Genomic DNA, 115,008 nt, shown 5'->3' on the forward strand with positions numbered 1-115,008 from the left:
CGAAAGGAAGAAAAAGAAAAAGAAGAACGAGAGAGAAAGAGAGAGAGAGAGAGAGAGAGAGAAATGGTCTTTTTTCGTTTTACTTTTTATTTTTTTTATTCCACTTGGTTTCACGGTAAAATCTGAAATGAAATTGCAAATCGATCGTTTGTACGATCACTCGTCCGATCATTTAACCCATTTCGAGTGAACTGTCATCTATTTTTTGTTCATACCAAATTTATTAACAAAACCCTTTACTCACTGTGTACGTATCTTATAAAAAATAAAAGAAAATATATATTACAAGACATCGAATATGATATTTCTTTTTTATTAACTTTCTTTTCTTTTAATCTTCAAACAAGAGAAAATATTATTTATTAAAGAAATTTGTTCTAGGAATCGTCGACGCACAAATTGTTTGAAAAAAGAAAAACAAAACAAAAAAAAAAATAAAATGATATAAAATTTGTTATACAATTTCTCGAAATTTTTCTCTCGACAGGATCCAGATAACGATGCGATTTAAAATCGCGATAATGAGCAATATAAGCAAAGAATTTTCTCTCTATTTCTTCTCTCACCTTCTCTTTATTTTTTTATATTTTTCATCTAACAAGGGAAGAAAAATTGATGGAGAGGTGGATGAAGATGGTAAAAAGACGAGTTCTTACGTTCGAAGATCTAAACGACGATTTATCCTTATTCCCCGTTAGCTCGTAAGAGAAAATAAAAAGAAAAAAAAAAGAAGAAACGAGGCTAACTGACGACGATCCAGGAACGTTCCAGGAAAAACGAAAGGGATGAGAGATAACGTAATGCTTTTCTTCTTCTTCTTTCTCTTCTTCTTCTTCTCAAGATCTCTTCTCAAGATGAACTGTTCCTTCTCAATCTCCGAGAAAATTTGTTTTTCTTTTTCTTGTCATTTTCAATTGCTCATAAGACTGACAATGAGTAGAGCAAAAAAAAAGAAAAAATGAAATAAAGAATGATGAAAAAAATACTCTAAGATGAGAAAGAGAGAAAGAAAGAAAGACAAATCGTCTTAATCCGACTTTCCAAATTGTTCTAAAAGAAAATTGTGAAGTAAAATTTTCATATTACTTCTCTTATCAGACAACGTAAAATATTGTTTATAATTTGTTAAACTGTCGCGGGGGAAAAAGAAATGAACGAGGGTTAGATTAATTAATGAGAGTACAATTTATTTGTTAAATATGAGATGAATATATAGTATTCGTTAAATGACATAGGTTAATAATAATGACGATATGATTATGATAGAAAAATAAATCAAAAGATTAATGCTAACCATGAAGACACGAAAGGTCTTAGCATGAGAACGACGAGAGGGATTATTTTCTACAAAAATTTTCCAAGTACCATTACATGTACGACCGACAGACAAATAGATAGAAAGAGACTGAAACATGTTATACTACTTTTATCCTGGAAAAAGGAAAAGTAAAACTATTGTACAAGTAAAGGAAGAAGAAGAAGAAGAAGTTCAAGTAAAAGTAAAAGAAAGAGAGAAAATTCGATGGGGTTGGCGAGAGAGGGTGGGTGAAAGAATTCACGAGCATGAGAAATACTAAAGTTTTAAGAAAAAAGGACTGTTAAAAGAAAAAAGATAAGATGAGAAGGGGTGCTTGAGGAAAAAGGGGGTAGAGTTCGCTTAACTTACACAAGCAAACGAGGAAAGGAACGGAAATAAGAGTTGGGGAATCGGTATTATGTAAAGTAGAAACGTAAACCGAGAATGAGAGAGAGAGAGAGAAAGAGAGAGAGTTTCGTGGGATTGAAACGGGCTTGATGATAATGGGATGAAGAAGATTCGAGGAAAGGGTGGTAATTTAAGATAACAAGACAACAACAACAACAAAAAACAGAGAGGAAAGAGAAAACATTTAAATATTGTGAAAGATAAATAGATTATTGTTAGAAAACTACGAAATAAAATGAAAAAAAAAACATATCTAATACTCATAAGTGCATACACTTTACATACATTTCGGTTCGTTATTTGCAGTTACTCAAATCTATGCTTATGAAAATGTATATGGAAAATGGTTATTGTAATAAATATGCAAAGATGAAGTCGATCCACGTAATACATAGATCTTCTTTCTATCGAAAGGAAATTTTCCTTTTGGTAGACTATGCCAAATCGAAGTTTCTTGATTGTTCAAAGTTAGCCGAGTAGTAATAGTAGTGGTAGTAGTAGTAGTAGTAGTAGTAGTAGTCGCTTTTACTATTCGAGTACTATTCGAATACTATTCAAGGAAACTCTCTCGAAGCAAACCTGGAACTTTGTCTACTAGAGAATCGTACGTGACCTCGATTTTAACAACCCCCATCGGTTATCCATTAAAAATTTGCTTTACAAGTGGACCTACTAGGTTCCTTCTCAAATTTCATCGAGTAAACAATATATTTTCTTGCATATATTTATTCTAATAATAATTGCACCAATGTGCAATCGAAGACAATAAAGAAGTTATATATATATATATATAACTGATTATTATTATTACAATAGATCAATCTAATGTTAAAAAACTATGAACGATACTGTACGATATTGCTATAAATCACTGGAAGGAAAACTCGCAAATAAAAAAAACAAAAAAAAAATGTAATAAGAAAAAACGTTTTACAATAATATCATAAATCGCAGCCGACGACGACGAATCGGTAAAAGAAAAAGAAAAATAATAAGAAGAAAAACGAAACGACGAAGATCTGTAAGTTATGAGAAAGTCAAGTGATATAACCGTCGATGTGTCAAACGTAGAAAGGGAGAATCGAGATTGAACACGTCGATGTGTCGAGAACGAGTGGAAAAGGGAATAAGGGCGAGTGGGTCGTTGTCGTCTGCAGCTGCAACCCTCCTAAATCGTTTCTTCCAGCCCATATACGCGTGTTCTTCTCTCTCTCTTTTTTGTCTCTTCTTTCACGCCCTTAGGCCTTTGGCAAACCACTCTACTTTTTCCATCTATCTCTTTCTTTTTTTTTTCTTTCTTTCTTTACCTTTTCTTCTTAACCGTAGATACCACCACCCCCTCATCTATACGGGGGTAGTACGCTTTGTAGTCGTTCTCTTCACACTTATAATAGATAGATAGATAGATAGATATATGTGTGTGCGTGTATGTATGTGTTTCTATGTGATACATTTGGTTTTAGTCGAATGGAGGCCAGTTCCAGGTCCCAGTCCCCACGGGAAAGCTAGATAAAGGGGTTTGCTGAGTTGGTAAGCGACACTCTCTGACAAGGAGGCAACTATCCGTTTAACAAAGGGGCTAACCTGCTCCAAGAACATCGATGTCACCAATGTACTGATCGAACATAATGATCTCTACCTCACCTATATATATCGAGTATATATATATATAGGTGTATTTGGTGTTAGATAGGAACAAACAATGACACCTCTTACTGTATCTAATTACTCGATATTCCTTTAATTACTTCAACAAATAATATGATCTGCCAATGATTGTTTCATCCAATTAAATTGTAATAATAAAAGAGGAAATCGAGTTATGCGAATAATTAATTTTAACAATTTCTTTTTTTCTATGAAAGATTTTAATTTGCAGATAAATGAATTAACCAATCAAATAATATTAACAGTCTGATCCTAGGAATGATTTTATCCAACGAATTTGTATGTATTACAATCTTCTTTGGTTAAAGTTAATCGTGGCTTATCAACGTAAGCTAATCTTTTATTGCCACTCAGATTAAGCCTTTCCAGAGCTTTCTGAAACTCTCTCTTCCTCTCTCTCTCTCTTTCTCTTTCTCACCACTACAAACTAATTGCTAGTCGACGCTAGTTACTAATGCGAGAGAGATAGTGATAGATGTAGTTATAAGCACACGAATTATTTCGATGACAGAAATTCCAATGGTCTCTCGTTGCTTGCATAGATTCTGGCCCTTTCCCTTATCCTCCAACCCCCTCAACTCTATTCTCCCACCCCTTAGCTTCCTTATTCCTTCCCAAAAATTCATGCATAAAGATGAAGTCGTTAGTTACTAACAACAAAAACGAGACACGAGAACGAATACGAACAAAATACGAGATATGAAATAAATTATTCATAGAAATTGTTTATTTCTTTTAATATATATAAAAAGAAAAAAGAAAATGATGTCTTAAATTTTATGAAAAATTACCTACTCGTCGAAATGACGTTAAAAATATTGTGGAATATACAAAATGAGAATATTTCTATACAAATTTGAAGTGTATCAGTAATTATGCAAATTAATCTCACCATTCTTATTCCATTTCTCTTTTTTTTTCTTTTTTGTAGTTTTCATTCTACCACAACGGATTCGAGCCCTTATCTTCTACTTTCCCTCACCTTCTTCCCTTTCATCCTCCAATCCTCGTCAAGCAGACTCAAACTTTCTGAGAAAGTTTGGAAGATCTTCGAGGAACCCGACTGTTTAATTTATTCCTCATTTCGTTTGAAACGAAGAGAGAGAGAGAGGGTAGAAGGGGGTAGTCCAAAATATATATAATAATATATTTGTTTATCTGTTTATTTAAACATTGACGGGAATTATTAATGTAGTTACATATTGTAACTATTTGTAGTTAACCATTGTAACCATTGTAACATAACCAGAATAAATATTGAAAGATACAAATAATATAAAGATAATATAAATATAATATATACTGATAAATAAAATAATATAAATATAAATAAATTAATTAATTAATATATAATATAAAAGAGAAAAAAAAAACCTATATATACCTATACGTACTTGGAAAGAAATATAAATGATCGATTTCTTGATCATTAAACGACATAATAGAACGACGTATAAACTGTGGCCAAAGAAAAAGTATAAATTCCCGTTTATTACCATCGTTCTGCATCGTCGATGAAGCATAGTACTACCAGTCATCGCTAACACACTTTGGCCATTATTTTCATTGCTCGTCGATGCCAGACAAAGCTCATATATACACATATGTATTGTAACAAACGTGTTTCGAGTTCTCGTTTAATTGATCCAACCGTAATCTGGGACGAGAGAAGCTTTTCATCCCTTTCTTTTAACCCTTACCCCCCTCTCCCTCACTTCCCTCCGATCTTTCACACGTAGGAGTACTTTTAAACAGAATATTACACAGGGTGGACCCAAAAATGTTTCCAAATCATATTTAACAATTCATTACTTTGTTTTTTACCCCAAACTTAGGTTTATTTATATTTTTTATTTTGTTGAAATTACGTTAACGTTGACAGAAGCCTAATTGCGAACTTAAAAATGTACTTAAGAACTCGAAGCTCGTTTAAAAAGTTTTAAGCCGTACTCCGTACTCGTTACACTCCGTATTACAGTTTTGGTAACCGAATAAATGAATGAAAAAGATGATAAAACGATTTGGACTAATGATCTTTGAATTTTATCTTACGTCCTTTATTCAAAAATAACAAAAAATGGAATGAAGAAATGAAAAAATAATACAAATTACGGAGCTTAAATTCAACTCTATATACACCCGACCTGTGGCATAGTCGTTGAATAATCAAAAGAAAAAATTGAATGAATAAAGTATGGTAGAACAAAAACTTGCTCGTTACAATGTCGACGTAATAAAAAAAAATATGTCATGTATCCATTTTTTATGACAAAAGGAAACCGTTGCGAGTGTCTTTGTGTGCGTTTTAGTCGTCCAGTGAAAATTCGTTTAGCTACAAACCCGGTAAAGCCAGATTTTGCATAGCTTACAAGTTTCCTATGCACAGGGTTTGTGGGTGATAGTATAAACAGAATGAGAGAGGGAAAGAGAGAGGAAGAGAGAGAGAGAGAGAAGGGAGGGGGAGAGGTGCATAAGGGAAAGGTAGAGAAAGCTTTATGGTTCAACTCCCTGTTACATATTGTATTCCACTTGACCTATGTGAGTGCAGCTCGTTTTATTACGAGGCCGTATTGCGTTCCCGTAATACCTATATTTGAATCTCTTTGAAGTGTGACACGTGCACTGCACAACTTTGCACAACCCCCTCACCTACTACTATTACTATTGTAAGAAATTAATACTGCAAGCATTAACTAATTATATTAATTATATTAATTGATTTAATTATTTTCTGAATTATTTATAACGTCATGATTTATATCAATGAATTATATATTGTGTATATATATTGTATTATGTTGTTGTATACGCGTGTAGATAAGATTCATGATTGCTATGTGAAAAAAGTTTGAAAGAGGACAACGTGGATGATATTCTTCACTCTTGCATTCTTCAATTCCAGTATATTTTTCTATTTCGAGGAGGGTTTTGCCATGAGGCTATATCTGACATGAGTAACATAAAGTAAAAGCAGAATGATAGAAATAAAAGAAAAGAAAAGAAAAGAAATAAAGGCTTTTCAGTAGATAAGAAAGGGAAGAAAGGGAAGGAAGGAAGGAAGGAAGGAAAAAAAGGTAGACGGATCATCATCCTCTTCTCATTTTTTTCCTTTTTTTTCTTCTTTTTCTATCTCAAACGCGAGAGAGCGTATCGTTGAAGAAAGCTTCGAGTGTATGCTTGCATTATAGGATATCTCGACATTATCGTATTCCTCGGGAGTTTTCAATAGACCACTCACCCCCTCCACCCCATTCGATATAAAATGATCCTTGGAAATGAGAAAGTTAAAAGAAATAATATAAGAAAGAAACGATATCAAATGAAATGACGATTTATATAGATAATGAATTTATCGTAAGATTGTGAACAATGAAAATATATTTATTTTATATAAATTTCTTTTTATGCGATCAAAAAAACACACACGGAACGATATTTATACTAAGCTGTCCTTTCTTTAGACAGAATGATATATTAAAAGATTCAACCTCTTTCGCCCCATGGGTTTTTCTTTATTTTCTCAACTACTTTTCCCGTAATCATAAATAATATTATCGATTAGGAGAAAAAGAATTGATTGTTTTGTTAAACTATTTTGGAATAATTAGAAAAGTAATATTTTCTATTTAAATAATTTGAAATTCAATGTTACACGAATTATTCAGATTTACGCGTGTTATTCTCTTTTGATTAACATAGGATTACTTCGTCTCACGTTCAACGTTATTTTCCCTATTGAATCTTTGTATCCCTTAAGATTAATTGGATAATGTTAACTATATATATTCGTCTTAGCAATAATATGGGAGAGATAAGACAAAGATTGGATAAAACAGGGACGTCTAAACAGATTAATCTTTCGAACGAAACTTCTTCTACCTACACCTTCTTTGATAAATCGTTTTTTTTTCTTATCCAATTTTCTTTAACAATTGTATCATTACCTTATTAATATCATTATTATTATTATTATTAGTTAATTTTCTAATATAAAAAGAAAAGAAAAAAAGAAAAAACGAATAATTTCATTTCGTACGTTGAAATTAGGATGATTTCTAACTCATAGTTTTCAAAACCATGGCATAAGAAATGGCCGAATAAATGGAATCACAGAAAAACTTTAGATTGATAGTACCAAAAGTACCGACGGCTATTTTCATAGGTTTTTGTGCCCTTTGAACTACGAATGCAGCATCTTTGGTTACTCTAATGTTACCAGATTTCCAAGAATTAGCTTCGATAGCCATGCTAACGGTCAAACTAGAACCATAAATCATTTCTCCGCTATAACAATTGATGAACAATACCGGGACCATTGCTAAAAGTACTACGATCATTTTCATCAATGTCAAAGTATTTGCTATCTGAAATGAAAAAAGATATAATTCTTATATTTCATTTCTTTCAAATGTTCATAAAAAAAAAGAAAACAAAAAATCGTTTAGATATTTTTATCCTATTACTTATATCATTATTTCGTTTTATTCTTTTTTTCTTCTTTTGTTTCTTTCAATATTCTCACGAGAGACAAAGAGAAAAATCTTCTAATTAAGAAAGGGTTTGAGGAGAGAGAGAGAGAGAGAGAGAAAGCACAATGACTAATCTCGTTTTCCCGTTCGACCCATACCATGATCCCATCTAATCTCTTTCGTAATTAGTCGATTGGCTTATAGGTTGCCTCTACGAGCACCATTAATTGATTCTACGAGCCGGTTGAGCTTTCAGCTTTCAACCCTTAAGCTTCCGACTATTCTCGATTATATTCTATATATATATATATATATCTACGTGTTACTCCTTACTTTTTTGTTATTATTACTATTATTATTATAATCTTAGATTTTTATCTTACACTTGCTAGTGTTGTTGTTGTTTAATTAATTGAAAGAAGTTGACTGAGTGATTAATAATAAAACAACCCTTTTCGAGTTAAATAATGATTCTTCTTAATTGTTCCTCGTTTTAATCTAATGAACTATGTTTCTCAGACGATCTAATCGCATCGATCATAAAGCTTTTTGAAGGTTGTTGTATAGGTAAAGAACTTAGACGTGACCGATTAAACAGGAACAATCACGGACAACTTGATGAAGCATTTGAAATTTGACGATCAATCAAGATCATAGTGTAGGAGCAAAATAACGTGCTTAGGAAGTTAGTGACTTGTAGAAGAACCTATGGTTAAAACAAGAAAATTTGTTTTCGTGTGCGTGCGTGCGTACGTGGGTGCGTGTAGAAAATCGATCAATAATTTTTCTCTCCTTCTCTCCCGTTACTCGTTCAAAATGGGGTGGTAATTAATATGACCGGATTATTAAATATTTTTCAAGTAGAAATTTTCTATGCTCGACTAAAACTGAATGAGTGAATTCGATCGAGGGAAAATTGATTCGCGCAAAAAAAAAAGGTTAAATAAAAAAATCAATGATGAGAAACTTACGGTAAAGGAAATGTAACAAGCCAAACAGATTGTCATCGAGCAAATGCAATTTTGACCGAGATACATAACGGACAAAGCGTTGCATAACGTTTCTCCATAATTTAGGGAAGAAACGTGCTGTTTAATGACATCCCTCAGACTGCATTCATTGTCACCGTATTGTTGCAACAAGGTGGCTGTTCTATGCAAATCGTTGCATAGTTGACAGACGAATAATATTAGTATCACGTCGCAAGCCAATGTATTTGATACTGCTAATAAGGTCAACATTATTCCATCACATATATCAGCTGATACCTTTAAAATATATTATTATTATCATTATATTATATTATATTATATTATATTATATTATATTATATTTATTATTCCTATTCGATTTATTCGAAGTGTAGGAAAAAAAATGGAAACAAAAGGGATGAGATAAAAGAAATAGAGGATGGTCACTAAACAAAGGATCGTTTGTAACCCTTTCACGAAATAATTTTTTCGTTTTGTTCGACCGAAAAAAGTTTTAATTTGTCCAATTGAATTTTCTCTCGACCTGACTAAAGTTCACAATACATTGGTAAACCTATCGAAATACAAAATTCGATACAAAGGGATACCGAACAATGGAGACTTTTTTCCAATTTCTAATTCATACTAATTGTAACCTTTGAAATATTCTTAATATGTTTTTATAAAATATTGTTTTATATAGATTTTACATATTAAAAAATACTAACCACGGATCTCGAAAAAAGATCGGAGGAAAATTTCCTTGGAAAGGTAAATTCCTTCCGGATAAATACAAGGGTGATACTAAAAAAGTAACAGTTAAGATAATATAAACAATTGCGAGAAATTTCGTAGCCATTTCGCGTCTTTCCAACCAATAATCTGCCATCCTTCCTCTTTCCATTTTGATTAATAATAATAATATAATATCTCTGGAAAAAATATTTATAATTTACTATACCTCAAATTAAGCTTATCAAATACTTGGCTTACTCTGCTTATATGTATATAAAAATTCGAAAAATAGTTGAATCAAATTGTTGTCAAATGAATTGATTTCATTGGAAGAACAAACCTTTTTAAATTGAATGCCATACATTTAGATAACATCAAGGACCATCCAACAACACTAACCGATGATCTATTAGTTGATATTTAAACAAATAAAAGAATTAAAAAAAAAATATTAGAAATGTAAATATACTATTCTTTGTTTTTATGACGTAGATATATATATATATATAGACCAAATATGTATATAACAATGATTGAATAATTAAAGAATAGAACTAACTCGGAAAAAGCAATTGTGTCGCCAACAAGAGTTATTTGCGCAAATATCACAAATATTGTACCACAAAAAATAAGAAAAACCGAAAAATATCCTTTCCACAATGACAATTTGTAATTAGACAAACTTTCCCTAGGCCAAAAACCAAAAATTTGTAAAATTAATCTGGTAGATTTTAAAATCTCTTCTACTTCTTCCATACTATTTTTTATCATTATTATTAATTATTATTATAGAAAATTATTATCATAGATTATATACGATCACTCAAATACAATACAACTGACGAACATAATTCATCCTACTTTTGTTCTTTGCTTTCAAGACTCGTTTGAAATTCTTTTTGAAACATTCTATGAAAAAGAAATAAAGAAAAGAAAAGGAAATTATGCGAAGAGAATAAGATGCAAATTAATTTATGAACATACCCTAATCGATATAAAATAATCGTCTAACTGTTATATTTATTTAATCTTTTTTCACGAACGATGATTACAAGGCATAAAATAATTCTTTTTCTGTTTCTTTTTCTTCTTTTTTTTTGTAGGTCATCTATATGCATTTGGTTCTTTGTATTAATAAGTTAGGAATAGAATAAAGCGTTTCTAATGCATAATTTAAAAGTACTGAATAGAAAAGAACGTAATGGTTAGTACGAATTCTCATTTGATATTCCCTAAGATAGATAAATAACACTTCCGTTTCCTTTTTCTTATCGTAAACGAACGTATGTTTGTTTGCAGCCTTTTGCATCTTTTAGTAAAGACATTTTTTTTTTTCATCGTGGTATAAACGGAATTTTAAATTATAAGGAAAGAAATATATATATATATTATTTTTTTTTTCTTATACGAATAATAAATTTAATTATAAAGTGTGCATAAAAAGTAAATTATTTATTTAATTTATTATGAACTCTTATGCGATAATTAAAAGAAGAAAGCAGTGGTCAACCAAAGAGATTTGATTGACTTGTTTAATTTTTTTTTTTAATTTTTATTTAATTTATTCTGTATATTGTAATTTTATACACACTTACAACATTTTAGTACATTCACGAGTGTACCTATCAAATTTCCTACGAAAGGGAAGAAGGAACAAAAAAAAAGTATGAAGGCTTCGCAATGCTCCGGTATTTTTTCCCCTTTACTCTATTTCTTTCTCTTTTTCCTTCGCATATTCAACCATGCGAGATGCATACGTAGGTGCAACCCCTCTTGACCCTCTCCCACATCCCTCGAAGCGAATCCACTCTTGTTTATTTTACTCACTACCAGGAAAAACTTGACAAAAATGTGATCATAAATAATTGAAAATAATTTCCTTTTTTTTTCTTTTCTTTATTTCGAATACACCGACAATAATTAGTCGTGTCAGGGGTTGAATCACGGTTTTAAAAATATATTTTCAACGCTGTTACACAATATACGCAATTGTAAATAATTCTTGCGTTTTGGTAATTTATTTTTTTATAATCTTTTTCTTTTTCTTTTTCTTTTTCTTTTTTTTTTTTTCAGAAAAGGACCCTCGACGATACTTGATAAGATCGATGAGAAATCGAGCGAGATAAAAAGAGAGAGAAAAAAAGAAAAAGAACAAAAGTAAGGGATGAAATATGACGAAGAAAAGTTGGCGAATTTCTCGTAAGATTTATTACCTAGGCTCTAGCGAATTTTTGTCCTGATAAGAAAACGTGACGATTTTCGCGCGTTTCACTTGCATTTCCGATGGAACGATTATCTTTTCTCTTCTATTCTTTTCTTTTTTCTTTTTATTTCCAATAGAAAGAAACAAATTCGTTTCTACGATTATTTTTAATAATCTTCCTTTAAAAATTATAACATATAATATTCGTGTCATTTATTTTTCGTAGCAAATATTTAAGATGGATTCGAATTAAATCGCGAGTGGAAAGTTTGTATGTTTGAAGAATAAGAGAAATAAAAAGAAAAAGAAAGAAATAAAGGAAGTCGTAAAATATCAGGAAAAGGTGAACGTTGCATGATTTTCTCGACAAAATATTGTATTACTAAACACGTAGTTGACCTAGATTTAGGTACACGTTCCAGTTGCTACCTAGGCAAAGCGTTCTTCGTTTCGTTAAATAAAACGCACACATACATACACACACGCACACACACACCTACGTGATACGAATTTCTCTTTCTCTCGAAATATTCTCCAAAAAAAAAAAAAAACACGGAACGCGATTAAAACACGATTAATGTATTTATTAACGAGTGTAATTTCTAACACTGGAGATAGATCAGCTTATAGATTATCCCGACAAATCAGGTGGGATGCTGCTCTTCCCCCTGGATAAAACGGAATCCTGGAAGGACGAAGTAATTTTTCCTCTTGGAAGAATTTCCTCCTGCCGTCAAAAAGAAAAAAGGGCTTCTAATCTACCGGTAGTAGGGTTGCAAAGTCCTGAACTGAGCAGGACGAAGGTTGCGTCAGAGTTTAGTCAAAATGAAACGAGTAGTTAGCTCACAGCAATCGAAAGGAATGGTAAAAGGAATGACGGAGGGGGTGGGCGGGTGGATGACGTCATTTCCTGTTTGAGAACATACAAACTATAACTACTATTACCACCTCCTTCTACCCTTGCAAACGTGGAAGCTTGGAAGATTTAGTTCTTATAGTCCGGGCAGTTGAGAAAATGTGTGCATTCACGGTCTAGGAAAGTTAAGATCATTTCAACCTCTTACGAACCTATTGTAAAAATACTCATTTAACTGTAACGAAATGATATAAAATACTTGTGCAAAGATTTTCTTAACTTCCTACGATACAATTTTATTCATTGTTTCGTCAATTTTAAACACGATATAGCAAAGGTAAAATATTTCTACCGTATAAATTGATTTAGAAATCTTTATAAAAAAATAAAAGATAAAATAAAAAAGCAGTGAAAAAATTGTGAGATATTTGAAATAAACAGATATGGGGAATGATCATTCTAATAGAACTATTTAAAACTTGGAGTGACTTCCGTTGTTAAAGAGCATCTAAACCTCTCTCTCTCTTTCTACGACCTTTTGCAATTAAACTCACTTCCGACCTTAAGCACTGGACAACCCTTTGCGAGTCCTTCGTAAACATGACTCTACCAACGATGTGGTGGTTTACTCGAGAACCGGTGCTTCGCTAAATTACAACCAATTAAACTATATGACTTTCTTGTTTTTTCTTTTTCCTACCAACAGTTTTGCGTGTGTGTGTGTTTCTGCTGAGGGTAGAAAAGTCTTACTCATACACACATAAGTAAGTTACTTCATACATATATATACATGTATGCGCATACGTAGCTCAAGGCAACAACGTAACTTTTAAATTTCTTTCATAGCGACGAAATGAGATAAAAAATTTAACCAAAAGAATAAAAAATAAAAAAAGAAAAGAAAAGAAAACGATGATAAAGACACCTCTACCCCCAAAAAAAACAAAATAAAAAAACAACTTCAAGCCGACAATAACGCGTCTCAACTTTTTTTCACGAACGTTTAAACAAATGTAAAATTAAAAGAAACATGAAAATCTTTGATAAATGACTATAAACGATCATGTTACAATTGACATTATTCGTTTTGTGGCGAAATTGGAATAGAAACAAAATGTATTACCGCAAAAAGAAAACGAATAGACTTTTGAAAATTAAATCGTTAACAAAACTATAAATGAATAAATAAATGAAAAAAAAGGAGAGGGGTGAAGCTAAAGAAACGAGTGTTCGCTTGATGTAATATTGACAGTTATAGAACCGATAGTTTTTCTCAATCAACCAATTGAGAGAGAGAGCACGGATTTTTTGTAATATTTTTTTCTTGCCGTTTAAGGGTGCTGCCGTTAAAAGGGGTTTTTATCGCGGAACGATGAGGCTTCGGTAAATTCATTTTAAAATCGGCTTAAAGGGATGCCCACCTTAAACGTCGACGAAATCGATTGACGTATCGAAGTCATTGAGAAGCATTTTAAGTTTCTCTCATACACACACACACACAATACTTTTTCTTTAGGATTAAGTATACGCATTCACACGGACTTGAATAATGTTCGTACAGTTCTTTCTCCCACTCTTTGGGTAAAGGATTAAACTTTACTTATATATTTCACTCTTTTTCCTTCCTTATTCCATTCCCGCATCCAGCCTACTTTTATCCATGGCTGAATGAAAGAAAGGCTAACACGAGATGAAAAAGTAGCCTTTTTAATATCGTCTTAAGGCTTACTCGAGTGAACGGATGTACCGAAGTAATACGAAAATATCTTACCAAAGAATAGTCATGTAGGCCGTCCTCCGATTTTTTTCAAATTTTTAACCCTGGTCTATGAGAATATTCAATTAAACAAATATTTCAAGTTATATTTATATTAAAGAATATAAAATAACAATGAATATGTAATAATTAATTTTCGTGTGTGCCTTCAGAAATGCATGTATAAATTATATTATATAGTTGAATAGCAATAGTAGAAGAAAATCAAAACAAGTAGATGATAAATCCATTGACGATCACCTGTAACAAAAAGAAAACTATATTAATCATAGAATCAAGTAACATAATAGCCTAACATATGAGTGGTCCAATTCACAGATGCACTTTTTTCATTTGAATTCCTTATTTATTTTTATTTAATCTCTATTTACCGTTTGTAGAATAAAATTAAATTTAAACGCGTGATTTTACGTTAAAAAATATAATTAATTAAGAAACAGGAAAAGTACAAATATTATAATAAGTTACTAATAAAAAAATGATATCTATTAATTATTATAAAATACTTTTAAACTACGTTATATAGAAAAGAAAAACTGCCAATTTCATAAAATGCAATCACGGTAAAAAATCCTAAAGACGAAACAAGAAAAAAGAAATGACTGTAATATTTACTGAACGTTAATCAAACATTAAAATTTAATAATACGAGAATTTAAATATTTTTGACTGTAACTAACTAAAAACTTATGCATCTTTTTGACCAATTGGCACACAGATTTGGTGTGCCAAGGAGATGGAATGATCCATCATCTCCAATTACAATTACAAATTAATGACGAGCATAAAAATAATGCAATAAAATATAAAATATGACTAAAGGAGCTATTCTCGAAAAGTTCGAACTTGCTGTTGAACTTTTGAAAATAACTCGATAGTCTATGTAGTTGCCCTCTTCAGCCACATTAAGTGGGGGCCTCTTCGGCAATTAGCCTCTTCGGCATTTAGCCTCTTCTTTCTTCATCCCTGAAAACTGCATTGGACAATTTTTACGTTCGAGCAAGAAAAGATTTCTCGTACTTTTTTTGCAAATTAACTGGTATTTTGTTTGATAATTCTAATTCCAAATTATGAAAAAATTAATTTACATTCTCCGTTAGTTATTCAAGCTCGTGGACCATCAATGAACTTAGAGTTTATTGACATATACACGAGCACAATTAAATGAATGTCCAAGCAGATAATTATCGATGACCTAATAACACGTCGCACTTTTAATATCAAAAAATAAGATAGAATTGAAATAAATAATGCAATAAATGTTATGCATTTTCTTGCAATATTTTCATTTCATTCATTCGTTATATTTCTAATTGAGAAAATCGCGACTGTGCGAAGTGCTAATATTATAATACTTAAAACTAAGTATCAAATGGAGATCAAAGTATTTGCGAATTTGTTCGACTCTATCTCGTTCGAGATAGAATCGAAATAGAAATAAATCTTTCAAATCGTTGCAAATTCCTTTGAATCTCATGATACATAATCAAGTATTACAGAAGAGTTACAAAATAAATTTACAAATATGATGAATGAAAAATGAATGAATAAAAAAAAATTTTTGTAACAATTCTGTATTAACCAGGAGGCGAAATTTCCACTCCGGAGTGGAAGCAAACCTCGTGCCTTTCCTGGATCCTACCTACTTAAAATTAAAGTTTTCACATTCGCTCAAAGAAGTATGCTACCTGCCTGCCAATTACCCATATTTAAAAAGAGCAAATACACATGCGTACCCACCCTCTCACTCCACGATTCTCTCACATACCACCAGGGTGCAAAAGCCTAAACTAGAGAGCATGCCCCGGGGCACCTCCGACACCCTAGTTCAAACGCGTCTTTTCTAAACTTATGGGAGTACGTACCAATGCTGTAATCGACTGCCAAGGCTAATGATTATTGCAATAATGACTAAAGCAAAAATACTGGTACATACTAGTATATATCAGCATACTAATATAATACAAGTATTGTTAAATTTCCACAAACAAATGTGGGAACTCTACTATTCAAAACGATTCGAAAAAAAAAATGAGAAAAATTTAATATAAATAGAAAAATACAACCATGTGTATTTTTCATATCACACCTAACTCTAGGTATGCCATACTAAGTATTACTTTAAGTATTAAATAATTCATTAATTAAAAACTATCACGAAACGATGTACAGTACACTACCTAATACGCACATACAGGTGTAAAGTACATCGTGCAATCACTAGCACAATGACAGCCGCCAATAGGGGGAGAAAAACTTAAAACTAAACCCATACTAACCGTTTCTCACCCATACGAGTAGCACCTGGGCACACGCATAGATGAGAACGCAGAAAGTATAGGGGGGAGAAACGGGAGATTAGTACATTAGAAGCTGAAAATCCTGATCTAAAAAATATGATTAAAGACACATAAATATATAACACATAAATATATAACAAATAAATACATTTTAATAAAAATTTATCTAAGCGGCTAAGGACTCTACAATTTATTTAATAAATAATGACTTTGAATATCTTTTAATATCATTTAATATATTTCAAAACCTCGGACGACTCCTTTCATTAAGTTGGCTGTTCTAATAAAAGAACTGGGCTTTGAGCCACCACTTAACTGCTAGAATCTATCCGTCGCGAATGGGTTTGTCTTCTTGCTCATTTATTTATAATATCGAAGTATCGATATATCAAAATTAATCGCGATTAGATAAACTAAGTACGAAGCAATGCATGTAAGACATTTATTACATGCTTTTCTGGACAAAAACGAGTAAATAAATGCTCGATTTCACCACTACTAACCACGAACAAAACACGTAATAAAAAAGAAAGTGCATTTATTAATTGCATTATTAATTAAATGAATTTAACCGGTGAGACAAGAAAACCTATCCTGAACTAATATAAAATATACAATACAATATACAATAAAATATACAATTTTCATGAGTAACTCCTAGAAAGGAATTACTCATGTGCTCGTCACTAATTTATTGGAATAATTACAACCAGTAACTCGTGCCGATTAGGACCTTTCATCCTCGACATGATTGAGCACCGGAGGGACTTTAAATTTTAACTCACGGCATAAGAAGTTCTACGATGGCTCCAAAACACTCCTACTTCGCAGCAAGTATTGTAGAATGCGAGTATCGAAGATCCATCGAAGATCCATCGAAGATCCATCGAAGATCCATCGAAGATCCATCGAAATCCATCGAAGATCCATCGAAGATCCATCGAAGATCCACGAAGATCCACGAAGATCCATCGAAGATCCATCGAAGAATTCATTCCACATCTTTGATAAGGTAGAAAGTCCGTCGTCATATCTGTAAAATAAAATAGAACAAAACGATAAGTTATCTGCAATATAATCTAAAATCATATAAAATAAAATCGAATAAAATGTAAATAAAAATAGATACTTACAATGCATTCCAATGGGATGAAATTCAATTGCACCATGGCGATGCACCTCGCGTGAATCTAAAAACGCGGTATAAACGAAAATAAGAAACTATAGATGAGTTTCTTATCGCGAAACCGAAATTTTATTATACGACGAACAACACTGATTCTAATTCGCGTTTGATTTTAATTTATTATGCGCCCGATCACTGATTCTACAACTGCTTCCAAAGACTGCTTTGCACACAGTCAATGCAAGTAAAAAATTCTTCATTGATGCACTGATTCTAATACGCGAACAGTCTGTGCGACTGTTTAAAGATAAAAATACAACTTTACTCGAACAAAGTCTAATGCAATTACTGCCTTGGTCGCAGTTTATTTAATATATAAATTTCAAAAATAGTTCGCGAACGCGACGGAATTGAAATTAACGAACGAACGTGCTTCTAATCCGTGATTTTAATTATATTTTACGATACAACACTCCCGTATATTGCTTCGCGCACGATAGCAATGCACGAACACTTGCAACACTTCACAAACACAATTCACAAACACTTCCAACACTGATATATTCCCATGATGATCTGAAACAGAAATAAAAACAAAATTATAAATATCATTGTTGTAAGTAAAAAAATTATTATAATTATTGAGAAAGTGTTTAAAATAAAAATTGACTTACGTTTATTCTTCATTGATGAATGCACGATGGGTATCCTACCCTTAGGATGACGATGAGCACACGTTTAAACCGAATAAAAGAAACTTACGGAGTTTCTTAACCGAGCAAACGAAACTTTAACATGCGACGATCAACACTGACTTTACTTTCCGATTCTTTTGTATTTTATTTTTACGATGCAACACACGAGTACCTCATTGCCTACGCGCTCGATTGCAATGATGTTCTGAAACAGAAAAAGAAAAAGAACAATTAATATCATCGTTATAATAAAAAACCATTAAAGTTATCATAGAAACGTTTAATAGGAAAATATACTTACTTTTAGTCTTCATTGATGACTGCAGGATGGGTATCCTACCCTTAGGATGACGATGAATAAAATAAAATTAAATAAAACTCTGAAAAGCTGAAACATACTAAAAAGATTATAGAACAATATATCCTGTGAATCATTCCTGAAGGCATTGCACACTTTTAAAGATATTTTATCATAAAGAATCAATATAAATTCAAGCAATATTAATTGCCTTTATCTCACTACTTGTATAAAATTACATATAAAGTATTTAATATCAGTAAAAATTGTTAATAAAAATCGATAACGTTATATATATATAATAGTTTAATACGTCACGTTTGTTAGATCTTAGCTCGTTGAAGGATTGATCAGGAATGAACACGTAATCGCGTCCTTCGTGTCGAACGTTCGGCTGTCTTCGTTTTGTTTTCGGCTGTCTTCGTTTCTTCTGTTCTTACTTCGAGAAATTCCTGGAATATACGTACACATTCGTTATTGCCCGTGATAGAATATTTTGTTTTCTTATTTTCTCTATCTCTCTCTCTCTCTCTCTCTCTCTCTCTCTCTCTCTCTCTTTCGTTCTCACTCTTTGTATACATTTCTGTATGGTTTAAAAAAAAGAATAACGCTTACCTCGATGAATATGAAGATAAAAAAGAGTAAACACAATTGTTAGACTGAGTATATGTATTCCTGCTGGACTCTCTTAATGCTCGGTACCTAAAAAAGGAAAAAAAAAGATTACATTAGTATAACATAAAGAAAATCAAATATATGAGTGTATGTGTACGAGCTACCTATACTTATGCATATATGCCTGTATGTGTGTGTATGTGACAGGAATCGAATTTAATACGAAATACGATCTTTGAATACATAATTATGAAAAATAATTAATTAGAGCATCATTAGAGATGGTAGTAAGTATCGATACCATGAAAAAAGCTGGAAATTAGAAGAAATATTGTTAAGTAACATTGGTGAGATTTGGCGGGACGCCGAGATATATCGAAGTTACATTGTCACAGATATCGTTCGAACTTTTCAATATTTCGTTTTGAAAACACTCACGTATGAAAATCTTGTGTGTAGCTATCATTTGATATATAATAGAAAGGTGTAAACTATTTTTAATTACCTGGATTAAACGGGATGACGCAGTACGTTGGAACATATACAGCTGACAGAAAATGGCGTTTCCTCTACCTTTCCCCTGCGTTTCCCCTTGAGTTGCCACTGCGTTGCCTCTGCTGCGCATCTGCTGCGCGCGTAGTATGCGCGGTAGTCCACTTTCAAAAAAAGTAGCGAAATCTGTTGACCAATGGCTGCTTTATAATTTTTCATTTTTTCCATCTATTATAGAAAAATACGAATAGTTAAAAATAGGATATAGGAACATAAAAATTGTCGAAATATATAATTTATTAATCCAAACAATCAAAATTAATCATTATAAGTCGATATCGATAGTGTTCGAGTCGATAGAAATGATATCGTAAAACAAGATATACATATATATATATAATTGCGTAGAAAAATGCATAGCAATGTACATGAATTTTTTTCTACGCAAATATTCTTTATCCTCGACATTATCGTAATCTTTCGATTATATCATTTGGAAGTCATTTGCTAGAAGAATCTATTAGTATATAGGCAAATTATTTACGTTAGAAAATATTTTTTAATTACCTGAGATTAACGGGACGACGAAGTATCCGTGCAATCTCCACGACGGCCCAAAACGAAAAGAGCGCTGATTCGCTAATTATCTTTGGTCTTCCATTTGGACGTAAAGTGACCAATCAGAAATTCCCAATTACCATGTAGGCTTTCTTCATGACCACGCTAATCAAGCTAGATATGATAATTTATTTATTAAATAAATAAAAATTTATTCCATTTTTCTATTTAAGGTACAAGTATCTTGTTAATATTTAAAAAATAACGAAAAGAATAAAGACAATATGCACTATAAAACTTATCACACCGTACAGAAGAACATACATAATTTATTTATTACATAAATTAAATATCAATTTTATTATCAATTATAATTATCTAATTATAAATCTAATTAATAATTATTCTTATCTAATTTATTTTTCTATTAGGTGTATACGTTCCTTGTTAATATTCAAAAAATAACGAATAAAATAAAGACAATATACACTAAAAACTTTATCACATGGCAACGTTCTGATTTAAACATTCCTTCAATTGTTATGTAATTGTTTAAACTAATATACATTTGTTTTAACGTCCCTGTGCCATGATGACTTTGGATAATAAAATTTTTATCCAGAAAAATATCACATTAAAATAATTTTATATTCAAAGTATATTAATAAGTATGTAATGTTTAAACCAGTACATATGTGTTTAAACAATCTGAAATATAAAGAGATTGCATTAGAATATTAAAATAATATTTAAATAATCGATAGGAATGTCTATTGTTGTCTAAAAGATCGGAATATATGATCTATGTACCGTCCCCTTCGAAATCGATCGTTGAAATGAGACGTTGTCCTCTATGAAAGTACTTTTATTAAATGTTGTTTATAAGACCTTCCAAACAATGGGCATGTGTATAAAGGGTGTCATACATCTAATACATAATCTTTAAGATTAAAACGTTATGATTTTCATATTTTTATCTATTTTAAGTAATTATTTTAATGCTCGTGCGCAATGAGGACTTCGAGGGTAAAATTTAGCTGCAATATAAGAAAAGTGCATTAGTGCATTAAAATAATTGTTAATGTATACGTAATGTACACGTATATGTAAATGAAAAAATAAAGTACATTTCTCTAAACAATTATACAACTAATATATTCAAACAATTAATAAACAATATACTAATGTAAAATGTGAATTATTGAAGTTTACCATAATGATAGAAGAAAGATGAGGTGTCTGCTCGTTTAAGTACCATAAAAAAAATTGCCTGGATTCATTTTAAAATCTTGTAAACTCTTCTTTTATGTATGTACTTGATACACATAACAATAAGAAAGCCTAATAGATGCTGTGCTTTTTCAAATCTTCAAATACTTGCAAATCTTAAAATCATATGATTGTTTTAGTAAAGTATCAAGCAAATTGAACGAGTCTATATATGTAAATGTATGATATTTGAATAAGATGTCACTCTCCCTCTCTCTTTTTCCTTCTTATACTTTTTATATTACTCTTCTTTATGTTATAAAAGAAAAGAGATATACTTACCACAACTGATATCAATATAAAAAAGTAAACACAATTATTTTTCGGATAGAAAAGTAAACACAATTAGACTGACAATGAGTATGTGTATTCATGCTGTATTCTACCAAAGCTTGGAAACCTAAAAAAAAGTATAATGTAACATAGCATTGGTATAATATAAAGAAAATTAAATTTATGTGTGTTTTGTATAATTGTAGCACGTTCGTTGTTAATATTTAAAAAATAACGTGTAGAATAAAGACAATATACACTAAAAACTGTATCACACTGCACTGAAAAACACACAAAATTTATTTATTTAATAAATCAAAAATAATTTTATTTTCCTATATTAGGTGTACACGTTTCTTTATTATATTTAAAAAATAAGGAATAAAATAAAGAGGTTATACACTAAAAACTGCACAGAAAAACACAATCATATAGAAAAGAAACCGTTGCAGATATTTTAAAAACAATTGACATAAAGCATTATAGCCATCCTTAAAGAATTAAAATAACAAGAATTTTTCCATATCGATACAGAATACGGGAATTTATACTTTCATAGTTGGCATGAGAGATGTCAATTGTTTTGTTTCAATTTATTTTAATTCTTTAAGGATGGCTATAGTGCTTTATGTCATTTGTTTTAAAGATTTCTATAACTTGGTTTCTTATCTATACGATTGTGTTTTTCTGTGCAATGTGATACAGTTTTTAGTGTATATTGTCTTTATTTTGTACATTATGTTTTAAATATTGACAAGGAACGTGTTACACGTATACAAAACACTCATATATTGAATTTTCTTTATATTATACCAATGCTATGTTACTTTATACTTTTTTTTTAGGTTTTCAAACATTGGTAGAAAACAGCATGAATGCATATACTCAGTCTCAGTCTGATGGTGTTTACTTTTTTATCTAATTAATAATTGTGTTTACTTTTTTATATTGATATCAGTTGTGGTAAGTATATCTCTTTTCTTTTATAACATAAAGAAGAGTAATATAAAAAGTATAAGAAGGAAAAAGAGAGAGGGAGAGTGACATCTTATTCAAATATCATACATTTACATATATAGACTCGTTCAATTTGCTTGATACTTTACTAAAACAATCATATGATTTTAAGATTTGCAAGTATTTGAAGATTTGAAAAAGCACAGCATCTATTAGGCTTTCTTATTGTTATGTGTATCAAGTACATACATAAAAGAAGAGTTTACAAGATTTTAAAATGAATCCAGGCAATTTTTTTTATGGTACTTAAACGAGCAGACACCTCATCTTTCTTCTATCATTATGGTAAACTTCAATAATTCACATTTTACATTAGTATATTGTTTATTAATTGTTTGAATATATTAGTTGTATAATTGTTTAGAGAAATGTACTTTATTTTTTCATTTACATATACGTGTACATTACGTATACATTAACAATTATTTTAATGCACTAATGCACTTTTCTTATATTGCAGCTAAATTTTACCCTCGAAGTCCTCATTGCGCACGAGCATTAAAATAATTACTTAAAATAGATAAAAATATGAAAATCATAACGTTTTAATCTTAAAGATTATGTATTAGATGTATGACACCCTTTATACACATGCCCATTGTTTGGAAGGTCTTATAAACAACATTTAATAAAAGTACTTTCATAGAGGACAACGTCTCATTTCAACGATCGATTTCGAAGGGGACGGTACATAGATCATATATTCCGATCTTTTAGACAACAATAGACATTCCTATCGATTATTTAAATATTATTTTAATATTCTAATGCAATCTCTTTATATTTCAGATTGTTTAAACACATATGTACTGGTTTAAACATTACATACTTATTAACATACTTTGAATATAAAATAATTTTAATGTGATATTTTTCTGGATAAAAATTTTATTATCCAAAGTCATCATGGCACAGGGACGTTAAAACAAATGTATATTAGTTTAAACAATTACATAACAATTGAAGGAATGTTTAAATCAGAACGTTGCCATGTGATAAAGTTTTTAGTGTATATTGTCTTTATTTTATTCGTTATTTTTTGAATATTAACAAGGAACGTATACACCTAATAGAAAAATAAATTAGATAAGAATAATTATTAATTAGATTTATAATTAGATAATTATAATTGATAATAAAATTGATATTTAATTTATGTAATAAATAAATTATGTATGTTCTTCTGTACGGTGTGATAAGTTTTATAGTGCATATTGTCTTTATTCTTTTCGTTATTTTTTAAATATTAACAAGATACTTGTACCTTAAATAGAAAAATGGAATAAATTTTTTATTTATTTAATAAATAAATTATCATATCTAGCTTGATTAGCGTGGTCATGAAGAAAGCCTACATGGTAATTGGGAATTTCTGATTGGTCACTTTACGTCCAAAATGGAAGACCAAAGATAATTAGCGAATCAGCGCTCTTTTCGTTTTGGGCCGTCGTGGAGATCGCACGGATACTTCGTCGTCCCGTTAATCTCAGGTAATTAAAAAATATTTTCTAACGTAAATAATTTGCCTATATACTAATAGATTCTTCTAGCAAATGACTTCCAAATGATATAATCGAAAGATTACGATAATGTCGAGGATAAAGAATATTTGCGTAGAAAAAAATTCATGTACATTGCTATGCATTTTTCTACGCAATTATATATATATATATATGTATATCTTGTTTTACGATATCATTTCTATCGACTCGAACACTATCGATATCGACTTATAATGATTAATTTTGATTGTTTGGATTAATAAATTATATATTTCGACAATTTTTATGTTCCTATATCCTATTTTTAACTATTCGGTATTTTTCTATAATAGATGGAAAAAATGAAAAATTATAAAGCAGCCATTGGTCAACGGATTTCGCTACTTTTTTTGAAAGTGGACTACCGCGCATACTAACGCGCGCAGCAGATGCGCAGCAGAGGCAACGCAGTGGCAACTCAAGGGGAAACGCAGGGGAAAGGTAGAGGAAACGCCATTTTCTGTCAGCTGTATATGTTCCAACGTACTGCGTCATCCCGTTTAATCCAGGTAATTAAAAAATAGTTTACACCTTTCTATTATATATCAAATGATAGCTACACACAAGATTTTCATACGTGAGTGTTTTCAAAACGAAATATTGAAAAGTTCGAACGATATCTGTGACAATGTAACTTCGATATATCTCGGCGTCCCGCCAAATCTCACCAATGTTACTTAACAATATTTCTTCTAATTTCCAGCTTTTTTCATGGTATCGATACTTACTACCATCTCTAATGATGCTCTAATTAATTATTTTTCATAATTATGTATTCAAAGATCGTATTTCGTATTAAATTCGATTCCTGTCACATACACACACATACAGGCATATATGCATAAGTATAGGTAGCTCGTACACATACACTCATATATTTGATTTTCTTTATGTTATACTAATGTAATCTTTTTTTTTCCTTTTTTAGGTACCGAGCATTAAGAGAGTCCAGCAGGAATACATATACTCAGTCTAACAATTGTGTTTACTCTTTTTTATCTTCATATTCATCGAGGTAAGCGTTATTCTTTTTTTTAAACCATACAGAAATGTATACAAAGAGTGAGAACGAAAGTGAGAGAGAGAGAGAGAGAGAGAGAGAGAGAGAGAGAGAGAGAAGAGAAAATAAGAAAACAAAATATTCTATCACGGGCAATAACGAATGTGTACGTATATTCCAGGAATTTCTCGAAGTAGAACAGAAGAAACGAAGACAGCCGAAAACAAAACGAAGACAGCCGAACGTTCGACATGAAGGACGCGATTACGTGTTCATTCCTGATCATCCTTCAACGAGCTAAGATCTAACAAACGTGACGTATTAAACTATTATATATATATAACGTTATCGATTTTTATTAACAATTTTTACTGATATTAAATACTTTATATGTAATTTTATACAAGTAGTGAGATAAAGGCAATTAATATTGCTTGAATTTATATTGATTCTTTATGATAAAATATCTTTAAAAGTGTGCAATGCCTTCAGGAATGATTCACAGGATATATTGTTCTATAATCTTTTTAGTATGTTTCAGCTTTTCAGAGTTTTATTTAATTTTATTTTATTCATCGTCATCCTAAGGGTAGGATACCCATCCTGCAGTCATCAATGAAGACTAAAAGTAAGTATATTTTCCTATTAAACGTTTCTATGATAACTTTAATGGTTTTTTATTATAACGATGATATTAATTGTTCTTTTTCTTTTTCTGTTTCAGAACATCATTGCAATCGAGCGCGTAGGCAATGAGGTACTCGTGTGTTGCATCGTAAAAATAAAATACAAAAGAATCGGAAAGTAAAGTCAGTGTTGATCGTCGCATGTTAAAGTTTCGTTTGCTCGGTTAAGAAACTCCGTAAGTTTCTTTTATTCGGTTTAAACGTGTGCTCATCGTCATCCTAAGGGTAGGATACCCATCGTGCATTCATCAATGAAGAATAAACGTAAGTCAATTTTTATTTTAAACACTTTCTCAATAATTATAATAATTTTTTTACTTACAACAATGATATTTATAATTTTGTTTTTATTTCTGTTTCAGATCATCATGGGAATATATCAGTGTTGGAAGTGTTTGTGAATTGTGTTTGTGAAGTGTTGCAAGTGTTCGTGCATTGCTATCGTGCGCGAAGCAATATACGGGAGTGTTGTATCGTTAAATATAATTAAAATCACGGATTAGAAGCACGTTCGTTCGTTAATTTCAATTCCGTCGCGTTCGCGAACTATTTTTGAAATTTATATATTAAATTAACTGCGACCAAGGCAGTAATTGCATTAGAGTTTGTTCGAGTAAAGTTGTATTTTTATCTTTAAACAGTCGCACAGACTGTTCGCGTATTAGAATCAGTGCATCAATGAAGATTTTTTACTTGCATTGACTGTGTGCAAAGCAGTCTTTGAAGCAGTTGTAGAATCAGTGATCGGGCGCATAATAAATTAAAATCAAACGCGAATTAGAATCAGTGTTGTTCGTCGTATAATAAAATTTCGGTTTCGCGATAAGAAACTCATCTATAGTTTCTTATTTTCGTTTATACCGCGTTTTTAGATTCACGCGAGGTGCATCGCCATGGTGCAATTGAATTTCATCCCATTGGAATGCATTGTAAGTATCTATTTTTATTTACATTTTATTCGATTTTATTTTATATGATTTTAGATTATATTGCAGATAACTTATCGTTTTGTTCTATTTTATTTTACAGATATGACGACGGACTTTCTACCTTATCAAAGATGTGGAATGAATTCTTCGATGGATCTTCGATGGATCTTCGTGGATCTTCGGTGGATCTTCGATGGATCTTCGATGGATCTTCGATGGATTTCGATGGATCTTCGATGGATCTTCGATGGATCTTCGATGGATCTTCGATGGATCTTCGATACTCGCATTCTACAATACTTGCTGCGAAGTAGGAGTGTTTTGGAGCCATCGTAGAACTTCTTATGCCGTGAGTTAAAATTTAAAGTCCCTCCGGTGCTCAATCATGTCGAGGATGAAAGGTCCTAATCGGCACGAGTTACTGGTTGTAATTATTCCAATAAATTAGTGACGAGCACATGAGTAATTCCTTTCTAGGAGTTACTCATGAAAATTGTATATTTATTGTATATTGTATTGTATATTTTATATTAGTTCAGGATAGGTTTTCTTGTCTCACCGGTTAAATTCATTTAATTAATAATGCAATTAATAAATGCACTTTCTTTTTTATTACGTGTTTTGTTCGTGGTTAGTAGTGGTGAAATCGAGCATTTATTTACTCGTTTTTGTCCAGAAAAGCATGTAATAAATGTCTTACATGCATTGCTTCGTACTTAGTTTATCTAATCGCGATTAATTTTGATATATCGATACTTCGATATTATAAATAAATGAGCAAGAAGACAAACCATTCGCGACGGATAGATTCTAGCAGTTAAGTGGTGGCTCAAAGCCCAGTTCTTTTATTAGAACAGCCAACTTAATGAAAGGAGTCGTCCGAGGTTTTGAAATATATTAAAGATATTAAAAGATATTCAAAGTCATTATTTATTAAATAAATTGTAGAGTCCTTAGCCGCTTAGATGAATTTTTATTAAAATGTATTTATTTGTTATATATTTATGTGTTATATATTTATGTGTCTTTAATCATATTTTTTAGATCAGGATTTTCAGCTTCTAATGTACTAATCTCCCGTTTCTCCCCCCTATACTTTCTGCGTTCTCATCTATGCGTGTGCCCAGGTGCTACTCGTATGGGTGAGAAACGGTTAGTATGGGTTTAGTTTTAAGTTTTTCTCCCCCTATTGGCGGCTGTCATTGTGCTAGTGATTGCACGATGTACTTTACACCTGTATGTGCGTATTAGGTAGTGTACTGTACATCGTTTCGTGATAGTTTTTAATTAATGAATTATTTAATACTTAAAGTAATACTTAGTATGGCATACCTAGAGTTAGGTGTGATATGAAAAATACACATGGTTGTATTTTTCTATTTATATTAAATTTTTCTCATTTTTTTTTTCGAATCGTTTTGAATAGTAGAGTTCCCACATTTGTTTGTGGAAATTTAACAATACTTGTATTATATTAGTATGCTGATATATACTAGTATGTACCAGTATTTTTGCTTTAGTCATTATTGCAATAATCATTAGCCTTGGCAGTCGATTACAGCATTGGTACGTACTCCCATAAGTTTAGAAAAGACGCGTTTGAACTAGGGTGTCGGAGGTGCCCCGGGGCATGCTCTCTAGTTTAGGCTTTTGCACCCTGGTGGTATGTGAGAGAATCGTGGAGTGAGAGGGTGGGTACGCATGTGTATTTGCTCTTTTTAAATATGGGTAATTGGCAGGCAGGTAGCATACTTCTTTGAGCGAATGTGAAAACTTTAATTTTAAGTAGGTAGGATCCAGGAAAGGCACGAGGTTTGCTTCCACTCCGGAGTGGAAATTTCGCCTCCTGGTTAATACAGAATTGTTACAAAAATTTTTTTTTATTCATTCATTTTTCATTCATCATATTTGTAAATTTATTTTGTAACTCTTCTGTAATACTTGATTATGTATCATGAGATTCAAAGGAATTTGCAACGATTTGAAAGATTTATTTCTATTTCGATTCTATCTCGAACGAGATAGAGTCGAACAAATTCGCAAATACTTTGATCTCCATTTGATACTTAGTTTTAAGTATTATAATATTAGCACTTCGCACAGTCGCGATTTTCTCAATTAGAAATATAACGAATGAATGAAATGAAAATATTGCAAGAAAATGCATAACATTTATTGCATTATTTATTTCAATTCTATCTTATTTTTTGATATTAAAAGTGCGACGTGTTATTAGGTCATCGATAATTATCTGCTTGGACATTCATTTAATTGTGCTCGTGTATATGTCAATAAACTCTAAGTTCATTGATGGTCCACGAGCTTGAATAACTAACGGAGAATGTAAATTAATTTTTTCATAATTTGGAATTAGAATTATCAAACAAAATACCAGTTAATTTGCAAAAAAAGTACGAGAAATCTTTTCTTGCTCGAACGTAAAAATTGTCCAATGCAGTTTTCAGGGATGAAGAAAGAAGAGGCTAAATGCCGAAGAGGCTAATTGCCGAAGAGGCCCCCACTTAACTGTGGCTGAAGAGGGCAACTACATAGACTATCGAGTTATTTTCAAAAGTTCAACAGCAAGTTCGAACTTTTCGAGAATAGCTCTTTAGTCATATTTTATATTTTATTGCATTATTTTTATGCTCGTCATTAATTTGTAATTGTAATTGGAGATGATGGATCATTCCATCTCCTTGGCACACCAAATCTGTGTGCCAATTGGTCAAAAAGATGCATAAGTTTTTAGTTAGTTACAGTCAAAAATATTTAAATTTTCGTATTATTAAATTTTAATGTTTGATTAACGTTCAGTAAATATTACAGTCATTTCTTTTTTCTTGTTTCGTCTTTAGGATTTTTTACTGTGATTGCATTTTATGAAATTGGCAGTTTTTCTTTTCTATATAACGTAGTTTAAAAGTATTTTATAATAATTAATAGATATCATTTTTTTATTAGTAACTTATTATAATATTTGTACTTTTCCTGTTTCTTAATTAATTATATTTTTTAACGTAAAATCACGCGTTTAAATTTAATTTTATTCTACAAACGGTAAATACAGATTAAATAAAAATAAATAAGGAATTCAAATGAAAAAAGTGCATCTGTGAATTGGACCACTCATATGTTAGGCTATTATGTTACTTGATTCTATGATTAATATAGTTTTCTTTTGTTACAGGTGATCGTCAATGGATTTATCATCTACTTGTTTTGATTTTCTTCTACTATTGCTATTCAACTATATAATATAAATTATACATGCATTTCTGAAGGCACACACGAAAATTAATTATTACATATTCATTGTTATTTTATATTCTGTAATAAATATAACCTTAAATATTTGTTTAATTGAGTATTCTAATAGACCTGGGTTAAAAATTTGAAAAAAATCGGAGGACGGCCTACCTGACTACCCCTTTGTGAGAAAAGGTAAAGATCATTTTTATTTCATTCCCTGTGTATTGCGTATAACATGTTGTTAATGGACGTTTGTTGGGGAATATAGTTTAGTTTATTAATGAATAAACCGAATAAGTATTAGTAATAATCAATAAAAATCATTTGAAATGGGAATTTATACGTGTAAAATTCAAAGAACATTTCGATCACAGTATTCTCTTAAAAAAAATTAAAAGAAATACAAAAAAAAATAGATTACGATAAAGGAATATGTAACCTTTGAACGATTGAAATGATTTTGAAATATCGAGTTGCTTTATGTCATCGATATACAACTATAGTACTATCGTGGTCGCATTTATTTATCTTATGCAAGATAGAACCACACACAACGTTTACGTCGCCTTTGGCAACACGCGCAATTTGTCACGGATTACTCGATGGTTTGCAAGAAAAACTAAAGCATCAGAAAGAGATAGAGAGGGAAAAAGAGAGAGAGATAGGGAAAGAATCATAATTGAAAGAAAAAATAATAATTTGGATTATGTAAATATAAATAGAAATGATTAAGGAATTACAATAGTTATTCGGAGATTTTACTCGAGGCGTTGTGTATGGAGTGTAATCTATGCACAGGCGTGAAACCAAAATCAATACAAATTAAAATTTATAATTATTAATTAGAATCTTTAACACGAAGATGAGAACAAATTTATAATAGAATTAAACGAATTTAAAGATAATGAACGAACGTTTTTGTCACGTCGGTGGTTAGAATCGAATCCAGTTGTTAGTTTAAAAATCGGAGTATTTTTTCTTTTTGATGATACTAGTATTATTAATAAATTGACAAGTTACTGGAAAGAGAGAATAGTGAATGGGTTAGGCATACAATGTAATACGCGAACAATGAAGAGTAAGAAGAGATGATTAGGCCTACAGCGACAATGCCTTTTCCCAAGTAGTAAGAAGACTATAATATTCCTATTATGCTTATTCTCCTTGAATCCACCTAACTCTACTGAATTTTTCGAAACCATTCTTCTTTCCTTTTTTCGTAACTTTCTTTTTCATCAGAAATTTTAATATCGTTGTTATTATTACCCCATTATCCAAGATGAGAGGTATATTCTATATACTACGGGTCCCTTTTAATCCCTTTTCGTTCTACTATCATTTCTAAGTATATTTACTTTGAAATTATATCATTCGGTGAGATATTATCAAAAAATAAAGAAAAAGTAAAAGGAAAGGTTTTTTTATTATTATACGTGTTGCTGCGTGTATACATAATATGTGTGCGTGCGTGTATGTTTCGTAGAGAAGAAAATTTTTTCCTTCAACATTTTTATTGAAGCATGTGTATACGTGTATTATGCGCACGCACGCACGTAAAAGCCTTTTTCTCTCTTTCTCTCTCTCTCTCTCTCTCTCCCTTTCCCTCTCTTTCTCTCTCACTCCTGCGGTGGCCTCGCAAATATGTCAAGGTAATTAAATCTGATACGTGTATGTGAGTGTAAGAAAAATATTGTGTTATTATAAAATTCCGTGGAGTATTAAAATGAACATTTTCGACATATTTTCATAACATTTTTCGCGTTTTCGTGTATCTTACTGATTTGCAAGGATTTTTCCTTTGTTTCTTTTTCTTTTATCACAGATATAATTATATTAAAGTCCTCTAAATGTTAGGCTCGTGCAAGGGATAATAAATTTATTTTATTCTTTTTTTCTTTTTTTACATTACTCTATATTTTATTTTATCTCTCATTTTAAGTTTTCATATTTTATTTATTTCTCTCACTTTCCCTTTTTGTTAGTTTTACGGTAATTACTTCTGGACGGGTCGGTTAATAATATCTTTGTTAAGATCTAACATAATCTTAATTGTTATATCGAATCTTTGCATACGAAGCTTCTCCTTTTGCCAAGAAGAAAAAAAATATATATAATCCCCTCGAAGAAAAGTACAACTACTCGAGAATTTTTCGACTAATTTCACATCATATCGTGACAACGAGCATAAAATGAACGATCTTTTGTGTGATAACTGGTTTAAGATTCGGTTAAAGTAGCTTTATCTGTGATATAAATTATCCGAAAGGACTTTCATTTTTTATTAACGATAATAATGATACGCGTTTCAGAAAAGTTTGATAAAAGAACGATCGATCGAACAAATTGAAAATCTCTTCTCGCGTTAACATATAATTACGCCTATTGAGGAAGCTTCTTATTTCTTCCATTTAATCTTCGTTTTTTAGTTTCCTCTGGTAGCAGCTCTGACGCTTAGCAATGGGGCGGTAACTATATATAAGCCTATGAATATACGCATACAAGTTCGAGCATTATAGCTAAACCGAATAGCGGACGACTCAGACGACAATAAATTCGTGGTACAGTTTTGCTTCAACTGCGATACGCGTATGTCGAGTATTTTCGAGTTTGTACGTTTCTTCTCGTGTCCAATTAAATATTTCCAATAATCAAGGTCATGGTGAATTATTCATATTATTACGTCAAGACCATCGGTGACGATAGCGATAATGCAAAGACATATAAATTTATGAAGGGGTAAGCTTGATACTCCGAAAGACATCATAAAGTGACGAAGACAAATCGAATTACAATTAAATTATATCAAAGAATTAAGCTTTGATCTATGTGTATGGGCAACAAACACCTGAATCTTTGTAGAAACACCAAACTACAGGAGACACCTAAAGATGTCTGGTCGACTATCGGAAGATACGGCCTTCGTTCGAGATTACTTAGAGGAGGACTTTCCGGTTCTGGAGACGTTTATCATCCTGCCAATGTTACTTTCAAGGTCCGCCATCATCGATTTTTCCTAGTATCGAACTCACCGAAGAAAATGGCTGGGTAGAATTAAGCTGTTTTCACTAAAAACAAATTGTCTTCATTCCTTGCGAATAATACACTTTTGCTATCTTTATTGTGTTTTTGTTATAAATTTATGCATTTATATAGAAAGTAGGGCGGAAAATCTCATGGTTAAAATAAACTCCTTCGAGATTTCTCTACATATTTTCCTAAATTTTTCGTATTAAATAATTGTATTTTTTAATCATCATTTTTTTTAAATTTCATACATATTTTTTTACCATTACTTCGAGACAATTAAAACTTTACGGAGTTAAATTATTAATATAAAAAAAAAATGTATTAAGTTAGTCATGTTTCAACGCATGTTTCACTGAAAGGAAAGTACATCTCTATGTTTGGCAAGTTTTTCAAATCAGGTGTCTCATATTAAACCAAGTAACCATATATGTATGCATGCATATATACGTATGTATACCTAAATGCGTACATAAATTATATACATTATATAATACATACATTTACATGTATATATATTTGTGTGTGTTCATTAGAAATTTCGTTATCTCTCATGGTGATCATTCTTCCCTTTTTTTTTTTATTTTATTTCTCTTTTCTCTCGCATTCTTACCTTACTTTTATTCCTCCGAAAACCTATTCTAAAACATAATTTAGGGTTATCGATGATCTTTCGTCGTCAATTTTCGACGAGATAAAAATAAACCACGAAGGACAAACCGTTAAATTCTTATTATAAACTACGACTTAATTGCCGTTCGGTTAAAGAAAACGTGATATAATGGAGATCATTGTTAGAAAAACATTATGAAGTTAAAACAATTTTAGCATTAGTAGTTTCTCTTGCCAAAAACGAACAGCGGACAAGATGTTTTCTTATAAATTAACTGTAAACTACATAACATAAATAATACTACGTAATCGGGGAAATCCTCCTTTGATATATCAAATTCTGACTAAATAATTCGATCATTGGGATTATCCCAATATTATACGAATTAAAGCATCAATTTAACGCTTTCTAAATATTCTTCTTCTTAGAGTCTAATGGAAAATACTCATCTATTTTGCGAATTCGTTTGAAATAAAAGTGCCAATGATTTTTCCTCGAATAATAACAAGTTGTTTCGTCTATACGTAGAAATCTTATTTTACCAAAACCTTTAAAAGATTCGATCAGACGAGGAAGTATCATAGTCGTTCATACGGTTCGAATATCTACGGTGTTCCTCCGACAATCCTTTATTCAAATTCTTTTCAACGAATAGATCGTTTTTGAAAGTATTTCCTTCTTATTTTTTTTCTTTTTTTTATAATACATATTTTCGTTATATACATCAACTAGTAATAACTCGACACCCTATATAAAAATATATATTTAAGCTTTCTTTCATGCTCCCGAAATAGTATCTTTACGCAGCAAACTTTCGTAGAAGATTCTCTCTCTCTCTCTGTCTCTTTCTTTCTTGGTAGTTTCAACTTTAACGAAGTCGAATAGCAGAGGGAACGTATAGAGTTATTTTTTGTTATTTTTTGACAACGCCTACGAGTATATTTATCACGTGAGGGACCATTGAACCGCCGGTTTTTGAACGAGAACGAACTTATCGAGACCGAGACCTCAATTTCGGAATACATATTCACGTGTATAAAACAAGTGCCTTTTGGTATTGAGTGAAAGTTTCGAATGGAAGGAGGACGACATTGAAAATGATTGGTGATAATTCGTTTTATAAAGAAAATGAAAAAAAATACGTAATATAAGGAACACCCATAAATGTTGATAGTGCTTTGGAAAACGCTATAAAAGGATTGTGCAAGCGATAAGAAGAACTCACCTGAGTAAGTTAGTGTCGAGTCATTTATAAGAATGATTCAAAAGTACGAAAATATAGAAAAGGAATACATTAACATTTTTAACGATAAGCGAAGTTAATTAGATTATTATTCTGGGAAGAGGAAAAATAGCAGACGAGTACGTTGAGTTTTCCTTACTTTACGTTTTTTTAAAAATAGTCTTAATTGTCGTGTAAAAACAACTCTCTGTTCAGTGCAATCTTCGAAAGCGGAAAAATCATTAGATATATAAAGAATCGCATAAACGTTAATAATAGTGTTTTGGATAAAACTTTAAACAAATTGTGCAAGCGATAAGAAGAAAAAGTCGAACACACCTGAGTACGTTAGTCAAGTCATTTAAGAATGATTCAAAAGATAGATAAAAGATATATTATTGACGTTTTTAACGATAAGTGAAGTCAATGAGATTATCCTTCTGGGAAAAGGATTATAGAAACGAGTGCACTGAGGCTTTACTTACCGTACGATCTTTTAGAAAATCGTCTCAATTGTAATAAACAAAATTGCAGCGATATATACATATATATATATACATCTACTATAACTCTTGAAACATTAATGAAAACTTTTTTTGTATGTGTGTGATGTGCATCTGGTTTATACTACGCTAGTGCTTATAAAAAAAAAAATTGTGTCGACCTTACTCCAGTATCATTTGAGATAAAAATCACTAGGTGGCGCATTCTGTCACATTGGCATTGAAATTGTCAGAAATAAGAGAGAGAGAGAGAGAGAGAACTTCGTAAGCGTAACACATTTTTTATTGTGCAACGTATCAATAAACAACGGAAAAACCAACAAGCAACTCGGAAAATCTTCTTTTCGAAATTTGAACAGAACTCGCGAAGAAAACGTGATACGAGTGTCTCGTTGTCCAAGTGTGGAAGATCCTTTATCGATTATTATAATTCGAGAGTGTGATAAGATAAAATCTAAAAGTCATGTATAATAATTACGAAAAAAATTCTCTCAGTTACGGATGGAGACCGGAAGTAACGGAACAAATATTCGTGCGAAAACAAACAAAAGAAATTGAAGTGAGTATAAAAAGCACGTGATTTGGGAAAGGGTATTTAAATATTTTCTCTTGCAAAAATTGTCATTCAGTCGTCAAAGGTTTATCGAATCAATTCAGTATTTATTAGAAATCAGAAAAATTTGTTGAAACTATTATGATATTTGTTATAGTCATTCAGATATACTTTTATAATGTATAAATTCCTATAATTTTATATATTACATTGCAGTTGAACAAAAATGAATGTCATTCGAATTAATTCGAAATTGTCGCTACATTTATTCGAATTGATTCGATGATTGTCCATTATAATTCGCAATTGAATTTTATTACGTTATTCAACATTTATTTGCCTATAACTATCTAAATTCATACTTAATATAACGATTAGAAAAGTGATTCCATTGCAAGGCCATTCAATGTATTTCAAATATTTCGCGCGAAAAAATTTATATCGATACTCGAAGCTCTATTTCTCTCTCGAATCGAATCGAATCGAACACGGCGAAATTAGTCGAAGTTAGTCGAATTTAACCGAGTACGAATGCCAGGTATCGATCGACTCGTTTTCGGGCCCTTGATTTTACAAATAAAATTCTAACGTCGCGTAATTTTGTTTTACATACTCGATAATTTTCTTACTAACGTTACAAAGAAACGATAATATATTTTTTCGAAGAAAAGAACATTCTTATTTTAAATTACATTTAAAAAAAATAGAATATTAAATAGAAGAAAATAAAGTAAATCGAAGAAGACGAGGTACTTATTAATCATGTTACGTTCCTAGCTAAGCCGGTAAGGTGCCACGCGGCTTTATAGAATAAACACGCATTCCTAAGTATAATAATGCATAGGTACAATAGGGAAAATTCGTGACAAGGGTTTGTGTGACGTTCTTATCATTGTAAACGTCAAGTCGAGTGCAATCGAAACGTCATAGGCGTCAATTTAAAAAAGAATACGTGGTGTTTATTGAAATAAGAAATCTGTGAAGATCTGTTGTATTTTACGGCGCATCGAAATAGCGTCATCGTCGGGGAGTGACGAAATATGGGCGAGGACTATAGAAAAACAAGGTCTGGTGCGTTGATGTCGGAAGAAAAGAACGTAGAGGGTGTTAAAGCAAGTTGAGAGAAAAAGAGAAGCGCGTTCAGCTGGTTCACTTTCGAGTTCGCGTATTTTTAACAACTTAATTTAATGTTTCCCGTACGGCCTTCTAATATTATTTCAACGCAACTCGTGTCGTATTCCGAAAGCAAGGTTAAATCGATCGTACCTAACATCATCATCATCATTCGTGCGTGATCTTAACGAAACACGTTCAACGTTTCATTCTCATTAAAGCGTTTATATCGTAGAAAAGGTGCAATAATTGCGCGTGTTTTCGCGAATAAGTATTAAAATTAAAAAAAAGTGATTAAAAAAAAAATAAAAAAGCCGGCAGACTAACTAACAATGAATTACTTTGATGGAGGTACCAGAAACGTGCTCGATGACGTTTTTGTTAAAACGGCCGTTGAAGTGAAGAGGATATTACCGTCCCTGTTCAATATCAAAGTGGTAGGCATTTTTCTACATGTACAATATCATAAGTAGAGAGAGAGAAAAAGAGATCGAGAGAGAGAAAAAATATAAAAAGGAAAGCGGGTATTGAATGCAACTATTGTTCGTAATTAAAAACAAAAAAAAATTATAATTTTTGTAATTTAAATTTCATCAAATTTGCCGCTAATAACGGTTTACAAAGAACATAGGTGTGTTGAGGTACTACGTGAGTCAATCGTGCATGTCAGTCTTTGGAATGTTGTGTGTGTCATAAAAGATGAATTAAACAATAATCATTTTAGTGACGTTTGTTTCACGATTATACGATTGCTACGATATAATGAGATTCTAGTTTTTTTTCTACGAGTGCCATTCACTTCATGACGAATATTTTAAAATAATAATCATTATATGTCGATGGACTTGCGTATCTTTTATTAATAGTTCATATTATCTTATTTTGATTTATTTTTTTAAACGCTGTAGATGATTATGTTAAATTAATTTCTTTCAATATATCGAATCGCATGGTAGAAAATTAATAATAGTGTTGGCTAGCAATGATGCGCAATTGCAACTTAATATGATAATAAGAAGTAATTTGAAGAAGGTGTATTTGAATGCAACATTTGTTTGACTAAACGTGACAGTATTGTGAATTATTTTTGAATACAATAATAAACACTTGTCTTATTTCTTTTTAAAAGATGAATATTGATCTACCAGTTTCTATATAGATCGCTATTCATAATGTATATTACTTTACAAATTTTATCTACTTTTTGTTTTTTTTTCTTTTTTGGATTATTAGTTGAACTATTAATATAATGTTGACAATTGTATAATTGTTCGTGAAACTTTTGATCAAACTTTAAAATGATTAATGCTCATGATGCACGATGTACAACATCAATTAACCTTTTTAAGTGAGTAGTTAACTTTTCAAAAACGTAAATTTGTTATGTAATAACAGTAAATGCATGAAGTACAAATTTGCACTTTATTTGATTATTAAAGAATAAGAATCTCAAATATATTCTTCAATATAAAAGAAACGAACGACATATATGATATGTAAATTGACTTACGTTGTCTTTAAAGTACCATTTCGTCGTCTGTAATTAAATTGTTGTTAACATAATAATTAATAGACTATTCATTTTTTAATTACAGTATCTACAATTATTGAAAACATAATTGTTAAAATAACATTAACTAAAAATTGTAATTTCGTTTATTTATTATAGTAAAATTAAATAATATTACACCTAGTAATTGGTAAAAAAAAAAGAGAGTTTGACATAACGTAATAAGGTAACTAAATTAATTGAACTTTTTAAAATTATAATCTTCAATTTATTTCACATCAATGCGTAACATATAATCTATATAAAAATAAATAAACAGGAAGTTTTATACGAATTTATCTTGCGGTTTGTTTTAACTTAACGATACTCTTTTAAAAGTGGTTAATTATTATCCGGCTAATTGATATCATGTTGCGATTTTTATGTATGATAAGCTTCTTTTCCCCATAGAATTATTTTTATAATATAACACTACGTATTTGTACGCGTTCGCGAACGGTTGTGTGCTTAATTATTACAAGAGAAATTAATTAATTAAAAGCGTAAAGAGACAAAAAATAATAAAATAAAATGTCCGAAGTTAATAGAAGACGAACGTTACCACCTTCATACACAAATTATCGTTATTCGACATACCTGGAGGAAGGTGTTGCTTTGTTAAAACTTTCTCCAGTATCAGAGGGGAATGTTAAAAAAAATAGGAATTCGTTGCAATCTTCCAAAATGTTGATTAACATCTCGCGAACTAAAGCCGACACTTATTCGAAATTGCAATTTCCTTGCCAACAACAACAAAAAAATTTTTTTCGTAACCAAATCGTTATACCACCATTGAATTCTTCGAAGATGATAAATTCGTATAAACCTAATTTAATTCATTATGATAACGAAGGCGTTAAAAGTATGACGAATTTTATTGGAAAAAAATGTTACAACGTAAGGTTTCGGTTGTACGATCGATTAGAATCATTAATTTATTTAAAATGACTTGAGTAACACCACACACATTTGATTTTTTTTTTTTTTAATGGTTCTTCTATTATTACGTATAACACAAAATAATTGTTAATAATTTTAATTGAATTTAATGGAAAGAATAATAAATTGAAGATTTCTAGATTTCTATACTTACAATTAGATTATTATTCTTAATATTGTTAATACAACCGATAAATAAAATATCAACTATTGTTCCTTTTTATCCTAGCTTGGAGAAAAAGGTTCAGGTATCAGAGCACGCGGTGAGATTCAAGATTTTAATGCGTTGAGATTAGAATGTCTTCAAAACGGGCAACTTTTTGAAGATCCGGAATTTCCTGCTGCCGATTCGTCTCTATACTTTTCCAAAAGACCGGATAGATACATAGAATGGAGGAGACCGATGGTAAGAATTAAAAAAAAAAAAAAGAAAAATTCGAATTACCTGTTAAAATTTGTAGGAAATCGCGGACAATCCACAACTCTTCGTCGAAGGTTTTTCAAGATTCGATGTTCAACAAGGAGAGTTAGGTGATTGTTGGTTACTTGCAGCTGTTGCAAATCTTACCATGGATTCGAATTTGTTCTTCCAAGTTGTACCAGAAGATCAAAGCTTTGAGGAAAATTATGCTGGAATTTTTCACTTCAGGTTAATGCATTATTTTTTTATTCGATTTCTTTTTTGTTTAATAATCGAATACTCTGCTATACAAACAGACATATATCTGTTGTGTAGGTTTTGGCAATACGGTAGATGGGTGGACGTTGTTATTGATGATCGTTTACCTACATATAACGGTGAACTGATATACATGCATTCCGCCGAAAGCAACGAATTTTGGAGTGCTCTTTTAGAAAAAGCATATGCTAAACTTCATGGTTCTTACGAAGCTTTGAAAGGAGGTACGACATGCGAAGCTATGGAAGATTTTACAGGAGGGGTTACCGAGATGTATCAAATGGACGAAGCTCCACCAAATTTATTCAACGTTCTTTTAAAGGCATTTGAAAGAAATTCACTTATGGGTTGTTCCATAGAAGTATGAACACAACGTTTACGTTTATCTTTGACATTTCGAACGATCAAAAGTAGTCGAGTATTTATGCGCTCGTAAAACGTTTTCTTATTTTAGCCCGATCCAAATGTATTGGAAGCAGAAACACCTCAAGGACTAATAAGAGGCCATGCTTACAGTATTACGCGTGTCAAGTATGTAGAAATTCAAACACCGAATCAATATGGCAGAATACCATTAATCAGATTACGAAATCCATGGGGTAATGAAGCGGAATGGAACGGTCCTTGGAGCGATAAGTAATTAAGTTATTTACATATTTTTTTTATATTACCATAAATTATATTTTTTCTTTTTTCTTTTTTATTAATGTAAATCTATTAACTGATAGGTCACCGGAATGGAGATTTATTTCTGATGATGAGAAGAGAGAATTAGGATTAACTTTCGACGTAGATGGCGAATTTTGGATTTCCCTCCAAGATTTTAAAACTTATTTCACGCAACTTGAGATATGTAACTTGAATCCAGATTCTTTAACTGAAAATGATATTAATGCTGGAAAAAAACGATGGGAAATGAGCGTTTTTGAAGGGGAATGGGTACGTGGAGTTACAGCTGGTGGTTGCAGAAACTTTTTAGGTAAACATTTAAAAATAATTCATGAAGTCTCATGAATAAACTTATCCTATCGATATTATATTTTTAGAAACGTTTTATCATAATCCTCAATATCGAATAACATTGGAGCATCCTGATGACGATGATGACAAATGTACTGTTATTGTTGCATTGATGCAAAAAAATAGACGAGCCCAACGAAGAATGGGTGCGGATTGTCTTACTATTGGATTTGCTATATACTATGTGTGTACATGTGTTGTATTTTTGTATTTTAATTTATATAGTCAATTCGTTACAATTTTTGATGAGCAACCTTTTTTAACAGTTGGAACAACCCGATAGATTACCAAAACCATTGGACATCAATTTCTTTAAATATAATGCATCCGTAGCACGATCACCAGCTTTCATTAATTTACGCGAAGTTACCTGTCGATTCAAATTACCACCGGGTGTCTATTGTATTGTTCCGAGTACTTTCGATCCTAACGAAGAAGGTGAATTCTTACTAAGGATATTCTCAGAAAATAAAAATTATATGGAGTAAGTATTGATATTCAGATTGCCTCGAATATCTATGTAACATATACTTACGAATATTTTTTTTTCTTAGGGAAAATGATGAGGAAGTTGGAATTGGAGAAGTTGACGATAGGGTAAGAATACGAAACTTTGTTATTAGATTATATGATATTTCATGTGTGTGAGTTTATATGTTGTATATTATAAATATGCATTACTTAAGGATAACTATTTTGCTTACACAAAGCACATTTTTTAAAATTATGCTTCTAAAGATTAATCTTATAGACTTAATGTAATGTATATCACCTTTTTATTTTTTTTTTTTGCATTCAACTTAACATATTCTAATTAACAAATTTAATTTTTAAAAAGTATATACATATGCACATAATATTTGTCTAGACTCTTTTTTTAATATGATCATCTACTAAAAATTTTATCCATGACTATTGGGTATCCTTAATGACTCATGTCTCGTTTAACAAAAAACAAAAAGAAAAAAATAATTCCAATTATATATAACGTTATATCTGACTCACGAGGAACGTTCGTAAAGTCGAACATGCATGATCACGTTGCTTGGCTTTTAGGTGATTAATCCTAAAGGCACTAATACGGACGGGGATGATGAAAAAGTAAGTTAAACGCACGCATATTGTAGTACTGCCTGACACTAAATAAAATTACCATTAAATTAATATTATTAACCTTGGATTAAAAAATATCTTAACACGTATAGATTTTATTTTTAATTTAGTTATGTGCTATCATCAATCATCTAATGTAGTAGAATATATTTGATAAAATTCTATTTTGATACATAATAGATCCGTGATGAACCTGAACCTGATCGGAATGTCGAAAAGGTACGAGAATTCTTTAAAAAACTCGCTGGCGATGATCTGGAAGTGGATTGGATGGAACTTAAAGAAATCTTGGATTTTGCAATGAGGAAAGGTAAATCAATAGAAAAATTATCTTTACGACCATTAGATCTTTTAAATAAAAAAACAAATAAATCTAAAATAATATTAATAATAATTTATTGGATATAATTTTCTGGAAAAAAATTCAATCGTGAATTTATAAATCCTTGAAATATTTATATCAAGTTTCATTTCATTGTATTGTATTTTTTACGTGCTTGTTATTTCACTGCTTCCCCCCTTGTAACTTGTGTGCTTGGGTATTTAACATCGTTTGATGACTTGTGTAATTAATGAACTTAATAATATTCATATCGAGCATTACTTTTTGCCATTCGTTTTTCCACACAGTCTTCTTATATAACAAACAATAAGATCATTGATGATTTCATTAGATGCTTTTATTTTCTAGTGTTTCTTTCCCTCTTGACTCATGATAATTAATTAGTTCTATTATTTTTTTTAAATAAAATTAATTGCACTAAGAATACATGTATCATACAACATGAATTTATTTTCTTTAATGTGCACGGCTGTGTTTCTTGAATTGTTTTCATGTTAATCATATCTGCGACACATAAATACAATTGGGTCACTACAAATAAAAGAATTCAAGCTTGTTACTATTTTTAAGTTCGCAACGTGATTACAAATGATATTTATTTATTATTACATTTCAAAAATGCACCTTATCGTTCAATACGTGGTAATACATTTGAATTTTTACAAAATTGTCCAACTAAAATCTTATTTTTTATTGAACCAAGTTTAACAGCATAAAAGTGATTAAAACAACAACAATGTGGGTATCTGTAATGCAATTGAATCGTTAATTATGACAATGAAATTAAGTTATTAATTTATTTGATGATTTATTTTGTAATACGAGTAATTTGAATATAAAATAAATCATAAAATGAATGTTTACGATTTTATAATTTAGGTCATTGTCATAATTACTATTACAAATAATTTGTTTCACCTAATGAATACTTCTATGACCCAAGTGTATATATGCAAACATTATTGTTAACATATAGCTGTATGTTACGGGTAGAGTTACCACAGTCGACGCGTCGTAGCGAGGCACATGAACCAGAATCAGTACAAGGAAATGATTCTTTTATCGACACTGTCATCTCACTGCTGTGCGGCATTGTTTGTAATAATGAACAATACAATAAATCTGTAGGTAAGGGATAACTATTGATAAAATAAAATTGTGGTGTAACACATACAACACAACACGTGGTATAATATTGTCAATTCTATGAAGAATTGAAATCCACATATTGAGAAGAAAGAATTATTTATATAAGATATCAAAAAATAAAATGTATATGGTTACGACGCTACGATAACAAAAAATGCATGACAATAATTATTCAACATAATGCAGTATATGCTGCGCTATTAACAAATTGCTTAAAATATATTTACATTAGAAAGCAGTTTGTATAAATGCCTATTGTATAGTCGCATCATCATTCGTGCAATTAACGTTTCTTTTTTTTTCATAATATTAATAATTTCATTCTTTTTATATTTCGTTTTTATAATGTTGCTTAACTTTTTTAAGATGAAATTATATTTACAGATACACAAGATAGAGGATTTTCTAAAGACGTATGTCGGAGTATGGTAGCTATGTTAGATGTAGATCATTCGGGAAAGCTTGGATTCGAAGAATTTAGAACCTTATGGAATGATATTAGGAAGTGGAGGGTAAATTTATCTCTTTAACTCAAGAAATATTCTATCCCTTCATTCCCTGTATTTTCTAAAACATTTTTGTAATTTTATTCGTTTAGGCCGTTTTCAAATTGTACGATAAGGATGAATCTGGACATTTGAATGCGTTTGAATTGCGTCAAGCTTTGAATAGTGCAGGATATAGACTTAATAATCATATTTTAAATATTTTGGTACATCGATATGGAACTACAGATGGTAAAATAATGTTTGATGATTACATAATGTGTGCCGTACGATTGAAAACAATGATCGGTAATTATTAATTTTTGAAATATGAGACGTTAAATAATGTGTAAAGAAATAAAATATAATAAAATCTATTGTTTTTTCTTTTTCACAGATATGTTCAGGGAGAGAGATCCGGATCAAACTAATTCAGCAACATTTACAATGGAAGAATGGATAGAGAAAACATTATATTCTTAAATTATTGCATCTTATTATCGTTAATGCATTTTCCTCAGTTATTTACGTGCCTTACATATTTAAGGTTTGCAGATAAAAATTCCTCTCATCGTTATTTTTTATATTATATAAAATTATAGAAAAGATTAGCATATATATATATATACCCAAATATTATGAAGGTATTTATATGAGCATTAATTGCCTATGAAGTTTGAAATATTTACATTCATATATAGCAAAATAGGATTTTTATGCAGGTAATACAATTATTCTGATTAATGCAAATAGAAAGCTCACATATTTTCAATACCAAAGGATAATGAAGCTGAGAACTTATCTATACTATTATTTTCTTCTGCATATATGAATTTTATTATTTTTTTAGACATACTGACACGAATGCATTCTAACATTATTATATTAAATAACTATATCATTAATACGAACAAAAGAAATTTTTCTTAAGATTTGAAAGGCTTTAGTTTGATATACATATATATATATTATAATAGAATTTATAAAAAATGCTATATAAAATGAAATGAAATGAAATGAAATGAAGTGAAATAAATTTATAAGAAACTAATGATACTTATTTCTTCGTATAAATAATTTGAAATTCAAATCTAATGTTGGTATAGCGTCACCCGTAATTTATTTAACATAAATATTACGCAAACATTACTTTCATTTGTCGTAGATATTTTATTTCAAAAAGAAGAGATAATTACTTAGAAAATTACCTACTAATATTTTATTAATGTTTCTAATATTACATCCAAAATTGAATATACCTCGCAATTAGAAAGTTGTAGAAAATGTATACAACTTTGATAAATGTTGTTTCGATTTTTCTGATAATTGTACTTTCCAAATCGATTCGCTCGAAGGAGAAAAAAGGTAAAAGCATTTTATAAATGACTTTTCCGTCTCCGGATAGTGGTGTCATTAAGCGAAAGATTACTTCGACGAAGTGCTTATCGCGTTTCGCTATGCGACGATGACGATGATGACGACAACAACAACAACGACAACAACAACGACGACGACGACGACGACGATGCGATAGTTGCATGGTTCGATGCACCCGGTGCTTTTTACGCTACTTCATTCACTAGCACGAGGTACCACTTTAAGAAAGGAAGACTAGAATCGCATGACAATTTTCTTATAAAATGAATTTTTATGAATGTAAATCCTTCTCTTCGTCGCGATGTTTCTCATACTCTAGAAAAAGAAAAAACATTGTTTTATTTTCTATAACAACAGGTTTGCCATGCTTGTCTTCTACATAAATCGTTGAATCGAACCAACTAATATAGTTCGTAATTTTGTAGGAAGTCTCATTTGAAATTAAAATCATATCTAATCAAAAATCGGAATTACTCTATGCGTCGTTTACTTTTAAGATATTCAAGATATTTAAGTAGTAAATTGGATTGTAAGTATTTGTAAAATTGATAAAATAATGTCCCGTAAGATTGATAATGAAAGATAATGTTCGAAGTTAATGACTACAAAATATTATAAAGGTCTGACAATTGTTTTTTCAAATTGTGGCGTTGAAAATGAACTATTATAAAATACTCGAGATACCGATTATCCCGTAAACATGATTTGTAATATTATTTTAAATTAGATATGATTATAATTGCAAATAATTCTTACTGTATAAATATGAAAACCATAACAATGCTGGTATTAATTTAAATAACAAAAAATATGTTACGAGTACTTATTAGATGTAGAAATTAATTCGATGCCTTGATATTAAATAGATTGCATCAAAATCACTACTTTTTATTCGACAGTTGTCAGAAAAATGGACCATAGTCCTAGAAACTAATTGAAAACTATTTCGAAGATTAACAGATGTACGATTACTTTATTGATAAATATTAAATTTGTATAAAAGGTACTGAATTAATTTTTACATCTAATATATGATTAATATATAAATTGTGTGATTCAGAGTTCGTGAAAATGTTTTTTCGTTGAAATTATTTGTTCAGACATTTATGAGTAGATACTACGGTATTTTATACATATGTAGAAAGAGAGATAAAATAAAGGGACCCTTGTAAGAGAGGAGAGGCCCCTTCGTAGAAGAATAAAAAAAGTAAAGAAAAGAAAAAACATAAATCGTTAGAATGGTCGCAACGTGGCGCCTGGGAAAGGCGCGTTGCTTAGGTCTTATGTTAGAGAAGAAGACGCTTGGCTAGCGCGAAATAAAGGAAAATATAGAACAGATGGGCGGCCAAACTTGGCGTACCGTGGCATAATGATAACACGCTCGAATAATAAGGATAGCGGGAGAGGATACAGGGTTGGATACGCACGCGTGCCTCCGCCGTTTGGGGCCCGTCTTCCGCTTCCATTCCAACAAGTATGGTGGTGGGATGGTGGGGTGGTGATGGTGGTGGTGGTACACGTTATTCTTCTAACCATGACTAACATAGTTCAGTCTCGTCTAGAGAACACGTCCGACAACATTTATAATTTCTAACGTAAATATAATTTTTGTTTTTTTTTTTTTTAATCATTTATTATAACAACGTTTAATATTTTCTTGTCTAGATTTGTTTAATCGAAAACAAACAAATGTAAAGGAAAGACGATTCAATTTTAAAAAACTCGCCCCAAATAATCGCGAATTATTTGAATTAAATATTTTGTTCTCTTTTTTTTTTTCAAAAGTGTTTCGTGTTTTATTCGTACGAAGAAGCTAGTGTATCCAATCAGTGAACTTGCTTATTATCGAGTTAAAATCGTTTAAATATTCAATCGATATATACGCGATTTGCCTATAGATACTAATCATATTTTATATATTTATCATACGTTTACTTTTGTTGTTTTTAATATCTATGCGAACGAGAGTATTATCTTTTATAATAATTGTTTCTTAATCGTCGAGAGTGATATTTAAATAGACATGATTCGGATAATAGGATGAACGATAAACGGTGAAGTCGAAGTGGCGCGCTTTTCATCGTTCGAACGAAGATGAAATTCCCGCGCGTCCCTTCGACGATCCTTCGTTTAACGATCGTCCTTGCAATTGCGATCGTCGTAAGGGCACAGCAAAGATTCAAGGAAGTACCGGCTATTTATCAGGAAGTATCGGCTGGTCACGATGTGCAATTACCTTGTAAGGTGCAAGATAAAAAGGGACAGTGTATTTGGCAAAAGGATCGTAAACCTGTCGGAATATATCCGGACAAATACGAGTGGTTTAGTTTACGTAGCAACGATTGCACTCTTTTGATCAGAAGAGCATCTCTCGAATTTGACGATGGTTTTTGGGAGTGTCAAGTAACTTCCGGTGATTTTATGCGACAAGATGCATTGACATCATTGCCGGCACGTCTACTCGTCCGAGGTATTAATCAAATACTTTTAATTACATTCGTAAGGATAAAAGAGTTATCTATCTTCAATTAAAATTTGAATATTTGATTGAAATAACAGAGATTGTTTTTTTTGTCATTTTTTTCTTTTTAATTATATAATAATTAAGAAACATAAAATATCGAATAATAAAATGTGTTTACTTCGAGTTTAATAAGATCTAACAATAATCTTTTAAATGTAAAATTAAACGATCTTAAATTTACCCGCGAAATTTAAATCTATAGGAAAGAAGATGTTACGCTTCAATCGAAAGGTGTGTTACACATGTAACACACATTAGCGATGAAATAAATGTTTTCTAAACTCACTTTAAATTCGTTCAAGACGGACAAGTTCGTGGTTCCGTTCTACTTTTACTCGTATCTTTTAAAGAATCGCATGTAATTGAAAATTCATGTTCGGTGAACGTTTAAATCTCTCGGACTACGAAAGACACACTTCCGTTATACGGAGATTGATGAATACTTTTTCAAAAGTAGCCCAAAAATCTCGATAAGAAAGACAAATCACTGTTTTATCTCTGACTACCATACTACTTTTTAAATTCTATTATGGGCCAGACTTTATCAATAAACGTTTATTCATTCCTAATGCATAACAAAAAAATGATTGTTTTAGTGAAACCGAGGAAACCGAGTTTGGAGTACGGGGGTACGATTTTAAATACCTCCCTAACGTTGAGGGAAGGACAGGAAGTGACGATTTCCTGCGTATCTAGATATGGAAATCCGGTAGCCCTTATAAAGTGGTGAGTGAATAATACTTACCTTTGTTTTAATATTTTACTTTTAATCTATTAACTTTTGTACATTCTCTCGTATTTGCCAATATATTTTTAATTTAAATTGTTTGCTTAGGTATGTTCATATTTAATAGATTTTTTTTTTTCATGTTATATCATTTAATAGCAATTATGTTGAATATTTTCAAACGATACTTGCAACATTCTTTTACGCCATACTCTTATTCGTTAAATCTCTAAGTTCGACAGTGACCGAAATGTTACAGAATAATCTAAAAGCTTAATGCTTTTCGAAGTAGTTAATCTTTTAAGTGTTCTTCGAGCGTTCTTTCAGGCCATTAGCGAGACCCTCGAATAAGCTTTTAAGGATACAACATTTTCCTCCTATGACGAATGCATCGAAGATAAAGGAAAGAAAATAAGAAAGTTTTGAAATAAAAATAAAACTCACAACGTGCTAATAGATTGATATTATTTTAGATTCTACGATGAAACGTTGGGAGCTATTTGTAAAATTTGTTAAATCAATTTTTATATTTTTAATCGACGTGTTAAACACGCGTCGTAATATTTTTTCTTAGACGAATATAAAGAATGTTAAAAGTGGTTGCGTTTTCGGGGATGCAATTTAAACTTATAAACAGAAAAATAAAAAACGAATGTAAGATGTCTCTTTATTTCTTTTTTTCTTCTTCTAACAACAAGGAACACATATTGATTGTATTTGCATAGAAAAAAATGTGACCGTAATTTATAGCAAAACCACGAAACGTTTTGCTTATACCGGACAAAGCAATTCTAGAGAGTTCGTCTCTTTGGTTTCACGGTCTAATGCATTTAGTTGCATCTTATTTGATTGTTCTTTGAAGATAGTAGTACTAGAGAAATTGACGTTCATTTCTTTTATATATATATTTATATATTTTCTTTTTGTATACAAGGTGTTTCATAATATGCGAAAAATATTAAATATTATACAAGATTAAAGAGCCTATACGAATAAAGTTTATGCAATATGAATAATAAAAGCAAAAAATAAATCAATCAATATAATTAATAATTTAATAAATAAATAGCATAATACTAAGCTCGATTAAAAAATATCGTGATTAGTATTAATAATATCAATACCTTTAGAATTAATCTTTTTCTAGCCAAAAGAAGCATACAACCCAATATTTTCCACGTAGTATGAAACACCTTGTATATACGTAATTATGTAAACGATCCTTGTGCTTAGAAAAGAAAAAAAGTAAAGGAAAGGTAAGAGAAAAAAAATTACGAGCATCGTTTCACGGTACTGTAGTGTTTCTCGGTCGAAATGGCAAAACGATTTAGCGACGATAAAACCAAAGACGAGAATGATGATTTCTAGTACGGTAGAGAATAATTTTCTTCTCGTTCTTTAGCTTTATGAATTATTTATTGATGGAAAAGGGAACGATCATCTTTCGTTGATGCAGGTTCATAGGAGATGAGGAAGTCGAACCACTGAGAGAACAAATGAACGCCACCGAAGTGGATAATCCTAAAACTTGGGCAGCTCACAGTCTTTTACGGGTTCGTGGTCGTCGAGAATATCATGGTCGAATGATTCGATGCATCACCATTCATCCATCTAGTCCAGTACCAGCTACTGCAGAATCTCAACTGAATATTCATTGTGTGTTTACAATTTTTTATTCTTAAATATACCTATTACAAATGTACATACATAATGCAATCTAGGTGTAGAAATGAAAACTACTTTTTTAAACGTTACAGATTCTCCAGAAGTGAGATTTCAAACGAGCCCTCGTTGGCTGACAAGCTCGTTGGAGGATTCGGCGAGTTTTATGAATTTAAAATGTATTGCGGACGCTAATCCGAGTGCTATGATCAAGTGGTTCAAAGATTCGACTCCTATAAGTGACGATAATATTTTATTACTAACAGAGAACAGAACCGACAGTAACAGCACCTCAACAATATCCGAATTGAGATTCGAGCCGGTTAAAAGGGATGATGCTGGGCTTTATTCCTGCAAGGCTGTTAACATCATCGGTGAAAGCCCACAGGCTAATTATGCACTCGACGTTCAATGTTCGTACAAGTTACAAGTACTTTCTTTCACGATATATTCGAAATAAATCATTCAGTTTCTATTTAGAATTTATTTTTTCGCGTTATCATCTATCTAATCATATTCATTACAAATCAATTTGTTTAATGCAAGTTCGTATATAAAATAACAAACGTTGTAGAATTACCAAACATATAATTGCATGTGAATATATCGTAGATATTGTTTCGATTTATGTAGATTAGATGTGAAAAGAATAACAAGGGGCCTTTAGATGGCTTGCAATTAGTTGTCGGAACGGTCATCAAACAAAAGGTTTCGTTTCAATTTATAGCCTATGGGAAAACTCGAATTGTATTTTTAATTTTTATTCTGTAGAGCATTGTAATTATGTGCATAGATTGTAAAGCTTTATATTCGTATATAGTCCATTGATCTATTATTTGTAGAAATAATTAGGCACCAAGTTATGCAGAAAGTTATTAGCCTTTGATGATCTATATTGTTTTTTAATTAATTTGTTGTGATTTCATAGATTTCTGCATAACTTACACATTAGTCTAATTGTAAAAAAAATAAATTGAAAATTTATTCGGGATAACTTTATCTCGATTAGTATATTATTAGCGATGACATTTTTTTTTAATTTGTTATTACATTGTTGTTCTAACAGTCGCACCACGAGCGAAAGGAATGGAAAATTCTAATGATAATGAAACCCTGATGGAGATAGAAGAAACAGCACAACTTGGTTCAAGCGTGGAAACGTTCGAATGTCCAGAATTTGAGGGAAATCCAATACCTCGCTACAAGTGGGTACACTTGCGTGGTGGTACAACCGAAAAGACCATTGAGAATCCAACTCGTGCTAAGGATTCTGGAAAACGTTTACGTCTGGAAAATGTCATGTGGTCGGACGAAGGGGAGTATCGTTGTGTAGCATTTAACATGATAAGTGGAACGAGAAGGGAAACACCTAGCGATGTACGTTACATGTTACACGTTACCGGACCTCCGGAGATACAAGCCAGACCGTCCAGTTCCGGTAAGAATGGGACTTATGAGTCAATAGGATGGGCCGGTGAACCCGTGCATCGATTAAAGTCTCGCTTTTGTTCCCGACCACCACCTCGACTCGTTGCTTGGCAATGGGGAAGTTCTCATATTAGAGCAGGTAATATATATATATATATGTACATTTTCAATTGTGCAAGAGTTAAATAAAATTAATAAATTCAAATATATTACGATGTGTGTTAATACTAATTTGTTGACGTCCGAGTTATTAGATGAATTTTTGTACGTTTGTTAAAATTTCTTGTTTATTACTTAGGTGAAAGCATACAACCAAAGTACGAAGCGTTACCGTTGGAACCGATTATCGAAGATAAGACAGTAACGAATTGTTATTGGGCTAAATTGGAGATCAAGAATCTCCACAAAGAAGACTCACGTATGTATACTCTTTTAGTGGAAAGCGAGAAAGGTAGAGATTCGACGAATATCAAATTGATCATTCGCGATCCATCGGAAATGAAAGTGATCGCTGCCGCTTCGGCCATTGGTTTGTTGCTCCTACTCCTTTTGATATCGATAGGAATTTATTCAATGTTGAGAATAAAACAAAGACGGTATAGATGCGAAGAAGACGAAGGTAGTATAGCAGCTGATGCTCTTTATGGTAATAATGCTTCGATGGATCGTCAAAAAACAACAAAAACCTTATCAGCGAATAAAGGTTCTGCGAGTAAATCGACACAGGACGGAAATTTGGCAGTTCTATACGATTACGATCAAATAGCAAAACAAGCTCGAACTATGAGTCCAGAAGCATTGAAAGTCAGAAGGGCTCCGGCTGTTTTACAACCTCCCACAATGGTGTAATCGATTGAACATTCGTTTTTTAACGAAATTATTCAATAAATACGTTGTATGTTATATACATCTACTGTTGATTATATTATTAAGAGAACAATGAAAATTTAAAATGTAAAAGGACTGCAATTATTTGCAATTAAGTTTTTGTTTTTTAAAGAAAGACTTTATTAAGAGAAAGTTCTTTTTATATCAATGTACAAAGCAATATATTATATTATATTACATTATATTATATATAATTTTTTGTAATCTATTGTCAACAATAAAGTTTCCCTCCGGAAATTATTGAAAATATGTTCAAATGAAAAGGAATATTGATATAGGATTGATAATACTACTTATTAGTATACTGTATTCTGTTTATAAAAAAGGTACGAAGAACCTTTATTTCAAAGGAGTATTCTTTATATTTTATTATGGTAGTTTTTCTATATTGATTTCGAAACGATTCCAAAATCATTTTTAATTTTTTCATAATTGATATTACTATATTTATCGTAGTTACTTTTGTACATATCATTGATTTCTACTTAAGTATTTAAATAAATAGAACATCTATATATCTTTCATACTCGCACACATTTCATTATTTCGGATAGGAAATTATGAAATAAAAGCCTAGATTTTTCATTTTAATTTTTGATTTATTTTGTGTTTTATGTTTTATGTAGTGTAAGATATGAATTTTTTAAAACATTAAACTAAACTAACAAATATTAAATTATAGGAATCATCCCTGATTGATATAATATTTGTAAGGAATTCGAATTACCACCAATCGATAGTTTATAGTAAAATATCGATATAATTATATCGAAAGTGACTACAACGACATCTTTGAATTTCGATATATTTATTAATACATAGCCGGAGAAATACTTTGTACTTTTGCATTAAATTAATTATTGTGATATCTTGTGTATTTAATAATAACGTGATATTGTTGCAGTGTTATTTATTAATTATAAAATTAATTATTAAAAGCAACATTATTAATGTTAAAAGCTACGAATCGTGATAAGATATTCTCTATGTACGTGTTGAATACGAATCATAACCTTAAAAAAACTAATTATTTAATATCAGTTCTCGTGGAATAAGATTTAAATAAGTAATTATTTTTTAAAAAATCATTTAAACTTAAATCATTTATAATGGATAAAAAAATGCTTTTTTTTCAATCTCTGACATTTCGTGTTTTTAGTAATTGGACAGCATTGAAAGTACGTATTTATTTATATGATTTTTTATTTAAACAGTTGTTTTATATACTTTCGTGTATCTTTTTATATTAACTTTATAAATAATACTTTAATTTGTTAAAATAATATTAACTATATTAAAAATTTTATTTTAGTTAGCAGTTGAAAATGATATGGGAACCATAGGAGAGGCCTATCAATTTTGTCAATACGTTGCAGATATTTTGACTGAGAATGGTATATTGCTATGTATATTCTATATGTAATATGTAAAATATAAAATATATGATATCTTTAATAGATACTTTTTTCTTTTAGAGGATTTGTGTAGTAGCGAAATTGAATATGTACTAGAAGATTACATGCAAGATGTATTTAATACCGTACTTGAAGATTTCAGTAGCAAACAAGTAGCCGATGAATTGTATAGATTTTACTTTGACTACGAAAAGGGCAATGTAACACAGGCCATGTCAGAGTTTGAAAAATTACCACCGGTACAACAGTGGATTAATCCAAGTTTAGTGAAAATAATTAAGAAACCTACTGTGGAAATTAGCAATGATTCTTCTGAAAACGATGAGAAAGAAGAAAGTATGGAGACTGAAGTTTCAGAATGGACAGTAGTTAAGTCAGGAAGAAAAAAATAATCTTTAATGATTCGCTGATATTTGCACATTATAAATTTTTATTTTAAAAAAAGAAAGACATTTATACTATTATACTCTTAATATTCTTCTTGCATCGAAGTTACAGATAGTTAATTTCTTATTTATTCAGTCTTTGCAGTAATTGAAATACTTAGTTTTCCCGCCCACCTCCTGCATCTGTAAACAAAATTAATGCAAGTTAACAAAATGGTAGAAACTATAGAAACTTGTTATTAATATTTTACCATCGCTGTTGATTAATACCTTCTGCTTTGTTTGGTAAGTGAACAGTGTAATATCCATTAGCTTCTTTCATATCGCATTCCTTTGGAGTATTATTTGTTGCTTTTCTTTCGTTTGGTCCCAATAGACTTAAAATAATGGGTAAAAATAACAGCCCATGAAACAATCCGAATACTACCACAGCAGTAAACAACTATAAAATAATAAAAATTTTATTTCTTTTGTCTTTCTTTTTTTCATTTTGTAAGAATTTATATAATAATACTTTTTTGATATAATATATGTAAGTACTAAATTGTACCTTAAAGAAGGTACTAAAGAGATATGCTTTACTAGAAGCTAGTAAAACAAATGCAAGAAAAGTACTAAAGCCTCCATTAAAAACAGGTGGCCCGATAATCTTCAATGTTGTGATCGCACGCTCTGTAATACAAAAATTTTTAATCGATTACAAAAGATTCTCCATTATAAATAGATGCGTAACACGCATACCATTTTTAGAACCTGTTCTTCTTATAAATTCTAATCCTACGTGTGAAGCATAATCTACTGCTAATCCAATACAAAGTAGAACAAGAATACTAGATGAAATTTCAACAATCAATCCTAAAAAGTGCATAGAACCTAAAAGGTCTATCAGTGTAAATATTACACAACTAATAACCCAAAATGATGCTAGTAAATTTCTCAATAAAAGTATTGTTACTAATCCAATAGCTACTATTGCTAAACTCAAGTTCCTGATTAATTCTTCTCCGATTATCTGCAAAATAATAATGTTACTATAAAAATTCAAAACTCATATTTCATTCACCTTGTTAGTGCTGGCTATGAAAGATCATATTTCACTTACCTTGTTAGCTGACCATGATACATATTCCGGAGAATATATGACTACATGAGAATGAGACAAATTAGTAATCTCTATCAATTCACCCATAGATTGCATTGCTTTTATTTGATCCGATGTTCTATTAACAAGTACATGTTGTATTGGAATTCTAGAGGACTGAAGCATAAAAAGAAAGTTTAAGTATGCAATAAAATACAGTATAGCAGCATAACAAACAATACTGAATGTTGCATATGAGCATTGTGCAAAGGGTTTAATCAGGATTCCATCAGAGGGGTTACTTGCACATTTAAAACTCGTGCTGTACTGATGCAGTTTAATATGCGTTTCTGTCGACACCTACCTGTTATAATCTTAATGTTCAGAGCATGTTTGTAATTTCAGTATTGTTTTTTATACTGCATACTGTATATGTTAATCTTTACAAAAAGATAATTTTAATGAAAAGAATTATATACCGTTATGTTGTAATCATCAATAGGTAATTTGTCAAATTTAATATCTTTTATATATGCTTGGCCTTCCATAGTTAGCAATAAATATTCCGTAAGGACACCATAATATTCATCCTTACTCTCAATATAATGTGCTACAGGAAAAATAATATATGTATATATATTTATCAAAATGTTTGACCGAAACATATATTTTTCTAACAATGTACCTCTATTAGTATTGTTCAACCACTTATCATATGCTATAAACCATGGATCCAAAATATGATTATTAATAAAAGAATTGTTCTTCAAAGTATCGACCAATCGAAATAAAGAATCACGATCTTCATAATAGTCTACATCGGTAATATAAACGGCACCGTGTTTACCATATGCAGGAAAATATTCCTTTAGCTTCTCGTTAAAACGTATTGGATAAGAATCTTGATTTAAGTACAAGAGTGGATCGAAGTCTTGCTCCAACTGAAATATGGCCCAAATATTGACACATACGAGACACACCGTGATCGTTATTACGACAACTTTAACATGAGTTTTCATTAGAAACGGTCCGATGTAATTCTCGAAGATGATCTGTTGCAGATTTCGTTTACTGCATTCGTTACGTTTCCACTCTGATCTTGGCCGACAACAGCAGCCTTCTCTTTTACCTTCTAATCGTCTCTCATCATATACCAAACAACTAACAAAAAAAGTCAATTCGAATATATATAGAAACAATATTCCCATAGTTGCAAACATGCAAAATGATTTGAGAAATGGCATCATTGTCGTCATGCCAATTCCAAAAGCAACTAAATTGGTAAAAGACGTCACAGTAATGGACATTCCTGTTAACAAAGAAAAATACAAATTCGTGTAGGATTAAAACGATAATTATATGATCTATTTAGAAGTATTAGCTTTATCATGATCATCATTAGCATACCTGCGTGTTGAACAACTTTGGCGATACGCAATGGAATTTCTAGAGCTTTATCACTCTCGGATTGCGTTTCAAGACTATGCATTATAACGAACATGTCGTCAACGCCAATGCCAAGTAAAAGAAACGGTAATACGCGATGTAACGGCCCGTAAAAGTACCCTAAATAATAGCATACTCCGTAAGAAGATATCAACGCTTGACCAACAACGGAAACACCCATTAGGGAAAGGTACAATCTTTGCTCTATGGCATTACATTTGCCGATCATGAACAATACGTAAATGGTAATTAATGATAATCCGCAACATAATATCGGCATATTATTCATCATAACTTCATGTAAGACATCCTTAAAACTTCTCGATGAAACCGCATATATTTCCATGCCCAAAGGTAGACTACGATTTCCATTGAGTACACGCTCGATAAATTCCAATTCCCATTCGGGAGAATAAGGATTAGATTTTTTTAACATCCAATTCAATATCGTTGCTTTTGCAGATTTCACGTTATTCATTTCGTCGTATTCGATATCCGATAACAACGGTACGACATTGTGCAGTATGTGGTTTTTAGATCTGGACATAATGATATTTTCTTTTCTTTTTTGGTTTTTTCTTTTTTTTTTTAAACACGTTAAATTTTATTAAAAAAAAAAAACTTAGAAAGATTTCAATGCCAATAAAGATAGTAATATAAATATCTTTTATCGACAATTTGTTCAAACATTTTCTATGTAATTTCAAAGAATTCAACAGAGAAAAATAGTAAAAAGAAATTCATGGTAATAGTTCTCTTTTTTAACAGTCTTTGCTTCCCAGTTTGCTAGCCATTTCACGTTCTAGTAATTTAATTCTTTCAAACTGTTAAATGATGATCGTTCAAATCGGAAAGGACGAATAATTTTATTCCAAGTCTAAGAATAAGAATTTGCTCATATATATGTATTAAAATCCTTATTAATTTTTATATAAAATACGCGTATATTAATTTTTCAACAGTTTTCAAATCTTCACACGTAATTGCTTCAAAGTATTATTAGTGTTATTGAACAAAATCTTCGCGAGTTGCATTGAATTTATTTTGATATAAAAGAAAAAAAAGAAAAGTAAGTATGCAAAATAGTGCATATATTAAACTCACTTGTCTCTTACTGCCTTCGTGACGTCTCTTAATACTTTTTTTTTCGTTAACGCAGATATATCGTCTCCTTGCCAGAGTTTTAAAAGTGATTGATATATACATCCATCCTTAAGCATGGTTTTGTTCAAATTCTTCATAATCTCGTCGGAAAATTCGTAACTGTGTACATCTTCGAACAGCAAATGTTCATCCTCTTCGAACCACGTTAAAAAACTATTATAATAATAATAATAGTAATAATAATGACGACAATGTTTCGTATTAAAAAATCGATAATAGATCGTTCGATATTTAACATTATTTCTATCACACGATATCAAATGACACTTTTCGTATTTCAAATTGAAATTATTCTTCGAGCTTGATTATTCTTTCGCAATGAATTTGTTGTTAAAAATTATTCGGTGATATTATTGGATTTAAAGAGACACCATTTGGTCGAAATGATTTGAAATATACAGAACAGATACTCACCTTGCGCACACGTCCTTCCATGTATGATTTTTCACCACTATATTTTTAACTTCGTTCTCGATTTCACTGATCTACGATTGTAAAGTGTATATGTCACATACGAATAATACGTCTAGTCAAAGAACGAAATTATATTATAGATCTTCTTTTATATACCGATTGTAACACTTCTGGTTCTAAAACGTTCGGTGCAGTAACGATGATACTTTCATATCTAAGATCATCCCTAAAATGTTTTTGAACCCAAAGTGCATCTGCTCGTACTTTCGAATTCATTGGCAAACAAAGTTCAACATCGTCTACTTCTTCTTTCCAAAATATCATTCCAGGACAACATATGCAATTGATAATCAAGGACACGATTAACCAAACCCATGGTTTCTTTCCTATGCTTAGGCCAATTCTGAAATGAAAGTTATCTGGCCAAGTGATCTTTCGTATTATTTCAAATGAATCTTTTCTTTTTCGAACGAATAAAAGTTCAATTGTCTAAACATACATTCACACACGCAGACAAACACGCACACACGTTGAAGCATTGATATAGATGAAGGATTATGTGTGTGTGTATGTGCTTTAAGAGTACGACGATTCATAGAACGACAAATTATCTTTAATTCGGTTAATTAAAATATGCTTGGACAACGAACTACGCCCTTAAACACTTCAACATTATATTTCTTATATATAAGTATAATTTATAAATTTTATATTTAAAAATATCGTCGATCTTTCTCAGAATAATATTCATTCTTTCGTCTAAGTCTCTCTAAGTTCCGTCAAGGAATTGAAATTCATGACAATTTACTTGTTAAAGTTCTTCGTATATCTAAGTATCATTATGTTCAGTCTCTTATCGTTAGATTCAAACACTTTTAAACGATATTACGTTATAAGAAATATTCATCAATTTTATTATTAATCATTTATCGTTATAGTAATAAGCTATCGTAACAAATGCATCATTTCGCGATGATACGAACAAAAATTATGATTAACAATATAATTTATAAATTAATGTATGCTATTAGAAACTTGTTTTAAAAAAAAACCACACAGTACTCATTAGATAATATGAAATGAAATAAAAAGAACCAATTTTGTGACTTATTGCATAAGAATAATATCTAGAACAAACACGATAATATCTTTTTATAATGTTAAATTGTATGTAAAATGTGAATAATTTAAATTTACGATAAACAGGGTCATCACACGATGGATTGAATGCATCGTATCAACGAATCTAACTTTCTTTCTTCCAAAAACAGAATAAAATAATATATAAATGATAATTCTAAAGATTAATTCTAAAATCATTTGAACTTACCGATAAAATATTTGATCGGGATTTAGGTGAATATCAATAATTGATTTTTTCAAACGTTTCCATATTACATTAATGGTCGAACTCTTGGTAGAATCATTTTCCATGATGGCATCCAATCCTCGTAACCAATGGCTACTATTGTTCGTTCACTCTTTCGTGTCGAAATGTTGACTGAAGAGTAACACGAGTTTTAACGCGAGTAAAACACACGAGAGCAACCACGATGGGCATGCATGTGACGAACGACGACGACGATGGAAGTAATCTACTACAATTATATAACTCTCGCGTTAGTCTCTCTCCTCTCTTTCATCTCCTTTTTTCTTTCTTCTTCTATTTCTCTCGTTTCATTCCTACGGACGTTGGTTGCTGGGTCTCCTATCCCGTACCCCTGAAGAGGATTCAACGCGAGAATTAATAGCTACGTGTATAATGATGTAAGATTTATTATCTCTATTATTTAATTGTAATTATTTCATTTGCTTTAATGAGCTATAATGAAATAAAATTTACCAGAAAAAAAAGTCATAAGTATCTAGTATAATCGTGTAAATTAATAATTAATACTCGTCGTGTTTTGCATTACTTTAAACGTTGTAATTTCCAAGTCAAGACTATGCAAATTCATCCCCGGCTTGTCTCTTTGCGTTGCTTATCTGTATAAGATTGTCCCATAAATTCATTCTTTCATTTTTCAGGAAGCTTCGTTATGTCCACTTTCCAAAATTCTTGAGACTCGCTTCGAAAATATTCATCGAGATGCCTTTTTATTTCGATTTAGAATGTCGCGATGAAAAACGACACCTCGTAGTTTGGGATCGTGGATCGTGGATCGGTCAGTGTAAATCCTATTCGCATTTGTCCTCATTTATATCGTTTATGGAGGTTAAGCAAATCTCTAAATCCGCGTTATTCATCGATGAAAGATCAAATATATACAGTGAATTCGCTGTAATACGCGTCAAAGAAGAGGAAGTAGGTCTTTCGCGGCAAGTAACCGTTATTTGGTTACTGCATTGTCAAACAAACTATTTTCATTCGTTTATCTCGCGAACTACAGTGATTCCTTTCCTCCTACTTGTAATGCACTTTACTTATTGTCGTTAAGTATTTATTTTTTTATAATTTTCAATAGTTATACCATTCACAGAATAAATCATTATTCAAGAATTTGTATCAAATTGAAATATTGATTTTGTCAAATAATTCGGAACATTGCAATCATTTTTTAACAAATAATTTTAACGTTAAACTTATCGATACATCGTGTATATATTTATTTCTACCTTTGCACAAAAAAACAACATATTATATTTTAATATAAAAATAAGATTTTTAGTCAATTGGATAACGAACACAATATATTTTCTTTGAAATGAATAATATGTATTTTATGCAAATTACAGGAAGCGTGCACATTTGACCTTATATGGTAAAGTTTAGCATTAATAATATATTAATCCTTCATATTATTAAAAGATAATATGTACGAATAATGATTTATTCTAATGGTAAAGAACAATTTACGTGTTTTAAACAGTGAACTTGATTAACGTAACATTAAACTTCAAACGTGCATGCAACAGGTGATGTAAAAGTAAAGAGGGGGGACGTGTGGCTAGTAAAGTAGGGGGGTTTCGTAGCGAATGCCTTTCTCATTATCTGTGGACCCTCTCAGTTTTCCTGGTCCCTTTCCAACCGATGGACGAATTATAATACTCATCTCGTATTTATCACACTGTTCATGGTCAACCATTGAAAATAACGAAAGGTGTGTGAAGATCAAGTTTACTAAATATTTTAATTATAATAATAGTAGTTTAAACGGTGTTTATTTCAAGATTTTTCACGGTTCGTTGTTGTTCAATCGTGAGAAAAAGGTAAACGTGAGATTGATTCTCTGCACGTAACAACGTAAGTTAACAGGGCTGATTGTACATTTCCCTTTTTTCTAAATACCTTTATGGAATAATCGCAAAAAAAAAAAAGAACAAATTTGTATTCTAACGAAAGAACAAAAATAATCCGTTTCATTCCGGAAGGAGGACACGAAAGAGTCGTGAAAGTTGTTTTTACCTTTGGTTTTATAAATCTTTTCTCAATTTCGGTCGAGCGTTGAATTAGTAATGAATTAACGGTTTTTAGAAAGCCATCATAGCCATGCAGCAACGAATACGTCAGAATGCATTATACAAGAGAGAAAGAGAGAGAGAGAGAGAGAGAAACCATTATATCATTAGATAAAATATACATTCGTTACTTGTTAATTAATCACAGTGCAATCATCGTTACATTCTATGAACAAATAAAACGTGTACAAGTGTGTTTTAAAGGATCAATCTATTAACAAATATCTTTTATCTTTTTTTCTTTTATTTTTTTTTTCTTCGTTTAATCAGTTAAATACTATTTTTCTTTAGAGATTTATATTCGTGCAACGTAGTAGAAAAAAAGTATAGTAACGTTTGCACGGGACCACCGTAGTCTTCTTCCTTTTCTTTTTTTATCGTGATAGCATACTTTCGATTGGGCGTGAAACAATCTTCGTGAATTGACCTTGTGTCGGTTGTTGCCGTGACCATAACCATAAACGGCTTAATTTCAGCGGTCAACACTCTCTCTCGAATATTAGAACAACTTTCTTTCCCTTTTAGAAAATTTGTAATCATCGATTGTTCGAACGTGTGTTTTAATCTAATCGCGATAAAATACAAAAAAAAACATATATCTTTTATTTATTATTTTTTAATTATTACGTCTAGTAATTACGTAATGTATTATATGTTAATTAAATTTCTTAAAGTTAATAAGACATGATTCAAGAGGAAGGAAAATTGCTATGCTTCGTACCCCTTACCCTGCCTTTTAAGGGGAGGAACATTTTCTTCGAATATTTTTATTATATTATATATTTAACAAATACAGAGCAACATCCGCAAATGCTTTATTGTTCCTGGATTATTAAGCATGAAACGGTGTAAGTGGAACAGTACAACAGAATAACGCTGAAGTTACGTTCGGTTAAACGCCATTCTAATCGGCTCGTATAAAATCTATTTAAAATCATCGATTAAGATAGTTGTTCACTATTTTTGTAAATATAATTATTATCGTATAATTTGTATATCGAAAAATATTTCGACTTACGATATCAAGAAACGAAAATATCATTTATGTCTTAATATAATTTTGATAACAATTGTGTATTTAATATAATATGTATAATTTTTGTTTGTAGATCAATCATGAAAGGGATAACAATCATTATCGTTATCCTAGTTATTGGAATTACTCGAGCACAGCTCAATTACGAAGGTAATCCGTTGACCGAAAATACCGAGTACACGGCCGAGGAATCGGAAATTTCATCGAAAATTGTTAAACCATCGATCAACGGACCACAAAAATTGTATCCGATATTTCGCGAAAGCAAGGATGTTATTTCAAAGGATACGAAGTTAGAAGATGACGAATTCGATCGAGACGTTTCGTTAACAAACTTCGATCAAGCTGAAACATCAGCGTTGGTTAATATTGCATCGGCTCGAGAACTTCCAAATAATGTTTATAACAAAGTGCAACAATCTCAGATACTTCAACCTGTAACTAACACGGTCAAGACACCTGCAGAAATAGCGTTGAACACGTTTCTCAATTCCAAGACACCCGAGGAGTCTCGATTGTCTTTGGATTATTTTTTACAAAACAGTCAATCTCAAAACAATCAATCGCCAACGTCCAATAACGTTATTTCGCAAAATCAAAAACAACCGATACAAATTGTATCGCAAAATAATCAACAAATGCAACGACAACAACAATCAGTAACAAATCCTATACAAAAACAAGTGTTTTATCAGCCTCAAAATGTATTGCAAATACCTGGACAAACTTATGATTATACTGCACACTATACGGCCAATTCTCAGATATTACAACCTTCTCAGAGTGTTCAAACGAGTCCAGTGATATCAAATCCAACTGCATTGCAACAATCGTCTATTTTTTCTGATCCCCTTGAAATGATTCAATCGAGAAACGATATTGTTTCTCCTGTGATGTGGCGTCAACGTAACAGGTGGATTCGTGGTCAACCATATCCCTTTGCTCAGCCTAGAATTGGCGGTGTCTTTTCGAAAGGTCCTATCGTAGGTAAGATAAATCTAAAACTTTTGATTAAAAAACCAAAATTTTATTGCGATCATATTTACAAGTATAACGCGTATAATCATTTAAATTGTAATCATTTCTTTTAGAATAATAAAAAGTTTGATCATTCTTTGTTCCAACATAGGACCGTTTCCACCACGTAAAGGTCCGGTCGAATTAATTTACACTAAACCACCTGGATATCATCATCGTGGTCCACCATCTCACGGACCACCCAGCGAAGACGCCAGTGCTTGGTTTCCTGATGCGAATAATCCACCCCCACCAGGGGACATATATTATTCTCAATTATACGCTCAATCTTACGATCCCAATTACTACAATTACATAGCCAAGACTGGTAAAATCAAGCCCCATCTTTATGGCAAATTAGGCAAGTATCCTGAACACGAGGACGGAGGAATTTGGGCGGAGCTTTATCGTGGCTTCACCAAACACGGTTTAAAAAATATCATGACACCGGGTTTCCTCTTGGGTATGACACTGCCAATGATCACTGCCATGCTTATGGCACTTGTACAGAAACGATCTTTCGGACGATACGATTCGAGAAATCTTCAGGACGTAGATCATTTTCAAGAGTATCTACAACGTCTACAACGAGCAATGGAATGTTATGAAAGAAAGAGAAGAAAAACTGGTGGTGAAGTTACGACAGATGAATGTTGAAAAGCCGCTACTCGGAGTAAGTAGCCGTTCATTGACCGAGACCCAGTGACAATCCGTCTCTTAAGTAGTCTCTTACCTATTACTTTTTATTTTTCTAACGTTTTAAAATGATCGTTAGATCTATTTTAGGTATATTTAGATATAATTCTTAGTGCCTTGAATAAATATTATTTATTCTCTTTTTTTTTTTTCTTTTAATGTTCCCCTTTTTTTTAAAAAAGGTGTGGCAGATAAAATATATATGAATACTTATAGTTGTTATAAAAAGGCACAGGAATTCATTTCTATACTTAACACTTCATATATATAATACTTATTCCTATCGTGAGTGGTCAAATGATCGTTTTAAAAAACAACACATATAATAAGGTTTTAGCTGGTTGAATTGGTGTACATTTTTATGCGTTTTCGTCGGATTCTTTCTTTTTTTTTTTTGTACAAATTACAGGATGCGTTCATTTGATCACGCATGGTAGGTTTAATGTATTTTTACTTTTTTTTTACGAGATACTAAGTAAAATAATTCTTTTATTACTAGGAACTCGTATCAGGGATAATTATAAGTTGATAGAAAGAAGTATAGAGAATAGTAAGACGTATATTTCATCATGTATTTTAATATTTAATATTTCTTTTAAACTAATAAGCCTAATTTTTCTAGGCTTATTTATGTGATAAATATAGACATTGTATATGTATATATGTATTTTAATATATTTACTTATTAATTATTTATTATCACATATTCGTTTAGCAGCTCATAGGAATAGGATCAATTATGGATTTGAGTAAAATGGCGTTAAAGTTAATCTCATCATGAACTTTCTTATCTTTTCCCAATTAATCTTACGAGTTGCCGCCCAATTTACGTTATTATGATGGCTTAATGTAATTGACCTTGTTCTTACTGTCGGGCCACCGTCTCGAATACTTTCACGAACGTATATACGCTATTACAACTGCAATATAAATTCCAAAGAATATTTCCTTAGAAGGTATCATGGGAAAATTAAAGAAGATGATAAATAATATCTTGATCAAAATTAATTGATAAATTAATATTAGGCAGAGATGAATTATTTTACAATATTATTTTTTAATTTTATTTTATCCTCCCCCCATTCTCAACAAATGAATCTGTAATTTTTAAAGAAGTATCCTTCGCGTATTATTGATTTATTTAACACAATTTATTGCAATTTATATAAAATAATGTTTAATTTTTGAAAAGAATACACAACGAATGTATTTACGATCATAGAAATCTAGATTAATATTCATGAACTATTTAAATGCGAATATCTATAATAAATGTAGGTTAAATATTATTACCATTACTTGGGTGAACAAGTTTACGTTCAACTAATAATTTGAAGAAAGTAAACACACGTATTCTTTCACGTAAAGAGAGAAATTCATACGACATCATCATCATCATCGTCGTCGTTATACATAACACCATACTTGTATATGCAATATACAGTAGTTATAATTTAATTTCATATCCATGTGCAAGTGGTTACTAGCTTGAATAATCTCTCTGCATATCTACCATAATAGAATTATTTAATCGAACAATTGACGGCTCGACTTTACGGGTCATGAGATCCAGGCTTCACTACACCCAGACTAACAAGAATGATTATTAATTTCGAACTATTCTTTGACCAGTATACTCTTATAAAAATATAATATTTATAATATTATTATCTCTTAGGATATGAAGATAATAATATATTATAATAAAGATTTAACGCGCGAATTAAATTGGGTCGTTCATTTTATTCGTGAATAAATTTTTATGTTTTATCATTCGACACATTTTTGTGTGTTTTTTTTTCTTTTGCAACAAGCATTAGGAGAAAGACTCGTTATTAATAAAACAAAAGAATCGTGATTCGTTTCTAGGTATATAGAATATTTCTATATATTATGAAGGAAGAAAGGTATAATAAATAAAAATACAATTTATTTAAATACATTTTCATTTTTACTCGATAAAAGTCACGTAGATTCATCCTTTTTCTCTCTCTCTGTCTTTCTTTCTCTTCCTCTCACAATGAAGAAAGTTTTTTATAAACCAAGAGATGTAGCAAACAAAAATATTTTTTTATCTAATCGCAATATTTTGATGCATATCTTTAGTTATTCACATATATTTATTAGTGAAATTTTCCATTAATATTAATGGTATTATTACTATTATTATTACTATTATTATTATTATTATTATGCGAATTGGATTCTTAAAAGAAATTGTTTATGAGTATCGGTCATAATAGTATAATAAGATAAATACGTACAAAAAAATGAATGAATTATTTCGAGGCGCATATTGTTGATTCTATTAAAATAATTAATTTGAATTTTGTGTAAAGCATACCTTTAACATTATATATATAAATTGATATATATTCTTTTACGTGAGTTATAATCAATTGAGATTTTTATTTAATATAAATTGTTATTTTGATAATATAATTCTAGGAACTCTTTCTAAAATATATGTTTTCCGACAAATTATTAAATAAGAAAAACACAAAAAATTTGCCACCTATTTCTATCAACTTTTCTAATAGCAACAATTGGTACGGTTATTATTATTTGCAACAATATTATAACAATTTCTTTTTTTAATCGTTCGATAGTGATTTAACGTATATTAAAATCTTCTGTATTTCATTGAGATTATGAATACTAGAATGTCTATTATTTTACAATAATGTTAAAAACAACGTAAGAGTTGTTTGATAAGACTAGATTGGTTTGATGTGTGATGTTACCTTAAACAATATGTACTATAGTTTATATAATTGTGAAACCCAACTTCTTTTCTTTTCTTTTCTTTTTCTTTTCACCTACCGATGAAGCACTACTACTTAAAGCTACGTAACTTTCGCAGAATTTCAATTTCAATAAATCTTGTACTCACAAACGATATTTAAATCAATTTTATACACAATTATAACTACTTTGATCATATCATTAAAAGACTAAATGAACAATTGGGAACTTACGATTACAAAAATTAACTAATTCAGTAATAGTAACTTAATTGAGTGTGCGCAAAAAATATTTTTGTACAGTTAATGCATTCTTAGATTTAGATACCATAGTCATTAAGTGCTTCCTTATTATACTTATGAATTATATTAAATGAATAGAATATTAGTAATTCGTTATCTAAAAATGATAGTATCTCTAATATTTATTTATTTAGTACCATTTTGCATAATATTATATTCTTTATGAAGTGAAATTATAAGATCTTTTAATATAAATGAATTTCCGTATAAATGTGTTGATTTTATATAATGATCGAGTTTAAATGAGTATAATAAATAGGGTACAACAAATCAAGAATTATTAAAAGTCGTTTAAAAAAATCATACTAAATATTGAACCTAGGTACCCTTTTAGCCTTTTTCTCTTAACAAGTTTACATTGCTTTGGAACATTGCCTTTGTTAAAAGGTCTTGTATTATCTAATTATTAACTAATTCTTTACTTAGATCACCAATACATTTTGTATCGATTCGGTATCATCACATCTTTTAATTGGAAGATTAGATATAACGAGAGAAATAATTTCAATTAAATTTTTCTTCTTTAAATACCAAATCAATCGCATTACCAACGTGATCAACAATGAAAGCTGGTTTACACAGACCATCCTCTACTGGTAAAAAATCTCTAGGACTGTGTTCGCTAATAAATTGGGAATTTCGTTGATGTACACCAGTTTCAACTAAAATACTGATACACGCTTTTGCACAAGGCCCTTTCATATTTTTACCTAACAATTTTTCTAAACTACGTGATTTAGTGCCACCGCCAGCTTCGTAACGTGATAAATACTTGTCGTAAAGATTTGCACCAAAAATGTCTGTATTAATGTTATCTCTATAAATAGAATAAAAAATATTTGGTTATATCATTTAATATAAGTAATACGTAATATACGAAAGTAATACAAAAAATAAATAATAAATCTTACCCAATAGCATAAATAGTATCAACATTTTGTTCTATTCCAATGCTTTTAGCATGTTCCAGCAACATATTGCTCGCGTGATAATATGTTATTTCATTAGGTTTACCAACTAATGCAGTATACAATAATTCTTTACCCGTTACTTTTTTGTACAGTTGTTCGAGACATAATAGAAAAGCACCATGGCCGTACCTAGGAATTGGTGCTTCAGATACCCATAATAAATCCATATTACATGCCAATACTGGAATGTGTGGATATGGAATGTCTGTTGGCAGTTTACTGGGCATTCCATTGGTCATTAAAAGATCCACTATTAATTGTAATGGAGTTTCCCAAGATATTGGTTCACTGAATAACACGATACCTTCTATTCTTGGAAAATTTGGATCTACGGGTCCGCTCTGCGGATTTCTTTTCAATACATTGATGTAATCCAAACTTGGAAAATTTTTAACTAGTTCATCGATCGTAGTTGTCTTCTTGAAACCCAATTCTTTGGCTATTTCTCTGACCGGTCCTTGTCCCGATATAAGAACTTGCTTGTCATGAAGCTTGTGAAACATTTGCAATGGAGAATGAGCTAGGATAACTTGTGACTCGGATATTTCAAATCCAATCCATTTGGACAAATCGGCTGCTTTTTGACTGCGCAATGAATTTCCACTGTTCGTGACGAATACAGTAGGTACGCGAAATTTATTATCATCTCCTCGAAGTTTTTTAAACGCTTCCGCAACCGGTGGTAATACATTTTTCCCTCGTACTATAACTCCGTCTATGTCGAATATTAAACCAAATTTGGGATTAGAACTTAGATTCTGAAAAAGAAAAAATACAAAATAAATGAATACATTTTATATAACATCTTACAAATGTTTCAAAATTATTAACGCATGTTGCATTATGTTTATAACATACTTTATGTTATAATATGTTTTATAAATGCATTTCAATGTCACCAAACAGTTATAAAAATATATCTACCTTGTTAATATAGATAAATAGGTAAGTATATTTTTATACCAAATGACGAAATACATATTGTGTATATATATATATATATATATTTGAGTGTGTGTGTATAAAATAAACATAGTATGATCAAAGTCCAAAATATCCATGCATATTTTTATTAAGAACAAGAGATAATAAATTTAAAAACTTGAAAGAACTAAATAGGTCATTACCAGTAATTCTATTTGTGTTATATTATCTATACTTTATATTAGACATTTATTACATTACAATAGTGTTACAAAACAATGCTACATGTATTAGAATGCAATAATAGAAAAACAAAAGAGGACAAGTATAACAAAAAGAAAAAAAAGACATTCTACTTGCATTAATATAAAATAGAAAAGATTAATAACATAATGGTGCATAAATAAAGACAAAAACAGGAATATTATAGAATAATGCAAATAACAAATAATTCCATATAATAGTATAAAAATAGCGACAAAAAATAGCGACTTATGTTTTCCTTCATTGATTGACTGAAACATTTTTCGCGACGACACAATGGTAGAAAATTAAATTGAAATAAAGAAATAATGAAGGAAAAACAATTGAATTGAGGTGAATTTTAAAAATGAATTATTAAAAAGAAGGGGATAGGTGAGGGGATGACAAAATAATTAAATATGACAGTGTAAACTTACTCTGACTCCGAAAGCTCTCGCAATACCCGATCGTAATAATATTTTCATTATTACTAATTAAAATCACAACAATGAAAAAGTATTTAAAAATGCGTGATTATGAGTATTTAAAAAAAAAAGATATATTTTTTGTTTTTTTATTAATATTATTGTTATTATTATTTTATATGCGTGTTTTAACTCTCAAGCACTTAGTTACGCAAATGTATAATGCATAATGCCAAGGCGTTTTGAGGTTATAGACGATCTAGAAAATCAACTAAACTCACTCTACATTGTGCATAGTAGTTTTCACGGGTACCGTAAGAGTGTATCTTTTCAAAATATATGCAAGATATAGTACAAAATAGTTGGCATAAAACCGCAACATCAAAAAAAAAAGAATAATTGCTCTTAATTGCTCATTTAAAATCCATAATATAACAATTTTATAGTTTTAAAATATCGACCGTTGTTAATGGCAGTTTGTACTTTAATAATATTGACCGTCAGGAACCTAAATACAAAATATTACCGTGGAAGTTACCGACGGTGGCAATTACCGACGGTGGCAGTTACCGACAGTGGTAGTTACCGACAGTGGCAGTTACCGACGGTGGCAGTTACCGACGGTCGATGGATAAAGGTAGAGCACTACTAATACCGATATGCGCCTTAGCCGGCCTGCCAATATAGTGGCTTTTGCGATTATTTTTTCCAGGTCGATTGGCCACTATAGTGGCTCACTCGAGTAGCTTACTTGCTCACCGTTTTAATTAAATAATCGTCTTCATAGTCATTCATATTTAGGTGAAATGTTAAAGTTTAAGTATTTACAATATATTTTTAAGAAAAATTATAATTTAATCATTAAAGAATCTTTACGTAAAACATACGATCTTTCTTTATATGCAGCTGATAATTTTAAATCAGTTAGATAGTAATGTACTGCTTTTAAAAACGGTAATTGTTTAATAACAGACTTCGTATTAACTTCTATTATATTATATTATTATTATATCGCGATAGTTGCATAATCCTTCTGAAGAAGATATACATAAAAATTAAGGCGAATAAAAAATAATTGCAACGTAATATTCACTTCAATAAAAATTACCCCCTCCGAAGTCACCACTGCACTGAAACATTTAAAAAAATGTACATTTGTTTAAATAATTACATAAAAATAAAAATGCTAAAATCAGAGCGTTTTAATCTTAATTTCTCTTTATTACAAATAAAATTCTTGTTACACACATGCGCAACGTTAAGAAAACATATAAATAAAATTTAATAAAACAAATTTTATAGAGGACAATGACTCAGATCAACGGTGAATTTCGAGGAAGAGGGATCACAGAAAATAAACTCCGAGTATTTAAGCAACAATAGATACTTGCATCGATTAATTAAAAATTATTATAATGCACTAATGCACTCTCTTTATGTTACAGTAGAATTTTACCCTCGAAGTCATCACTGCGCAGAAGCATTAGAATAATTTCATAAAATAGTTAAAAATACGAAAATCATAACGTTTTAATCTTAAATTTTATTAAATAGGTTTATTACTCTTTTTATACATATGCTTAACGTTCGGAAGGTCCTGTAAACAACTTTCACCAAAAGAACTTCAACAGAGGATAATTACTCAGATCAACGGTGAATTTCGAGGAGGAGGGATCACAGAACATATACTCCGAGTTTTTAAGCAACAATAGACGCTTGCATCGATTAATTATCAATTACTTTAATATTTTAATGAATTTTTATAATAATTAGGATTGTTTAAACGCATATATATTTATTTAAACATTATCTAACTTTTGACGTACTTTAAATATTAAATAATTTCGATCCGATATTTTATTAAATAAAAATTATACCCCCTACCTCCTCGAAGTCATCACTGCGCAAGAACATTACAATAAATGTACATTTGTTTAAACAATTATATAAAAAATAAAAGAATATTAAAATGAGAGCGTTATAATATTAAATTTTATTTATTAATTTTATTGATTTTCTTTTTTACACATGCGCAATTTTCGGAACAGCACATAAACAACTTTCACCAAAAAAACTTTAACAGAGGATAATTACTCAGATCAACGGTGAATTTCGAGGAGGAGGGATCACAGAACATATACTCCGAGTTTTTAAGCAACAATAGACGCTTGCATCGATTAATTAAGAATTATTTTAATATTTTAATGAATTTTTATTATAATTAAGATTGTTTAAACGCATATATATTTATTTAAACATTATCTAACTTTTGACGTACTTTGAATATTAATTAATTTCGATTTTATGTTTTAATAGATGAAAATTTTACCCCTCTCCACCGAAGTCATCACTGCGCAAGAACATTACAATAAATGTACATTTGTTTAAACAATTATACAAAAAATAAAAGAATATTAAAATGAGAGCGTTATAATATTAAATTTTATTGATTAATTTTATTGATTTTCTTTTATACACATGCGCAATTTTCGGAACAGCACATAAACAACTTTCACCAAAAAAACTTTAACAGAAGATAATTACTCAGATCAACGGTGAATTTCGAGGAGGAGGGATCACAGAAGATAAACTCCGAGCTTTCAGACAACAATAGACGCTTGCATCGATTAATTAACAATTATTTTAATATTTTAATGAATTCTTATTATAATTAAGATTGTTTAAACGTATATATATTTATTTAAACATTATCAAACTTTTGACATACTTTAAATATTAATTTAATGTCAAATTTAAAATTAATTTAATATCAAACGTTTATTAAAATTTTATTATTTTTTTTAGAAACAATTCAATGGGTAGCGGGTGGATTTCTTCTTCGCAAAGGGCGTCATTTGTTAAGAAGGAATTTACTTCAGGGATGCGACCCTGCCCACGCGAGCCTTGATTCTATCTTTCTCCCAAGGATAGAATCATGTCCTACCCTTAGCTTTTTAAAGTGAAACGCCCTATCTTTTTTTTTTATTTTTTTTTTTTTACTTTGCTTTTTTTAACTCGCGATTTTGCAAGCATAGATGTGCACGTAGCATAGGAACTGAAACTGCATTAGAAGGGATGTCTACCAGCGCTATTAGTAAGACGGGCCCAGGGATTAAGTTCTTCAAGCCTGCAGTAAATATAGTACCGGTGGGCAAACTGTACGTGCAGCGTAAGTTCCTCGTAATATAGATTAGAGTCAGTGGATTAGTCCAACCGGTGGGATACCACTTAAAAAAAAACGTAAAAAGTTTCACTTTAAAAAGCATACTTTTCAACTTCTTCCCTATCCCTTTGCTTTTTTTGTTGCAGGTTACATAGGAGGAGGACCACACCAGGACAGCAAGAGGACCACACCAGGACAGCACGAGGACCACACCAGGACAGCACGAGGACTAAGTTATAATAAAAGATAGTGTAAGATAATTATTAGTATAATTAAATGTATAATTTAATTTATAATTACATGTATAATTTTAATCTATTTATTCTTCTACCCTTAGCACATTACACGCGTGTGACATTTATATTTAATGTATTTTATTTGTTCACGGGTTACATGTTACTTCGATTCCATTCATGTTTTACTACTCTTTTATCATTTTTTTATTTGGTTTTCCATTTTTCTCTTCATTATCAATAGTAATTGTAAAGATTTTCCGAATAAAACTCTTAGGGTGGGGCATAAGAGTGGGGCTCATTAAAAATCATTCACGGGGTGATCATTTTCATTTCATTTTCTTTGGTTTCCATTAAATTCGGATGGGGACATCTTCAGGATGCACATCCCGGGTCTTCAGAAGCGGTTACCTCCTCGTGGTTAGACCTGGGCAATGGTATTTTACTTTCAGTATAATGTTTAACATATTTTATATGTTATGCATTCCATTGCAAGTAAAATCTAGCCAAAGACCGCTTACAATAAACATTATAATTGTAATTAGTTTCTTTTAACTTCCTAATTAATACCATATTCTTTTATCCCTTTCCTTAGTTCCTTCTATCCATTTAATATACAGAAACTAATTACTTTATAATGTTTCTTTAATAATTCTTACATTTTTACAGGTATTCCTTACCTTTAATTTCCCCCACCAACCATCAGACCTTCCCTATTTCTTTCACTTTCTTTCTTTTCCTTTATTTCAAGTATGCTCACATGAATTAGCATGCATTCAAGTGAGTTTACTTAACTTTTGAGGTGGAACAACTTTTAGATTTCCTTTTTTTTCGCGATTTGATATGCATAAAATATGCATTTAGCATAGGCACCGAAGCGACACTAAGTCGATTCGGTCGCTATCCGTTAGTCAGGCCTCACCGGTCCTGCCGTTAGCACTATGGTCGGTCGTCTTGTGAAGCCGAGGTTCCTCGTAATATATAATATTAAGATGCGTTGTTTTTTTATTCGCGATTTGATATGCATTAAGTATGCATTTAGCATAGGAACCGAAGCGACACGCGTTGGCGATTCGGTCACTATCCGTTAGTCAGGCCTCAACCGTCTGCTGTTAGAGTAATGGTCGATCGTCGCGTGAAGCCTAGGTTTCTCGTAAAAAAATTAGAGTCAGTGGACTAGTCCGATTGGGGGGAAACCACTTAAAACAAAAATCGTGAAAAGTTCCACCTTAAAAGTTCTTCTTTTCCCTATTCTTTTCCTATTCCTTTTAATATTTTCTTTGCAGGATGAACTATGATGCCAAATTCCGTCCAAGAGAAGGAGGAAACGAACCATAGGAGGACTACGTTATGGTAAATGATAGTAGAATATAATTATTTCTATAAATAAATGAACTTTTTTAATTCGTTTATTGTTTCAGATAACAATTCCGACCAAGAGGAAGGGGATGTGGATTAGAAGATGGACCAGAAGTGGACTAAGTTATGGTAAATGGTAGTAAAAAATAATTATTTCTATAAGTAAATGAATATTTTTAATCAGTTTATTGTTTCATATAACCATTCCGTCCAAGAGGAAGGGGAAGTGGATTAGAAGATGACCAGAAGAGGACAGAGTTATGGTAAACGGTAATATAAAGCAATTATTTCTCAATGTAAATGAAATATTTTAATCCATTTATTGTTTTTCTCGTAGCATTGTACATGTATGATAATAATTTTTAATGTAGTTTCTTTTTTTTAAAGATGCCATGGATTAACCAAAAATTATATACATTTATTTTTATTATATTATAATTTAGGTAGATTGAAAATTATTAAATATAAAATATTCGTAAAACTTGTAATTTCTGTATGTGCATATATTGAAATTATACTAAAGTGTATTGATTTTTAATAAAATCATTGATGTTACTTTAATTTTATTCAGATGGACTCCTCGTTTTCATTTTCTTATTCAGTTTTCAAATTTTTCTCTTCGTTATCGATAGTAATTGTAAAGATTTTCCGAATAAAACTCTTAGGGTGGGGCATAAGAGTGGGGCTCATTAAAAATCATTCACGGGGTGATCATTTTCATTTCATTTTCTTTGGTTTCAATTTAATTCGGATGGGGACATCTTCAGGATGCACATCCCGGGTCTTCAGAAGCGGTTACCTCCTCGTGGTTAGACCTGGGCAATGGTATTTTACTTTCAGTATAATGTTTAACATATTTTATATGTTAAACATTCCATTGCAAGTAAAATCCAGCTAAAGACCGCTTACCACTAACATTATAATGATAATTAGTTTCTTTCATTTTCCAAATTAATATCATATTACAATTCATTACATTGTTTTCCCTTTAATACTACCTTCATATTATATCCCACATTAAAATACTCGATTTATTTTCTAGGAACACTAATCTTGTGCATTCTTTCAGACGTTTTTGACGTGCAGTGCGGTCGGTAAAGCACGTCTCGGTCGCGTTCGCGTTCGCGTTCGCGTTCGCGATAAAAAACTTTTATAGTTTTTATTTTCGTTACCGTCCACCCATCGTCATCCTAAGGGTAGGAGACCCATCGGGCATTCATCACTGAAGATTAAAAGTAAGTATAATTTTTCTATGAAACATTTTCTATGATAAATTTTCAATAGTTTTCGATTACGACGAAGATATTAATCGTTCTTTTTCATTTTCTGTTTCAGAACATCATTGCAATCGAGCGCGTAGGCAATGAGGTACTCGAGTGTTTGCATCGTTAAACAAAAATCGGAAATTTTTCGGGTAAAGAAACTCCGAAAGTTTCTTTTATTCGGTTTATACGTGTGCCATCGTCATCCTAAGGGTAGGAGACCATCGGGCATTCATCACTGAAGATAAAAGGTAAATTAATTTTTCTATAAATATATTTCCTTAATAATTACTTATAATTTTTAAACTATAACAATGATTCTAATCGTTTTGTTCTTTTCTCTCTTTTCAGAAGGCTAAGTGTTAGTGCTAGTGTTTGATATTTGAACTGCGTGCAATGCAGTTGTAAAAATTAGAATCAGTGTCGTGGCCGCGATAAGAAACACGTAAGTTTCTGATTTCGTTGGAACCGTCTACGGCATCGTCATCTTAAGGGTGGGAGACCCATCGGGCATTCATCAATCAAGATAGAAGGTAAATTCATTTTTCTATTAAACATTTCTTTAATAATTACTTGTAATTTTTAAATGTAACAATGATACTAATAGTTTTCTTATTTTCTTTTTTCAGAAAGGTAAGCAAGTGTTGGTGTTTGATTTTTGAACTGCGCGCAATGCAGTTGTAAAAATTAGAGTCAGTGTTTGTACGAATAATTAAAAAATACAATTTTTATCGCGAAGTAGAGTCAGTGTTTGTACGAATAATTAAAATACAATTTTTATCGCGAAGTAGAGTCAGTGCATTCGGTCATCGTCACCCTAAGGGTAGGAGACCCATCGTGCATTCATCAATGAAGATTAGAAGTAAGTATATTTTTCTATGAAACATTTTCTATGATAAATTTTAATAGTTTTTGATTACGACGACGATATTAATCATTCTTTTTTATTTTCTGTTTCAGAACGTCATTGCAATTCGTGCGCGAAGCAATGTAACGGGAGTGTTTGATCGTTTTAATATAATTAAAATCACGGATTAGAAGCACGATCGTTCGTTAATAATAAATTCGGTCGCGTTTCGCGTTCGTGTTCGCGTTCGCGTTCGCGTTATTTTTTAGATTTATATATTCAATTAACTGCGAGCAATGCAGTTAATTGCATTAGAGTTTGTTCGTATAAAATTATAGTTTTTTAATTTGAAAACAGTCGTACAGACTGTTCGCGAAGTAGAGTCAGTGAAGTGCATCAGTGAAGTGACCGCCTATCGGGAGTGAAATTTTTGTGTTTGCATTGACTGCGTGCAATGCAGTCTTTGAATTAGATTGTAGAATCAGTGTTTGTACGAATAATTAAAGTAACATTTTAATCGCGAAGTAGAGTCAGTGACCGGGCGTAAATTAAATTCAAATCGTATCGCGTATGTAGATTCAGTGTTGTTCGCCGTTTAAGAAAAATTTCGGTTTCGCGATAAGAAACTCTTTTATAGTTTCTTATATTCGTTTACCGCGATATTAGAGTCACGGGAGTGCGGGAAAAGTGCATCGAGGAATTCTCCGATGGATCTGATGGACGAGGGATGCAGCTGGACCATTTGCTACGAAGTAGGAGTGTTTTGGAGCCACCGCAGAACTTCTAATGCTAATTGTTCATATTGCATACATGCGTCATTTTATTTTAAAATGCCACATATATGTAATATAACATTAGCAGGTCGTGAGTAAAATTTAAAGTCCCTCCGGTGCTCAATCATGCCGAGGATGAAAGGTCCCAATCGGCACGAGTTACTGGTTGTAATTATTCCAAAAAATTATTGACGAGCACATGAGTGATTTAAAAAAGGATTAGTCCTTTTTTGAAATTGCTCATGAAAACTGTATATTTTATTGTATTTATATTATTAGTCAGGATAGGTCTTCTTGTCTCATCGGTTAAATTCATTTAATTAACAGTGCAATTAATTAATGCACTTTTCTTTTTATTACGTGTTTCGTTCGCGTTTAGTAGTGGTGAAATCGAGTATTAATTTACTCGATTTCGTCCAATAAAGCATGTAATAAATGTCTTACATGCATTGCTTCGTACTTAGTTTATTTAATCGCGATTTTATTTTCGATATAATAAAAAATGAGCAAGAAGACAAACCCATTCGCGACGGATAGACTCTGGCAATTAAGTGGCGGCTCAAAGCCCAGTTCTTTCATTAGAACAGCCATTTAACGAAAGAGTCGTCCGAGATTTTTATTATTTTTTTAAATTCTTAAAATCTTTTTAAAGTCATTATAAATGACTTGTAGAGTCATAGCCCGCTTAGATTATATGAAGAACTTTTTATATAATTAATCAAATCTTAGATTAGGATTTTCAGCAACTAATATACTAATCCCCGTTTCTCCCCCCTATACTTTCTGCGTTCTCATTTATGCGTGTGCCCAGGTGTACTCGTATGGGTGAGAAACGGTTAGTATAGGTTTTTAGTTTTAAGTTTTTCCCCCCCATTTGGCGTCTGTCATTGTGCTAGTGATTGCACGGTGTACATTGCACATGTGTGTGCGGTTAGGAATGTGCATTGTACATCGTTTCGCGATGTAATACCGCGCTTATTATTTTTTAAAGTTATTGAATAAAAATAACTTGTAGAGTCACGCGTACGATACGAAATTTTCTTTTTTAACAATCGTTTTGCATAGTAGAGTTACCGCATTTATTTGTGGAAACTATGATATACTCGTATAAACTAGTATGCATATATACTAGTTTATACTTGTATTTTTGCATTAGTCATTTATGCAATAATCACTAGCCTTGACAGACGATTACAGCAATTGGTACGTACTCCCATAAATTTAGAAAACGCGTTTGAACTAGGGTGTCGGAGGTGCCCCGGGGCATGCTCTCTAGTTTAGGCTTTTGCACCCTGGTGGTATGTGTGAGAACCGTGGAGTGTGTGGGTGGGTATGCATGTGTATTTTTTTGAGCGAATGTGAAACTTTAATTATAAGTAGGTAGGACCCCGGAATGGCACGTGGCATACTTGCACTTTTCAGTGCGAGTCCCCACCTCCGGGTTTTATACGGAATTGTCACAAAATTCTATCTTTTTATTCTATCTTGCTTGACTTGTAAATCTTTTTTGTGACAATTCTGTAATATGCATTATGTATCATGATTCAAAGGGATTTGCAACCATTTAAGAAATTCATTTCTATTTCGATTCTATCTCGAACGAGATAGAGTCGAAATCAAATCCGCAAAACCTTTGATGAATTGATACTTAGTTTTAAGTATTATAACTAGCACTTCGCACTATCGCGATTTAGTCTTTGAAATGTTTCATATAATTAATATAAAGAATAATTAAATAAAAATATTGCAAAGAAATGCATTGCATTTTTAGTTTATTTTTATTTCAATTCGATTATATTACTCGATAGTAAAAGTGCGAAGTGTTATTAGGTCATCGATTAGCATAATTAACTGCTCGGACATTCGATTAAATGTGCTCGTGTAATATGTGCACAGTCGATGAACTTTTAAGTTCGTTGATTGTCCACGAGCTAGGATAGCTAACGGGAAACGCGAATGCATTTTGTAATAATTAATAAATAGAGTCACCCCCTTAACGAACATCGGAATTATTTGCATAAGATGTATGATGAAAGAAAATAAATGGAATTATTTCATATATATATTGTAATGTGAAATGTATTTCATTTATATTAGTGTAATAAGCAGTTGAGAGTAATTGGGTGAAAATGTCTTGAAGTCGTTTCTAAATTGTACGACCATAATTTGGCATATTATAACGGTTTGGTATTAGAATAGAATCGATACTTTACATGGTTAATAATATTCCTTTCGGCGATGAGATATCTCTCGACCAAAAGGTAATAATTATTTTCTATGTAAAAAGCTCAGGATGTTTTACTAATCACATTTTTCTTTTTCAGGGTTGTGTTAGGGTCGGTTAGGTTTTTTTTTATTATATAGAATCAGGGACGATTCTAATTCTATATCATTAATCGTTGTAATATGCCAAATTATGCGAATACTTTTTGGAACGATTGACGTTTTTGGTCAAAGATTCTTTTCGTGCTCGCACGTAGGGAATGTCCGACAGTAGGCTTGAAGAAAGAAGAGGCTAAAAGCCGAAGAGGCCCCCACTTAATTGTGGCTCAAGAGGGCAACTACAGACTTAATGAGTTATTTTCAAGTTCGACAGCATGGTTGAATCTTGAAAATAGCTCGTTGGTCATTTGATATTTTTATTGTTTTATTTTTTGTTTTGCTCGTCAATAATTTATAATGGTTATTAAGAATGGTAATAATTAAAATAGTTTTCTTTCTGTTACAGGTGACCATCGTTGGATTTGCCATGCCACCCACCAAAGACCAAACATAATTTTTCCTAAAAATAAATCGAGTATTACGAAAATTTATTTTATAAATGATATTTCATTTAAAAGATAGAAAATACTTTAAAATCATGATAGAGTACAATACCATTCCCGAATTCCCGCTCCAATATCATATCATTTTCTAATTTCCTATTACACAAATTTCCCCACTTTTCATTCTTCATTTCATTCGTAGAAACTAATTATCTTATAATGTTTTTTAATGTCTCTTTTATTGTTTTAGGTATTAAGATTTATTCAATTATTATATTATGTATTGAATTAATTTGTATTTTATTTTGTTTCAGGATATGATTAATTCCAATGCATTTGTAAGTATTGGATTTTGATCTAGAAAAGGAATATGCTTTCGATGCATTCATGGTTCTTCGCAAATCTAAACTAATCTTTCTGTTTTCTGTTTCAGGTTCGTTTCCAGTATTTTTTTTAATGGGTAGCGGGTAGATTCTTTCTTAGCAAAGAAAGATCTACTTCAGGGATGCGACCCTGCCCACGCGAGCCTTGATTCTATCTTACTCCCAAGGATAGAATCATGTCCTTACCTAAAATTCCACCCACACTAAACGATCCTATTTTTAATGTTTTGTTGGCAGGTTGAATTATGTAGATAATGCAACACTTCGTCCAAGAGAAGGGAGAAACGAAGAAGGACTGAGAGGGGGAGACTCAAAAGAGGGACTGAGTTATATTGAATGGTAATACGACATAATTATTTTTACAGGTACCATGAAACACCACCAAATTATATACACTTATTTTTATTTTACTATATTTTAGGTAGATTGTAAAATTAAAAGATTACACATTATGAATATTTTCAATTTAATATGGTGTAATTTTCGTATGTATATATATTGCAATTATACTACAATGTGTGTTACTTTTCAGTAAAATCATCGGTGTAACTTAAATTTTATTAACATGCATTCCTCGTTTTATGTTTGTGTGAAGAAAATCATTGTTGATGCACTTTTATGTTCTTGCAGATACCATGGATCAGTCCAAATTTTTATAGATACCATGGATTGCATTGGATACCATGGATCATTCATTGCATTTTGCAAATCTAAAATAATCTTATCTTTTCTTTTTCAGGTTCGTTTCCAGGCCCTCTTTTCTCCTTCTTCCATCCCCCTTTTTTTTGTTGTTGCAGATTTAATAGAAGGAGGACCAGCCGAGGACCAGCCGAGGACCAGAAGAGGACTTTATTATAGTAACGGATTGTATAAGGAAATTATTATTATAATAATTAAATGTATAATTTTAATATATTTATTCTTCTCCCCTTAGCATCGCAGGCATGTATTAATTATTTTTAATGTATTTTATTCGTTCACAGGTTCCATGTTATTTCAATTCTATTCATGTTTCACTCCGTTTTTATCATTTTATTATTTGGTATTCCACTTTTCTCTACAAGGATTTTCCGAATGAAACTCTTAGAATGGGGCCCAAGAGTGGGGCTTATTAAAAACGTTCTCGGGGCTTTCATTTTCTATGGTTTCAATTCAATTCGGATGGGACATCTTCAGGATGCACATCCCGGGTCTTCAAAAGCGGTTACCTCCTCGTGGTTAGACCTGGGCAATGGTATTTTACTTTCAGTATAATGTTTAACATATTTTATATGTTAAACATTCCATTGCAAGTAAAATCTAGCCAAAGACCGCTTACAATAAACATTATAATTGTAATTAGTTTCTTTTAAATCCCTAATTAATATCATATCCTTATTCCTTTTTCTCCTTTGTTCCTTTTATCCATTTAATATACAGAAACTAATTACTTTATAATGTTTTTTAATAACTTTTATGTATTTACAGATATCAGGGAGTAGTCGAAAATTATAGAAATTAAAGTTGCGATGTATAAAAGAGATTGTGCATTCGATTCATTCATTTTATCTTTCTATGTATTTATTGTATTCTTGTCTTTTTTTTTAATCTAGTAAGACTTTTTTTTCTGTACCCGTTCAAAGACAATGGTTTCAAATGGGTAAACTCGAGTCGTGCATCGGAGCTGATACACACATTTTTTAAATTATTAGTCGTATATAAAGCACGTTCGTATGATTTACGTAAAGATTCCTTAATGATTAAATTATAATTTTTCTTAAAAATGTATTGTACATATATATACTTAAACTTTAACTTTTCACTTAAATATGAATGACTATGTAGACGATTATTTAATTCTAACAGTGAATAAGTAAGCTACTCGAGTGAGCCACTATAGTGGCCATCGACCTGGAAAAAATAATCGCAAAAGCCACTTTAGTGGCAGGCCGGCTAAGGCCTATATCGGTAATTGTAGTGCTCTACCTTTATCTTTTCGAGCGTCGGTAACTGCCACTGTCGGTAACTACCACTGTCGGTAATAGTCGACTTAAAAATTTTTTTACTCTACGCCGGTAATATTTTGTATTTAGGTTCCTGACGGTCAGTATTATAAAACTACAAACTCTCATTAAAAACGGTCGATGTTTTAAAATTTACCGACAGTGGTAGTTACCGACCACTGTCGGTAATTGCCGACTTAAAAATTTTTTTACTCTACGCCGGTAATATTTTGTATTTAGGTTCCTGACGGTCAGTATTATAAAACTACAAACTCTCATTAAAAACGGTCGATGTTTTAAAATTTACCGACAGTGTCGGTAACTACTACTGTCGGTAATAGTTGACTTAAAAATTTTTTTACTCTACGTCTGTAATATTTTGTATTTAGGTTCCTGACGGTCAATATTATTAACGTACAAACTCTCATTAAAAACGGTTGATGTTTTAAAAATAGAACATTACCGACAGTTACCGACGGTGGTAGTTACCGACGGTGGCAGTTACCGACAGTGGCATTTACCGACGGTGGCAGTTACCGACGCTCGAAAAGATAAAGGTAGAGCACTGCAATTACCGATATCGCCCTTAGCGGGCCTGCCACTAAAGTGGCTTTTGCGATTATTTTTTCCAGGTCGATGGCCACTATAGTGGCTCACTCGAATAGCTTACTTGTTCACCGTTTGAATTAAATAATCGTCTTCATAATCATTCATATTTAAGTGAAATGTTAAAGTTTAAGTATAAAAAAATGTCTAATATATTTTTAAGAAAAATTATAATTTAATCATTAAGGAATCTTTACGTAAAACATACGAACTTTCTTTACATACAGCTGATAATTTAAAAACATTTAGATTGTAAAGTACTGCTTTTATATACGGTAACTGTTGAATAACAGTCAACGTGTTAACTAATATTTTGGTATTAGATTTTACTGGATCAATCAATTCTAGTGCATCTTTAAATCAACTCTATGATGCATTTATTTTTTATACATGTTCACACATGTATATGTGGTACTTGATTACATTGTTACCAGTCAAATAATATTATCCAAAATATGTAATGTATTTGTAAGTAGAATATGATTTATTTATTATTAGTATTCACATACGTTTTATGTTATATTATTGAAAAAAATATATCACACACAAAGTATATTAAACTTTAAAGCAATGAAATTATTGATTAATTGTTACAGGTTATTTTCACAAGTGGACATTATCCAAACATAATAATTTTGCTTCAATTAATGAAACCAATGATGCATACAAAAAAAACTAACGGATAAGATATAAGAAGAAAATTAATAAAAAATATTATGAACAAAAGACTACATTTGTAAGTATTGAAAAATGCATGATTCCATTTTTAAAAAATTATCACAAACTTTGCATCTTCTACATACTACCATATAATAAAAAATCAAACATCTTGTACATCAAACATTTCTTCATATCATCAAAATTGTAAAAATTATATAGGTGGCCAATTTGAAATGAATAATTGGAACTAACTAAATTTTTAAGACTGCAGGAGCATGGTCAGATTATCTCTGTTATTAATTACTTCTTAATTATTTCTGTTATTTCATATTATTATTTTACAAGTATTGCAGAGGAAATAGAAAGTAAAAAGCAAAAGAAGAAGAAGAAGAAGAATTAGAAGAGGAAGAGGAAGAGGAAGAAGAAGAAGAAATGAGAAGTTTCCTAAATAGAATTAAAATAGCATTATTATCAATGTTCAAGATTTTTCCATAAACATGTCTCTTTATTATCATACATGAGAAAACACGGGTGATTTTCGATGAGGTCGGTGGTGGGTGCGATATTTAAAGGGTGTTGTACATACACGCTAAACACACTTACACGAGTTACATCGTTGTTGTGTCGTCGTTCTTGTCCTTCTTGTAAGAAAAGTAAAAAAGGGCTTTTGTGCTCTTCTTTTTTTCTCTTCGTCAAATATATACGAAATCCCCGTTATAGTTTATTGCGAACGATATTTGAAATTTTACATCGTGGTAAAATTCAAGAAAATACGAAAAATGTAACGTGATTTGCGTATTCAATATGGCGGACATAATGGCGATCTCTTCTTTAAAGTTACAATTTTTTTTTTAATTAGACCGACAAAATTCACGTTTCGTTATAATATTGTCTCTTATTTCTCTCTCTTTCTCTCTCTCTCTCTCTTTGTCTTTCAATTTTTTTTCTTTTTCGTTTTTTTCTTTTTTCTTTTTTGGGAAGGTTCCTCTTTACTTTCGACACATTCTTACGTGATTTTTTGTTACGAAAAAGAGAATGACGTCGATTGATTTACATAATTGCGATTTACATTAATCACTTTACGAACAAAAATGATGTGCATCGATAGGAACGCTTCGAATTTCATTTCGAATAGACATTCAAATTAATTTACTTGGTAATATAATAATCAGAGTTGGGTACAATTGTTTGAAATGAGAACAAAAGAACAGATGACGAATAAAATGTTATTCGTTTGTTCATATTTTTAGCGCCTAGAACAAAATCTTTCTTATTTTATTATCACGATGAATATTGTTTTTCTTACAATTACAAAATAATTATTAATTTTCTATATCGATATTACAAAGATATTTATTCTCTGTTTTTTTTTATAATTATAGTATGACTAATGGATAATAGGTACAATGAACAAAGCTTATACAAATAATATTAAATAACGAATACAATTTTATTCAAATAAATTAATAAAAATTTAATAACGAATAATACCCAACTCTGAATCACGTTAATTCGTACTGGTACGGACGAATCATCTTAATTGTTATTTCAATATCCTTTTTTTAAATTCATTATTTATATATCTTTTTCTTATTATATTATTATATTATAATAATATCTCTATTACACTATTATGCGTATTCTCCTACTTGTTATTTTTAAAATTAATTAATATTAATATTATTAATATTATTAATAGATTGTTTCGTCCTCTTTAACCACTTATTATTATAATTATTATTATTATAATTATTATTATTATTATTATTATTAATATTAATATTAATATTAATATTCCTGTTATTCTTCAACAGAACATCATATTAAATATTCTTTCCATAGACATTATGATCCTACTCACATGATTATAGTTACAATTACCGTTATCCTTATCATTATTTCTATAATACCTATGACGAATACATTCTTCTTATCGAGATGACAAATATATTTAAAATATCGAATATTTGTCTTTATAATTGTTAGCTATAAATTAACGTTTTTTTATACCCTGGCACATTATTTGTATTTTCTATGATGGTTGTTGAATTATCGAAATATCATTGTATATAGATAGTATTATGCGTTCAAAATAGGTGGTGGTGCATACGTGATTTTCGATGAAAAATTGATTTTCATTTCAAATAGATTTTGTTTTTCGTTTGTTACTACGTTTAAATTGTTGTTTGCCAATGTTATCGTTGCTATTTCGATCATTACTACTAATTACTATTACTACTACTACTACTACTACTACTACTACTATTACTACTTGCTCTACAGTTACAAATAATCCTATTAAACATTGCACAGTAATTACTATTTTATTTCTATACTTATCATTTATAAATTACCACCATTGTGTTATCATTACAAATCATTTCCATTGTCACAGTCGTTGTGGTTTAACATTTTAACGTAATAATTATTGTACAGAACTAGTCACGTGATAAGTTTCGAAACCAATATTTAATTTTCAAAGAAAGAAATAATAAAAAATAAATAATTATTAGAATGTACAAAAAAAACAATAGATTATTTTCTATTTGGAAAAAAAAATCTTCTAAGAAAATTTCCAAGCAGTCGTCTATATATAATACGTTGTAGGTCTTATTTCATTTATTCATTGATCGTTCGTTAACTGGAAACGATTATTTTGTTATAAATAATTCGACTCAATCTTGTACATTGAGAATTGCACGAATATATCTGCGTATTCTTTTTTCTTCTTTTTTTTTTTTTTTGTCATCTTGTACTTTTCATAATTGTAATTCACTTATAGACCTTTAGGCATTCGTCATTGTAATAATTTGTTACTATACAGTTTCATATTTGTACATGTAATATTGTATATATATATACGTATATAGAGGGTTGGGCCAAAATTCTTGGTACAAGTGAGATCTGAGAAATAATTAAGTTCAAAATGATAAAAAAGTATAAATCAAGAATAACGAAATCTCTTAATTCAATTTCTTAATAAATTGCAATAAATAAAACGTCAATCTAATACGTGTGCATCTTAATTGCTGTTACAGATTTCATTACAGATATTGTTTCTTATTAATATATAACGCTAATAAAATTTAATATAAGATTCGTGTGCTAAACTAACTATTGAAAAGTATCCTTATAATTTTCAATAGTGCACCTCATCGTGTTTATTGATAATTAACATTTTAATAATAAAACAAATAATCTAATATATAATAATAAAAGTCTGTAATCAAATTTGTAACGCCAATCAACAGATGATGATGCACACACTGATCGATGCTCGGATGAATTGCATTGCACGCAATCATCAGATTGATTTTTCATTGCAATTTATTAAGAAATTAACCATTCTAATTATATTTATATACAAAATGAGATTAATCTAATCGCGTAATTTTATTCTGATTTCATATCTACCAAGAATTTTAGCTGCACCATGTGTGTAAGAACATGGGAAAGATAAAAAAAAAAGAAAAAGGTGTTGAAACAATGTTGTCGCAGGATTGCTCATAGTAGGGTCTCCTGGGAATAAAATCGCGAAGACATCTCGTCAGCGGATGTCCAAAGTATGGTCGATGATTGCGTCAATTTAAACGTTATCGCGGAAATGGTAGCTGATCTTTGCAATTGTTTGCAATTTCTGTTATCGATTACCGCCATCGTAGGGTCGTTTGCGGGGGAATCCGGTCAGCCCCCGTCGTACAATTCTCAGCAGGAACATTCCTCCTGCCTAGGTAACTCGTGTCCAAGAGAATCCTATGATGAAGATGAGAAATAAATGAAGAAAAAAAAGTGACGGACGGGATATGGTCAAGATGAAGAGAAGAAAGATCATTTTATGTCATCGTGTACGAAAGAAGTAGGGGGGGGCCTTTTTTCATCCGATTTTGAAGTCAAATCTTATTCATTCGTGATAGACTTTAGATCATTTTTTTGTTCGTTTGTTTCTTTCAGTTGTACATTTTTAGGCAGAGCGCGAACAACAAAACGGTAATCGAAGATTCGAGTCAATTGGCGTTACTGAGAAAATCTTTAGGACCTTTTTAAAATGACAAAATGTAGGGATCATCTGTGTTTACCTTGGTCAATTCAATACTTCCAGGTGTGCTGGAACGTTGAGGTGGTGCGGAAAATGGTATCTTCTCGTAATGTATCGTGCCACGGTACAATGCGCTTGGATCTAAACTCAGTGCAGCCTTTAATGCACTTTTTTTCAATATACCATTGACATTGTTAACGTTAGTATTGAGAACGATCCGATTGGGAGAACAGGTACGCGTGTTCGGCGTTGAATTACTCGTCGTGTCGGTCGACGTATTAGCCGCTACGACTGCCATCGAATCGGAATTAGTATCGGTCGTTGTAGTACTTTCATTCCCATTTTTTCTGTCGGCAGCTAAATCCGTTCCATCGCTGTTTTCGCTGAAACGATCGTCCTGATCGTCGGGTGGATCGTTTCCGTTGTCCGAGGGTTCAGACATTTCTTTCGTCTCGTCGTTCATCCTAAACGTTTCGTTACGTTCGTCCTACAACGAAATTAAATGAAATATTATTTTTTTATTACCATTAAACAATTTCAAATGGGCTAAAATTTTGATATTTACCTCGGTTCTGCTATTAACGTCGTTGTCGAGAATCGCACGAGCGTTTCCAAGACTATTATCATCATTATTTATATTCTTTGAATTATCTTTATAGGAATTACTCTGTCCTGGTTGTTGAGTATCTCTCGTTCGAACCGTATTATCGTTCGTAGATCCACTTTCGAATTTTTTCTTATGAGTATACGACATGTTATTTGCAGCTGGTTCGATGCGATATGTCACTGAACGAAAATCCATGTCTCTTGGTTGCATGTAACCATCGACAAACGCGGACTGCAAATAAATACGATTTTGTCATTTTTTCTTTTTTCCTCTAGATTTTTCTCTAGATTATTTAACAAACACTCACGTCAGAATTTACATTGATGCATTCCGTTTCAGGATCCGGCCTCATAATAGTTATCTCACGATCGCATGCTGGTAAAATGTCGTAATTCGGTGTTGGATGATTTATTACGTCGGGATCCTAACAAACAAAAGATTTTTTTCATATGAAACTTACGTAACATTATACTTCATTTTGAAATCTCAATTAGGACAATAAACGTAGTTCAGATTATTTTATCGAAAAGTATCATGCGTTAGTCTTGTTAAAGATCAATTAGACTCAAAGGATTTAATAAATAATTTATCTCATTTCATTTCTTCGTGAGAAAAAATAAATATAATTTACCTGCAAACAATAATCGATTCTTTCGGTGATGGTAGCAAAACTCGGTCTATCTTCCGGTCTTGGGTGCCAACAACGTGTCATTATTCCATAAATAGGATCGGGACAACCGGCTGGTTTTTCCAAACGACCACCTGACGTTACCATCGACATTACCTCGCGATTGGCACAACCGGTATACGGCATATATCCAAACGACATGATTTCCCAGAGAAGAACACCGAAAGCCCTTTAAATCGCAAAATCATTTTAAGTCATTTATTATATATATATATTTTTTTTTCTAAAAAGAAACCTACTACTAAAAGATATTAGAATCATTTTCATAATAACGATAAAATATAATGAACGAATTTAAAAAAAGAAAATGATTTTCTTTGATCGAAAACGTTGAAGACTAACCAAACGTCGGTTTTCGTTGTAAATATGCCATCGAGGAAACTTTCCGGGGGCATCCACTTGATAGGTAACATCGCTTTACCACCTTTCCTGTAATAATCACTTCTGTATATATCTCTGGCCATACCAAAATCTGCGATTTTGACAATACGACCGGATCCTTTGCACGTGAGAAGACAATTACGTGCCGCTATATCGCGATGTATGAAACGTGCTTCTTCCATGTATTTGCAACCATCGGCAACATTGTATCCGCACATTATCAAATCGTACATATTTAAAGTGGTCGGACGATCCTGATTATGACAATTCAGAGAAATGATTTGTATACTTTGAATTATTTTTGTTAAATCGTATCAAACAAATAAAATTAGAGATTGTTAACCAACCGGTCTCGGTCTTTCTTCTCGAAGAAAATTTTTCAAATCACCGCCAGCTAATAATTCCAATACGATGTATCTCGGATGCCTGTCGAAAGATACTCCAATAAAATGTACTATATTGGGATGACTAAATTTACTCATGATAAGGGCTTCCATCATGAAATCAGCTTCAGCTTGAGACGTCGTCAAGGATGGTAGAGTTTTAACAGCTACCGGGTGTTCCTCGTTACGTCTGTATTTGTATACTCCTTGAAATACCTCACCGAAAGCACCTTGCCCGAGTGGTCTGGTTTTTTATCATAAAATGAATGAACTAACTTGTCAGATAATCCAACTCGAAGAAATAAAAAAAACAAATAGAAATACTTACTTGACCAAAGTGATATGTTCACGTGGTATCTGATATAAATCTTTAATACTGTATAAATTCCCAGCGAATTCGTAATTAGGATTAAATTCTGTCATCATAGTGTCCGAGACAACTCCTAAAGCTGTCAGTTCGGTACCGTTTCCAAACATCACTTGGCGACGTCGTAAAAGAGCTTTACGATTCTGATAACGATTATCTGCGAGATGAACACACGCAACAACGAAATATTAATTTCGACAAAAATGATATATTCATTTTTAATCTTCGATCTATGAAAGAACAAATTCTGATAGCTTACAAAGCATCCAACCGAGTCCGGTGAAAACCAATAATAAAATAGAACTGGAAACTATCAACGAAATCATAAACTTTTGATAAGACACGTTTGAATCGTTGGCCACTGCAATAGACACGTTATTATCTTCAGAAAATATTGATATATATGTATGTAATAATCGTAATATCTAGATATTAACAATTTATCACTTACTGTTACAGGATTTGGAATCATTATCGAGTATCCAACCAAGTGGACACAGACATTTGGTGTCGCTCAAATATTGATCGAGAGCAACGCAACGAAAATCACAACCGCAATTACTAATGGCAGGTATTATATAAACTTCCCCGGGTCCAGCATTAGCCGCAGGTTTAAAATAAACGTGAAGGAGATCACGGGAGACGTAAGAATATCCACCCTCGCCGTTACCGGAATCCTTTAAACCGGTACTACCTCCTGCGTGAGTATTATCGCTCGTTTATCCAGGTGAGTATGAACGTTTGGTACAATTAAGAAATTTATGGAAAGTAATGATCAACGATCGTTAACAAATTGTATTTACCTATATAACCACCACCCCCGCCACCTGTTAAACAACCCCCACCACCTCCACCAAATCCACCATTACCGTAACCTTGTTTTCCGGAACCACAACCAGCACCACCGTATCCTCCCCGAACCAAAGGAATTCCAGCTGCTACTCGTGATGTGCCACTTGAACTATTCCAACCACCCCCAGGACCTGTTTCGATTAATATTATATTTAAAAAACAAACCCTATAGATATTTAACACAGTTACCTTAATAGTAAATTGTCTTTTAGCGATACCTGCGTTGTCAGTAATCGCTAATCCAGAATGAGGTTTGTCCGAAAGTTCCGAAAGACCTTTTCCATGTTGTATACCATCATCGACATCTGGTCCAAAACGTAATCCCAATCCACCACCACCGGCAGCGATTAGCAACGGTTCATGATCATTATTGTTTTTTAACTGTAAAACAATTTCCATGTATATATTTGAATTCCACGTTTAATTCTTCTTCCATTTAATCGTTTTGCTCACGGTAAATATAAGTAGCACCACCCCCGCCACCACTGCCATCTTTCACCTCCATTTTTCTCACTTCTTCCATCACAGACGACACACCGCCCGTTTCTGTTATTACATCGTATCGTGGGTTACACTTTTTCGTTCGCCATCCCAAATTCTGTAAATTCATTAATCGTTTCGTTTAAATACAACCCATTCACAATCACGCTTTTCATTTAATTTTCGAAATTATTTTCTATGAAAAGAACTTATGGTACCTTGGGGTTTGACTATTAAATATTACAAAGGTATGGAAAATTATATGTATAATAAAATGGAATGAAAGATTTGTTAGAAATATTGTTACCTTAGGACACGCGTCAGTTCCAGGTTGTCCAATCATAAAATAAAGTTGATCACCCTTTTCCAATTCAACGACACCACGAACAAATGCACCCAAGGAATTTCCTATGTCACCAGCACCTCGGCCACCGCGTGCACCCATTCCAATTAAACTATTAACAAATTATTTTCCAATCAAATCCCGATATTACATCGATTAACTTTTTCATTTAATTTTATATACAATTCTTTCGAACGTAAAACAATGAGACTCTATATAGAATAAATATTCTTACGTGTAATATCCACCGCTTGGTGCGATCCAGCTTTGAATTCCAGTTAAATTGGCAAAAGGAAAATTTGTTTGATAGGATTTAGATGGCAATTCAACCATTTTAACATTAGTCCCATTATGTTCTTCCATACATTGTTCTGCGGTCGGACCTATTCTACCGGTAGCACCACAAGTTGTTATATGGATGACTACAAAAATAATATACAGATATAAAATAATATAATTATTAAATATTTCATGAAAAATCATTCAATCGATTATACCTGTTTTATTAACAAAGTCAACGTGTGGTTCTGGAATATTTTCAGATTCTATTATTGGATTATTGTAATCGAAACTCCCAACAACTTCTGGTGGTACTCCTAAACCATAAGATTTTCATAATGAATTATTATTTTTCAAGACTTTTAAGTATAATATTTATTCATATTATTAAAATGATTGTGAGATAGTTTAGAAATAATTGATTAATCTTGTATTATTTAAAGCTTACCTATACCGAAACATTCTGGACTGAGAGAAATATCATCTATTGCTATATCACCTTTCGAACCATACCCTTTTCTTATTTCAAATAGAAAATAATACCTGAAAGATAAATATTAACTCGTATCATATATTAAAATCTTCCAGTCATTATTATTTATTTATTACATACCTATGTCGGACCTCTGGAAGAGGAATAGCTTGACTATACCAATCGTCACTTCTGTCGCTAGAAGACCACCATAATAATTGCGTACTATTTCTATGTGGTTTAACTTGAACCAAAAATAATCCTAAAGAACCACGCGGTACACCGTGACGATGATAAAAGAATCGTATCTGACAGCTATGATGATAAGAACTATTTGGATCGTTACTATATGGTGGTGTTGGATTAAACAACGGGCTTTCCAATAATCCTTCATAACCATAATTTCCTCTAGCAGTATTCACATAAACGTATGTTCCTAGAATGATCAAATGATTCAATATTCTTATTGAATATTTTCATTCAATTTGATATATATATTTGAAGAAAATATTAAAAGAAAAATGTGTTATACCCGTTGCATTGCGATAAGTATGATCATAACTTGGTCCAGATCTTTCGGTCGGTGTCGGACCACAATGAAGAGTCCAATTGAATACATTTCCTGGAACATTTCTCCAACCGCACCAGCCATGTTCGAAATTACACCTCGCATGTGGCGGCATTTTATCTAAAATTGATCATTCGATTATCAATCGAACGATCAGCGTTCGAGTCATTTTTTGTTGCTTGACTTTTCATTCAAATCGTTCGACGTTTCGTCGTATTAAACAAATAATTAGATTAATTTTGTAAGATTACCGCAATCTGGACCTTCGTCTTCTCCCTGTATGCAATCTTTCGTCAAATCGCATATTCGTGTTCTGTTCAAACAGGAACCATTATTGCAACGAAACATGTCGTCCGTGCAAACCATAACTTCCGGGGAATACTCTGTTAAGAATATTAAACGTAATTATAACTTGACAATCGAATTACGAATTACGATAAATGTCAAATTGATTTGTTAAATGTTTTTTTTTTTTTATTACCTGGAAAACAATCGATCAAACGAATATCGTCAACGGCTACGCTTGATTTGTTATAGGGTATAAGAAATTCTATAATTAGACGAAATTTTTGCTGAATCGCGCCGATGTTGAAACTGAAAAACTCCCATCTAAATGTTGAATAAATATATATATATATCAATACGTGTGCACCGTTAGTTGATTTTTTTCTTTTATTTTTTCGAATTTCATAAATATATCGTGATATATTAAAAAATCGTCATACTTACACGGCATTATTGTTCCCACCGCGTTCACTTGCAACGTAAGTCTGATTATTCGTGTCTATTATGAAATTTATAATCCCATTTCTCATTTGTCTTTGTAATAATTTCAAAGTCAGATGACAATGTGATCCACTGCGTGGTATATACTCGGAATATATCATACCATTGCCGTTACCATAGAATTGTAGATAACTCCCTTAAATAAAATAATCAATCGTTATTATTAAAAAGATTACTACTACCCTCTATTATTTATAATAATAATAATAGTAATAATAATAATAAATGCTTGAATCTTATTATTAATCTTATCAAAATTTCACTGAATTAAAAAACAACTCGTGGGATACATTTACCTTGAATTCCAGTTGTATTTATGACTTCGTGTCTAGCGTTTGAGGTAATATTATGCCAATACCATTTACAGATACTCTCCATATTGCAACGACCATGTAAAAGTTTAGTTTCTTTATCATCGCTCATGGCTAGTCGTAGATCGTTAATACCACGTGAAAATCTTTTTATCCACTCGTCGCGATCGCAATAAACGCTGGTTATGCAACACAATATTAAAATGATTTTCAGCAAGGAGTATTTGTTATATGTCACTTGTCTCTGATTTGATTGTCGACTCCAGGTGGCTGGAATCACCGGATTAACAGTCGCGGTTCCCAGCTCAAACCGCTTTGCTCTGATCATTACTCTGTGACTTCGTCCAGTGAATTACTATCCTCTAGATCTTTAACGTATCCTATAATAATTATTATCATAATCACTATATACGAATATTTATCATCATTAATTATATAATATAAATAATATAACAATCCGTTTTACCTTCGAGGATTACTCGGTGTCTCGTCAAAATTTTATCGAAACGCACGTGGCCATGATGCCACAAACGACACTTTAATCTTTCTTTGAAGATGACACGACGACGATATTCCCTTAATACTTTCAACAACCTTTTATTATTATTATGATTATTATTATTATTATTATTATTATTATTATTATTCGTACGTGTCACAGTCATTCGGAATTGTTCAATATTTTGACGCATCACGCGTAATACTTTGATTTCTATTACGTTTGTTTAATCTTATTAAATTTCTATACGTTTTACGTTTGCCTAAAATTTCATCAAAATAATTCAATGCAAAATTATATAGAAAGGATAATATGTTCATTTTTTTTTCTTCTTTTTCTATTTCTTTTCTACGGTTTCATTTCCAAATCGATAATCTCTTCTATCGTATACATCTCTCGCGTAGAATTTGTATTTCGAATAAAAACAACCTGGACGGGGAACATTTGCTGAATTCGTTAAATTCACGATACGTTTAAACGCGTTTGATATTTTTCTCTAGATTTAAGTAGATGCATCCGGACTGATCTTACTACTGGTGCCAGTTCTCGGTAATAGAGAGGATACCACCCACACCGGTTGCCGTACCGGAAATTATGAAATATCGGCCAATCAGTTATGCCATTTCCGCCAATCACGGATTCATCTCCGGCACCATCACCTAGGTATCGCACCATTAACTTAAAACATTTCAGATGATAATTTATCAGCTTGGTTATATACCGAAAAATGTTCACTCGCGCTCGTCCAATGGCAATCACGATGGATGATAATGATAATACGTTGATCATAATAATCGATAATAAATTATCGATAACGGTTTAAGAAAAATATTAACTCGATCAAACGGTGACATTATTTCGAGAGAATTGTTATCGCGGTAGGAGGAAATATTTTCGGTCCATTTTCATCGATCGTTTGGCTCGTTCGCGAAGCAACTCACGGTTCAAAGGTTAAACGGCAACCAACGTTCACATTCGCGTTATCATTCTCATCATTTTCCCTTTTTTAATTCGTCGATTAACTTTTTCCTTCGTCGACCACCCCCCTCCCCCTTCCCCCCCGCCACCCCATCGAAAAACAGGATAACGATCGTACGAATTAAATTGGATCATATGATTTGATTATTTATCGATCGCACGAGGGATAAGTTTCGTATTAAATAAAAAAAATATTTTCAACTTACCTTTGTCAGAATGAAAATTCATCTCGTGTTATTTTGTTCATCAATCACAGACAGACAGACGGACAGACAAACAGACAGACAGACGTTCGTAATATAAATTTCGATTAAACGTAAGCGGTAATAATTTAACACGATGATACTTGATCCAACACAAAGGTGTCAAACGTAATGACGACACAGGAATCAGCTAACACGAGAATGAATCACGACATCTAAGCACATCCGGTCTCTCTTGCCAGCTATCTCATCCCTTATTGACTGTTACAGTGGTCAACCGTGACCGGTGTTTCATCACTTTTAAAGGGACCCCCTCCTCCTGCCCCCCTCTCCATGATTGTCATCCGTGATTGACGTTACTTTATATTATTATTCTAATATTTTGTAATCCTCCAAATGGTGATGGTGGTGGTGATTCCCTACGATAAAACGTATATATAAAAAGAAAACTCTTAAATTACAATCGCAACGTTATTTATTTTCGAGTATTTTTAAATGAAAACCACCTACCCCCCCCCCAAGAAAAAAAAGAAAGAAAAACAATTAAGCCCCTCAACAGGAGGAAAAAGAAACAACGATCGATTGATTCGACGCGTGAAATTATTTGTTGGCAAAAAATAAATAATAAAAATTTGTAGGAAAGAAAGTGGGGGAAGGACGAGGGTTGACGAGGGGCTGGGGGATTTAAAAAAAAAGAAAAAAAGGATTCAACGGAGGATGAGTTGAGAATGATTCAAGAGTTTAGGCTACTTCGAGGTTCTCTACTCGATATTTCTTGCAGAAAGGTCAAACGAGAGGTGACGGGTAACGAAAGAAAGATAAAAGAAAAGAAAAGAAAAGAAAAGAAAAGGAGGAAGGAGGATTTCCTCCCTCTTCGATGCTTACTGATCCAATCTCAAGTTCGAATGTTACCCACCCCGGGACGACGATCCCCCGGCTATAATAGTTATTTCACCATGAAATTTTCATCCCGATCAATAAACACCCTGCGTCCACCGCCATATTTTCTTATATCAAAACGTAGTATTTTTTACTAGCTTTCTATCTATACTTTAACGATATTTAATCAAATACTATCGTAGATTTTGCAAATGTCAGATATTTTAATCTCCAATCGCGTTTCGTTACGACGTTCGATGATTGATAAAAATGAAGGTAAAAAATAGTACACCCCCTCCCCCCTGTGTCGGAATTTAATGGCGACGACGACGAATAACACATCAACAGATCTTCTCTCCTTCTTTCGATATCATTTCGTACCTTTTTCTTTCTTTTTCTTTCGAACAGAATTTGTTCTTCGTGATCTCCCCTTTTCTTTTTTCGGCGATAAAATATACACTTTTTTATTTCTTATTTTTTTTTTCTTTTCTTTTTTCCTTTTTCCTTTTTTTTTTACGCGGATAAAAGTAATTATTTCAAACGATCAAAACAAACATTTGCGAAAAATGTTAGAAGGAAGAAAATTTCTTGACGATAATTACGAGACCGGTGGTATCGTCGAATCGAGAAGAAACACAGAAAAATATAAAACTACGCGATTATCGCACATATTAATTAATTAATTAATATTGTACACAGAGATTTATTATTATTATTATTAAGTTCGTTAATCGTATCGAATATTTTTCGTGTAAAAATCACACAGCATCCGTGCGTGCGTGCGTACGCGTGCGTGCGCGCGCGTATACGTGGACGCGTTAAAATCACTCGTGGACTACGTGGATTACGTGTAATCTAGAGATAAATTTGGCAAAATTGTTGATCGATGATGATAAGAAGGGGATAGAAGAATAAGAAACGTTCTAAGGGATTGCGAACCCGCAACGAGCGCACGTTTGAGCCCGACTGATGCCTCGCCTTTGCCGCCTCTGCGCTGCAACGCGTCTTGCCGCGCTGCATTCGGTCCAGACTTTTGCGTAAACGCGTCGCCATTGATATATATATATGTTTCTGTCAGTGTATTAGTAGATTGTTAGGTTGTATGGTACGTTAATAGTGTATGTGCGCATGTATGAAAGCTTCCAAAAAAGCTTTATGCTTAGGAGACACGTACGCGACACATGCGAAGAGAAAATAGGGGTTGTAAGGGGGTAGTAGCGTATACTCACGCGTGTATATTTGTGTATGTGTAGGTGTATATGTATATTTATGCAAACGTGTGTACGAAGTAATAGTTTGATTGTGTTGCTCGTGTGGACGAAACTCGAACTTCTCGGAGGGAAAGGGGATGCTGCGGAGGAAAGCAAATAGGGGGATAAAACTGAGCATGCTCTCTTTCGTCTACTTCAGATACAACTTGACTCCACCCATGACAGGAAGATCTGGACCACGTCTGCGCAATATATACATATAATATATTGAAACTATAAAGTCATTTTAAAATAGTGTAGGTCTAGTTTAATTCTTTAATCGGATGATATAGGCCAGTCAACGCGGGCCAAACCCGGAACTTTTCTTGTTTATGCTTCAAAATTTGACCTAAGGGTAAGTTGACGACGCTGAATCGAATGGTGCTAATTATAATAAAATCAGCAACCGGCATCTTGGGGAAAAAGGGTAAAAAAGGGTAAAATATAGCCTTATCTTAGAATCTAGGCATTTAATCGAAAAAAGTTTCAAACAAAAGTTGTAGAGAATTAAAATACATAAAAAATGTTCTATGAGTTATCTTCGTATTTTCAAAAATAAGCGCATAAAATTGGATTGAAGATGGGAACAAAATTTTAAGAGTGGGAGAAGGCAAGCTTATCCCTCCGTCGCGTTTTACACGCGAGCGAGCTAGTATGCGTGCGAGCGTCCGTGTGCACTAATACACAAACGAAGGATCTTCGGCAATCTTCGGGACTCTCGGTCTTGAATGAAAGTGCGAGTGAGAGAACAAACCAATACTTCTCTCTTTTTATTTATCATGCGATAACGAGTATTATTGTCCTTGGCCATCGATTGTTGAGCCTTCTGATATTTCTCTTTTTATATTTTTTCTTTCGGTAGCGAGAATTTTACGTCTTGGCCATCGAGCGTCGAGCCTTTTGTATACGAGTGCGAGTGAGAAAGAAAACCGATATTTCTCTCTTTCTATTTTTTCTTTCGGTAGCGAGAATTTTTCGTTTTGGCCATCGTGCGTCGAGCGTTCTATATATCTATATATATCGGCGTATAAGCGCGGCACTTTTAAATCGAATCTTGATGCTTATGGCACGCCGTTTCTTTATTTATTGTCAAAAATAATGAACCTTGAGTAAAAAAAAATAATTCATTTTAACAGAAACTATTATTATTTAGTTGAGAGTAAAAATAATGAATTAATTTTGTGTCTCGCCATAAAATTAATTAGAATAATTAATTGATATAAATTCTTTGCCTCACAAAAATTTATTTGTATATCAAATTGAATACGTATTCTCTTTAAGACGAAATTTAAAATTTAAATATTTTTCCTATTAAATTATGTATTTTATAAAATTTTAAATTACTGACTTTTTGTCTCGTAAAAATTTATTAGTTTATCAAATTAAATACATATTTGAAAAAGAAGAATTTTATAACCACACATAAAATTAATTCAAGATATATATGAAAGGATATTCTAAAAACGTGGAATTTATTTTTTGTTCATACATAATTTTAATTCATTTTTATTATGTTATAAGAAAATAGTAATGCATTCTGATTCATCTTCGAAGTCTTAAGAATTGTACGAAATAAATTGAGCTATTATCAAGTGGTGCGTTAGCGTAAGTAGTAACGTCTTCGCTTCTCGCGCTGGGTATTTAACGTTCGATTCTTCGCGGGGGAATGATTTTTTTTTATAAGTTTTTCTATCCTTAACAAGGAGACGGTCAGTGAGTCTCACCTCAGATTTTTTTCAAATTTTGCACTAACGATATAAATTTTATTAGGAAATCAACATTATTACGCGAGTAATAAAATTACCAATTATAAATAAAATAATATCCAATAAATAACAAAAATTAATTTTTAACGTGCCGAAACGATACATTTTTTAGGATGATATTTACAGGATGAATTTGTAATTGAAGTAAAAAACTTCCTTTATTTGTGCAGGATGTAAAAAAATTCATTGCTTTTAATTTTTTTGTAATAATTTTAATTTTTTTTCTATATATAATTAGAAATTAGGAAATGTAAAAATAATTTATATAACCTAAGGATAGAAAAACTTATAAAAAAAATCATTCCCCCGCGAAGAATCGAACGTTAAATACCCAGCGCGAGAAGCGAAGACGTTACTACTTACGCTAACGCACCACTTGATAATAGCTCAATTTATTTCGTACAATTCTTAAGACTTCGAAGATGAATCAGAATGCATTACTATTTTCTTATAACATAATAAAAATGAATTAAAATTATGTATGAACAAAAAATAAATTCCACGTTTTTAGAATATCCTTTCATATATATCTTGAATTAATTTTATGTGTGGTTATAAAATTCTTCTTTTTCAAATATGTATTTAATTTGATAAACTAATAAATTTTTACGAGACAAAAAGTCAGTAATTTAAAATTTTATAAAATACATAATTTAATAGGAAAAATATTTAAATTTTAAATTTCGTCTTAAAGAGAATACGTATTCAATTTGATATACAAATAAATTTTTGTGAGGCAAAGAATTTATATCAATTAATTATTCTAATTAATTTTATGGCGAGACACAAAATTAATTCATTATTTTTACTCTCAACTAAATAATAATAGTTTCTGTTAAAATGAATTATTTTTTTTTACTCAAGGTTCATTATTTTTGACAATAAATAAAGAAACGGCGTGCCATAAGCATCAAGATTCGATTTAAAAGTGCCGCGCTTATACGCCGATATATATAGATATATAGAACGCTCGACGCACGATGGCCAAAACGAAAAATTCTCGCTACCGAAAGAAAAAATAGAAAGAGAGAAATATCGGTTTTCTTTCTCACTCGCACTCGTATACAAAAGGCTCGACGCTCGATGGCCAAGACGTAAAATTCTCGCTACCGAAAGAAAAAATATAAAAAGAGAAATATCAGAAGGCTCAACAATCGATGGCCAAGGACAATAATACTCGTTATCGCATGATAAATAAAAAGAGAGAAGTATTGGTTTGTTCTCTCACTCGCACTTTCATTCAAGACCGAGAGTCCCGAAGATTGCCGAAGATCCTTCGTTTGTGTATTAGTGCACACGGACGCTCGCACGCATACTAGCTCGCTCGCGTGTAAAACGCGACGGAGGGATAAGCTTGCCTTCTCCCACTCTTAAAATTTTGTTCCCATCTTCAATCCAATTTTATGCGCTTATTTTTGAAAATACGAAGATAACTCATAGAACATTTTTTATGTATATTTTAATTCTCTACAACTTTTGTTTGAAACTTTTTTCGATTAAATGCCTAGATTCTAAGATAAGGCTATATTTTACCCTTTTTTACCCTTTTTCCCCAAGATGCCGGTTGCTGATTTTATTATAATTAGCACCATTCGATTCAGCGTCGTCAACTTACCCTTAGGTCAAATTTTGAAGCATAAACAAGAAAAGTTCCGGGTTTGGCCCGCGTTGACTGGCCTAATATTAATGATACTTTTGTACCTTTCCTTTTTTTCTTTTCTTTCGTTTTCTTTTCTTTTGGCTCATTAATTTAATTTCAACTTTTAGTATAAATAAATAATGATATTTTAAAATATTTTTTAGCTAAATCGGTGGAGGAATTAAGTATTTGGATATATGCGATTAATTACGTGAGTGAATCGTTCCTAATGGAACAACTTTGAGAATTTATTTATTATATACATTTGTTTCTTTTAATAAAGATACATACATAAAAGAGAAGTATATATATATTATATATATATATATATATATGTATATTATACAAATAAGAAGAGCCTCGTTGCTCGGCCGAGATTCTATAACTTTTCTTTGATACAATACAAAAGTAAAATATAACTACTTCAACTAATTGTACTCGTTTGTGCAAGGACTACTCTTTTACGAGTTAACAGCTGAGAGTTTATTCTCTCTCGTTGAGATTCGTAATTTTTTTTTTGTCTCATTCGAATCGTTAGAAAGATAAATTGATCGATTAATTAATTTCGATCGATTCGCGCGTTTTTCTTTTTGCGAAAATAACATAAAACGTGCATAAAACGTGTCGCGTTTCACGCGTCGTTGAAGAAAAATAAAACTACAAATAAAAATAATAATAATAATATAAAATTTTGTCTAATCGAAGTAATAACTAAAATAAAAATATGATCTATAATTTTGTTGAGATCTATGGTATCGGTGGTACAGCAACAAATGAAATATATTACACTAAAATTTACGTAATTAGTCATAGTGTACGATATTTATCTTCGCAAACGTGTTGACAATATTTGCATAGAAAGATTCCAATTCCGATCAAGCAGAGAGTTAAAATAATACCACCTGAAATATAATTCGAAAGTTAATTATTAAGATTATATAAACAATCGATAAGATAAATTCCATTGAAAGATATTAAACATTAAAAAATATACCTAGAAAGCTAAGACCATCAAAATGACGATCCGATGGTGGTGGACATGCTGTTGTAACTGGTACTGCTGTAGTTATATCAGCTACAGTTGGAATTATATTGCTATTATTGGTAGTAACAATTTCAGTAATAGGAGAAGCAGCAGTAGTAATACTATTAATAGTAGTAGAAGTCAATTTTGTAGGTGGTGCAGCAGTAGTAGTAACACTAGTAGCAATAGTAGTAGTGGTAGAAGTAATTTTGTCGCTCGATGTAATTGCAGAAGAAGACAAATCGGCCTTCAAATCTGTTGTTACAGGAGTTACTGCAGTTTTCGTTAATGCAGTACCAATTTTTACAACATCCTCTTTTAATTTTCCAGCAGTAGTAACGCTTGGAGTAGTATGAGCAATAACATTGTTAGGTTTCTCATTAGATTTTCCCATTGATGCTGGTGTACCGCTTGGAGTATCATTATTTTTAATTGTAGGCGTCAAAGGTTGAGCAGTTGTAGTGTGGTTCGAATTTGCTGGCTCTGCAATGTCAAAATATGCGTTTTATTTTATTCCATTTTATTAAAAAAAGAAAAAAGAAAAAAAACAAAAGGGAAATAAAAAAGTGAATATGCTCTCAAACGACTAGATCAATAAATCTAAATTTAAATCTGCTTCTGTCATATTGGATGCGCATTAAAATCTAACGAATATCATTTGGCGTATTGCGTTACCCGACGCAACGAAAAAGAAAACAAACGATGGCAGACGACGTGTGTATGTATATGAACATATACATACATACGTTTTACATAGAGATTGATGTATATATATATGTGTGCATAGATGAAACTATACTCACCCTGAGGACGAGCTAACGAAGTGACAGTGATCACTAGCAAAGCGAACAGTACGCAAAGTATCCTCATTTTCGTATTTATTAGATTAATCTTTTAAAAATGTATATAAAGTTAGAGAAAAAGAAGGCTAAACGTACACGTGTCAATAATCGAAATTCAAAGGCACAAGAGGACGCTTGTCTTTAACTATCCAGTAGTATAGTACGAAACTTCTCGTATCGTTCGGAACATATTCGATGGTGGCGACAAGGATTGTAGCTCCCCCATCTTAAAAATCAAACTAAGCTATACTATAAAAATACAAATATCAAATATAATTACATAATATCACATAATTTAGTCAAATATTATTTATCATAAAACAATGATACATATATATATGAATTTAATGAAATATCTTATATTCTTTTTTGATAGGAAAAGTACAATTATTGGTAAATTTTAACGTTACCAAACCGCATACCTATATCATTATTTGGTATAGTTAAGTTCAGTCTGAATACAGTTAACATTCTATGATGCCTTATTATATCAAAAAATGATTAAAAAAAAGAATATATATATAAATCGATTGAACAGAAAAGTAAAACAAAATGTTAGAGTATCTTTTGTATGGTGTGTCTCGTTAAGGCAACTTTTCATGGGATTGCAATAAAGTAACGACCTCTAGAGAGAAGAAAAGTGAACGCAGTGAAGTTTGTGAAGTAAAGTAGAGGGAGCGTTGTAAAAGATGGGAAGGATTGAAGAAGAACACCAGAATCCAACGTGATCGGTGGTGGTAACTTGGTGAGGCAACCGCACCGGTGGCGACTATGATATCGGTGGCGAAAGTTGGTGAGGATTCAGTGACAGTGGTTGGTGCGAGTCGAGCGTACACATTCGGACGTGTGCACTCGTTCCGTTTGAAATACGCGAAACTCGCTCGTGAATAGCTCGTAACAGGGAAGAGAGAGGACATTTCCTGACAAAAATCAACGAAAATAAATATAATATATATATATATATATTTACGAGAGTCAATAAAACCCGAATAACAATTATCTCTCGCATGTCTTCTTATCTTGGCATTGGTCGGGTGAGACGAGTCGAGAACGAAAAGGGGTAGTAGTGTTGTTGGGTGAAACAAAATTAGAGGTGGTAGTGTTTTTACCTTCGGGTTTGACTTATATTTGCAGGGGACAACGTAAAAAAACCAAAGGATATGGAAAATGATAGAAAGTAATAAATAAACGAAAGAGAAGATAAGAGGGTAAAAAGAAAGGAAAGAGAAGGGAAGAAAGAAGGAAGGAAGGAAGATAGGAAGGAAGGAAGGAAGGAGAAATAAATAAGGGATAGATAGTGTATAGAGAAGCATCGATATAAAGCTCGAGGGTTGGCAAGGTGGTGCCGAGGGCGCAGGATCGGCGGCCCACCGGGAAAGAGAAAAAGGAAAAAAACAAAGGAAGAAATGGGCCGGTCCGTTGTACTTACGTGATAGGAGGTGTGCGAGCGCGCGCGCGCTCCCTCGCGCCTACCTACCCGCCTGTCCGTTTGCGCGCGCGCGCGCGCGCGCCCTTCCGTGTGAGTGTCCTTTCTCGATCTCCCTCTCCCTTTCCTTTTCCCTTTCCCTTTCCCTTTGCCTCAGCCTCTGGCTCGTCGTCCTCCCTTCCTCGACCAGAACCACCCTCCCCGCCTCGCTGTCATCTGTGTGTGTGCTTTTCCTCCGTAAGTGTGCGTGTATATGTGCGTGCGCGCGTGTCAACCCCTTGCGCGAACGTGTATTACCGACGGTGGTTGTCGCGGTGCGCGACAGGGGAGGCTGGAAAGGGAGAGACGACAGCAAGGACATTCTCTCGGTAAATTTGCTAAAAATATCTCTCCTTTTAGTCGCCGTCGTCGTCATCGTCGTCGTCGTCGTCGTCGTCGTCGTTTGTTTAATCTACCATCCGATCGCGCAAGAAATCTTTGTCGCGCGTTGCATCGTCGTCGCGAGATGACGGTGACGAAGAACGTCGTCGTAGACGTCGCGAACGCGTTCAAGCGTTACGCTATTAACGTGCTGCTCTTTTTGTGCCTCGCGACTACAACAGCAACATTGACCGGTGGTGCCTCGTGCAGATGGTCCTCCGATAGTGGGAACGACACTCGCACCACAGCAGATTGCACTCTGCGCGTTCTCGACCCAAATGCTTTGACCAGCCTCGCTTCGTCCCTAGACGGTGCTAACAAATTGAGAATACGATGCAGCGAGGTTCATCATTTCGAGAGCACATTGAACGCTCATAGCTGGCAAAGATTGCCTTCCCTTCACGAGCTCCATATTCATGCATGCAAAGTACTCAGGATATCAGGAGGTACTTTTCAATCTCTCATCGAGCTGAAGAAGTTGACTGTACAAACGTTCAATGCCGAGTGGGGTGCTCAACGCGTCTTGGAACTCGCACCCGGTTCGTTGTCGGGTTTAAGAGAGTTACATACTCTTGAAATAGTCGAGAGCAATGTGTTATCATTACCGGCTTATTTGCTCTGCGATTTGGACAACTTGCAGAGTTTAAATCTTACGGGAAATCGTATTCGCGACATACTCGATATCGGTTTAACGCGTCGAGAAGAGGATTCCGAGGATGGCAACAATAGTAGCAGTAGCATCAGCAGCAGCATCAGCAGCAGCAGCAACAACAACAATATCAACGACGAATCTTGTCGAGCGGATGTTCGAATTTTGGATCTGTCGCGTAACGAGCTTACCAGATTACCGAACAATGGCCCGTTGGTTGGACTGCGACAATTACAAGAGTTGCACCTGCAACGTAACTCGATCGCCGAAATCGACAGTCGTGCGTTGGTCGGCCTTACCGTTCTGCGTATCTTTAACGCCAGTTACAATTCCCTTGCTTCCCTTCCGGAGGGTCTATTCGGAAGCACGAGGGAACTACGAGAGATACACCTGGCGCACAATGGACTAGGCGACTTACCCAAGGGTATATTCACTCGGTTGGAGTGGCTGTTGGTTTTAAATCTCGCTGGCAATCGGCTCGACAGCAATCAAATCGATGAAACGTCATTTCTTGGCCTTATACGATTGATCGTTCTCGATCTTTCCTACAATCTGTTAACCCGCATCGACGCTCGCATGTTCAAGGACCTTTTGTTTCTCCACATACTCGATTTACGTAACAATTCGATCGATTACATCGAGAGAAACGCCTTTTTACCGCTCTACAATTTACATACCCTCGAACTGTCGGACAATAAGCTTCGTACCGTTGGAGCGCAACTTCTCAATGGATTGTTCGTCCTAAATCGTCTTACGTTATCAGGAAATTCGATCGCCAGCGTGGATCCAGTGGCATTTCGCAATTGTTCGGATTTAAAGGAATTGGATTTGAGCGGCAACGGGCTTACCTCCGTCCCGGAAGCGATACGAGACCTTGCTTACTTAAAGACTCTCGATCTTGGGGAAAATCGTATCGCGAGTTTTCACAATGGCTCATTCCGTAATCTCCATCAGCTTACAGGATTACGTTTGATCGGGAACGACATCGGCAATTTGTCTCGCGGGATGCTTTGGGATCTACCGAATCTTCAAATTCTTAATCTGGCCAGAAACAAAGTGCAACACATCGACATGCATGCCTTCGAGCGTAATATTAAACTGGAGGCCATTCGACTAGACGGCAACTTTCTATCGGACATAAACGGCATATTCACCAGTATTACCAGTCTGCTACTTTTAAACTTATCGGAAAACCACATCGAGTGGTTTGATTACGCCTTCATACCGGGTAACCTTAAGTGGCTCGATATACATGGTAACTTTATCGAGAAACTTGACAACTATTACAAACTTCGAAACTCGAAGGTGAAGACCCTCGATGCCAGTCACAACCGCATAACCGAGCTAACGTCCCTGTCCGTGCCCGACAGCGTCGAGTTGCTCTTTATAAACAACAATTACATAAGCGTCGTCCATCCTAACACGTTTACGGAAAAAGTTAATTTAACTCGCGTCGATATGTACGCCAACATGATAGAAACGATGGAACTGACCGCACTGTTATTAACAAGAGTACCAGAAACCAAAGCATTGCCGGAATTCTATATCGGGGATAATCCATTTTATTGCAATTGCTCGATGGATTGGTTACCTGCGATCAACAATCAAACCTCTACGAGGGAGTATCCGCGCGTAATGGATTTGGATAACGTAAGATGTCGAACTTCCGGGCCACGTGGGATCGCCATGATACCAGCTTCAACGGCACGTTCCAACGAATTCCTTTGCCGTTACGAGGCACACTGTTTTGCTCTTTGTCACTGCTGCGATTACGATGCCTGCGACTGCGAAATGACCTGTCCGAACGGGTGCAAGTGTTACAACGATCGTACCTGGAGTACAAATGCCGTCGATTGTTCCGGTCTCGGGGTCGAAGAGATACCACGGCGTATACCGATGGACGCGACAGAAGTCTACCTCGATGGTAACGTGCTCCGTGAATTATTGAATCACGTTTTCATCGGGCGTAAAAATATGCGCGTTCTCTACGTGAACGGCAGCGGTATCGAATCGATTCAGAACCGTACGTTCAACGGTTTGAACAATCTACAGATACTTCATCTCGAGGACAATCGTATACGCGAACTGAAAGGCTTCGAATTCGAACGTTTGTCCCATTTGCGCGAACTTTACTTGCAAAACAATCAAATCGGTTTTATCGGAAATCTGACGTTCCTACCGTTGCGCTCGCTCGAGATATTACGTCTTAGCGGGAATCGACTCGTTACATTTCCGGTTTGGCAAGTCACCCTTAACGCTCGTCTAGTCGAACTATCCCTGGGTAATAATCCTTGGTCCTGTCGTTGCAAGTTTCTCCAAGAACTGTCCTCCTGGGTATCCGATAACGCGCACAAAGTCGTCGACACGAACGACGTCTGGTGCTATTACAGTGGTGGTGATAACAAACCGTCTTATCGACGTCGGCTAAATGTCAACGAGACCGCATGTTCGGATTATTATGCACAGGGCGGTGGAATGGTGGACTTTGCGCAGGATTATTTAACTCTGGTAGCCGCAACGTTGTCGGCCTTGCTGGTGCTTCTCATCGTCGTGGTGTTAGCTTTCGTATTTCGTGGGCCCGTTTGTGCATGGGCTTACTCCAAATACGGATTACGCTTTACACGTACGAAACCTGCCAAAGCTGGTGCGGCCGGTAGTGCGACAATGGTCTCGACAGCGGGCATCACGTCGTGCTACGACATTAATCGCGAACGTTTGTACGATTGTTACGTTTCGTACAGTCCGAACGACGAGGACTTTATACTTCATTCGTTGGCAGCCGAACTCGAGCACGGACCCTCGTCTCTGAGATTATGCCTTCATCATCGTGATTTGCCGTGCATGTTGCGTACCTCGACACCGGGCCCGACCATCCTCGAAGCGGTCGACGCATCCCGTCGTACCTTGATCGTCCTTACGCGGAACTTTCTTCAAACCGAGTGGTCGCGTTTCGAGTTACGAGCGGCCTTTCACGAGGCATTGCGCGGAAGAGCGAATCAGCTGATCGTTGTCCAAGCTGCCAATCTGAGTCCCGAGCTCGACAGGGATCCCGAATTGCGACCGTATCTGCGTAACGCTGCCCTCATATTGACGTGGGGTGAGAAAAGGTTTTGGGAACGTCTGAAATACGCGATACCACCGGCACCCCCATCAACGGCACCACCACCTCCTACCGGTACGCGTAACATCGCGAGCAATGCAGCACCCGGCGGCGGTGGCGGCGGCGGCGGCGGCGGCGGCGTCGATGTTGCCATCGAAAACAAATCCTTGCCTCTCGTATTTAAACGTAATATAAACAGCTACGCGATGGACAGGGACAGCATTGGTAGTAGGAAATCGAACAACCCTCCTCCTCCTCCTTCGACGACGACGACGTTTAGATCCCAGCGTACATTTTTAAGGACCCTACTAACACCGGTGGTTCCTCCGCGTTGATGTTGCAACACGCTCCGCCTGCTTATTCCTGCGGTACCGTTTCCTCTCACCATCAACAGCCTCCTCCACCATCCTCGCCGCAACCTCGGCTGACCGTCAATCACGTTTATCGCGATGCGGTCACCGTGCCAGCTGGCAGCCTCGCTCCTACCAATCCTATGCTCGCTGCCGAGGATCACACGAGACCCTTGTCCGAGCATATATATTCGTCCATTGATTCCGATTATTCGACGCTCGAGAGATCCACTTGGAGGCAACACCAACCACCCTCTTCTCCACCCCCGCCACCCTCCTCCGGTCAAGCATACCTCGTTTAGTCTTTTCTCGCTAGTTTTGCTCCAGCTTCGTGATTACCTCGACCCTCCCTCCTCCTCTCCTTATCCCTCCTAAAGGCTATACACTATTATTTATCCTTTCTCTGTCTTTCGCTTATTCATCCCCTACTCTACCCCTCCCACTCCTTTCTCTTCGACAGATACAAAGCGAGAAACGACGAACTACGCCTACCTTTTATCAACTACCTACTCTACATTCAGGAAAGAGGAGGGATTGTTAGCGTACGCGTCCGTTTGATCGTCGATATCGAAAGTACCGGACAATCGAGAAAATGGATAGAAGGGAAAGGTATAGAGAACAAGAAAAAGAGGGATAAAAGGGGAGAGAAATACAAATACCACCTCCCCCTCCTCTAATACAATTTTGCGATAAATCACGTCTCCAACACACGCCGTCACTGCCAATGTTCCCCGTTAATCCTTGTTTTCCGAACTAAATATTCCCCTCCACACACACCCCCAAAAAAAAATAATCCTATCAAAGTTTCGAGTTATTTTTTTAAACGTTAGAGAGATACGTTACAAATAAAAAATAAGGGTTTCTCCAGTAGTACTCCTCCCCTGTTCCTTTTTATTTATTTTTTTCTTACTTACTTTATTCCAAACGTGGCACACACACACACACATATTTGATTTTTTATTTTGTATCCTCCATCATTCTGAAAGCCGTTGGTTTATCGGTGAACTAGTTTTCGTTCTTTCCTCCTACTCCTCCTCCTCCTCATCCTTCTCTCTCCCCCCCTCTCTCTTTTTCTCGATCAGAAAAGGGCAATAAAAGGCGTTTAGTTGGCATCAGTACGTTTCTCGTCGTCGAATCGCATAAATCCTCATCTTAAAAATCGTCTCCCTCTCTCTCACTCTCTCGCTGGCGAGTATTTTTTTTCTCTTTTTTTTTCTCATTCCCTTTTTTTATTTTATTTCGTTCTTTTTTATTTTTCTTTTTTTTTTTTTTTAGATTTCTAGCCCCGCGTACGTGTAAATATTTACTTTACGAGTATGACGTGTAAATAGCTTTGCGCTGTTGCGTATCGGCGGGTGGTTGTATCCTTGTATATATGTACGTGTATATGGATGACCGCGCACGTACGCGTGTACGTTTATGTATATACATGCATACGTGCAAAATATATAAATGTGTATATTAAATATACATTTTACATATATATATACATATAAATATATATGTATGCACAGAGTAGTTCAATAGTATCTACTAGAAATATATTTTGTACTTTTTTCTTTTAAATATAATCATCTTTTTTCTCTCTCTCATTAATTTCGTTCACCCTGTCGAGAACAAAATGGCGGCCATTTGTATGAAACACACGATATAGAAAATTAATTCAAAATTATTTTCTAAAAAAAAAAGAAGATACATTTGTTGTGTTTACGAAAGAATATAAAAAGAGAGAATTTTGTGTAATACATCAAAAGAATTTTATTTTATTTGAAAATGATCTCTGGTTATACTTTTCAACCACTTTGTGTACATATATATATATATATATATATATATATATATATTTATATATTGATTCGCGTGTGTGTTAAATCGAATACACGCGTACAAATAAAAAAAAAAAGAAACACACACACACACAGCGGCGATCCGTATATATTTGCTATACGTAATTTCTCGTATAGGAGTTATTCGCTTTTAAAAACTTTTCAATTCTCGAATAGATAGAGGATTTTTTGTAATTTTATATGTCAGATTCACACGATGGAAAAATAAGGGGAAAGAAAGACTAATAATTTGTACGATATGTAAATATGTATATGGAAATTTGCCTCGTGTAAATTATTATTATTTATTAATTATTATTCATCGCGCATAAAAGGAAAAAAAAAATTATAAAAATATGAAAAAGGGGATAAGGACGAAAGGAAATAAAAGAACGAAATTAAGAAAAGAATAAAGCGAAGGATTACGAAGGAGGTGCAATGATAAATAAATATAAAAAAAAAAAAGAAAGAAAGGAAAGAAAATAATAATTAGAGGGAAAGGGGAAGGGGGTGGTTGTAAAGAGACCCTTTCACTACTGCGATACGAAGGTATTACGAAATAAACGCGTAATAATCGAGACTCATCAGATTTATATGTATTGTGCGCTTGCGATCGTTTCGACAAAAATAAATATGAATTAAACAAAATGATATAATTACAAAACAGCGGAGAGTCTCGCGTTTTGCAACGTGAATTATAAAAAAGCAACAGCAACTACTGGAACAACAAGAACAACAGCAACAACAACAAGAACAGCAACAAGAACAACAACAATTATCGCGACAACAAGAAGAACAATATAAAAAATATCGATTGAAAGAGATAAAGACAAAACAAAAAAAAAAAAAGCAACAAAACAAAAACCTTAACTGTATACTATTTCATTAATTTAAATCCTGTGAATAAATTTATAAAGTACGTTATCGCTGAATCACAAAATTAATTTGTGTGTATGTATATCTCTCTCTGCCTGGATCATATCGTAATCATATACCAATTGTGCTTTCCTAATTTCTCTTCACTTTTCACCCCAATATCCATGTCCATCAAATATATATATATATATTTAACTTTAACAAAGTATATTATATATACTTATCGCTACGAATTTACCTGGTTGACGAACGAAACGTTTAGAGATTGGAAGAGAATTAATAATTATTATTAATTATCAATATGGAAACTGAATGTAAGTAAAATATCTAATTCATTATTATTATTATTATTATTTATTCATAGATAAATATTTCTTCGACGATTTATAATACACATACAAAAATAACTTTAGGAAATGAATACGTACATGCAACGGAGTATTCGTAAATCTCTATTATCGATTTGAAAGAAAATTAATCTTTAATTGCAACTATATATATATATATATTCTATTGTAAGAGAAGTTAATAATTCAACATAAATGATTAAATGAATCTTTAACGAGAGAGTATGCTCAATCGTTTAGAATGCATTATTTAAAATACAATAATACTTGCAAATGAATAATTGTATCTCTTATTATATCTCGTATAATTACGAATACTCTCTAACGAAACAAATCTTCTTAACGTGCCTAATACTACGAGAAATATATATAATTTATTATAAAATCTTGCCAAGAATTTAATCTATTAACGAGAAGAAAAAAAAACATAGTATTCTTCTCTCTCTCTCTCTCTGAAATTTTATTAATTTATTTTATACAAAAAGAATAATAAAATATTATCCTACGTCTCTGTCTATGATATCAAAAATTCCACCTAAGTCTAAGTTGAAAGACAAGGAAAAAAAAAACACACACACACATACACATAGAGCAGCCGCGTTTATAAATCGTAATCGACGCTTTTAACGTCCTTGTGCTTGTTCTCACGAGCGAGTTCAGAGAGCCACGCCTAGACCGAATATTTTCTAATAACTTCCATCGAAACGAGCCGCGTGCCGCGTAACGGTGTTGTTTCCTGTGCACCTACATGAGAAAGAAAGAGAAAGAGAACAAGCCCGAGCCAGAACCAGAACCAGAACCACCTGAAAGAGAGAGAGAGAGAAAGATAGAGTAAAAGAGAAAGAGAGAGAAAGAGCCAGTTTGGTTTGTCGTTACCTATATTGCACTTTACCGTATAGATCGCAACCGGAGCATTGATCCTAGTCAGCGCGCCACCAAGCGCTTACTGCACACCATATGCACTTCTACATTATTAATGCACCTATACTACAGCAGCCGGTTGCACTGCTGAACACGCTCAACGTGTACCCAGGTTCTATATCTATTTCTATTTGTATAATCTTTTTCCCTCTCTCTCTCTCTCTCTCTCTTTTTCTCTCTTTTTCTCTCTTTTTCTCTCATTCTATCTTTCGTGACTCGTAAACAACGGACAATCACGCATTCGTACCACTCGCGGACGTACGATATCAGCGTTTATTGCCTTTTCCGATCAAAACGCCTACATCCGCACTATCTAACCGCAAATTCTTTCGGAATTATTGATCCAATTTTTTTGAT

General features: G+C 32.3%; 10 protein-coding genes and 4 long non-coding RNA genes across 24 annotated transcripts; 7 read left to right on the top strand and 7 right to left on the bottom strand.

Annotated features, from left to right (window-relative positions):
• Positions 1-7,428: 7,428 nt before the first annotated feature.
• On the bottom strand, positions 7,429-10,304 carry LOC122515900. Its single transcript, XM_043633393.1, has 6 exons — positions 10,108-10,304; positions 9,889-9,954; positions 9,542-9,709; positions 9,460-9,469; positions 8,814-9,110; positions 7,429-7,737 (listed from the first exon to the last, which is right to left on the bottom strand). The coding sequence occupies exons 1-6, from the start codon at positions 10,302-10,304 to the stop codon at positions 7,429-7,431; spliced, it is 1,047 nt and encodes a 348-aa protein (XP_043489328.1).
• A 25,718-nt stretch (positions 10,305-36,022) lies between these two features.
• LOC122515810 (calpain-B) lies at positions 36,023-45,534 on the top strand. Of its 5 annotated transcripts, none has more exons than XM_043633293.1 (15): positions 36,023-36,356; positions 40,181-40,357; positions 40,413-40,600; positions 40,688-40,991; positions 41,085-41,266; positions 41,359-41,609; positions 41,677-41,834; positions 41,917-42,134; positions 42,205-42,247; positions 42,707-42,751; positions 42,944-43,073; positions 44,100-44,234; positions 44,640-44,767; positions 44,854-45,049; positions 45,138-45,534. In XM_043633293.1, the coding sequence occupies exons 1-15, from the start codon at positions 36,261-36,263 to the stop codon at positions 45,221-45,223; spliced, it is 2,337 nt and encodes a 778-aa protein (XP_043489228.1). In that variant the 5' UTR covers positions 36,023-36,260; the 3' UTR covers positions 45,224-45,534. The 5 variants fall into 5 exon arrangements, with proteins under 5 accessions (XP_043489228.1, XP_043489227.1, XP_043489229.1 ...); XM_043633292.1 differs by lacking the exon at positions 36,023-36,356 and adding an exon at positions 37,134-37,900; XM_043633294.1 differs by lacking the exons at positions 36,023-36,356; positions 42,707-42,751 and adding an exon at positions 37,135-37,900.
• Positions 45,535-45,784: 250 nt separating this feature from the next.
• Positions 45,785-53,593, top strand: LOC122515814 (hemicentin-2-like). The gene is made up of 7 exons (XM_043633305.1): positions 45,785-47,712; positions 48,157-48,587; positions 49,238-49,367; positions 50,825-51,024; positions 51,126-51,443; positions 52,097-52,597; positions 52,757-53,593. The coding sequence occupies exons 2-7, from the start codon at positions 48,212-48,214 to the stop codon at positions 53,305-53,307; spliced, it is 2,076 nt and encodes a 691-aa protein (XP_043489240.1). The 5' UTR covers positions 45,785-47,712; positions 48,157-48,211; the 3' UTR covers positions 53,308-53,593.
• A 483-nt stretch (positions 53,594-54,076) lies between these two features.
• Positions 54,077-55,375, top strand: LOC122515833. 3 transcript variants are annotated; one of them, XM_043633336.1, is made up of 4 exons: positions 54,077-54,334; positions 54,506-54,524; positions 54,659-54,740; positions 54,822-55,375. In XM_043633336.1, exons 1-4 carry the CDS (start codon positions 54,297-54,299, stop codon positions 55,151-55,153), a joined length of 471 nt encoding a protein of 156 aa, XP_043489271.1. In that variant the 5' UTR covers positions 54,077-54,296; the 3' UTR covers positions 55,154-55,375. The 3 variants fall into 3 exon arrangements, with proteins under 3 accessions (XP_043489271.1, XP_043489272.1, XP_043489270.1); XM_043633337.1 differs by having other exon boundaries at positions 54,082-54,412; XM_043633335.1 differs by lacking the exon at positions 54,077-54,334 and having other exon boundaries at positions 54,419-54,524.
• On the bottom strand, positions 55,174-60,822 carry LOC122515808 (patched domain-containing protein 3-like). 2 transcript variants are annotated; one of them, XM_043633289.1, is made up of 12 exons: positions 60,583-60,822; positions 59,409-59,655; positions 59,253-59,323; positions 58,779-58,991; positions 57,636-58,213; positions 56,914-57,537; positions 56,708-56,838; positions 56,250-56,405; positions 55,889-56,159; positions 55,698-55,819; positions 55,399-55,589; positions 55,174-55,330 (listed from the first exon to the last, which is right to left on the bottom strand). In XM_043633289.1, coding segments are annotated over exons 1-12 (2,709 nt in total). In that variant the 5' UTR covers positions 60,687-60,822; the 3' UTR covers positions 55,174-55,329. The 2 variants fall into 2 exon arrangements, with proteins under 2 accessions (XP_043489224.1, XP_043489223.1); XM_043633288.1 differs by having other exon boundaries at positions 55,418-55,589; positions 60,583-60,820.
• A 53-nt stretch (positions 60,823-60,875) lies between these two features.
• On the top strand, positions 60,876-69,659 carry LOC122515815. Of its 4 annotated transcripts, XM_043633307.1 has the most exons (4): positions 62,169-62,353; positions 63,821-64,734; positions 64,877-65,437; positions 69,571-69,659. In XM_043633307.1, exons 1-3 carry the CDS (start codon positions 62,229-62,231, stop codon positions 65,419-65,421), a joined length of 1,584 nt encoding a protein of 527 aa, XP_043489242.1. In that variant the 5' UTR covers positions 62,169-62,228; the 3' UTR covers positions 65,422-65,437; positions 69,571-69,659. The 4 variants fall into 4 exon arrangements, with proteins under 4 accessions (XP_043489244.1, XP_043489241.1, XP_043489242.1 ...); XM_043633309.1 differs by lacking the exons at positions 62,169-62,353; positions 69,571-69,659 and adding an exon at positions 60,876-61,019 and having other exon boundaries at positions 64,877-66,230; XM_043633306.1 differs by lacking the exon at positions 69,571-69,659 and having other exon boundaries at positions 62,003-62,353; positions 64,877-66,230.
• On the bottom strand, positions 66,004-67,641 carry LOC122515863. Its single transcript, XR_006303412.1, has 2 exons — positions 66,754-67,641; positions 66,004-66,380 (listed from the first exon to the last, which is right to left on the bottom strand). It is a non-coding gene; the product is annotated as an uncharacterized LOC122515863 (long non-coding RNA).
• Positions 68,262-71,133, bottom strand: LOC122515831 (haloacid dehalogenase-like hydrolase domain-containing 5; the record flags this gene model as incomplete). Its single annotated transcript, XM_043633331.1, has 3 exons — positions 68,262-69,324; positions 69,419-70,236; positions 71,083-71,133. Coding segments are annotated over 3 exons (1,182 nt in total), but the record flags the coding sequence as incomplete, so codon positions are not given.
• Positions 71,134-75,696: 4,563 nt separating this feature from the next.
• LOC122515860 lies at positions 75,697-75,978 on the top strand. Its single transcript, XR_006303409.1, has 2 exons — positions 75,697-75,819; positions 75,888-75,978. It is a non-coding gene; the product is annotated as an uncharacterized LOC122515860 (long non-coding RNA).
• An 8,630-nt stretch (positions 75,979-84,608) lies between these two features.
• LOC122515849 lies at positions 84,609-85,785 on the top strand. Its single transcript, XR_006303394.1, has 2 exons — positions 84,609-84,911; positions 85,040-85,785. It is a non-coding gene; the product is annotated as an uncharacterized LOC122515849 (long non-coding RNA).
• Positions 85,786-88,476: 2,691 nt separating this feature from the next.
• On the bottom strand, positions 88,477-97,657 carry LOC122515836 (ALK tyrosine kinase receptor). The gene is made up of 25 exons (XM_043633340.1): positions 97,340-97,657; positions 96,123-96,417; positions 95,642-96,036; positions 95,289-95,481; positions 95,041-95,168; positions 94,811-94,942; positions 94,524-94,679; positions 94,133-94,427; positions 93,968-94,062; positions 93,738-93,836; positions 93,476-93,662; positions 93,205-93,352; positions 92,872-93,015; positions 92,636-92,801; positions 92,369-92,548; positions 92,017-92,262; positions 91,825-91,926; positions 91,527-91,722; positions 91,163-91,442; positions 90,777-91,069; positions 90,378-90,603; positions 90,054-90,170; positions 89,705-89,977; positions 89,180-89,626; positions 88,477-88,856 (listed from the first exon to the last, which is right to left on the bottom strand). Exons 3-25 carry the CDS (start codon positions 95,982-95,984, stop codon positions 88,809-88,811), a joined length of 4,494 nt encoding a protein of 1,497 aa, XP_043489275.1. The 5' UTR covers positions 95,985-96,036; positions 96,123-96,417; positions 97,340-97,657; the 3' UTR covers positions 88,477-88,808.
• A 5,420-nt stretch (positions 97,658-103,077) lies between these two features.
• On the bottom strand, positions 103,078-104,288 carry LOC122515901 (sialomucin core protein 24). The gene is made up of 2 exons (XM_043633394.1): positions 103,865-104,288; positions 103,078-103,772 (listed from the first exon to the last, which is right to left on the bottom strand). Exons 1-2 carry the CDS (start codon positions 104,286-104,288, stop codon positions 103,678-103,680), a joined length of 519 nt encoding a protein of 172 aa, XP_043489329.1. The 3' UTR covers positions 103,078-103,677.
• Positions 104,289-104,326: 38 nt separating this feature from the next.
• On the bottom strand, positions 104,327-105,034 carry LOC122515841. The gene is made up of 2 exons (XR_006303385.1): positions 104,698-105,034; positions 104,327-104,377 (listed from the first exon to the last, which is right to left on the bottom strand). It is a non-coding gene; the product is annotated as an uncharacterized LOC122515841 (long non-coding RNA).
• A 92-nt stretch (positions 105,035-105,126) lies between these two features.
• Positions 105,127-111,303, top strand: LOC122515798 (toll-like receptor 7). Its single transcript, XM_043633257.1, is given in 2 exon segments — positions 105,127-110,619; positions 110,622-111,303. Coding segments are annotated over 2 exon segments (4,566 nt in total). The 5' UTR covers positions 105,127-106,415; the 3' UTR covers positions 110,984-111,303.
• Positions 111,304-115,008: the final 3,705 nt, after the last annotated feature.

The sequence above is a fragment of the Polistes fuscatus genome, unplaced genomic scaffold (genome assembly GCF_010416935.1).
Source record: "Polistes fuscatus isolate 324 unplaced genomic scaffold, CU_Pfus_HIC Scaffold19, whole genome shotgun sequence".
Classification (NCBI taxonomy): domain Eukaryota; kingdom Metazoa; phylum Arthropoda; class Insecta; order Hymenoptera; family Vespidae; genus Polistes; species Polistes fuscatus.

Excerpts from the sequence above, each read along its gene's own strand:
- LOC122515900 (XM_043633393.1), bottom strand. The coding sequence starts at position 10,304 with ATGGAAGAAGTAGAAGAGATTTTAAAATCTACCAGATTAATTTTACAA. Across the intron at positions 9,955-10,107 it reads GACACAATTGCTTTTTCCGA|ATCATCGGTTAGTGTTGTTG; the intron begins GTTAGTTCTATT and ends ATCAACTAATAG. Across the intron at positions 9,710-9,888 it reads ATGGCATTCAATTTAAAAAG|AGGAAGGATGGCAGATTATT; the intron begins GTTTGTTCTTCC and ends CAAAATGGAAAG.
- LOC122515810 (XM_043633292.1), top strand. The coding sequence starts at position 37,796 with ATGAATTACTTTGATGGAGGTACCAGAAACGTGCTCGATGACGTTTTT. Across the intron at positions 40,358-40,412 it reads TAGAATGGAGGAGACCGATG|GAAATCGCGGACAATCCACA; the intron begins GTAAGAATTAAA and ends TAAAATTTGTAG. Across the intron at positions 40,992-41,084 it reads TTATGGGTTGTTCCATAGAA|CCCGATCCAAATGTATTGGA; the intron begins GTATGAACACAA and ends TTCTTATTTTAG.
- LOC122515814 (XM_043633305.1), top strand. The coding sequence starts at position 48,212 with ATGAAATTCCCGCGCGTCCCTTCGACGATCCTTCGTTTAACGATCGTC. Across the intron at positions 51,025-51,125 it reads ATCTCAACTGAATATTCATT|ATTCTCCAGAAGTGAGATTT; the intron begins GTGTGTTTACAA and ends TAAACGTTACAG. Across the intron at positions 52,598-52,756 it reads AAGTTCTCATATTAGAGCAG|GTGAAAGCATACAACCAAAG; the intron begins GTAATATATATA and ends TTTATTACTTAG.
- LOC122515833 (XM_043633335.1), top strand. The coding sequence starts at position 54,456 with ATGGATAAAAAAATGCTTTTTTTTCAATCTCTGACATTTCGTGTTTTT. Across the intron at positions 54,525-54,658 it reads GTAATTGGACAGCATTGAAA|TTAGCAGTTGAAAATGATAT; the intron begins GTACGTATTTAT and ends ATTTTATTTTAG. Across the intron at positions 54,741-54,821 it reads AGATATTTTGACTGAGAATG|AGGATTTGTGTAGTAGCGAA; the intron begins GTATATTGCTAT and ends TTTTTCTTTTAG.
- LOC122515808 (XM_043633288.1), bottom strand. The coding sequence starts at position 60,686 with ATGGAAAATGATTCTACCAAGAGTTCGACCATTAATGTAATATGGAAA. Across the intron at positions 56,406-56,707 it reads TTGATGATTACAACATAACG|TCCTCTAGAATTCCAATACA; the intron begins GTATATAATTCT and ends TTTATGCTTCAG. Across the intron at positions 55,331-55,417 it reads CTTACCAAACAAAGCAGAAG|ATGCAGGAGGTGGGCGGGAA; the intron begins GTATTAATCAAC and ends TTTTGTTTACAG.
- LOC122515815 (XM_043633306.1), top strand. The coding sequence starts at position 62,229 with ATGCCTTTCTCATTATCTGTGGACCCTCTCAGTTTTCCTGGTCCCTTT. Across the intron at positions 62,354-63,820 it reads ACCATTGAAAATAACGAAAG|ATCAATCATGAAAGGGATAA; the intron begins GTGTGTGAAGAT and ends TTTTGTTTGTAG. Across the intron at positions 64,735-64,876 it reads TTCGAAAGGTCCTATCGTAG|GACCGTTTCCACCACGTAAA; the intron begins GTAAGATAAATC and ends GTTCCAACATAG.
- LOC122515836 (XM_043633340.1), bottom strand. The coding sequence starts at position 95,984 with ATGATCAGAGCAAAGCGGTTTGAGCTGGGAACCGCGACTGTTAATCCG. Across the intron at positions 92,263-92,368 it reads CGGGGGTGGTGGTTATATAG|GAGGTAGTACCGGTTTAAAG; the intron begins GTAAATACAATT and ends ATACTCACGCAG. Across the intron at positions 90,604-90,776 it reads ACAACGAAAACCGACGTTTG|GGCTTTCGGTGTTCTTCTCT; the intron begins GTTAGTCTTCAA and ends TGCGATTTAAAG.
- LOC122515901 (XM_043633394.1), bottom strand. The coding sequence starts at position 104,288 with ATGGGAAAATCTAATGAGAAACCTAACAATGTTATTGCTCATACTACT. Across the intron at positions 103,773-103,864 it reads TGATGGTCTTAGCTTTCTAG|GTGGTATTATTTTAACTCTC; the intron begins GTATATTTTTTA and ends ATTATATTTCAG.